This window comes from Terrapene carolina, unplaced genomic scaffold, assembly GCF_002925995.2.
Source record: "Terrapene carolina triunguis isolate 2854851 unplaced genomic scaffold, T_m_triunguis-2.0 Scaffold406, whole genome shotgun sequence".
Classification (NCBI taxonomy): domain Eukaryota; kingdom Metazoa; phylum Chordata; order Testudines; family Emydidae; genus Terrapene; species Terrapene triunguis.
In genome coordinates this window covers 1009888-1140418 of record NW_020664757.1, presented here as the reverse complement: position 1 = coordinate 1140418, position 130531 = coordinate 1009888, and the positions used below count along the sequence as shown (strand labels likewise).

At 44.5% G+C, this 130531-nt stretch overlaps 2 protein-coding genes across 2 annotated transcripts; one reads left to right on the top strand and one right to left on the bottom strand.

Moving 5' to 3' along the window:
- Positions 1–9451: 9451 nt before the first annotated feature.
- On the top strand, positions 9452–84612 carry XDH (xanthine dehydrogenase). The gene is made up of 37 exons (XM_024196766.1): positions 9452–9893; positions 10718–10801; positions 19777–19834; positions 24538–24634; positions 26226–26334; positions 28529–28655; positions 29539–29600; positions 30679–30804; positions 31547–31633; positions 32429–32570; positions 33462–33554; positions 35444–35595; positions 37436–37529; positions 39654–39763; positions 45975–46159; positions 47140–47314; positions 48488–48577; positions 49351–49520; positions 52971–53094; positions 53754–53873; positions 57010–57106; positions 59145–59269; positions 61094–61227; positions 62794–62881; positions 63646–63732; positions 66364–66555; positions 67068–67213; positions 70770–70851; positions 71541–71636; positions 73485–73613; positions 74630–74704; positions 75520–75572; positions 76954–77068; positions 78029–78094; positions 80995–81183; positions 82220–82387; positions 83954–84612. Exons 1-37 carry the CDS (start codon positions 9876–9878, stop codon positions 84002–84004), a joined length of 4116 nt encoding a protein of 1371 aa, XP_024052534.1. The 5' UTR covers positions 9452–9875; the 3' UTR covers positions 84005–84612.
- Positions 84613–88788: 4176 nt separating this feature from the next.
- On the bottom strand, positions 88789–92255 carry LOC112104454 (carbohydrate sulfotransferase 9-like). Its single transcript, XM_024196767.1, has 2 exons — positions 92084–92255; positions 88789–89709 (listed from the first exon to the last, which is right to left on the bottom strand). Exons 1-2 carry the CDS (start codon positions 92250–92252, stop codon positions 88898–88900), a joined length of 981 nt encoding a protein of 326 aa, XP_024052535.1. The 5' UTR covers positions 92253–92255; the 3' UTR covers positions 88789–88897.
- Between the last annotated feature and the right edge of the window lie 38276 nt (positions 92256–130531).

The following is a 130531-nucleotide window of genomic DNA, read 5'->3' as shown; positions in this document are numbered from 1 at the left end:
CCGCCACACACACCTCCCGCCGAGCGCCGCGCCGCCAAACACCGCCGAGCCACGCTGCCGAGTGCCCCGCTGCGACGCCACCCCTCCCGCGGAGCGCCGCTGCCGAATCCCATCCCCCAACGTCCCCCGCGCGCCCAGCCGCCGAAACAAAAACAACCCACCCCACTCCCAGTGCCGCCCGACTGAACCCGCCCCCAAAAAACCCTGAGCGCCCCCGCCACCCCAACATTGGCCGCCCCTTACCAGGTGCCGCCTCAAGTACGTGCTTGGTCGGCTGGTGCCTGGAGCCGGCCATGCCTACGCACCCAATTGGATGCCAGTGTGGCAGTGCTATCCGCATTATTATGCTGTGCCCTTCCTAACATTTGTGAGACTAAAGGTGAGTATTTCAGGACAGAGTGGGCACAGGACAGGACTGGCTTGTGAAGCCTTTTCCAGACAGACTGATTTAGTGAACATTCATACTGGCTCTGGATCACAGCAGGCCAGAGAATCAAAGATGCAATTTGTGCCTACCTTTTGGAACGGGGGCAGGCAGGGGATGACCTCAGCCTGGTCCCAAACAAAGCATCACACCTCGTGCAGATGCAGTAAAACACAAGAGGGAACATCCTGACTCTTATGTCTGAACTCAGTTTTGTTTGACGGTCATTAGCTGGTCATTTAAGTAATGACTCATTAAGGATAATTGGGGCAGGGCACCTCTGAAAGTATGGCACCCTCTGGTTTGTGATTGTTCTGCACAGGTTGTCTGCACTTATTGTTCTTTTGTTTTGTGTTCATCTTCACAACTGTTAGCCAGCCCACAGTTTAGGGAAGGAATTGAAGGACATTGAGAATAATGGATGAAGGGATTAGAAGGGGCTTTCACAACTGATTTCTGGTGACTGTGATTGGTGGGGGGGATAAGAGCACTTACGACTGTTAACATGAGTAACCCCGTGTTTACAAGTGGTCATGGTTCTTTGCGGGATGGGGAGGAGGAGGCGACATTTTGGCATTGTTCAACATATGAAGGCACAGTTACTTCACTTTGCTTTTCCTGTTCGTTGTTTTGTCAAACCCATAGGGAAGTGTATCCACTCTTTCTTCTCCCACCCCCGACTCCCAGTTAATAAACTGATCTGTTATTTCCATGCACCTTGCACTTTCGGCATGGTCTCTGTCTGACTTATATGCACATATACCTGGACAGAAGGGTTTGGAGTGCTGGGTTCTGGGAGGGACAGAGAGGACTGTTCAGTTCTCTGCCCTGGAGCATTACGTGACTCAAGGCACCAATTGGTGGGGGGGGGAAACGTACCTTGTCACTGCAGCCCAAATGAAATTACGATTGAAATGGCTAAATGTAGTAACTCTGTCTCCTTGGCCTTGATCTTCCCCTCCCCTGGACAAGGGGGGAACGGCCATGGAAAACATTCCGGGGGACAAATGAGGATGCCTCCTGTGTGGGGTTTGGGGCCAGACACATGCTGGCCTTCAGGCACAGTCTTGGGCTCATTGTTCCCCTGCTGCATGGTCACATGGCTCCCACTGGGAGGGGTTTTGGGTGCCAGTGCGGGATGTTGTGCCTGGAGTCTTGCAGCCTTAGGAGCATGGTGGGCTGCAGATGCAGGAGGAGGAGTAGCTGGAGGAGGAGGTGCCAGTTCCTGGATACCGGCAGTGGCTGTGGCGGCAGGTGGGACCCAAATCCATCCCACTACCATTTGTATCAGGGACTACAACAAGGCATGCTCCCTGTTGGCAAGCTCCCGTTTGCCGAACCACACATCCTGCTCCAGGAGCCAGATCATTAATGCCTCCAGCCTTCAGAAAAAAACGTTCCTCCTGCTGCACAGCCTGTTCCTCCCACTCAATAGCCTGTTCCTCCCTTTCCCTCATACTGTTCCTGACTCCTTCCATTGATCCCAATGAGCAGGTCCTCCAGTGTCCTCCTCTGTCTGCCCCTATTGTCCCTGGGCTGCTGCTCCTGCCAGTTCAGTCAGAAGAGCAGCATCATATTTTATTTTTCCTTGGAAAGTGGGTAAGAAATCCGCCTTGCCATAGTATAACTTTGTTGTTGAAGGCCACAATATTGATTCTTCTCAGCATTTCAGGAACAAAATTGTTTCATTATCCTTGGTCCGCAGACAACTTTGGCAGAAAGGAGCACTGCTGAAAATGGTAGGTAGCATGAACAAAAAAATTTTTTTTTAAACATATTGTCTAAAATTGTGTATGATTGGGCTGTGTGCACATTTATTTCAGGTGCAATATTAATGGTTCTTAATTTCTTCTTTTAAGGCTGGCCATCAGTGGGAGAACATAGCGGTTTTGAAACTACCAAATTAGAAACTTCCAGTCCTGTAGTGTGGATCTGACATTCTATACCAGAGAGATGTTTATGCTACTTGCCACCCCCTATGTATCACTGAGTGGAGGGGCTTAGTGAGCTGTGAAGGTGGACAGAGCACATTTGTGCTGCTGTTGAACATTAAGAGCCAACTGGAGTTTCTCCTACACCAGAAAATTGCTGACATATGCTTATGGGACTGGCAGGCAATTCGAATGGTGATAGACTATATTGTAAGCAAGAAGACAGAGCCTGCATGGAGGGGGAAAAGCTAACCATTGCAAATGCCCATCCATCCCCAAACCAGCTCCTACAGCGTCCGGAAATCTGGCCTCTTCGACCAGCGAAAAGCAGAGAAAGGAACGAGAAAAGAAAGTCACGTCACAATTGTACTTTGTTCCTTGAACTTTCAAGACCACAAGCCACTCGACTCCCTGCTGCAAAGGGACACAGCATTGTGTTTTTGCAGCCCACTGGAGTGGATCCTTCACCCACCCCCTTTTCTCCTGGATTGTGCAGCATGGCTCCGAGCAGGGAGGCTCCAGACACCAGGGCATGGAATGCTTAAAAACACCTGTACTGTGACTGTGTCACATTCCTTGGAGAAGCAAAGACTCCCTTTCTCCTTCCTGTACGTAACCAGCCCTGCTACTAAACTGAACCTACCCTTCTGCGTGGCTCCATGTGTGTGTGTTTAGGGGGGAGGGTTATTGTTGTGAATGTCTGAAGAGGTGAGGTTTTTACCCACGAAAGCTTATGCCCAAATAAATCTGTTAGTCTTTAAGGTGCCACCAGACTCCTTGTTATTTTTGTAGATACAGACTAACACGGCTACCCCCTGATACTTGGAAAACAGATGTAACTTTGGAGAACCAAACTGGACTTTTCCACTCCCTCTCTCACTGTCAGCCTGTTGGTAGACAAATGCACAGACCCAGGGACAATATGATAGTTTGCTGATACAATAGAACCTCAGAGTTATGAATACCTCGGAAATGGAGGTTGTTCGTAACTCTGAAATGTTCGTAACTCTGAACAAAACATTATGGTTGTTCTTTCAAAATTTTACATCTGAACATTGACTTAATACAGCTTTGAAACTTTACTATGCGAAGAAAAATGCTACTTTCCCTTTATTTTTTTTTTAGGCTTCTGACAAAAGCTTTATAGTGGTTTGTGGTAATTCAACAAAATGTTGTATCTACAGTTATGTTTTGGTTGGGGACCATTGGGTGGGGGGTGGCCTTCTAGTCCTTCATGCAGTCCCAGACAAAGAGGGAGGGGATGTTGGCGAGGAGTGTGGGATTTGAACTTATCAGCCTTGGGGTCCGGTTCCTGCTGAGTCTCGGGGTCCTCCTCTGGCTTGTCAGGAGAGGCTTGCTAAACTAGCTCCTCTGAGTAGAAGTGTGGGATAATGTGCACCTCTTCCTCTGTGGTCCCCACTGCCTCCATCTTCTGGCCTTCATGGGCATTGTGTTGGATCGTGAGGCCAGTGGGACTGAGGAGGGGGTTGTGTGTCCAGGGCCACCTGCGGGGGGGGGACATGTGGGGCAATTTGCCCCAGGCCCCGCAGGGGCCCCCCACGAGAGTTTTTCGGGGCCCCCGGAGCTTCTTCTGCTCCGGGTCTTCGGCAGCAGTTCGGCGGCGGGGCGTCCTTCCGCTCCGGGACCCGCCGCCGAAGTGCTGGGTCTTTGGTGGCAATTCGGCGACGGGGGCCCTGTGTGTGTCACTTCAGGCTCAGTACTGGGAGCCCTGGAGAGCACATGGCCCAGCTCCTTGAAGAATGGGCATGTTGGAGGACCCCTCCAGGAGTGACAGCTGGAGTCTTTTGCCCCCAGTACCAGAGCCTGGCACTGGGCCCGAGTACAATGCTCACTGCATTCCTCCAAAACTTCCTGATATAGGTATAAGTTCCTGGTGCTGCAGGAGAAGTCGTGGAGGACGGTGACCTCCGATCACACATTGATGCACACCCAGGTGTGCTCAGCGGACTAGGTGGCTGCTCTTGGAGCATTTTATATGATCATATGTACTTGTGAAAAGAGCGCAGAGGAAAATTGTTCTGATGTGGTCAGTGCAGGTTGCTACTACCAGTGAGAATGGGGGGGACAGGGACCTTTGCAGATCACAAAAGGATCAGGAAGAAGAAAGTCCACTACAGCATAGGAATGAGACTGGAGGACTATTAAACTCAGGACACTGTTCATGCCCCTTCCACACTACACACACCTCAGACATGCTAGTGTTTTTGTCCCATACACGCCCTGAAATCCATGTTTCTGAGGCTGAGATGTGGAAGGTAGGGGGATTCTGGTACAACCACATACTTGGACCCATGCTCAGTCACCATTCTAGATGTATCTTAGGTTAACATGGAAGCACTGAGACCTGAAAAGAAGGCATTCTCCATCCAGGGTGTCCAGTTGTGGAATCAATTTCCCAAAGATATTCAACTATTCCAAAGTCTGACTGCTTCTAGCAAATGCTCTTTTTCTCTTCTCCTCTCCCTCTCATTAGTGCCTTCATGCCTTTTTTTCACTGCTTCCTTCTAGGGCACCAATCTACATCACTTTCCTTCAAATCTCCGCTCAGAAGCCACTTCTTTAACTGAGTCTTCCATCACTAATCTGTCCTCCAGTGCTATCCACACATACTCACTTCCCCTATTTCCATTGACAGCAAAATCAGAACAAGCTGCAAAGACACCATAAAAACCCCAAACTTCATCACCTTTATTTGTTGTAACTCTTTCCCTCCATTTCCTCTTCCATCTGTTTGTCAACTGTTGTTATCCTTCCATGTGTTTGCTCAATGTAGATGGTAAATGCCTTAGGGCGGGAACTGTGTCTCCTTACAGTTCTGTACTTTTATGGCACTTGTGATGGGGTATACCAGGCATTTGCTGCCCAGAATGGGAAAATTGAGCTTCCTGCAGGAAAACTCCAGCAGGCACCATCCCTCTACTGACGATCAATCCATGAGAAACCCATCAGTCCCTAACACTAGGATGTGAGTATGTCTGTACCTATAATTGGTGCATGGATATATCTAGGAGTTGTATATGTTGTGACATTCATAACTTTGTTGGTAACTTTAATAAAATGGATAAAAGATAGTGGACCTTGTTCTTGTAATTGTATGTGTTACTTGCCCATGGCTTCATGTGTTCCTGTGAGCTCTAAATCTAAAACAAGCACAGATAACTCTGTTGAATTTGAGACTGTAGCCACCAGAGCTGAACTCATGGATGTTGTCATACAACAACTAAATTTACTTTAAATAAAAATAAAAGGCTACAAAGGGAAGAGCAGCCAGGTCAGGCCTCCAGGGGGTGCCTAGAAAGGCTTCCGATGCTCAGCTGCATGCAGAATCAGCTAGAGTTCATCCTCTAGCATCTAGAAAGGCCAGGAGCAGGCAGAGGTCAATCAGAGCCCAGCCAGCTAGAAAAAAAGGTCTGGCTGCTTTGATAAAGGCCAGATCTGGATGAAGCCAGGATTGGAAAGGCAGGCTCTCCCTGCCTTAACCCAAGTAACCCTTTCCTGGCTTTGGGTCTGTATGAAGGATTAGTGTTTATATTATGGACTTCAATGGTCAGTGGCTATTTTGAGTTGAGATTTACTTTGTTTTCACTAACCTCAGAAGAGGTCTGGACCGAAAGCTGATCTGGCTGGAGGGCTAAGCCACAGAGGCAGCAGATCATTGCAGAACCAGGACCCAAGGGATGTTGGAAAGGAAGAGTCCCTGAAACTCTGCATCCTGACACGAGGAGGGCCTTCTGCTGGTGAGTGCACCGTACAACCACACTGTACATATAATCAGTAATAGTAATCACCTAAAGAATTGGACGATTAATTCACTGCACTTGCTAGATCCACAGGATTAACCAGTCAGACTGCAAAAAATCTTCCATCATTTTTTTGGTTTTAGACTCAGTTTATTTCAAACTCCCCTCTGCACTAGTGATGTAAGGAGTTGTGAGTGTGTGGGAAATGTGAACTCGTAAAATCAACCCACTTCTGAGTTATGAGTGGACAAAGGACACTTTTTACCAGTCAGAAACTTGTTACACTTTCAGTGCCCTACAAAAATAGTGTGGCCAGTAACCAATTTGCTTCTGACACTCAAACTTCTCTTATAGCCTGAGATTAAATATGAGGGTTTTTACACCAAAGGGATGCCTTTTGTTGTTAAAGTTAGAAGGGGATGGTCGTGTGGTTAAACCACTGATATGGGACTTAGAAATTCTTGGATCAGTTCCTTGTCTTGACACAGGATCCATGTGTGGCCTTTGGCAAGTCATTTGAGCTCAGGTCCTCAAAGGTATTTAGGCACCTAACTCCCACTGACTGCAAGTCAGCTGCAGTCAGTGGGAGTTAGATGCCTAAATACCTTTGAAGGTCTGGGCCTGTTGTGTTAATTGGGTCTACAAATTTATCCTAATTGTGAGCTCAACTGTAAGAAGTGAGTGAAAGTTCATGGATGTCACAATAGCCTATCACAACAAATGTTGATGGAAAAAATGACAAAAGTGAGACAGACTGAATGGTACAGACAAAAAGGCCTACGGATATAACTCAAGCACAATGTTAAGACTGTGACTGGTAAACAAAAGGAGTAGAGGACCAGAAAGCAATGAACTCAAACTGGGGTATGAGAGATTGAGTAATTGCTGGACAAAATAATGAAGGGATGGGCTATTTTCCCTTTCACTCCCTTTTGGGATCCTCAAAGAAAGGGATGTTAGGAAAAAAACTGGCTGCTGGAGTGAGCTTCACCATCATGGCCACAGTCTCCTGGGACTCCAGGCCTTCATCATCTTGATCCCGAGGGACGTCCTGACCAGACCAGGCCAGAGAGGTAGCATCGCCACCTCCATCAGCTCTGGCTGAATCCCGAATACCACCTCAGATGTGAAACTTTTTCTCTTCCCCCACCCCCCAAATGTGTCCTTTCCCCTCTCTACCTTATCTCATCTCTTCCCTATCTCTGCCATTTTTCTTTCTGTTTAATAAGAGCCTGGTTTAGCTGGCCAAGACCGCATATTTTGCAACACTACTATAAGCCTGTGATCTGAAAGAGGTAGCTAAAAGCAATGCCCTAAACAACCTGATGTTCATACACATTCACCAGTTCTCATATTAGCTGATAAAATTGTACGCTTTGTCTGTTTTTCCGGCACTGAGATTGCAAGTGAGAGTCAACACCAGAGACAGAAGCTGCGTATTCTACCTTTGCTGTTCTTTCTCTTCTCCTTTTGTGTATGTTTGTCTTCTAGAAAACAGAGGGGGGGGGCATTAACAGGAACAATGACAGTTCCAGACTATGTCAACTAACTTTCCTCTTTTCTCAAAAAACGAGTTAATCCCATCTAAGAGACTGTCAAACAGGTTTTTATTCCTTTTAAAAACTCTCTCCAGCTAAAGGGAAAGGGAACAGGGGATGTTTAAACGAAACCCTTATTTAATACTTCACATTTCAAATGCTTTAACTGTTTTCCCTTCTTTTCTGTATCTTTATCCCAAACCTCGTTTAAAACTGTTTAGTGTTGGACAGCGACTGGATCATGATAACAGCGCTGACTTCTTTGGCCTATTTGTTCCGTCTAAATTCATACAACAGTCAGCATCCTTGGGTGGGATTTTCAAAAACACCTAAGAGACTTAGGGGAACAAATTCCATGTGCTTCTAAATAATTTTGAAAATGTCTTCCTTTATGCCTGAGTTCCCCACCTGTAAAATGGGGATAATAGCACTGCCCTGCATCAACGGGGTGACTGGAGTATAAGTACATTAATGTTTGTGTGGTGCACAAATACTACAGTGATGAGGTCCAGAGCTATACAGATGGATAAAGTAGACAGAGCAAAAATAAGCCTGATAATGAAAAGCTGGTTGCACCCTTACCAATGGGCATGACCCTAAAATATTCAATACAGAGCCTGGCATTACTTAAACAACATGTGATTTACACATGAAATTGTCAGTGTTCTTTGAACATAGAAATAACATCTTGCATTAGGAAAAAAAGGATTAGGAAACTGAAATATGCTTGATTATTAAATTAGTACTCTACATGTTTATAGTATTTTAAGATGGCTTTGATACATTTCCTATGGTTATGACTTGTTACTTGCAATATTACAAACCAATTTTAAAACATTACACTGAATTCGAGGTTGATCCTTTATTACATTAGGATATTGTATATGTACGTGACCACACAGATATATCGACCGAGGTAACAATTCCCTGGAAAAAGATTTGCCTCGAGGGAAAAAAGAATTGTGGCCCATCTAACACTACCATGCAGCCAGGGCCAGCTCCAGGCACCAGCAAAGGGAGCAGGTGCCTGGGGCGGCCAATAGAAAGGGGCGGCACTCCACCCGTTGTCGGGGCGGCACGTCCGGATTGGCGGCACTTCGGCGGAAGCTCAATCGGCCCGCTCCGGATCGGCGGCACTTCGGCGGAAGCTCAATCGGCCTGCTCCGGATTGGCGGCACTTCGGCGGCGGGTCCTTCACTCGCTGTCTTCCTCTTCAGTGGCACTTTGGCGGCAGCTCAATCGGGTTCTTTTTTTTTTTTCCGACGCTTGGCACGGCAAAAAAGCTGGAGCCAGCACTGCATGCAGCAGAATAAGGGATGCAAGGAAACTGGTCTCAACAGCACTTTCAGCACCCATTCAGAATGATACACATGCATTAACTGCAAATGTAGACCAGGCCAAACAGTGTTCAGCCCCATTTCACGAAACCTGCTGAGCAAGTCTTCAAAGTTCTCTGAAATGGGGCTGAAGCTGAACGTTGCTTGCCCTGGGCTATGCTGGCACTTACCCAATGTGCTGCTGAGTCAATGCTGAACCCATTGATGACACATATTGTCCTCAACTCTCCTACTGTGTAGCCCAGGAGATAGAGTGCAGAAAACAAAGTGCTAGTAAAATAATGTATGCACCGATGGTGGCTGCCCTGACAGTCTGCCAGAGTACTCAAAATGAGGCTGCTTCTCAGTGCGGTAGTTGGTTTCAGTTTCTTGGTTTCACTTTTAAAATTGCTTGAGCTGGTCAGAGCAGTTGTGGAAAACAGCTAAAAATGGCTCTTTCCCAGGTATTTTAAAGATGTTAAAGGCAGTTAATACTAGTAAAAGAAGTGCTTGGAAGTGACTGCCTATAAAGAAAGGAACTGAACAAAGGAAAAGTTACAGAAAGCAGAGTAGAGCAAAAAAGATTGGTCATTACACTGTGACCATTTTTCTCTTCGATTTTTGGAACTGTGTTGGAACCTACAAGGTAATTCACATGGATCTAGAAATTAAGATGATGATGATGATTCTTAGGTAAAGAAATGCACAGCAGCACAAGTTTGCCATGCCTTGGTGGAGGGCTTTGTGGAATGCTCTGGAACAGCCACTGAGAAGCCAGGATTAAAACCAAGGAGAATTGAAAGTTGTGTAACAGAGAAACTGGGGAAAAAACAAAAACAAAGAAGGTGAACACAAATTCGTTCCCAGAGAATTGACTGTTTCCTTGTCTTTTGCTGTCATGCCACATGCCAGATCCACATAAGGTAAGGATACAACAAACTAGTAGGGCCAAGCACTCGGAGCCTAAATTTTGCCTAGCCCTTGATCCTTCAAAACGTTTAAACATTTGTGATTTTAAGTATGTGAGTTGCTCCATTGCCCTCTGTGTGGCTACTTACATGCTTAAAGTCACAGGTGCTTAAATGCACTGCTGGATTGGGGCATAAGGACCTAGTTATCTGTAGTCCTTTATAAGCATGCAGAGAGTGGGGTTTTTTTGTTTGTTTATTTCCTTTCATATGGAAAGCACTGCAGTGTTACAAACTGTAAGCGGAAAAATGATGAAATAATCTCACAGTGACTCTGCTAACTGATCTCTGTATATCAAGTGAAAATTAAGAGGGGAAGTCCTCACTGCTTTGATGAGAAAACATCTTATAAAGTTATTGATGCTGAGGTTGGTTGTTGTTGGAAAGGGCAAGTTTAAAAAAATCACAAGTGTTCTTGTTTCAGTGCAGTGATAAATGGTTGGAAAAACTACCTGGAGCTCAAAATGCTGTTAATTCTGTAAACTCTAATAGAGCCAGATTTTTGGGTGCATCAAGAATGGCAGTGTCTTTCTGAATGGAAATGCAATTAAATAGTTTTTCAAATTAATCTATTGCTATATCAGGGGGGCAGGTCACTTTGTTCTTTCAGCTTCTCCTGTTCTATCATTACTGCTGCAGAAGCACTAGCCACTTGCAGCTGGCACGCCTCCAGATTGATTGTTATATAACTTCGGGGTGAAAATATGGTCAAACATTCCTAAGTCGACACACATTGCATGTCTTGATGCCAGTAGTGGTTATTTTCTTATGGTGTGTAGGCCTGCTCTGTGATCTCGAGTGAATTTGGGCAAGTGCACACGATGGCTTCAGATCAACTGGTTTTCTTTGTGAACGGCAAAAAGGTAAGGGAGATTCCAACTTTTTATTCTCTTTGCTCTTGGATCCTGGCTGTGTTAATCATTTTATCATATTCTCTTCCACTGAAGTTTTCTAACAGAGCAGCAACAACAACCTTTAAAGTTAGGGCTGTATCATAATAGTTCTATGGATAGAAATTCCATGCTTGAATAATAGAAGTATAGCAGTGGGAGTATACTACTGACCACCTGACCAGGATGGTGACTGTGATTGTGAAATGTTCAGGGAGATTAGAGAGGCTACAAAAACAGAAAACCCAATAATAATGGGGGTTTCAACTACCCCCGTATTGACTGGGTAATGTCACCTCAGGACAGGGTGCAGAGATAAAATTTCTATTCACCATTAATGACTACTTCTTGGAGCAGCTGGTCCTGGAACCCACAAGGGGAGAGACAATTCTTGATTTATTCCTAAATAGAGCACAGGATCTGGTCCAAGAAGTAACTATAGCTGAACTGCTTGGTAATAACAAGCATATAATTAAATTTAACATCCTTGGGGTGGGGGGACGGATGCCAATGAAACCCACCCACCACAGTAACATTTAACGTCAAAAAAGGAAACTACACAAAAATGAAGACACTATTAAATGGAAATTAAAAAAGAACAATATAATAGAGACTCAAACTAATTGTATAAAAAAACAGTAAGAGAACAAATAAAATGCCACGATGGCTAAACAGCAAAGTAAAAGAGATAGTTAGAGGCAAAAATACTTCAAAAATTGGAAGTCAAATCCTACTGAGGAAAATAGAAAGAAGCATAAACTCTGGCAAGTCAAATGTAAACATATAATTAGGTTGGCAATAAACAAACAAACAAACCTATTTGTAAAGCAACTACCAAAATACATAAAAACTAATAGCAAAAAATGTTTTAAGTACATCAGAAGCAGGAAGCCTCCCAAACAATCAGTAGGGCCAGCGGATGTCAAGGTGCTAAAAGCAGCACTCAAGGAATACAAGGCTGTTGCGGAGAAACTAAATGAATTCTTTCCATCGGTCTTCTCTGCAGAGGATATGAGAGACATTCCCACACTTGAGCCATTCTTTTTAGGTGACAGATCTTAGGAACAGTCCCGGATTGAGGTGTCAGTAGAGAGGAAGTTTTGGAACAAATTGATAATTTAAATAGTAGTAAGTCACCAGGCCCAGGATGGTATTCATCCAAGACATCTGAAGGACCCCAATATGAAATTTCGAAACTACTAACTGTGGTATGTAACCTATCAGCTAAATCAGCCTCTGTACAGATAACTGGAGGATTGCTAATGCACTGCAGATTTTTAAAAAAGACTCCAGAGGTGATCCTAGCAATTGCAGGTCAGTAAGCCTAACGTCAGTACCAGGCAAAATGGCTGAAACTATAGTAAAGAACAGACTTATCAGACACATAGTTGAACACGATTTTTTGGGGAAGAGTCAACGTGGTTTTTATAAAGGGAAATCATGCCTCACCAATCTATTGGAATTCATTGAGGATGTCAACAAGCATGTGGACAAGAGTGATCCAGTAGATATAGTGTACTTGGACTTTCAGAAAACCTTTGACAAGGTCCCAAATCAAAGGCTCTTAAGCAAAGTAAGCAGTCATAGGATAAGTGGGAAGGTCCTCTCATGGATCAGTAACTGCTTAAAAGATAGGAAACACAGAGTAGAAGTAAATGGTAAGTTTTCACAATGGAAAGAGGAAAATAGTAGGGTCCCTCAAGGATCTGTATTGGGACCAGTGCTGTTCAACATATTCATAAATGATCTGAGAAATGGGATAAACAGTGAAGTGGCAAAGTTTACAGATGATACAAAATTACTCAAGATAGTTAAGTCCAAAGAAGACTATGAAGAGTTACAAAGGGATCTCATATAACTGGGTGACTGGGTAACAGAATGGTAGATGAAATTCAGTTATGATAAGTGCAAACTAATGCACATTGGAAAAAATAATCCTAACTATATATATGAAATGATGGGGTCTAAATTGCTCCTGTCACTCAAGAAAGAGATTTTGGAGTCATTGTGGATAGTTCTCTGAAAACATCCGCTCAGTGGGCAAAAGCGATCAAAAAAGCTAACAGAATGTTAGGAACCATTAGGAATGGGATATATAATAAAACAGACAATATCATAATGCCACTATATAAATCAACGGTATGCCCTCTTTTTGAATACTGCGTGCAGTTCTGGTCGCCCCATCTCAGCAAAGATATATTAGAATTGGAAGAGATACAGAAAAGGGCAACAAAAATGATTAGAAGTATGGAACAGCTTCCATATGAGGAGAGATTAGGAATACTGGGACTGTTCATTTTAGAGAAGAGATTATTAAAGGGGGCTATTTTAGAGGTCTATCAAATCATGATGTGGAGGAAGTGAGTAGGGAAGTGTTATTTACCCCTTTACATAATACAAGAACCTAGGGTCAGCTGATGAAATTAATATGCAGCAGTTTTAAAACAAACATAAGGAAGCACTTCTTTACATAATGCACAGTCAACCTGAGGAACTTGCTGTGAGGGGATGTTGTGAAAGTCAAAAGTATAACTGACTTCAAAAGAGAATTAGATTGGAGGATAGGTCCATCAATGGCTATTAGACAAGATGTTGAGGGACGCAAACCTATGCTCTGGATGTCCTTAAACCTCTGACTGCCAGAAGCTGGGACTGGGCAACAGGAGATGGATCACTTGATAATTACCCATTCTGTTCATTCCCTCTGAAGCACTGGCCATTGTTGGAAGACATCGCTGCACTTTAATAGCATTTCTTAGAAAGTTACTTTACCATAAAAGTAAAGATGTGCACTAATTTTATGTAATTACTTTAAACCGTTTCAATAGCCAAAGCAGATCTGAAGAAGGCTGCTGAAGATGTGTGTGTGTGTGTGTGTGTGTGTATATACAATATATTCAAGATGACTGTGCTTCGGAGTAGGCAATAAGAAATTGAATTCAAGTCAAACATTCATCCCATCTGCATTTAAACAGCTGGAATACAGTTTACAATCAAACTGGTTTTGCACTAATAAAAACTCATACATTGCGCCGATCAGATACCAATGATCGCCCAAGAGGTGGCTGCCTTTCAGAGGTGGGTGGTGTGATTCCTGCACACAGTGGAACAGTGAATTCCGTTTTTAACAGCATCTCCTCACTGTTTAATGCTAACCATGATTGTGGTCTGCATCCTTCAAGGCACTGAAACAAGTCAGGACTGCCACTCTACTGCACTCTCAATAGAATTTACCTATGTCCGTGTTCAGTTTGGGGCAAACCCTGCCCCTCTTTTTATGGCAGTTGATACAATGAGACCAGTGAAGTGCTACTGCCCAGAGACTAGCATGGTGGGAAGCCATGTCGAGGTGTGCACCCCCTGTGCATTGTGGAGCACAGATCTATGGAGATTTCTTGCACACTGCTCAGGAGTAGAGCAGGAGTTGGGGCTGGGCCAGAGAACCAGTACACTGATTCACTGGCCTTTCTTTCCCATGGAGAGAACATACTGTATGGTTTCTAGGTTCAGAGGCTGTAGTAGTGACTGTGCTGCTGTTCTGCATTCTGGGGGCAGGATTCCTATCATCCCAGTTTTCACCTAACAAGGCTGTGCGCTGTGGAGTTAATCAGCTTGGTCGTGCTGTGCATGAGGGCAGGATATGACCCTATCCCCACTAGAGATGGGGCTGAGCTGTGAGTTTGATTCCCAATCTGGATTTGGATCCAAACTTCCCTAAGATTTCGGGGATGTTTGAAGTCAAGAGCTCTGGTTTGTACCAAAGAGTGTGCTGAGCCATGACGTTTGGATCTGAGCCTACCCAACGTCTGAGGAGAGCTGAGGTTTGGTGTAGAGTGTTCTGGCAGACGCCATTCTTTAGTTCTCTGGTTGGAAATAGGGGTTGATCATGAGGCTGCTTATGCAAGTGTGTCAAGACATAACACAGCAGAAGGACCGAGTCAGCAGAGAACTTGGTTGGTGGCACTCTTCTTCCATTGCCTATTGGAACTGTAATTGTAAGGGATTGCTCCTGAAATCAATGGGGATTATTTCATTTTGCACTGTACAGGAGTATGGGTGTGAGGTACTCAGATCCTATTTGAAGGGTCAAGTACCTAAGCAGACAGAATGAATATTGGGGTCCTATAATGCTACACACTGTGCAACACATAAGTAAACATTATTTCCACCCAAAGAGTTTAAACGCCAATTAGAGACGATACAAATGAGCCTAACAAACAGTTGGGGGGAAGACCTGAGGGAGGACAAAAATAATGGTAATAAATTCAGGTAGTTACATAGATTAACAGTGTTCACAGCAGTGTCATAAGGCAGGGCCAACAAGATGGGCCTTGTTCTGATCTCACAGTAGTTTTACCCTGGGGGACTCTATTGAATGCAGTGAAGTCACTCCTGACTTACACAGGTGTGTGGTCTGATTCAAGCCCTGGGTTTGATCCCGAGTGGTACTGAGCAACATAACTCCTATTAGGCCTGATACGCCTCCTGCTTACACAAGTTTTACGTTTAGGCAACGCCATTTACTGCTGCTTTACAACGATAGGAGTAAGAGGTGAATCTGGTCTATTGACTTGAAAAGGAGGTGTAGTGAGGGTGCCCAGCATGTTACATATTTGCTCCAATGATGAGGGGCCGCTTCCATTCCAAGGCCCCAGCTTGGCAAAGATTTAACTTTCGTGGCACTTACGCACATGCTTAAGTGCTTTGTTGAATAACTGGTGTCCAAAGGCTTTGCTGAATCAGGGCCTAAGCCCATATTTTCAGCCATTTACAACTTCCCAAATAATGGACATCTGGTGATGAGACTTCTTGTGTTTATTCTTGGTCCACAACTGCATATTTTTAGGAAAGTCTCAAGAAAACCTATTTGGCCATTTTGGGTTTATTGAAGCATTAAGAAAATTGTTCAGTGGCTTATTTTTTATGCCTGGATAACTCAAAAAGAGCTTTGCTTGAAAGGGCGAGGCCCGGCACGTGCATAGACCACAGAAAGGGATGTGGATTTTGCTGTGCTTGACAATAGTGTGATTCAAAAATAGTAATTCTCAGAATGATCTGAAATAGGGAACTGCTTCTCATTACTGAAATAAACACATAATGAGGTACCATTTTCTGCAGGTGGAATGGAGGCCACTAGCCACTGGAGGCCAGAATGGCAGCCATGAATACTGCCCCCAGGTTGGGAGAGGGGATTCTATGCCCCTACTCACCAGAGCAGTTCTCACACAAAGACTTGCAGCCTGTTTACTTGGGTTTTGTGTGTGTGTGGCAGGGGAGGGGGGTGAATTTCACCCGTCAGTTTCAGCAATTGCTTAGTGGCAGTGTGAGACGGAGCACGCTGGAATGTAGGTGCCTTTTAGATTGAATGCTTATTTAAAAAAACAAATCAAGGTTGTGAGATGCCAGCCCCTTCCTACAGATTGTTGCAGTGAAGATTCTAGAATTAGAATCCCACAAAAGTCAGGAAATTCAGAGTCAGGTATGTTGGCGTATATATCCAGCTATCATAACTAGCGTTGTGTGAAAAAAATAGGGCCTGATTTGCTGTGGGAATCTAAACTCTGAAATTCTGGACTTTCGTGTGATTATAACTTAATTTTGCATTACCGTAGGCTTTTAAAAATTACAGAATGAGTATGTTACAATATGAACCAACTTTGTGTATCTTACTGTTTAAATTTGGTCCCAGTGTAACCTGAAAGGCTCAGCAGCATGTTAACGAAAATCTGACTTTGCAAGTATGTTACTCTACTTTCACAGATCACGTGCAGAAAACAGGTTGATGTGCACCTTCACACTGATGCCATTACAATCTTTGGAACTTTGTCCTTGAAAGGAGCCAGCATTACTGAGATATGTATGGTAATCAGGGATGAAAGTAACTTAACGGATTTACCAGTATGCAGGCTGGCTGGGCTTCTAGGCAAGGGGCGGGGCCTCTGGCAGAAGGGGTGGGGCTGGGTCCAGACTCCCCCAGCCAGCCCTTTAGCGCTGCCTGGCCCGTGCCGCCCGGGGCTCCGGTGGCAATTTAAAGGGCCAGGTGCTCTGGCTGCCGCTGGGAGCTGTGGGCTAGCTGCTCCTCCCCTGCCCCCCCATCAGCGGCCCAGCCGGTACAGTCAGCTGTGTACCGGGGGCCACTTTCTCACCCGTGTGCCGTACCAGACCGTACTGGCTTACTTTCATCTCTGATGGTAATCCCCACACTTAATATACTTTCAGGGGAATGCTGCAAATACCTCTGTGATGCCAGTCACTTGAAAAGATTATATTTGTAAAGATTTGAATAGTGATGAGTGCCAGAGTCCATTTGCCGGGCAAATTATCTGTTTTATGGTCACAAATATAGGAGCTGTATATGTAACCGCTGCCCAACTACATTTTGCAGGAGCCAATTATGAAAATGTGGATCTTATGGGAAAAAAAGCTCAAAGTACAGAAGGTGGTAAATTATCTTATCTTGAAGGGGGGAAGACAAGGTTCTAAAAGCGCCTTTTGCTTCAATCAGACTTTCAAAACTGAGAGAGATTATCTTAAATAAACTGCAGTGACTGTACTTAGGACTCCTACATTGTAAGAGTCAAGAATACATTATCACATCCTATATGTAACTTTACTGGAAATGTGCCTTGATACTCTGTTAATACCGACGGAGCAAAACAAGCGCTGCAGGCCAGAAGAAAACAAATAAAGAACTTTGATTTCTGACCACAGGGAGAAAATTCAAGTTGAACCTAGTTTTAAATCTGATAAAATAGGTAACAGTAAACAACATTATTAAAAATCAAGACTGAGTTGACTAAATTGCACAGATCAAGCTTCCCCCACACCAAAATCTGCCTTGTCCAGGTTCAAGATGGTTATTAATGTAACAACTTTTAATATAACATTAAAAAATGAAGCCAGATAAACTTCATGTCAAGTCAGAATCAGTGCTGAATCTTAGGTTGTATCCCCAGATCCAACAAGAATTAAATAGCTTGTTACCTTAATAAATAACATCTACCAAGAATGAAACATCTTATCTTAATAAATAACTTCCTAAGGTCAGCATTTGGGTTTAAGTGAGTATTTAGCTCAGTATTAGAGATGGGCATAAACCAAATCCTGATCCAGGCAATCGTGAACTTTGGATCACTTAACATTTCTTTGCTCATCTGAACCAAACCTCTGAACTTCTTGAGGGTCTCACATCACTAACAGAATTTATTTACATACGTCCAAACCTATTAGAACATGGTGTTTGGACCAGGGCTTCTGCAGGAGAGATAATGGAATAAACTCCTAGATGCCAAGTGCTTTGTCCCTCCTTAGTCTATGTCTACATTACGAAGTTAAGTCTACTTAAATTATGTCGACATACAGCCACCGCTGTAATTAAACTGCTCCTGTATGTCCACAATATGCTCCTTGTGTCAGCAGAGCACATCCACAGTAGCAGCTCTTGTGTTGACACAGAGCAGTGCACCGTGGGTAGCTATCCCACTGTGCGACTGGCCACAGGGTGTTTTGGGAAGGGATTTCAATGTCTCACGGGGGCAGGTGCAGAGTCACATGATGGTTTCTCAATCCCATTGTTCCATGGGCATCCTACTAGATTGCCAGCCACTTTTCAACTGCCCTGGTAACCTGCAACCCAGCCGTCTCTGTCAGAACGCATGGATCCTGCATTGCTGTTCAGTATTGTGCTGTGCGTTATGAACACAAGTCTATAAGAGGAGCTCAATGGGGGGCTATTCGGCTGAGGGATGCCTTGAAGGAGTATATTAACACGGAACCACAGTAATGTGTGTTGCCGTAGTGTGCTGAGCCTGGCATTGTTTGTTTGTACTGTGCTATGAACCTTGTAATGATTGCTGTGTGTGCCTGAAAAGTAGCGCATTTTAAATCACTTCTTAAAGTAGCACTCAATAATATGACCAAACTGACATTGCTGAACACTAACACAAGAAGCCCACAGAAGTGTGTGTGAGAGAGAGACAGTGTGTGTGTTGGGCAAGTAAGGCAGAAGCTGGTGCACAGACAGGTGCCCCCCTGAACTCCCACCCCAGCTCAGTGGAGACCAGTACACTGGCGGGGGAGGGGGACACCCAGACACCAGCCCCCGCCTCCCTCCCCGGCTCTGCACAGCACAGCAGTCTCTCTTTCCACCCCCAGCATCAGCCCACCCTGTCTGCCTGCTGCTGCGGTCCTACTGCCGGGGAGAGCAGGATTCCACCTTAATGTTTTGAATCTGTGATTCCCTCCAAGTTCTCCCACAGCTTCCTCTGCCCACAGACAGAGGAGATCCACCCCGTCCCCTGTAGTCCAGGCAGGAGTGCGTTTGCTGTCAGGGAGCGAGCATGCTCAGCTGGGCAGTAGCTATGTGAGCTCTCTGTGTTGAGCAATTTCAAAACTTCCTGTGGCTTTGAAAGGGGAGGGGCACATGTCCGTGTAGCTGGCACCAGGGCCGTGGAGTTCAAAACAGTGAGCAGAGAAGTCACGTTGGGCATTGTGGGATATCTCCTGGAACTCAGTTACGGCAGCGTAAGGAATGCAGTGTCTACACTGACACTGCCTCACTCTAACTATGTAGCAAAAAGGTCTATGCCTCTCATTGAGGTGGTTTTATTTTGTCAGCGGAGCAGGAGAGTTAAATCAGTGAGTACACCTCCATTGTTTTGTTGACAAAAGCTGCCTTTTGTTGACAAAACTGTGTAGTGTAGATAAGGCCTTAATATGCTCCTAAATCTGTTTCTGGGACACTCCACTTTCCTGACCTCTCTTGTGCTATATAAGCAGATCTTAAAAGTGACAGGCAGTGGGAGAAGGGACAAAGTTCACTGGTGTAATGCCGTTGATGTGAACAGAGTTGCACCAGGACTGAAGTTCATCTTCAGAGTTTGTATGTCTGTCTCTTTAGGTATATAAATCTTGATTATATGTTTTACAATACTTTTCTCTTCTTTCAGGTGGTGGAAAAAAATGTGGATCCAGAAACAACTTTACTGACCTACCTACGGAGAAAATGTATCCAATGTCAGGAAGAACGGTATAAGGTTTCAAATGGTTACGGCATTTCATTGTTGTTAACTGTTGCTATCCAACCCTAAACAGACAGTGTGTTTGGGGGTGAGAGCTGTATGCAGGTTGGTATTATTTTGGACTGTGAGATCATCAGCTCATCTAAGTTAAGCAGCATCAAATCTAGCTAGTACTTGGAAGGGAAGCCTCCGATAGTTGCTACTGATTCAAGATACGACAGGGAGAGAGAATCATACAAAAAAGAGGCCCATAAAATTGAGAGAACAGTTAATTTCTAGTCACATATAAACTGCGTAGCAATTTCCTCACTGACAAATTAAGGCTGTTTCCATTTATGTTTCAATACATCAAAGCCATCGGTGCAAAGAGATTCCCAATTTAGACTCTATGTCCCTTTACAAGGGTGTAGTTCGCACTTACCCCAGGCTTGCTGCCACGTTCTGGCAGGTGCACAGGGTTTGGAGGAGGAAGAAGGACATTAGCCATATTTGTTTTGGGTGTGGGGCACCAGCCGGCTTGTGCTCAGGGAGAGCTAACAGCAGCGTTCTGTCTGGATGCAGCATGGGTGCACAAGGGAGGGGGGAAGAAAGAGAGAGGACACAGCAGCCATCTCCAGGCACTCCTGTTCACGAAGAGTCACCATTTGGTCCTAGGTGTTTGAGCTTGTTAATGTCTAATTCAAATAATTTAATGTTTGGGATGATCATATTCTGTGAGGAAAGCTCCTGATTCCGTTGTTTTCTTAAAAATCCAGAGTTTATGGAAAGTCTACATCAGGGGTTGGCAACCTTTCAGAAGTGGTGTGCCGAGTCTTCACTCTAATTTGAGGTTTCGCGTGCCAGTAATACATTTTAATATTTTTAGAAGGTCTCTTTCTATAAGTCTAGAATATATAACTAAACTATTGTTGTATGTAAAGTAAATAAGGTTTTTTAAATGTTTAAGAAGCTTCATTTAAAATTAAATTAAAATGCAGAGCCCTCCGGACCAGTGGCCAGGACCCAGGCAGTGTGAGTGCCACTGAAAATCAGCTCGCGTGCTGCCTTCGGCACACGTGCCAGAGGTTGCCTACCCCTGGTCTACATGGTGAATTCTGGCTCCTTGGGGAGCTTTTCACCCACATCCTAATAAAACTGACGTGACATTGGCAGAGAAAACCCTTAGATTATGCCTTGATGGATTTCCATGAACAAGCTGTGTTCTGCTATAGTAGACACATGGTTGTGCAGAGAATCAGTTTCATGTCAATTCCAGTGGGAACCTCAATGACATTAGTATGAAAGGGCCCAATCCTGCTCTCATTGAAGTCAATTTGCCATGGACTTCAACAGTGGAGGAGCAAGCCTAAATTGATTATCTCAGCGTGGCCATATATTTACTGCAATCAAAGGCGGTTTCTCCTTGAAAATCAGTTCTGTCTTCCTTTACAGTGCCCGATCCAGTTCACTATAAACAATGATAAATAGTTATAAGTAATAATATATGATTTTGACACAGCACCTCTCATCCTAGAGGCTTGCAAAAGTTTGTCTTCTGACATTCCTCAGGTAAACCCAGATGATTTGTGGATGATATGAAAAGCCCTAATATGTTTCTGGGCTTAAGTGGGCATTTTTCCTGGGTTTGATGCTGCATGTTCTCTCTGTGCAAGAAACTCCTGTTGAGATCAATGGGATTTCAGTATACAAAGGGCTTATGGGACTGCGCCCTGAGTTAAGACTGCTAGGAGGATCCAATATACTCAGGGTGAAATTCAACCTGAGCAAGAATTGATTGGAGAGAGAAAATCACCACTAGAATAGTCTTGTAGATTCTTCCCATATCATCTTGTTGTGAGGTATAGGAGATGCTCTCCACCCCTGTGGATGAGGTCATGGGGCCAGCCCATGCATTTGGTGGATCCCCCTGTGCCTCTCTACTGGCTTTGGCTCCCAGCACCTCCTTCCTTTGGGCTCCATTAGAACTTCCCTTGGCTGTGGCTGCCCCAGGACCCTTTGCAGGAGATGTCCCCATGGAAAAGGTAATACAACCCCAGGAAATAAGAACTCATTTATTTTCGTGCATGCACTCGTACTTTTTTTTGCATGTGTGATGTATTTGCTCGTGTATATTCATCTTTCTGTATGTGCAATAAACTGACATATGGGTGATGGATTTACGGAGTAGACGACCTCAATGGGAGATGTGCTCAAGTACCTTGCTAAATCGAGGCCTTACTTTAATTCCTGTTGTTATCCATGAATCTCCATAGCTATTGCACTTGTAGGAGAGAATTTCTGTTTTCATCAACCCTTTTTGGTTACATTGTTTCTACAGACTCCTGAATTTGACCATCAGAAACAAATTTTGAAAACTGGGCTGTCAAGGCTGTATCCCCACTTTGAACTTTAGGGTACAAATGTAGGGGCCTGCATGAAAACTTCTAAGCTTATCTACCAGCTTAGCTTTGGTCCGCTGCCACCATCACAAGAATTCCCTCCCTGGGAAGCCTTGAGAAACCTTTCACCAATTCCCTGGTGAACACAGATCCAAACCCCCTTGGATCTTAAAACAAGGAGAAATTAACCATTCCCCCTCCTTCCTCCCACCAACTCCTGGTGAATACAGATCCAAACCCCCTTGGATCTTAAAACAAGGAGAAATCAATCTGGTTCTTAAAAAAGAAGGCTTTTAATTAAAGAAAAAGGTAAAAATCATCTCTGTAAAATCAGTATGGGAAATAACTTTACAGGGTAATCAAACTTAAAGAGCTCAGAGGACCCCCCTCTGTCTTAGGTTCAAAGTACAGCAAAACAAAGATAAACACTCTGGTAAAAGGTACATTTACAAGTTGAGAAAACAAAGTAAATCTAAGACGCCTTGCCTGGCTTTTTACTTACAAGTTTGAAATAGGAGAGACTTGTTTAGAAAGATGGGGAGAACCTGGATTGATGTCTGGTCCCTCTCAGTCCCAAGAGCGAACCACCCCTTAAAACAAAGAGCACACACAAAAGCCTTTCCCCCCCCAAGATTTGAAAGTATCTTGCCCCCTTATTGGTCCTTCGGGTCAGGTGTCAGCCAGGTTACCCGAGCCTCTTAACCCTTTACAGGTAAAAGGATTTGGAGTCTCTGTACACAGAGAGCTGTTACCCTTCCCTTTATAGTTATGACATGGGCTCTAAATCTGTCTGACTAAAATTGGCTACCTATGTTTTTGCTGACTTAGTTTTCTCAAGTTATATGTTTTTGTGTGTACCAGCACCTACCTTTTTGCTCACTTACTTGTTCCACATGTTTGTATTGGTGTCAAAGTCTCAGATGCAGGTACACAAACATATACCCACATAGAACCTGCTTCAGTACAGAACCACCCCTCCACCCCACACACACTGACTTCAACATCCCTGGTTTTCATCTATTGCCTCACACTGGAACCCATATGGGGTATCATCAAACAGCTACAACTCATATTTGATGGGGACCACATCCTGAAACAAATCTTTCCTGAACCCCCTTTTTTGGCCTTCAAACAACTCCCCCAACCTTGTCAAGCTCATCATCAGAACCAGGCTCCCCACAGACCAGGATCCACCAACTCAAAGCGGCACCAGACCCTGCCAGAACAATAGATGCAAAACCTGCAGACATATCTCCACTGCTACAATGATCAATACACCCCACAACACACCTTTCAAGATCCATGGGTCCTACACATGCTTATTGCAACATGTTGTGTATCTCATCCAGTGCACTAAATGCCCCATAACAAATCTGCGGGTGAAATCAGCCAATCACTACACTCTTGAATGAACTCACACAGAAAAATGATAAAAGACAAAAACACTACATCACCCTTGGGTAAACATTTTTGACAAAGCGATCACTCCATACCTGATCTTTCAGTACTTGTCCTCAAAGGAAACCTGCACAACACCTTCAAAAGGTGAGCCTGGGAACTTAAATTCATAACAAGACATTAAAAATCATGGACTTGACAGAGATGCTGGTTTCATGGCTCATTACAATTTGTAACACACCTGCCTGCTAATCTGCAATAGTCCACTTCAAACCCCTTTTGAATAACAGTCTAATTCTTATTGCCCACTCCATTTCAAGTGGCTGCCTACAACGTGTACCCCTTATACTTAACAGTCAGCCCCAACTTGTGTCTAGCTCAGACACTCTGATTTCCTTCCCCAGACCTGAAGAAGAGCTTTGTGTAGCTCTAAACCTTGTACCTTCCACCCACAGATGTTGGTCCAGTAAACTATATTACTTCACCTTCCTTGTCTCTCTCTTTTCCCGGGACCAATATGCATACAACAATACTGCAAAAAACAAACAAACAAAAAGCCAACTTTCAGCAGTATTTCCTTCCGCACCCCCCCCTTTTTTTTTGGTCAAAATTTGAAAAGTTATTGAAAAATGTCAAGATTCAAAAAATTGTAACCAGCTCTAATAAGCATATTAGGTAGTTAACTGCCTTATTATCAGATCTTCATGTGTCAATCCTGTAGTCTTCACGTCAGTATTTGAGGCTTTTCTTCTGTAAAAACTAAGTTGTTGATAAGGGAAAATGTAAAGAAAATTAGGAACTCAGTTTTCAGCCAGAACCTTTGGAAAACTTTGGCTGTAAAAGGGTTGTGGGCTGTACATTTGCCAGGGCTATTGTTATGCTTCTGTATTTTCCTTAACCTTTGTTCTCTCAGTGGGGCTCCCTGGAACCAAGCTAGGCTGTGGAGAAGGTGGATGTGGTGCTTGCACTGTTATGATATCCAAGTTTGACAACTCCCAGAAGAAAATCATGTATCCTTTGCAAGCTGAACCTGTAAACTGAGAGGGAAATGAAAATAGTCATGAATTCAGGTTTTTCCCTCCGGGATGCAGCATGTTTATGATTAAAGAAATGTTGTTACATAATGTTATGTTTCTGCCAAAGCCTCAATCCACAATTCAGGACATAAACTCAGCAGGTACAAGAAGTTATTTCCTCCAACAGTATTGTACAATGCTTATGAAGATTTTACATCTTGCCTTGAAGGATGAGCACAGGCTCTTGTGACAGACCAGATGGCAGCTTAGATGGCCTTTCCCGAAATGGTAACCTTTATAACCCTAATGTAGCACTCTCCTGTTGCAATGCAGCCCCGCTTTTGCCCTGGCAAGAATAAAATTACAATTACCCTGCTAGGATCTTTATTACTATTACATTTTTGGAATCATCTGGCTTCTGTGTGTCTGTCGATATCCACTGTATCTGCAGCTATCCATTTAATCTGCAAAACAATTCTTTCTGTTTGGCACATGGAATTATGTCCTTCTTAGTTCTTGATCGTTTGTGGAGCTAAGCAATGAAATCAGACCAAGAAGAAGTAAAACACGTATTATTCTTTCTGTGGAGAATGGCAGAAACTTCAAATAGTGAAAATGCCATGGATATTTTACCATGGGTTGGTGAACATCTCTAATGAGGTCAAAGGGTGACCAAGAAAAGAAAAAGGATGGTGTCTCATTAATAAATCCCTTCAATCATTCTGTCCCCTACCAGCCAGAATATTTATTTATTTATTTTATTTTTGGGGCTACGCAGGTTGCAGGGATCAGGAGAGCTAATTATGAGGAAAGTTCCGGCTACATTGTTTGATTTCATCTTTAATCAGAGACATTTTCACTTTGTTCACCACCTACAAGAGGCGTGTCTGAGGTGTCCGAGCACAGGGCTGGAAGCCAGGAACTCCAAAGTTGTTATTCCCAGCTCTCATGTGTGGCCTGGGCAAGTCATGTGACATCTCTGCCTGTGTCCCTATTTGCTGTATACTCATTTAAACTGCCTACAGAGATGTTGTGAGGACTAATTAGTTAGTTTAATGTTTATAAGTGCTTTGAGAAAGACTAGTGCTTTTACCACTGGCCCAAATCCTGCCGTTCTTGCTCAGGTGAAGTCACTGGGAGTTTTGCTTGAGTTTGGGCGGCAGGATTTGGCTGGTTGTTAATAAATATGTCCACTTTGTCCTGTCTTATTTAGGTTTGTACGCTACACCCATCACCATGGCATCTGAGTTCCTTTCAGAGGTGCATTAAGCAACAAAGGGTGCATTTGGAAATTTCCACCTGGCCCTTTCCATCCAATGAAGAAGGTCTAGATATGACCCTGAGAGTTTCAGACTTCACAAGGACTCTGTTTTGCCTGAGTGGAGCTGTTATGATTCCAGTGTTCTGTCACAGGCAGCATTGCCTTTCTTTAGCCCATTTGCTTGTCATAACCAGGCTGCCTGGAATTGCCACTGTATATATCAGAGGCTGCAAAGCAGGCAAGCATCATGATTCCCTGTTTCCTTTGTTGAGCACTGTGGGCAAATGATTTTACAAATGAAGTGACCTTAACTTATGGTTCTAGCCACTACTCTGTAAATGCTTGTCTGTTCCCCATCTGCGCATTGCATCACATAGCAGTGACTACTGTTGAAGGCATAGGGAGCACAAAGACAAGGTTGCATCCCGTCCAGGTGAGCTGTCTCTGCTGTTAAATCTTAAGACAATGTAACCTGTGGCAGGCCTCTTTTGCAGATTCACCCTGTTAGCGTAGGGTTCTAACACCTGGTAAGTTGCTGCTTTTTGCTGACCCCTTAGGGGCATTCATGGCTTGTTAGCTGTGCCCTGGATACAAGGGAGGTGGGAACAGCTCCTTGGGCAGTGGGACCATGGGGCTGGGACAGACAGCTTCCACTGGAGGAACTCTTGGAACAGCCTACCCTGGGAGGAATACTTGGGCTGAGGTTTATCTTGTGTTGTTCTTACTTTCCATGTGAATAAAGCCAAAGCCCGGAGGGTGTGGGTTTCACCTTAGACCGCATGCGCAGACTTTGCTGGTAGTGGGAATGGCACCTCCGCATATGTCTATATTGTAACTCTCTGTTATAAGCAAACATGATATTAGGTGTCATTCCAGCTACACTGCTAGTGTTCTTGCTTTGGCCCTGCAACGTTGTATTGATCCAAGTCCTACACCAGGAGTGATCTTGTGGCTAAAGCACAGGACTGGGAGCAGGGCTGTGCAGGGCCTAGGTAGAACAAAAATGCAGTTTGCCCGAGGGCCCCAAAATGATGGATAGGTGGCTGCAGCAAATTTGAGTGAGAGGCATTGTGACCTGGTGCATGGGATCGCAGTGCTACTCCTGCTTGGCGCCCACCATCAATAGTGTGAAGAGCGACTTGCCTGCCCCAGCTGGGCCCACATCCCACTGTTGCTGGAGTTGACATAATTGAACCAGACCTGAGGCAACCCACCATGCTGGTAGCCCAGAGGTCGGAGTAGGGTCGGGAGTTGGGAATACCACTCCAGCTGGCAGTGGGGCCAGAGCTCAGGTAGAGGTAGGACTGGAAGCGGCCCCTTGGCTGCATGCAGGCAGAACCCCCACATCCTCATGGGGTGGCCAGCAACCCTAGAGGCCTGGGCCCTCTCTTACCTGCCATCCCCTCCCCTCTTCTTTAACCTCTTTCATCTCCATCGTAATATTTTGGAAGGGCCGGAGGCCACAGTTTCAGATTTTGTCCTTCCTGGGTCCCTCGAAACCTCTGTGTGGCCCTGACTGGGAGTCAGGAAATCTAAGTTCTGTTCTTGGCTTTGCCTTGGCCTTCCTGGATGACCTCGGTCAGGAACTTAGTGTTCCTCAGTTTCTCTACCTGTAACATCGGGATTTTACTATTTACCTCCCTCACAGGGGCATTGCTGAGGATTAATTCAGTAATGTTTCCAAAGGGTTCTGGAAGTTGTGAGAGAAATACAATGTGTTACTATTATACACTGGTGATACTACAGTGCAGTGTTTGGAGGCACTAGTTGTTTCAACTTTGCCAGAGATGCTGCCCTTGAGATGGAAATTAAGTTTTCCTCTGCACATAGCTAGCAGTTTGTATAGATTCTTTCCATGATGGTAAACCACAAAGAGAGAACACTTAGACCTAAAGTGAGATGGATGGAGATTGGGTGGCTCCAATTGGATAGAGCTTTTTCCTTTCCCTACCACCTCCCCACCCCCCAGGATCCAAACACATAAGCTTTGAGGGAAAATCCAAAGGCACAGCTGATTCTGACCAATAGCCCCTATCTTTATGATGGAGCAAATGGAAACCCAGGGACTCAAATACTCCTGAGGTAAAATCCTGGTCCCAAAGAATTCTATGGCAAAACTCCCGTCAATTTCGGTAGGCCAGGATTTAGGGGGGTGTCTGAAATCCAGACCCCAATTTTGCAGTATGTATTCACCTCGTGAGTCTGCCTGAAACCCATCTGAATGGACTAAGGCCTTGTCTACGCTACAGGGAAAAGTCGATCTAAGCTACACAATTTGAGTTACGTGAATAGCGTAACTCAAGTCGATGTAGCTTAGATCTACTTACCGCACGGTCCACACTACGGGATGTCAACGGGAGATGCTCTCCCATCGACTCCCCTTACTCTTCTCGATCTGGTGGATCACAGGAATCGACGGGAGAGCAATCTGCGGTCAATTTAGCGCTAAATCGACCACCAATGCATCGATCGCCGTTCGTCAATCCCCCGGTAAGTGTAGACAAGCCCTAACTCCTTTGGGAGGAGCTGCCCAGAGACGTGAGGAAGCGCTGACTAATGAGATCAGGAAATCAGCGTAGTGCTGCTAACAAGAGCTTGTTTGTGTTTTGTTCACTTTTTCCTCTCAGGAGAGAATAGCAAAAAGCCATGGATCCCAGTGTGGCTTTTGCACTCCTGGCATTGTCATGTCCATGTATGCATTACTTCGCAACAAACCTCAGCCAAACATGGAGGAGATTGAAGAGAATTTCCAAGGTAATGCCTATTCCAAAACAGACCTGCAGGCAGGCAGTTTTGTGCTTTTACGGGGGCTACATGTCCCTCCTCAAGTGGGACAGAGTGCACCTAACTTGATTGCTTTAAAACTGGCCAGTTACTATCAAAGTAATACCCGGATTGTCCAGAATGAGTTGTTCACTTTACATTGCTCAGGAGTGTGAAGTGAACAGATTCTGGCCGGAAATAGAGGAGAATTCCCATTGTTGTTGTGAATTATCTGCATTACCATAGTGCATAGGAGCCCCAGTCATATACCAGAGCCCCATGTGCGAACACAGAACAAAAGGGTGGTTGCCTCGCTGGCATAGAGCTAGCTTCTGCACCAACCACCAGCCCCACATATAGGGGTGTGCCCTGGGACGTGGAGGAGCAAAACTCCATTATGCCAATTCTCCTCTTGTGTAGGTTAGAGCAATCTCTTGGCTGCTTTAACTAATACTGGGGCTGGGATTGGGCTCGTGCTGAATCATGGAGTTGTGACCTGCACTACAGTGGCCACACCTGCTGAAGAGAGGTCAGCCACAGGAGAGAAATGAGCTCTCTGTTGCTCCAGACATTACATAACCGGCATGTTGAGATTAAACACGTGCAGTCAAGGCAGCTGAATGCTAAATAGAGAGAGCTGAAATTTTTGAAATGTCAGTGAAAATTTTCATTGCGATTTTGAATTTCTACATAAAAAAGAGAGTGGTGGATTTTGTGCAGAAATATTCCCAAAATTTCACTTCCCCCCATTTTCTGATCAGCTCTGTCTAAAGCTGAGCTGGGGAAAACCCTCACAGAATCAGCCTCTGACGTATGCACAGAAATTCTTGACTGAATGACTCTTAACCTTTCTCCCTTTGCACTGGCCATGCAGGAAACTTGTGTCGCTGTACAGGATACAGACCCATTCTGCAGGGGTACAGGACATTTGCTAAAGTAAGTGGCCTCAGATAACATTGCACATTTCTGGAAGGCATTCAGCAGGCTGACTTGCTCAACTGTTGATAAAATACACTGTTGGACTGGGAGAAAAAGGGAATCCATTTGCCAACCAGCCCCCCCTAACTCCCCAACCAAATCCTAAACACAGCCCTGGATCCTGTCAGTACGTGTGTTACACATTGATAACATGACAAGACCTACTCATTAACGGCAGTTGCTCAGGTTAGCTCCCTCTAATCACTAGAGTGCTCAGTGCGGTGGTCCCATGTCGGGTCACCAGTAAGCAGGCCTCTTTTTACCGTGCTTTTGCTAAGGTTCTTAAAAATACAGCATCCCACAAAACAGAGCAGCTCCCAGATCACCCAGGTATGTGCAGGTATAGAAAGGTGCCTAACTACGGTGCATGACTAGGGACATACAGCTGTAGAGCCCAATTGGGCAATTACTTTTATGAGAGTTGAACTGCAAAACTAAAATGACAATGGTGTTAAGCTGAAATGTCAGCGCTGAATATATCCCTCCCCACACGCACTATCCACCTGGAGTGGGGCAGTAAGCACAGCCATACATTTTTTACTTATTTTTAAAAAAGTCTCCTCCGGGGGGTTGTATGGAGAAATGGAGCACCTAGATACTACATTGATTGGTATTATGGACATACCTCAGATGGGTAGCGAACACCAAGATATAAAGCAATGATTTAGCATGGTGCACGTGTATATTATTCTGTGTAATGGATGAAATTAAAGAGAGGAAAATATAGGTAGTTGTGAAACCCATTAGATACTGGAGCAATCTCCGAAAGGAGATGGTGGAAGCTCCACTACTTGAGTTATTTAAAACTAAACGGCATAGAATATGCTATAAGGGGCCATTCAGACCCGTTGTAAGGGGCCATTCAGACCCACTGAAAGGGAGAGACCTAATTATTTGGCATCTTCCATCTCCAATTTCTCTGTTTCTATGATAGAAATTATAAATGGGGCAACAATTGCTTTTTCAAGTGGATGAAACCTATTTAGCTTGCTTGAAATCTACAGGTTTTTCTCTAAGCAGTTTTTTGCCTGTGCAGGACTGGAATTGCTGTGGGGAAGGAATCAATGGCCCAGGCTGCTGTATGACTGGAAAGGATGGAGGCTGTTGTGGTAGAAAAGTCAAGGACCCAGGTTGCTGCATGAACGAGACAAAAGACAACGCAGTAAGGCCTTGCCACACCTTTATTTTTTCTCCTCTTCTTTGTTAGTGTTTTGTAATTCAACTTTTATTTTGTACGTGCCAAAGCCTGAATCTTTCCTCTGATCTTATTCAGGCAAAGCACCTCAGACTGAGGGCTTGTCTACACTTAAAATGCAATAGCAGCACTGCTGTGACACTTCAGTGTAGACACTACCTATGCCCATGGGAGGGCTCTCCCTTCAATTTATGTAATCCACCTCCCTGAGAGGTGGTAGCTAAGTCGAATTTGAATTCTGAAGAGAATTTTTCTGTCGACCTAACACTGTCTATACAGGGACTCAGGTCAGCTTAACAACACTGCTCAGATTGTGGATTTTTCACACCCTGACTGATTTCGTTAAACCAACCAGGCCTCACTTTGCTTTTATTTGATCTGTGCTCAGGCAAATCTACCGCTGAATCTATTCAATTACCCCAATCTAACATTGCTATAAGTGAGACTGGAATAAAACCCTGTGTGTTTAGCCAGGCAAACTCCTGCTAAGGACAGATAAATATAAGTGGGGAGCTCAAGTTCTGGGCCATTGTTTAATTCATCTGTCTGTGTAATTCCACTCTATTAGTTGTACTGTTCATCATTTACAAAATAATGAAAAGCATTGTATCAGAAAGGAAAAATGAACCAGAGTTACATGTAGACGGAGTTAAGTCCTCTTGTTTTGAGAAAAGAAATTTCTCTAACAGGAATTTGCTGTGTTTAACAGACAATGGTGTCCTCCATCTTGTTCAACCCAGCTGAGTTCCAGCCTTTGGATCCCACCCAGGAGCCTATCTTCCCTCCAGAGTTGCTGGTAGGCGCATTCATGCAGCAGTGAATGCAGCTCATTGGTCTCTTTCTCTCACATGGGGTTTGAGTGACCCATGTGGCTCTTGCCCCAAGGAGCTTACAGTGTAAAAGACAGGCACCAATAAAATAAGACACACTTGCTGACCCAGAGCAGGCATTAGCATTCCAGTCTTTCACATAAGAGCCCTGCCAGAAGAGGCTTTCCATGGGGTACACAGGATAAGCTGAATCAGTGCATCCCCCAGCTGTCCGGGCCAGGCCATTTCCCGTCAGCACTACTCACTTTCAGAGCTGCTCTGGCTTCCTCTCCGATCATCCCCCAACTCCCTATGAAGGAAAAATTATGGAGGCTTGTGTCCCTGCAATCCCAGGCTGGGCAGACTTTCTACCACCAGATGCCCTGCACACTGATTGCACCATCATAGCCCAGAGTTGGGTCCACCAGGTGGGTGTGTTCTCCGCCTCCTATACATTTAACAAATCACCCTTAAAACTCAGTTGTTAGTTCTACGGCTGCTGGCAGCTCCCCTTGACCCAACTCAACATTAGCCAGTGTGCTGGTGCTCACTTTGTGAGGGTCACACTGAGTTTGTTTATGCCAACACCAGCTCCCTCTGTTTCATTTGTAAGAAGTTCCCGTGTTACTGGAGGGCAGCAATTTGGGCTGACTCCTATCTAGTTTCCGCTTCCTAATAAGCAGCAGTCATGCAATAAGGAGAATTGGCAAAAACAAAGCCGGGGCAGGGATTCTTGATGGAAACATTTCACGATCTGAGTCTGTCCCATTTTATTTTCTCAGACGCAGAAAGACAAACCCCAGGAACAGCTGTGCTTCAAAGGCGAGCGTGTGATGTGGATACGGCCCACGACACTCGAGGAGCTGCTGGCACTCAAGGCCCAGTACCCCGATGCTAAGCTCGTTGTAGGGAACACAGAAGTTGGTAAGAGGAAGAGCTGAGGCTCAGTTTGAGCAGTTGCTAAAGTTATCCACAGAAAGGTTTTCCCAAGCACAATGCAAAACCAGTCTGGACTTCCTTAAAGCAGCCCAAGTTAAACCCCCATGGGAGTGGTTTCTGGAGGGCATGTCGGGGAGGATTTTACTTCTTCCCACATGGATCAGTCTCACGAACATCCTTGTGTCCTGTTTGTTGGAGCAAGCTAAATAAGTGCTAATTCAGATCGGTGGGCCTTTCGTTCTAACTTGGTGCCAGTTATTAATGGGTTATTGACAAGAAGAGGCACACAGATACACAACAGACTGCTCTGGTTTTTGCAGGAAGGGAAGAGAGACACTGAAAATGTACTTGGTGAATCCAGTCCTGAAACTTTCAGCCGTTTGTCTGAAATTGTCCAGGGACTGGGCAAACTTCTTTGGAGTGAGGGTTTGCAGTGCTCTCAAACTTTTTTTTTTTTTTTTTTTTTTTTGGCAGGGGGTGGAGAGGGAGAGAGAGATTTGCAAAGCCAGTCTGATTTCATGAACAATTCTCCTCCTGCTATCTAATCCTATTTTCCCGGTCAAGTGCTGTTCAGCCTAACATGATGATAGCAATGAGTCAGTTATGTCCACATGCAATCTGGGAGCTCCTTCACAGGGGAAGAGGTTGGTGGATATTGCAGATTGGAGAGACATCTCATGGGTTCTAGCCCTGAAATGTCATTACACAAATGCCACCATTGGCCAGTGATAAATGTGGCCCTTCTTCGGGAACTCTTTAAGCCATTACATAACCTGCATAGGATGTGGTTACTGAAGTTCACTGATCTTTGTTACACAATAATGCTGCCTTTTCCCTGAGAAGCATCTAACTCAGGGAGTCTTGTTTTTCTTTGAGGTATTGAGATGAGGTTAAAGAACATGCTGTATCCAGTGATAATAGCACCAGCTTGGATCCCTGAAATGACCTTTGTTCAGCACACAGAGGAGGGTAGGTCATGAGTATTCATAATGCTATGCAGTCAGTGTGGTCTTTGGGAAAGGTACAAGGGAGGGGCTGGGTACACTGCCCCAAAACCAGAGAAACTAGAACTGCATTGATTAGGATGAAGGGCCCCCTTCTTTTATTCCCATCACCTTTTCCTAGGCCAGATCTGTTCAGCTTATTCATGCTAGGAGTGCCACTGAAATCAATAGGACAAGTTGCATGAGTAAGGGACGCACGCATTAGCCGCTCATCATTATTCTGAGATTAACTAGTTGAATTGTTTCCCCTTTATTGGGAGTAGATGAGGGGGAAGGCAGTTCTGAGTTAAATTTCAATACAAAGATTTCACAGTGCCCAGATGTTGTAAAGATCTGGAAACATATAGTAGTAAGGGCCAGGAATAGTCATTACTGGGAAAAATATTAGAAATTTCATAGCAGTTCCATGTGAGGTGGTTTATGCAAATTAATGGGTTATTTTGCATATTAGCAAATAATTTGCAAGTGACCATAATCTTTCATTTTAAAAAATTGTGCTTATAAGGCAGTGGTTTGATAGCCCATATGAATGAAGTCCTGAGCTTATCTGGCTGGCAGAAGCTTCCCATTCACTTTGCCCTGCCAGTATGACTCAACCTCTAGGGATATGTCTACACTGCAATTTAAGCACAAGGTTAATGTGACTTGAGTCAGATGACCCATGTTAGGGAACCTTGGACTTGAGCATCTATGTTGTATATTAACCCTATCTTAAGACTTTTCTAACCCAAGCTCAAATCTAGGGCTCTGGCATCCGCCCTGCAGGGTGCAGACCCAAGTCAAAATAACCATATCCCAGAGTCCCTAGCACTCCTTCTCCTTCCTCCCACCCCAAATATGGCTGCTCTAGCCCTACGACCTTGGCGCACTGTGGGAAAACTTTACTACCCACCCTGCACATTAGCAGGAAGCAGCTCGCTTTGCAAAAGGCATGATCAGTTTGTGCTCCTTTGCAAACCCAGGAGGCTCTTTGATAGTGCGCTTGCAGATTGGTGATAAGAACAGAATAGGATAATGCTGACCTGAGCGGCTGCCACTTGCAATAGAGTGGATGGCAGATTTTTGGGATAAAGGAGAGTAAGGAAGTTGTCCCATGGAATTGTGGGATACTTCTGGCTGACTCCCAGGACCCAAGTCAAGCAGGGCAATAGGGCTTGGACCCTGGGTCCCGATATAACTTGAGCATGGATCCTCCAGCACTGCAGGGTCCTGAGACCGTGGCTCCGAGCCCTGAGTTAGTACGTTTGCAGTGTAGTCGCAAGGGGATTAGGCTTGAGTCCAGGCTCAGGCATGGGTTTACGTTGCAGTGTAGACATACCCTAGAAGTAATTCAGTATCCATGGTCCAATGCAGTTCTTCACCTCTTTGTTGAGCCTAGCAACTCATATAAAGCTTAGTGTTCAGTTTATTATGTGAGAGTTGGAATTTAAATCCACCAGACTTATCTCAGATAGGGGCTCCCGTTAGATAGGAACAACCTGTATGTCACACCGACAACCTACGAGTGAAAGGTTCTGTAGCTCATGAGCAATTCCCAGACGCGTTTAGTCTCCCAATAGGTGCTGTCATAAGAGTGATGGTTGGTATAGTTGTGGGTGGTTCCTAATTGGTGGGTGCAGTTTGTGCGTGTGCCTGTTGTTGGTGGACTGTGTGGTTCAGTGCATGTTCGGTTAGGAGAAGTGGTTGAAAATTTTCAACCGGAAAATGGTATTAGTGAATGAATGAAAAAAAATATTTTTATGGGAAAAATGCAGTGCCTCATGCACCTTCCTCTGCAAGTGCCCCGGTGTAACTGTCTTCCTGGGAAACGTACACCTTGGCTGTTGGTAAAAATTCTGTTCTTCTCCCTTGTAGGTATTACCTTTGGTGCTGCCTGCACCCTGAGCTTTGTAGAAGTGGTGCTGAAAAAAGCTGTGGCTGAGCTTCCTGCCTACAAAACGGAATTGTTCCAGGCTGTACTAGAACAGCTGCGGTGGTTTGCAGGCCCACAGATCAAAAACGTTGCAGTAAGTGACTCAGGAAAGCTAGTGAGCTAATGCTGGAGGGAGGGGCAGGAAACTTAAATGAAGAAAACTCAGATTGAATAATTGACCCTGCCAGTATCACATGCCTAGTGCTCCTCTTATTATGCTGGGACATCTGAAAGACATTGTGCCCCTATTTGAAAGACATTATGTCCCTTTCTTGTGGATTCTTTTCCAATAAAATTCTACTGCAGGCCTGTGTAGGCTGTAGACTATTTTGCCTTGTGTTGTCTTTGGTTGCTATATGACAGTGGTTCTCAACAAGGGGTACACATACCCCTGGGGGTACTCAGAAGTCTTCCAGGGGGTACATCAACTCATGCAGACATTTGCCTAGTTTTACAACAGGCTACATAAAAAGCTCTAGTGAAGTCAGTACAAACTAAAATTTTATACACCCAATGATTTATTTATACTGCTCTTTATACTATACACTGAAACATACGTACAATATTTACATTCCAATTGATTTATTTTATAATTATATGGTAAAATCAGAAAGTAAGCAATGTTTCAGTAATAGTGCGCTGTGACACTTTTGTATTTTTTGTCTGATTTTGTAAGCAAATATTTTTAAGTGAGGTGAAACTTGAGGGTACGCAAGACAGATCAGACTCCTGAAAGGGGTAGAGTAGACTGGAAAGGTTGAGAGCCACTGCTATATGACATGCGCAGCTCACCAAGGAAAAGCAGAAGGAATCTGCTGCATTCATTACTATTACCAGACAAATGGGAAAACTCTAGGGCAGCCTGGAAATGAGGAGACATTTAACAAAGAAGCATTTAGGGTGAACCCAAAACTTCAAAGGGTCATTAAAACAAAAGCCTGACCAGGAAGCCTCAGAGCATTGACCCCATAATTCTTCTGTAAGCAAAAGAGACTCTGTCTTCTACAGTCTCTGCTACAGCTTCAGAAGGCAGCCCTCGATAGGGGCTTATCTGGAGTGGTGTTACGACAGGGCTGCCTGAATGACACTGGCCGTACCTGGGTCCAGGTGCTCTTTGGGTCCTGAAAAACAGACCTGACGTGGCTTTTTCCTTGTCTGAGTCTACCGATGCCCACGGTGTTTTGACTCTGTAAGGATTATGAGAGATGGGCAGAGGTGGATTGGCAAGGCCTGTCATACCTCAGTGCGACCCTAACATGGTCATCCTGCTCAGTGATGAGTGTGAAAGCTGATACTGCCTTGATGCTTAGAGGGTGCATCTTCCCTGTCCTCTGCAAAGCCCAGTTCAAGCCCTGCTTTTAGGGCTAACCAAGAATGTGAGCATCTAATGATCCTACTAGATATCTCCTCTGTGCTTTGCAAGTTATCTAGGGCTATGCTTTTTGAGGCTCAGAGACCTGTTGAATAAGAAAATCACTTTTAAAGCAGGCTGAAAAACCTGACATGAGGCCTTATGCTGCAAGGTTATAAGTGCCCTCAATTCCCAGCACAGCAAATGGGAACTGAGCCATTGAGCATTTCTCAGGAGGTGCTCTGCACCTTGCAGGATCAGGCCCTTCATCATGGCTCCAATATTTGAATTTTGGAACCATTATCATGAATGATTAGAGCATGAGGCATTTTTTATGTACAGGTAAGGAACATCCTTGAAAACCATTTCAGTCAAATGCCTTAGGATTGATACTGGCTCTGTGGGTTTTGTGTGTTCATCATTGGAATTGAATTAAGGCCCTAAAATTGTCACGGTAGCAAAACAAACCTGAATCTAGACAAACTCTAGGGTTACATGTGAATCAGTGATAGTTAGTGAAGTAGCACTAGCCAACCCTTCCCAGCTGTCTTCTAATTCATGTGTTCGGTTTACTTTATTTCAGGCTCTTGGGGGAAATATAATGACTGCTAGTCCAATTTCCGATCTCAACCCTGTCTTTATGGCATGTGGTAGCAAATTGACTTTGGTGTCAAATGGTAAGTTTATTCAAAGTTCTAAATGACAGTGTGGGATGTAGGGTAATCAGTAGTCCTTTCCCATGACTGCTTAGTTCAGGCCAGAACATAGGGGAAAAAACCCTGCATGTAACATTAAGGACTCTGTTTTAGTCTTTCTGGGCGCTAAAGAGCCAGGGAGAACCACAAGGCCTATCTATGTTCAACAGTCTCAATAAAGAATCCCTTTTGCCTTTGTAATGGCAGATGTTCAAAGGAATCCCACTAACACCCCTTCCTCCTCCCCCGCCACACACAGAAAATTAACTGAAAAGGTCCATTCCTGAGGAAGAAGTAAAGGGATTATGGTGACTGTGGGAGTGAAGTCCGTGTTTCTGTCACCATAGTTCCATGTACTGGACAGGGGACTGGACTAGATGACCTCTCGAGGTCCCTTTCAGTCCTGCGATTCTATGACTCTATGATCCCTGTGGGTCTTTGAGATCAGGGTTGTTGCCTGACTTTTCATAGAACCATAGGACTGGAAGGGACCTCAAGAGGTCATCTAGTCCAGTCCCCTGCACTCATGGCAGGACTAAGTATTATTTAGACCATGCCTGACAGGTGTTTGTCTAACCTGCTCTTAAAAATCCCCAATGATGGAGATTCCACAACCTCCCTGGGCAATTTATTCCAGTGCTTAACCACTCTGACATTAAGTTTTCCTTAATGTCCAACCTAATCTGCCCTTGCTGCGATTTAAGACCATTGCTTCTTGTCCTATCCTCAGAGGTTAACAAGAACAATTTTTCTCTCTTCTCCTTGTAACAGCCTTTTATGTACTTGAAAACTATCATGTCTCCTCTCAGTCTTCTCCAGACCAAACAAACCCAATTTTTTCAATCTTCCCTCATACGTCATGTTTTCTAGACATTTAATCATTTTTGTTGCTCTTCTCTGGACTTTCTCCAATTTGTCCACATCTTTCCTGAAATGTGGTGCCCAGAAATGAACACAATACTCCAGTTGAGGTCTAATCAGTGCGGAGTAGAGCGTAAGAATTACTTCTCGGGTCTTGCTTACAACACTCTTGCTAATACATCCCAGAATGATGTTTGATTTTTTTGCAACAGTGCTACACTGTTGACACATACTATCATACTAACTATGTTAAAGATCATATATGGTATTTGCTATTTAGAAGACATTGAAGGGGTTGGCTTAAATAGGATCCTTTGGGGAATTAAGAAAAAGTGCTGTTTGTAATGCTCTCTTGTGAATGGTGAAAAAGGCACATTGGGATAAGTGCTGGGTGAAATTTTTCAACCAAAACTGTTTTGGGGAAAAGAATAAAGATTCAGTAACAATTGTAATGTGTTGAGAACTTGTGAGACAAGGTGGGTAAGGTAATATCTTTTATTGAACCAACTTCTGTTGGTGAAAGAGACAAGCATTCAAGGTACACAGAGCTCTTCTTCAGGTCTGATATCCTGGGACCAACAAGGCTACAACAACATTGCAAACAACATTAGGAATTTGTATCAGTTTTGTCAAATTGTTTTAGCCAAAATCTCCCTTCTTAAAAAAAAAAATCCAAAAAAGTCAAAATTTTCTTCCATTTTAATTTTTTTGAAAATTTAAAAGTAAAAAAATGCTTGAAATTGAAACAAAACAATTAATTAGTATTATTTACTTTTTGTCTTGCTGAAGATTTTGAAAAAAATTGTGTTTTGGAAGATTATGTTTTTTTTCAATGTTTTGGAATTGCCAGCAAACTGAAAAATCATTTATTCACACATCCCTAATTGGGATGTTGGAAACTGGTTCACTTGGGTGTTTGGAATGAATTATGATCAAAGGGACACATCCCCAAATCTTTATTTCCTGTTTAACTCAGTTGTTATGCAGGCAAAACTCCCATGGAAGTCAGTGGGAGCTGTGCCTGTGTGAGGACTGAGCTGAACTTGAGGAAGTAGTTCAGGATTTGGCTAAAAAGAGTTAGAAATTAAGAGGAAAAATAACGGAGATCAGATCAAATTTAGTTTATGTAACTGCAAGGTCCTCTCTACATGCCTGACAATAATTCTTTACCTGGATGAAATGGGAGACTATTGCCTGATACGCTTGCCCAATCATTTGTTTCTCTTTCCTCTCTTTGTTCTACAGAGGGCAAAAGGACTATAAGGATGGATGAAAAGTTCTTTACTGGTTACAGAAAGACAGTACTAAAGCCTAAGGAGATACTGCTCTCCATTGAGATGCCTTACTCTAGGAAGGTGAGATGCTGGAATTAACAATAGTCTAATGGCTGTGTAAAGCTGATCTGGTGTTACTCTATAGGGGACCCAAAATGCCTAATGCTTCTAATCTAAACTAACCTTTCCTTGAAGACGGACTTCCAGCAGAGATGTGCTTAATTAGCCCCCTACAGGGTCAGCTAGAAAGAAGGTCATTTTTAGAATGGCTGCCCCCCTCTGGATCACAAGTGTTCTGTGTCCATTTTGGCTATGGTAATATGCCACCAGAAGAGGGACTCCAGACATTATTTAAGTCTCTTCTAGTGTCTGTCCACCAGACACATATAGACCTTCTCCATGTAGTTAACCTTTAGGCTATCAAGAAATGTGGGTGGTTCCACAGAAGATAAAAACAAGCCAATGGAAATTAATGGAATATTTTTAACTGTAACAGTTGAGAATATTTTTCTCTGAAGCTATCTGACAATACAATTTTTAAAAATAAATGATAAGTGTTATGAACATCTCTACTTCCTTCTGGGTGATTTTCTAGGAGGTGGGTAAAGACGTGAGTGGGAGAAGCTGAAAGGCTTTTCTACCCAGTGTTTTGGCTAGTCTAACAAGATATTTCCCCAAGAAAGTCCAAAACTGGACTTCTTATCCTCAGCTAGTTCCCCAGTGCAGCTGTTTTTTGGACTCTTCACTGCTAGTTAATTGTCAAAAACAATTCTGCTTGCACTGTGATGGGGTGTTGTGGTTCAGTTCCATCTCCATAAGGAGCAGGATGACAACTCAAGAGGTAAAGTACCAGAGCATTGATCGGTTGACCAGTGAAGTTGTGAGCCATTCCTCTATAACAAGAGTAGGGCTGACATGGGGAAGCAGGCATTATGGAGAAATGCACAGCTATACATAAGTGAAAACAGAGAGAGGAGTCTACCAAATACAGGCCTTTAACTAGTACAGGAAGTAATCAGATCAGCAGAACATTTCACCTGAGTGTTTTGGGGCTTCCCGCCCCCACCCCCTCCCCAGGTGAGTTTAGATCTGTCAGAAGGTGCTAGTTTAACATTCCTGCAGATTCAAGTTCCCTATTGATCACAGTGAAGCTGGTGGCACTGCAAACTTCCCCATGCAGTTCTAATGTAATTAACCATTGGAACAATTTACCAAGGATTGTGGTGGGTTCTCCATCACTGACAATTTTTAAATCAAGATTGGATGCTTTTCTAAAAGCTATAGGAATTGTTTTGGGGAAGTTCTATGGCCTATGCTATACAGGAGGTCAGACTAGATGATCACTGTGGTCCTTTCTGGCCGTGGAATCTATGGATCTATGTTTCTTGACTATGCGCTGAAAAGTTAGTCTCTAGGGATAAGAAGGTAGTGCAATCTCTGTGTCCATACAGTCTTTGACCTATTTGCTGCGACTGTAAACAGAGGGGCTGGTCAGGGTGGTGGTTTTTGCAATGTGGACTTTATTCTGCTGGGACCTGGACTGAGGCCATGAAACTCACTGTAGACTGAACAATGATCAGATCTGTTCATTACTGGCCTGGTCTGAATTTTAACAAGTCACACAGAGGTAAAAGGCTCTATATAGCATTATCAGTAATGAATCATACTATTGTCCTCCTCAGAACCTAAATTTTTTCATATCCATTAAGACCATCATGACTGGTGTGGAGAAAGTAAATAAGGAAGTGTTATTTACTCCTTCTCATAACACAAGAATTAGGGGTCACCAAATGAAATGAATAGACATCAGGTTTAAAACAAACAAAGGAAGTATTTCTTCACACAACACACAGTCAGTCTGTGGAACTCTTTGCCAGAGGATGTTGTGAAGGCCAAGACTATAACAGGGTTCAAAAAAGAACTAGATAAGTTCACGGAGGATAGGTCCATCAATGGCTATTAGCCAGGATGGGCTGGGATGGTGTCCCTAGCCTCTGTTTGCCAGAAGCTGGGAATGAGTGACAGGAGATAGATCACTTGATGATTACCTGTTCTGTTCATTCCCTCTGGTGCACCTGGCATTGGCCACTGTCGGAAGACGGGATACTGGGCTAGATGGACCTTTGGTCTGACCCAGTATGGCCATTCTTATGTTCTTATGTTCTTAATTGACATGACCTGTAGGTCATGCTAGATGGTCACCAGCTGACCTTGAAAAACCAAAGCTACTTTTGAACTCTTGGCATATCATGAGCTGTTGACTGATCTTTGGCTTATGGAGATCAGCTCAGCAAGACTAAAGTTCTTCAGTGGATGCGCAAATCTATATGGTAGGAGGATTTTCCCTCTTCTAAGTGGCAGTCAAGGTGTTCTGAGATCACAATTTTTGGCAATTGGTAAACCAAGCTAAAGAAAGGCTGGTTTAACACAGTGCTAGTATAAAGGATCTGATTTTCCATTGTGTTACACCAGTTTTATACTGGTGTAATTCTGTTGATTTCACTGGTGTCACACCTGTGTAAAGCTGGTATAACAAAATAGAGATTTCAAGCCCTGTATTCAGCAATCTTCACTGTTGTTCAGTGTTGCTGTAGTTTTGTTACACTGTTGTTTTATCCCATGGAGATGGGTGAATGCTGATCCCTCTAGTTTGTATTGGTGAATGCTGTGAATTCATTGGTGGATGTTGATCCCTCAAGTTTGTATACCTGCACTTTGGGATCTTTTCATCTTGATTTTTGCTCTGTATCCTCAGCTTCATGATGTAAATGGGTTTACCCAGCAGGAGAAAATTCAAAGGGTGACAACCACCCCCTCCTTCATCTCTCACATTAGTGTCCTCTGATTGTAATGTTATTATTGGACATCTCCACTGGCCTCCCTCTTTTGTGATGATTGACTGAGAGTGGGATGGGGGAAGAAGCTCACATGGCAGTGATATTCCTGAAAATGTGAACATTTGCTATTACACTTTGTCCATTGAGTTGGCATTGTTAATGTGATATAAGCTGAGGATGCTGTCATCTGACACATGTCGGGGAGGGGAAAGAAACGGGTAATTTGATTTGCATCTGTAACTCCTGCTGCTACTGGGAAAACCCCTTCTCCCTTTGTCTTCACAGCTCGGAGTCAAAAAGATGTGTTTTTACTGACAGATGACTAATGCAAGTTAGCTACTAAACCACTGTAAAATCCTAGTGGAGACAAGGCATGGTAGTTTTACCGTAGTATAGCTAGCCAAGGTCAGCAGTGTGCTGGGGGAGCATAGTGTTGACCTTGCGTAGGTACATGGTGGGGCAATCTGCAGGTGCCTGGTTTAGCTTGTGTTAGTTATCTCACTGTAAAAACCACACCTTTTGGGCAGTGAAGACATAACCTTAGATATGGAGTCTGCAGGAGATTTGCTGAGTGTCAACCTCTCACTGTCATTTCATTACTGGAAAGCTCATTGAAATGCAAAGTGAGGGCAGAGGCTGCATTTCCTCTTCTTTGATAGTTAACAAGTGTAACAAGCAAAGTGGCAGAATGATATGCGCTGGCAAGGAGGGCACCAATACATGCTGCTCTCATATTATCCGCTGGCTGCCCACTAATTAGGGCCATGTGTGGAAAGATGCATGGAGGATGTGAAATGAAAGCTTCAGCTGTGCACTTCCAGTAATGAGTTCGCAATGCACAAAACCAGGCACTTGAGAGAGTGCACTCATTACAAACAATAGAGGCTGCTGCTGCCGGGGGATAATTAACTGACCAGAACTTTCTGCTGCTCAGTGTCTTGCATACATGCCATCACTGAACACTTTTTACAGCAAACTACTGAAAAGAGCGATATAAAGGGACTGATTCTTTGCTTACCGCAGGATACCAGTAATTTCAGTGGGAGTTTCTCATATCCTGCATGGCAGGGAAAGACTAGGTCCAATATGAACTAAGGCCCTCCCTATCAGCTAGTTGAAGCTGGCATTATTTGTACACATTGAGCATCATTAGTTGCAGGTGAACTGGTGTGCTTTGTATGTTGCAGCTATTTATGCCCTAAAGAAAATATTCTGAAAAAGAAAAGGTTGTTGTGCTCCAGCATGGATGTGAGTCAAGTGCTTGGCAAAGTCCTCTGCACTGGGCAGAACAAAGTCGCAAGCCCCTTGCCCACCAACTCCGTTATTCCGTCAAATGCCATCCTCTGTGTGCAGTTTGGACAAGTTTAGCTGCATGCTGACCTTTTAGACAGGGGTAAGTTGTAGCCACACATCAGCAGTCCCAGTCAAGCAGGATTGGGTTCCCTTGTGCCTCAGAAGCTATATTGATTTACACTAACTAAGGTATGTCTACACTAGAGAGCTTACAGTGGCGCAGCTGTACTGATGCAGCTGCGCCTCTATAAGATCTCCCCTGGAGCCGCTCAATGACGCATGGAGATAGCTCTCCCGTCGGCATAATTAATCCACCCGCAACAAGCAGCGGTAGAAGCTCTCCCGCTACATAGTGCTGTGCACACTAGCCCATATGCCGACGTAATGTATGTCATTCGTGTGTGTGTGTGTGTGTATGTGTGTAATATTCACACCCCTGAGCAATATAACGTTTGCCAACATAAGTGGTAGTGTAGACATAGCCTTAGATTCTGGCCCCAGCTGTTTAGCTGATTTCACTTAGGCTAGGTCTACACTACCCGCCTGAATCTGCGGGTAGAAATCGACCTCTCGGGGATCGAATTATCGCGTCTCGTTGGGACGCGACAATCGATCCCCGAATCGACGCTCTTACTCCACCAGTGGAGGTGGGAGTAAGCGCCGTCGACGGGAAGCCGCGGAGGTCGATTTTGCCACCATCCTTACAGCGGGGTAAGTCGGCTGCGATACGTCGAATTCACCTACGCTATTCGCGTAGCTGAATTTGCGTATCTTAAATCGACCCCCCCCTGTATTGAAGACCTGCCCTATATCTGCGTTTAGCTCAGCAATTCAGCAATTGCCTGTTTTACACACGTTCATGTTGGCTTTTGAGTGCACACTTTGATCCACCTGCAGTTCTTGTTAATTAATTAATTAATTTAATGGAGATTCGCTCAAAATTTGGCTTGTATGGTGAAAAACTTTGAGCAGTTAGTTATAAGGCAGAAATTAAGAGATGGAAGCAAGAGAGAAAAGTAGAGGAATATTTTGGAATGAGGCAAAGAGCCAATAAGTTGGAGCGATACAGGGAGTCCATGCCAGATACTAGGATCTGCTGAAGAGAACTGCCTGAGATTTTTTTAAAAAGTAAAAGGAATGGTGGAAGTCCCATTGCTGGAGACTGGATAAAGCCCCGCCGGAGAACAAACTGAACAAACAAGTTAAGAGGTGTTTGGATCCATGCTCTTAGTCTGACCCATTTTAGAGCTGGGAGCCAGGTGCAAAATTTAGTTCTGTATTTGAGTTAAAATTTCAAGGACTCCCTAGATCTGAGGTTATTTGGATCTATTTTTTTTTAAATCAGGCCTGTATTTAATTAACATGAGAAAAAGATGGAATTGTTGAGAGAGGGAAATAGAGCTGGGTGACATTTTTCCTCTGAAGCTTTTTTTCTCCAGAAAAATGTAGAAGTGGTGACCCAAACATTTAATGAATTCATGTTGAATTTGCCAAATTGTTTTGCTCAAAAAATAATTTAAAAATTTCACAAAAAAACTCAAAGCCTTTCATTTTGACATTTGCTGTTGAAATGGTTTGATTGTTTTGAATAGAAATTACTTTTCATTTAGAAATCTACTTTACTTTTATTTCATGTTTTTAAAAGGTAAAAATCCTCAAAAACAAAATTAAATGTTTAGTTTGGCATGAAACATTTTCTTTGAACACACAACATTTTTTCAACTTATTGGTTTGCCAAAAAATTAAAACAATTTTTTTAAAAATAATGTTTTGGTTTGGCCAGTGAACCAAAAAATCAGTTACTCATATAGCTGTAGTGTGAAAATCCATAGTCATTAATTCTTTTCCAAAGCCAGAGAAGAGAGAGGACAGGTATCAAAAGAATATTCTCTAACAGTTTTCAAACCTTCCCAGGAAGAGTGAGTGACTTTATAACAGCACCTGATGGACTGGACTTTTCTTAGCTGGCCTAACACCCAGCTTTGAATCATGTGAAAAATGGTCTTGTCTGAAGCATGATTCCTCATTCAGAATGCAAAGTCAGCTCTCCATCTGGGATTCTCTTGGGTATCCTGGTCACAGGGATAGATTACTAGGCTGTCCACATTCTGCTGCCCTTGCTTGTGACCCAGGTTGAAAACAAATTCTTTCCCTTCCTCTAGGATGAGTATTTCTCAGCCTTTAAGCAGGCTTCCCGTCGGGAGGATGACATTGCTATAGTGACCTGTGGAATGAGAGTCCTGTTTCAAGAAGGTAGCAACCGAGTCCAGGAGATTAAGTTGACCTATGGAGGAATGGCTCCCACAACCGTACTGGCAGAAAAAACTTGCCAGGATCTTATCAGCAGGTAGGAGAATCATAATCTGATCTTTTTAGCACAGAAGGGCCTCTTAGTTCAACAGTGTTCATTTTAAAGGGTTATTTTTATAGTAGCAGACCAAATTTTCTGAATCCTCACTTACGGTATGTGTAAGAGGTAATGAAAACCAAGGGACAGAAGAGTGAGAAGTTTGGATAAAACCCTGCATAGATCTGGGGGCTTGTCTGACCTTACCCAGACCTCTTCATGATCTCATGTGATTTCCAGTACTCCCTGCAAGGATTAAAGCACCCTCAAAGAACTGTGGAGTCTGTCACTGATGTTATTTCATTAAGCCATAGCCATGTTTTAGATCTGCCACTGTTTGTTGGAATATTCTGATTGAGCTGCTCAAAAAATAGAATTCTTGTCCCGTGAGAAATTCCGAGATTTTCTAATTTTATTTAGTCCTGAATCATGACGAAAAGCAGAAATTTCAGAATTTTTAGAGAAGCAAAATATTCCAACAATTCCCTTTTCAATTTATCATTTCGACTTTTATATCCTATATAATCAAAACAAAGTTGAAATGAAACATTTTGATAATTCCTAAACATTGATGAAATGGTTACATTCCCCGGGAGGAACTTTTCAATTTCATCGAATCAGCATCTTCTGATGGAAAAACATTCTGTTGGAACATTAGTGTTGTTGATTATACCATTGCTACGGTGGCTACCAGGGGAGTGTTTTAGAGAGCAGAAGCAGAGGAGGTACTATGGAGAAATGGTCTCAATTATGCAGTTGCAGAGCACTGCATAGTTGCATCATCTCTTAATTTTAATGAAACCAGTGGGAGTTGTGCTAGGGGTAAGGCATGAGAAATGAGACAGAGATTTGTCATTTGAGGAGGTCATGCTCAGGTGTTGGAAGGATTAGTTAGTGAACATCTGACAAATGTTTTGACAACGTAGCGTGCTAGGGAAGTGCTCCATATTATTATTATTTATTTATTTGTTCCTGTGCAGAGAGTGGAATGAAAATCTGCTGCAGGAAGCCTGCCGCCTGTTGGCAAATGAGATGAACCTGTCTCCTTCAGCTCCCGGTGGGATGGTGGAGTTCCGACGCACGCTCACGCTCAGTTTCTTCTTTAAATTTTATCTGATAGTGCTTCAGAAATTAAACAAGCCACCCAATGGGAATGTGAGTGCTGCTCTCCCCTTGCTGGGCTTGGAATAGAGAGGGTTAAATAAAAGACTCCACAAAGGAACTGAACCCAGACAGAGTGGGCGGAGTCTCAGCACACAGTGAAAAGTGCTGTTTTCAATGCACAGCCCCTGTGCTGGGGAGAGGGGCCGAAGGAATCCATTCTGCCAAGCCGCTCTGTGTTGTCATAGCTGCTGTGGCTGCGCTGCTGCTGCTTCTGTGTAGGGTAGAGATCAGAACATCTGCATAGCAGATCCACTAGCTCAACCCTGGCCCGCCCACCCTCACTCCTCCTACAGTGGGCTGTGCTCTCTAGCAGGCAAGCGGGCTCCTAGGTTTCTGCTCTCTCCACACACTGTTGTCAGGGCGGTTGCTGTCCATAGAGGCCTGTGACAACATTGCCTCTTGCATTGCACAAAGATGGATGAGCCTACTGGGGATTGAACCCTGGACCTTCTATGCTAAGAGCATGAGCAGGGCCGGTGCAAGGAAGTTTCGCGCCTTAGGCAAAACTTACACCTTGCGCCCCCCCCCCCCCCCCCCGCCCGCCCCCCCCCCCCCCGCCCTGAGGCGTCCGCCCCACGGTAGCTCCCCCCCTGCCCTGAGGCGCCCCCCCCGGCAACTCCCCCTCCGTGGAGCCGTGCGGCAGCTCCCCACCCCAGTTCACCTCTGCTCCGCTTCCTCCCCGAGCCCGCCGCCCCCCTCTAATTCTCCTCCCAGGCTTGTGGCGCCAAACAGCTGATTGGCGCTGCAAGCCTGGGAGGCGGGAGAAGTGGAGCGGTGACTGCGCGCTCAGGGAGGGGGCGTAGGAACGCTGTAAAAAAAAATTGGGGGCACCGCTTTTGAGCGCCCCCAAATCTTGGTGCCCTAGGCAACCGCTTAGTTTGCCTAAATGGTAGCACCGGCCCTGAGCGTGAGCCTCTACTGCCTAAACTAAAGTAGATGGTGTCTAACTCCTTAATGTGGACCATCCTGTAAAGGGGACACATCACACTACTGAACTGATGGGTTACATCGGCAGACTGAACCACGTTAGATGTAAAATTGCACAGTCTGGGGTGAAAGTTAGGTGAAAAAGAGGAAGAGGCCAGAGTCTACCTGGGAGACATGAGAAAAGTGAAACAGAAAACAGATAAAAGGGATGGTCATTTTTTAACATGTCTTATGCAGAATAACCTTGGTGAGTTGGTCCCCTCCAAATACGTGAGTGCCACTGAGATGTTTCATAAAGATCCTGTTGCCAACGTCCAACTCTTCCAAGTAAGTAGCGATATGCGCACGGTTCAGGCTTGCCTCCTCCGTGATTCCAGACTCACTGTATTCTATTTCACCTCCTGAGCATGGCCAGCATTTGTCCTTGCCTGGATTCTGTCACAGTTGAGATCTTTATTGAGGCTTTAAGCACTTCCTTACTGGAGTACTATGATGTTTACTCCCTTAGTTTCCCAGAAACCTGATTGTCTAAGTGTATGACTCCCAGTGGGTTTCAGCTAGAGAGCTCTTTCCATTCAGCTCCATCGTTCCCCCCATCCTTGTCAAATTCACTGGCTACCCATCCAGTTCCAAATTCAATTCAAAACTGTGCTTCTGCTTCCCAAAGCTCTTGGGCTGCCTCCCTTCTACCTCTGTCTTCGTATCCACAAACACCCCCTGCCTGCTAACATTAACCCTCCACTCATGGCCAGTTCTGCTCAGCAGAGAGTGGGGAAGATGCTTTTAAATTTGCACTCTCCCATGCTAGCCCTCCCTTCAAGCTGTTGGGTCATGTCAAAGAACACTTCAGACCCTTCTCTTCTCCTTAGCTTAGAGTTGTTTTTAAGCTGAATTCCCTGCCCCACCTCTTTCTCTGCCACAACATCGTCCTCTTCCACTCTCATACTCACTTACCCATATTTACTTTCCCCCTCCCCACTCCAACTACTTCCTACGTCCCACATCCCTGTCATAGGAGATGCCTTCCCCCAACCCCCCAGCCTCAACATCTGGGTATCCTATGGTAGGAGCAAGGATACCTAGTGTGTATTTTGTTATAGGAAGTGCCTGCAGGACAGTCTGTGGAAGATATGGTGGGACGGCCCGTGGTGCACCTTTCAGCAGTCAAACAGGCATGTGGAGAGGCTGTCTATTGTGATGACATACCTTGCTATGAAAACGAACGCTACTTAACACTGGTCACCAGCACAAAAGCCCATGCCAAAATTATGTAAGTGCCCTTTTTGTGCACTGGTGTTTGTATTGTGTATCCAGCATTCCTGTTGGGCTGCTGGAGGATGTTTTCTGAGGAAGTTCTAGCTAACTGAGTATCGTTAGCTGCAGATGAACTGTTGAGCATTGGAAGTTGCAGCTGTTTGTGCCCTAAAGAAAATATTTAAAAAAAAACACAAACGTTCCTGCTCATGCACGCATGGTGTCCAGCAGAGAGTGTGAAATTAGTGCTGTGCTCCAGCATGGATGTGAGTTTAGTTCTAGGCAAAGTCCTCTGCACTAAGCAGAGGGAAGTCCCATGCCCTTTGCGCTTGCACTTTTTTATTCTCAAGAGTGCAGTGTAAAAATGGGGAGAGGGATGGGCACTGAATGCGTGTGTCTGAGGGTACGTGGATTTAAATACCATTCTCCATGCACAGTTGGGACCTGCTTAGCTACATGCTGACCTTTTAGGCAGGAGCAACTGGCCACTCCACATCAGCACTCATTTGGTAATGCAGGGTTGCGTTCCTTTGTGCCCCTGTCCTGTGCTTCATTCTTTTACCTTAAATACATAACGCTGCACATCTGATCTGGACAGGCTCAAGCCTCGGTGGAATGATAACTGAATGGATGAATGAGTTTCTAATGATAGGAATAAAGCTCTTTATACACTATACAAATTATATACATCCTTACTAATTAGAAAGACAGTTGGCTCTAGACATGTTTTGTCCAGACACAGCATGGCTAATGCATGGGTTGTATCTATGGCAAAATTGACACATGATCAGCTGCCTATGTCCTAGCCTGGCACATGATGTCAGAACATTTATTTTGCAGTGTTGACTGGATCCCTTAACTCTCTGTGTAGGTTAGTTCTTCTTTCTCCTAGTTCTCTATGGGGCAGGACACCCCAGAGTGCATTGTCCCACTTGCTGCTGTGTGAGTTTCCTTTAGGCATTCTGTCCCTTCCTCGGGCACTATGGGATAGCTCCCCAGATTTTCGCCAGAATGCACTAATACATGTCAAGCAGTGTGGTAATCATGGCTGCACAAACTCGGTTGAACAACTGGTTGGGAAATAAGTTCCTGTGTGGTGATAACTCAACCGCTGATGTTGTAACTTGGGCAAAGAATGTTGTGAACTGATTACAAAATACAGTTGTACTTATAGCATAGATGTGGCCTTTAGAGAAGGAGAAGACCATCTTATTTATACTCCTTGAATAAATCTGGATCCTTCCCTACAGTGTACAGTATTTTCTGATGGGTGCCTTGCCTACCCTCCTTGTGTGTATTGTGTATGTGTTGCAAACAGTAAAGTCATTCCAAGCTGTAGAGGAGCCGGGAGAATAGTTACTCAGATCTGGAGGAAAGCATGTCAGCCTATAGATTCACTGGGTGAACTCCCATTTACTTCAACAGGGATAGGATTTCACCCACTGTGTCTCCAGCAATAATCATTTAGCAAAAGTGTGTGTGTGTGTGCCTGTATATTACTGGCTTGGAGATCATTTGTGGGTCATATTTGAATAGAGGAAAATGAACTGGTCAGTGAAATATGGCATGACCTTCAGCTCCTGATTGTGTGAGAGTTCATGTGTGATCGTTCAGACTCCCCAGTTTACAATGTAAGATGTTCTCTTTATGCATCCTGATGAGCTATTGGCTTTTCACAAACTACTACTTTAGGGCACAATTTGTGTGGGCGTTTTAGAAACCTAAACCAACAGACTGTGATAATACTGCAGCTATTTTGCCGAAGACAATACATTATTCAGTCGGGGCAAACAAACCACAGCCCTTTCTATGTCAAATGGTTCCATTGTTAATCCAGCCAATTACATGTGGACATCACAAAAGGCTGCAGAGCGAGCTCTAATGTCTCTTGTAATACGTTTTTATGAAGAGCTTTATATAAAAATCAACTGTTCTATGGGTTTTTTGGTCACTGTTCCATCCATCACTTACAAACATTTAATGGTACGTCTGTATACAGCTCCTGAAGACAAATGTTTGGCTAAATACCTCAATTGGTGACCAATGAAGACATTTAATGAAATCTTTTGTCTTTGGATTTTCCTTTTCTTTCATATCCAGTCAAATGCACATCAATCATAAATGAACGCTTAGGACCCAAGCATCGTCCAGACCACCGCCCCTGTTTCTCCTCCGAGGGGGTTGCATCTCAGTGTTGATAAATAGACCTATTTATTATGTTTATGTTGCACCTTTTGTCCCAGAGGAATCCCAGGTTTCACAAACTATATACAGATATCAGTCCTGGCACTATTAGTCATACCTGAAGTGTGACATAGCAGCTGGGAGGGGAATTTAGGTAGGCAGAATATAACTGGCTAGTAGGCCATCACATCAAACCACAAACCATGTCTTGCAAAAAGATCCATGAGATTTTTAAGAACCACAATGATCAGAAGGCCAAAACAGTGTTATGTCTTATCTGAAAGTTGTATATTACAGTATTGTCTGGAAAAGTAGATTAATTCAGTGGTTGGGAGTCAGACTGGAAGTCAAGAAACCTGGATTCTGTTCCTTGTGTAAACTTAGGCAAGTCACTCCACATCTCTGTGCTTCAGTTCCCCTCCGTAAGTAGAGATAATAGTGCATACATACCTTTTAGAAAGCATTTTGAAATCAATATATTAAAACCACTACATGAGTATTTAATAGTTATTTCCTGTATTAACCATAATAATAGATATTTCCATCCTCCTTAGCATGCATTTGTCTGGAAAATGTTGGTGTACTAAATGTTCATTGATGACTGAAGCACCTTTGACTAGCTGTAGCTGAAAACAGAATTCTACAGAAAAAAGTTTTAGCTAAATGTCATTGTCAGTGGTCACTGAAACAACCATTTTATCAGACTGTCTGTTTACACGATTTTAAATTGTAATCACACTTACAGGCACAAGTGTAAATGGTTTACAAGCGAGCCGAAAAATGGCCCCAACCAACCCAATACAAGGAGCTCTCTCTGTGTATATCTATTTATCTAACTAACGAAGATATTTTGTTTATGCATTCTCTTATTGGTTAACAATTCATGTGAGTGAGATGCTTATCTCTCAGAGTAGCATATTGTAGAAGGATCTAAATATATTCCTTTATGGACTACTAATTTCTTAATGTTGACAACAAACAGACAGTCATCCTTCCAGAGTGTTTGACCTTCCCGACTCCTGGATTCTATTGGCATGATTCTTCACTGCCCTGCCCCTGGGGTAGCCATTTACACCTGTGCTAAAGGAGTACAAAGTGTTACCATTCTGATCTGGCATCACTCTACACCCGCCCTGCACACCTGTGAATGACTGGACAGAGGGCAAGAGAGTCAGGGCAGAAAATCAGGCCCTGTAGAATCTTTAATATGCCATGCAAATTTATAGTGCCATGTACAAGAAAAATAGTAATTCTCTGCTGTTTATGTTCCTCACTTCTTTAGTTCTATAGATACAACTGAAGCCCAGAGTGTCCCCGGTTTTGTGTGTTTCGTCTCTGCTAAGGATATTCCTGGGAGTAATGTCACTGGGATTGCTAAAGATGAACCTGTTTTTGCTGATAACACGGTATGTAGTATCAGAGGGGTAGCCGTGTTAGTCTGGATCTGTAAAAAGCAACAGAGAGTCCTTTGGCACCTTTAAGACTAACAGATGTGTTGGAGCATAAGCTTCGTATTCACCCATAAAAGCTTATGCTCCAACACATCTGTTAGTCTTAAAGGTGCCACAGGACTCTCTGTTGCTTTTCACGGTATGTAGTTTCTTATCCTTTTTAAAAAAGTTGTCTGTATGGAATATAAAAGGCCAGGAGATTGTGGGGTTGATTACTTCTGGGGAAGTTCTCCGCAATATGTCAGTGGTAGTTTTGACATTAACTTTGATGGGGCCAGGATTTCTGCCCCTGAATGTTCTTCTTTAAACAGCAGACAGCTGCAACAAACTCACCCAGTCCTGTTACCAGTGATAGAAGGTGCCATGTTTTCACGCAACGGGATATGAGTATTTACTGACTTCCACCAGTCTGGGTGACTCTTAAGCCCCAGGTTGGTGGCAACAAATCATGAAGCTGGATTTACACCAGCGTAGATAAAATCAGAATATTTCTCACTATACTTGAAGCTGGTTTTAATTGATTTGCTCAAAAAAATCTGTTGCACAAAAAGAAATCAATTTGAGCCTTTCAGTGATTTATTATGGTGAGTATTGGAATCTCTTTTTATGCATAGGTCACTTGTATTGGCCATATCATTGGTGGAGTGGTTGCAGACACACATGAACATTCCCGAAGAGCTGCTAAAGCTGTAAAGATCGAATATGAAGACCTCACACCTATTGTCACCATTCAGGTAGGATGGCACAGATTTGATCATATGGTTAGTCAGTCTAAGACCCCGTAATGCCTGCTTCAGTCCTGTTTTCCTGAATATGGCTAATTGAGTCGTTGTTGTTGTGTATTAAGTCACTCGTGTTTTTAGCATTTGTGACATAGCTCTATCCTGATGGGTGTGGTAGAAGAGCCTAAATAAAACAAAATAAATCTCTGATATTATATTGGTTGGGAATGGAATCACAGGACTGGAAGGGGCCTCGAGAGGTCATCTAGTCCAGCTCCCTGCACTCATGGCAGAACTAAGTATTATCTAGACCATCCCTGACAGGTGTTTGTCTAACCTACTCTTTAAAAATCTCCAACGATGGAGATTCCACAACCTTCCTAGGCAATTTATTCCAGTGCTTAACTACCTTGACAGTTAGGAAGTTTTTCCTAATGTCCAACCTAAACCTCCCTTGCTGCAATTTAAGCACATTGCTTCTTGTCCTATCCTCAAAGGATAACAAGAACAATTTTCCTCCCTTTTCCTTGTAGCAGCCTTTTATGTACTTGAAAATTATTATGTCCCCCTCAGTCTTCTCTTCTCCAGATTAAACAAACCCAATTTTCTTCAATTGTTGTTCATAGGTCATGTTTTCTAGACCTTTAATAATTTTGTTGCTCTTCTCTGGACTTTCTCCAATGTGTCTACATCTTTCTTGAAATACGGCACCCAGAACTGGATAGTACTCCAGTTAAGGCTTTATGAGCACAGAGTAAAGTGGAAGAATTACTTCTTGTGTCTTGCTTACAACACTCCTGCTAATACATCCCAGAATGATGGTTTGCTTTTTTTTGCAACAGAGTTGCACTATTGACTCATGTGTAGCTTATGATCCACTATGACCCCCAGATCCCTTTCCGCAGTACTCCTTCCTAGGCAGTCATTTCCCATTTTGTATGTGTGCAACTGATTGTTCCTTCCTAAGTGGAGTACTTTGCATTTGTCCTTATTGAATTTCATCCTATTTACTTCAGACCATTTCTCCAGTTTGTCCAGATCATTTTGAATTTTAATCGTATCCTCCAAAGCACTTGCAACCCCTCCCAGCTTGGGATCATCCACAAACTTTATAAGTGTACTCTCTATGCCATTATCTAAATCATTGATGAAGATATTGAACAGAACCGGACCCAGAACTGAGCCCCGCAGGACCCCACTTGTTATGTCCTTCCAGCTTGACTGTCAACCACTGATAACTTCTCTCTGGGAATGGTCTTTCAGCCAGTTATCACCCACTTTGTATTTCCCGAGTTTGTTTATGAGACGATCATGTGAGACAGTATCAAAAACCTTACTAAAGTCAAGATCTACCACATCTACTGCTTCCCCCCTCCTCCCATCCACAAGGCTTGTTACCCTGCTCTTGACAAATCCACTCTGACTGTTATTTATCACCTTAGTATCTTCTAGGTGTTTGCAAATTGATTGCTTAAATATTTTCTCCATTATCTTTCGGGGAACAGAAGTTAAGCTGACTCGTCTGTAATTCCCCAGGTTGCCCTTATTCCCCTTTTTATAGATGGGCACTATATTTACCCTTTTCTAGTCCTCTGGAGTCTCTCCTGTCTTCCATGATTTTTCCAAGATAATCGCTAATGGCTCAGATATCTCCTCAGCCAGCTCCTTGAGTATTCTAGGAATACTCCAATACATACCATGTTGTCTAATATGAAGGCAATGGTTCAAGCTCTGTGAAATAGCGCAGTCAGTGTGAAGTCAATGGGCTGGCACCAGGTGTATATCAGCACAGAATTTGGCTCATTTTCAATATTCTGGGCCTGATTCAGATTGCACACTTGGTGAGACTTCATTGGGGTTACTCCTAATTTGCATTGATGTGAGAGGAAAATTGAGCCCTCTAACGACATTACTATATTAACTCTACGTGAGACTTTGCAGAACATTTTGCCTCTTTTCTAAGACTAATGAAATTAAGGAAATGACCCTTGAAACTTACTTTATACATTTCCATTGACACAGTGAGAACAAACCCATGAAATACAATCAGTCAGCTAGTTTCCAAAGCAGAAGAACTCTGTGTATATACAATTTGTGACCATTGCATGTGTTACTGATGATACAAGCAAATGGCAATGTTGAATCATAAATCACTCCTGGATAGGAGAAACAAACTGTTGCTAACAATACTTATAAGACTTAAATAAGAATTCTAAGGATTTAAAGTTACCATGGGATTCTAGTGAATTTTGTAATGGTCAGTACTGCATGTCCATGTGACATGTAACATGAAATGGGTTTATCTGACTGTACAGGTATAAAGCAGATAGATATATAGATATCTTTTGTTGACAGAGCTTGAATGGAGCTCTTCATGTTTTTGGAGTATTTTATGAGGAAGTTTCCTTGTGAATTCACAAACTGTATTTGAAAATTGTTCATTTTTGGAGGCTATCAAATAACTGATGTGACCTTTAGTATAAAAATGTCAGATCATGGAAGGGCCCAGATTAGAGCTGGTCTAAACAAATTTTTTTTTCTAATGGAAATTTTTGACAAAAATGAAAGCATTTTCATTTTGGTGAAAATTTTCCACTGAAAAAAATAAAAAAACCAATATTTAGGCTGAAAATGGAAGTTTGCTTCTTGTGGCCCTATTCTTTTCATGAGCTGGGATCCCTCATGGGACTATATCTCCCATAATGCATCACTGTCTCCCTCTCCTGCTGAGGGAAAGATATGCATCACAGGTTCTCTCTCTGTGGTGCATTATAGGAAATGTAGTCCAGCCTGGGATCTCAGCCCACAGAGAATAATGGGAACATGATGAGCAAATGACAACTCCTATTTTTGGCCAAAGCACTAAAAAAAAAAAAAAATTTCCACAGAAAGCAGACACTTCACAATTTTTTGTTGAAACCCCAATTTTCTGTCAAAGACAATTTAGATGGAAAATTTTCGAACAGCCCTAACTCAGATATCAACAGGTCTTTACAATTAAAAATGTAATTAGTCTCAAGCCAGTTTTCTTGGCTTTGTCCCACATACTTCCTCTTGAATCAGAGAAAAGTACTGATGCCACTCTAGTTGAAATATTTTGATCTACTATCTTTCCAGGAAACCTTAATGTGTAACTATGTTTTCTCAGGAAGCTATCGAGAAACAATCCTTTTATCAGTCTCCAAAGAAGATTGAGAAAGGAAATGTCCAGAAAGGATTTGAAGAATCTGATCACGTTGTGGAAGGTGAGCACAAAGATATCAACTCTATTTTTCGAACAGATACAGCTCCTTATCCTGCAACCTTCACATGAGAAATCCCACTGAAATCAAGAGAAGCAATTGAATGAGTAAGATTTATCATGTGAATTAGGTTTGTTGGACTGGGCACAAGGTTTCATTTTACTGAAAATAACTGTGTAAATAGACAATGGGTAAAACTTTCAAAAGTTCCTATGTCAAATTTTCTAAAGTGTCTTAGACACATAGGCTTCGTCCACATGGAGAAATTGACTAGAATAGATCCCCGTGTGAATATTCTGGAATAAAAGTCACTTAACTATAGGCTAATTAATTACTCCACTTAGTGACTTTTATTCAGAAATAGAGTGCTCACACAAGGAGCTATTGCGGAACAGTTTATTCCGGTCTGTTTCTCCATGTAGATAAGGCCTCAGAAGCCTGTGTCTCCTTGAAAATCAATGGGTTTAGGCTTCTAAGTGCCTAAATCCCTTTTGAAAATGGGGGCATAGTCCCTTTTGAAAGTTTTCCCCAATGACTTTTGGCTTTAGGTCTTGTGACAAATATGGAGCTGTCCTGTAGTAATTTATTAATATTATATATTGGCCTGGTGTCGCAGGGTGCACTCACCACTAGGGCACCTCCTCCTGGCTGCTCTGAGGATTAGCTCCGTCCAGGTGCTGCACCCTCCTCAGGCGGTCTTTCCACCCATCTTTTTCTCTCATCCTATGGCCCCTCTCACTCCAGGAGCTGCAGCTTCCTGTTCATGACTTGGCCTTCCGCTCGGGTCACTTTGATCCTCCCCGTCTGGTGTATCAAAGTCTTTCAAGGCAAACTGTTCCAGGCAGTCCGCTCTCCGCCATCTGGTGTGTGCCACTTCCTCAGTGACTGACAGGGGGACCCAGGCCTGTCCTCTACTCCAGGTTCCAACTCTGGGGCCCTTTCAGGGCAGAGCTTGGCTGCTGATATCCTATACCTTGCTGCTTTTCCCCTGAGCCTCTCCTACCTTTCTGGCTCTCCTCCTTCTCTGGGTTTGGCAGCCCAAACTCCCTACTCCCAGGGAGGAGCTGTAGGCTACCTGTCTCTGGCCTCACACACACCTCCCTTCTCCCAGGGAGTGACTGCAGACTACTTCCCTGCAGCCCCATTCTGCTCTCAGCTCCTGGGCTTTATACAGTCCCCTACTGTTCCTGTCCAGCTGAGCCTCATTTAATCAATCCCTGCTCCCTGACTCCTCCTCCAGGTGCAGCCTGGGGAGTTAATTGGCCCATCTGGCCTCCTTAACCCCTTCAAGTCATGTGTGGGGTGGACACCCCATCACACCTAGTTATTGGGGTCTGTATGAATATCTTGATTTAACTCAAAAGGGGCCTCTCTGGAATATAGGCAGGACGGAGAAGAATAGCCACTTATCAGCAAACACTTAAGAGCTGTTCAGGGGCAGTGCCAGAAGTGTTAGCTGGAATGCCTGCCTCAGCCTCCAGCCAGCCACTGGAACTAGTCTGACCCGGAATAGCCACGGCCTGCCAAACACAGGAGAACAAAGAGCTCTGGCAGGGATTGAAAAGGACATTCTCCCAAAGGTGAAGGGCGAATCAGACACAAGAACCCGCTGTCTGGTGTCTGCCTAGGGTAACCATTATAGGTTAGTAGGACCTTAGATAAGGTAGCCATGTGTGTAGACTTGATTGTTGTCTTAAAATTCCGTTTCTTTAATGCTTTGTTCCTACTGCTAAATAAAAACTTTGGTTTTAAGAAGGCTGTTTGGTCATTATATATCACCAGTCACTGGCTCCCGAAGGAAAGAAACACAGGTGTCCGGTTGAATCTGCAGGATAATAAGCTGTCATAGATGGGTTGTTGTACCCAGATCCTGGTCCAATTGTGTGAGACTTGTGACATTCCACCCCAAAACAGATAAAGACATGGGGCCTACCACCTGAGGGGGTGCACTCAGAGAGACCAGAAAGGGGACAGAGCTGCAAACAGCCCTGTAGCAGCACAGGCCTGCATGTTTCTTCACACCTTTTCATTGGTTCTGTAGGGGAAATGTACATTGGTGGGCAGGACCACTTTTATCTGGAGACTAACTGCGCCATTGCCGTGCCTAAAGGTGAAGATGGAGAGATGGAACTGTTTGTGTCCACCCAGAATCCTACCAAGACACAGGTAACTTCTTTTATTCACCCAGCTGTCCATGGTGAATTTGGTGCTGTGGAGATCACTCCTATTAGACTGGGATAAATTGTGCATCAGCAATAGATGCTAGATTTCTCTTGTGTGAAAATAGAAAGCTGGCTCAGAGAGATGGGACTAGGCTATAATGTCTTTTACATTTAGGTCACCAGTGGCAATCCAGTTCCTGGTGGCAAGTGTTCATGTTGCAAAAAACCCTTCCATTTTAGCTTGCACTAGTCCAGGGGTGGGCAAACTATGGCCCGCGGGCCACAACTGGCCCATCAGACCTTTTGATCTGGCCCTCAGCTCCCGCCGGGGAGCAGGGTCATGGGTTTGCCGCATTTCGGAGCCTGAGAGGGGACATACTTCCGGGAGCTGCTTGCGGTAAGCGCCGCCCGGAGCCTGCACCTCTGAGCCCCCCCTGCACCCCAATCCCCTGCCACAGCCCTGATCCCCCTACCACACTCCAAACCCCTCGATCCCAGCCCAGAGCCACCTCTTGTGCCCCAAACCTCTCATCTCCAGCCCAGAGCCCTCACCCCCCTCACCCCCGGTGCCCCAACAGCCTGCCCCATCCCTGATCCCCCTCTCGCCCTCTGAAACCATTGGTCCCAGCCTGGAGCCCCCTCCTGTATCCCCAAACCCCTCATCCCCAGCCCCACCCCAGAGCCCTCACCCTCAGCTGGAGCCCCTGCTCCCTCCCACACCCCTACCCCCAATTTCGTGAGCATTCATGGCTCACCATACAATTTCCATACCTCGATGTGGCCCTCAGGCCAAAAAGTTTGCCCACCCCTGCATTAGTTGTTGGCTATCTCAGCAGAGAGGCCAAGGGCTGAATGGGCACAGAGGCTGAATTGCACTACAGAGATGGGGGTAGTATAAAATCCAATTAACTGGAACGACCCTTTCCTCTGTAGGGGTGATCCCTTCAGAATAGGATGACCAGACAGCAAGTGTGAAAAATTGGGACAGGGGATGAGGAGTAAAAGGCACCTATATAAGACAAAGTCCCAAATATCGGGACTGTCCCTATAAAATTGGGACATCTGGTCACCCTACTTCAGACCAAGTGGGGAAATGTGGGGGAGCTGGCACTGGCTCTGCCTGTGCTTTTGTATTCTTGTGGATAAATTAAAACCTTGAAGACTGAAGGCCAATAATGTACCTTCAATGAGCTCTATAATCACTCCAAAAAGAGACTGGACTTTTATATGGCTTTTGGGAATATCCATAGTTATTATTAATTACGGTAAAACTTTTGGAAGGGATATTAAACCTCATGCTTCAGATCTTGGGCCTATCTCATTCTGGTCTCTATGTGGGTGGAAGATTATCCCACATCTGCCTTCTGCAGGGGTCTTGCCCCTGCCTCAGAAGCTTCTGGTGCTGGCCACTGTTGGAGACAGGATACTGGGCTAGGTGGACTTGCTGGTCTGATCCAGCATGATAATTCTTCTGTTCCTTCTTAAGTTGGTAAAAAGATTCTATTGATAGGTAAGGAACCTAGCAAGCAGATGACTTTAGATTCCAATTCCTTGATTACAAGCTTCCTGCTTGAAAAACACAGAGCGAGGGTCAGGTAGCCTTTGCTGCAGGTGGAGATGATGCACAAACTTGTCTGGAGGCTTTGTCTTATCTATCTATCCATCATTCTCCTTGTATGATCCTCCCCCCATGACCACAGTGTCTGAGCACCTATGTTGATGCTATAGACATAGGAGAGAGAAAGTTAAGACAGAGGCTGTTTTTGTTTCTAGCTCCCAGTGCCTGCACTGCTGCCTGTATGACTAACCTATTTCCTTTTCCCTTTAGGACTGTGTTGCCAGTGCATTAGGGGTCCCAGCGAATCGAATTTTAGTTCGAGTGAAGAGAATGGGAGGAGGTTTTGGAGGCAAGGAGTCCAGAAGTACTGTTTTGTCAACAGCAGTAGCTGTGGCTGCATTCAAGTAAGGTTTGCTGTTGAGAGGTGGGCTCCTTTATCACCTACTGCATAGACCCAGGAGTCACATACCATTGTCCTTTTTAACAAGATGAGGGAGGTCAAAGTGCTTTTGATTCAGGACTGGTGCCGAAGCACTTGCTTCCTGGACCAGAATCTTTCTCAGCTTCTTACTCCCAAAGGCTTTTAACAGGGTTGAGAGTCTCTAGAGTAGGTCACTGATGGGATCCTCAGCTGGAAAGGGAAGTTTAAATAGCTTTCAAGCAGATGCAGCCCTCAAATGGTTTGTTAATACATGTGAATAGGGTGGGCAGAGCAGCAGGATGACAGCCATCTCTAACATCAACTGAGGGAACCTGAAGGAAATAAAGCCACGTTGTTGATCCTTCTGTGTTTTCATATAGCTACTATATCTGAAATGCTTGGTCCCCTTCTTTCCCTTCACTGATTCCCCAGCCGCTTTCAGAACCCAGCACAAACCTCACCTCAGCTACACTGTGTACCGACAGGGATATGACAACCAGTTCCCCACCCTAATTCCCACACCACCACTGGTGTCTCTCTGTTTGCTCTTTCTGTGTGCCCTCTGACCTTTGGATTGTACCTAGAGATGGGCCCAATCTACAGAATACTGAACCCAAATGTCAAATGCCCCCAAATTCAGGGGTGTTTAGATGTGGGGTTTTGGTTCAGACTGTCATAAAGAGCATGGCCATTTGTAAAATTTGGATCAGGATTTCAAACAAACCCAAAATTTAAAGTTTTTGTTTCTGGAGCTTTGATGGGGGCCCATCTCTAACTGTACAGTTTCCATTTTTGTAACTGAATATGCCCTTTGAAGTGAGAGATGTGTGTGCAACCCGTCATAAAGCTGGCATGCATTCTGCCAAGGATACTGCCTGGAGACTGTGCTGCAGCAGTAACTTTGATGGAGTCCACTGGGGTTAGTTGCTGTGGTGGAGAAACATCTCTTCCCTTTTCTGAGGAATCAGTAAAACAATTTATTTGTTCTTCCTCTGCCCTCTGTAAGCCACATAAAGTATTTCATATCCCTGGACATTTCTGCTCTGAAACCTCAGAAAAAGCAGAGGAAAAGCAGAAGGCTCATTAGACAAGGAAGAACAACTCTTCCCCTAAAGGATGAAATGTAAACTCACTTAAGTATCTAAACAACCAAAGCCAGGCTGTCAAACAGAAGGCTACTTACTCTTAGCACCATTACATCATTAAGCTGGCTAGAGGATGTTAATTAATGATGAATTACTTAATGATTAGTGCCCATGTTTCTAAGAAGCCCTGGTATCTAAGCACTGTTGCAAGAATATAAAACACCAAATCCCACTTTATAAGAAGAAAGATCTTAGCCTCTCCTGCCCATCAATAATGCTAATTGCTTGAGAGGAAAGAGAATAATCCAGGTGATTTACTTCCTAGCTCATGCAGCCACTGCCAATCTGCAGCTTAGTTGTAATGAAAAATCTTACAAAAAGAGAGAAGTCTTTCCCTGTGCCAAGAAATTAGCAAGTTTCAGACTCAACATGATCTCAGCATGATCAATGTATCCTTTTAACAGAACTGGTCACCCCGTACGATGCATGCTGGATCGAGATGAGGATATGCTGATTACTGGTGGGAGACACTCCTTTTTGGGACGCTATAAGGTACACAGATATTGTGAAGAAATATACATCTGTTATCTAGATAATGTCACGTTAACAAGTGTAATTGAGTAGTGAGGTATTGTAATAAATTAGCTAGTTTGTATGTCACTGACCTGTACTGGATAGAGTCAGAGAGCCTCACCTGGGTCATATTCGTTAAACTGCTAACACCTAACTGAGATTCTCCTTTAGCTCAAGAAGGAAGAGCCTGAGCTTTTGGAGCAGAAGTATCTAAGTTCTGTCTCCACTGCAACCACAGCATGTGGCATATTGACAAATGTAACACTCTTTAGATGGCCATGAATTTGTTATTGTTCACTGATGTAAAGTTCTGTTACCTCATGTCTTCTCAAAACCTCACTGAGCTTCTCTTTATATTTGACTTTTCTTTGGGGGAAAAAAAAGAAGGTTTGGCCACCATGAATGAACGACACTCACTAAAGAGGTGTTCTTTCTGGGGGAAGGTTGAGGCTCATTGATGGGACCCCTTGTGAGAGAAGCCTCCACTGGTACTGTCTATGATGTAGCTGTTCTGTGACTAAGCAGAAGACATCACCCACCAGGGCTGACAAGCTGCCATCTTTTATCAACATGAGGGCCATTCAGGGTTGGGATTTTTTTTTTTTTTGGAACAAAGTTGTTTCTCTGACATTTTGTCTTCTCTACCTGAGGAGTGAGATCTTCTTGTCAAGATGTCAGTAGGAAGGGTTGTACGGTCTTAAGCAACTAGCTTAACTAAACCTGAAGGGACTGTTTTTCCACAGGTTGGCTTCATGAAGAGTGGTAAGATCAATAGTTTGGAGGTGTCGTACTACAGCAACGGGGGCAACTCTGAAGATCTTTCTGTGGCCGTAAGTAGGAAAAAATGTCCTGGCTGTTAACTAGAGAAACCGACCTGACAGAAATGTTGGGAAAGAAGCTTGTCTTGGTGTTTCGATATGTTAGAGACTGAGGCCTGACACATTTCATTTCAGAGTTGCATTCATTTTCAGCTGTCCCAGCAACACTCACTCATTTGGTTCTCCATTGTAACTGAAGACAGAATGGTCCCATTCTGCAGTACCAATAACTGCTGTCTGAGCCAGCTCCAGCAGAGACTGCCATGGCACATGGTACACAATCCTCACTACGGCTGTAAGAACTCAGACTGTGTACCCGACTTCAGGAAAGCCTACTTTATAAGACAGATGAACGCAAATGGCGGTGGCAGTAGATTTGTTGCACAGTGCAATATGGATGCTATATCATCAGTATAGCAATGTAGTTCCTAAAGTCATAGTTAATATGTAATGAAATAAATGACCATGCATGTCTTTATTTGATATTGATAGTACTACTTAGTGCTTATATGGTGCTTTATATTTTCAAAGCACTCTGCAACCATGGACTAACATTTGGATATGATTTTATCTGTTCAGTTATTATAAATAGTAAAACAACATATTGCAAAAAAACTGATTCACTTGGTCTATACACCTAGTTTAAACACATTAGATGATACAAAATGTAAAAATGTACAATAATGGAATTTTAGGGCTACAGTAGCTTTTCAACAATTTTAAACACAATTTTGGAGTCAAGTTCTTAGAGTGACCTGCATTTTGTATGTGGGACCCATTTTGCCCTGGATTACATCAGTATCGCTCCCATTGCACTCATCATGAGCTGGGTGGGCATGCTCTATGGGAGCGCAGTGAAGGAACAAAATGGACACCGTGTAGAATCAAGCACATGGGTTTATTACACACAGCACTGGCGGAGTGTCACTTTGCTTATTAGGCTCAGAGACACTGCCAAACAATTGATTACAAAGGATTATATGGATTTTCCATAGGCGGAGGGAAGTGACGGGGTGGGTGGTCCCCAGCCCCTGGATAGGTCTAGCAGCAAGACAAGATAAGTACAGTAGCCTGTAGTCAAAGATTACATAATGTCTCTGCCCATGGTTTCAGGTTAACAAGTAACATACAGTTAGTACGTAGGTGTTTTTCTTTAAACAATGTATAAAGTATATTAGTATAAAATATATATGTTGAATTCTGATTTGAGTTCCATAGGAATGAGGTAGTCCTTCTGATTGTCCAACAGGTACATACCTAGGGGTTAAAACAAAAAGACATTTGAAAAGTATATGGCAATAGAAACTGTTTTTCCATGTTGCTCATTGTGCTTCTAAAGGCAGGCACTGGTATCTGTGGGAAGCAGGAGAGAGGATGTCATATCTCATACTGACATGTCTGAACCTCTTCCATAAACTCAAGGTTTATGTGTGGGGAGAGTATAGCCACCTCCTCTTGCCAGAGGAGTGGACACTCCTTTGGCCTGTTTGCAGATTCAGATACCAATTATTGCTCCCCATCTGGCATTTTGCTGACCAAGTTTATCTTAGTAAAAAGCAAGGTTGTCTTTTGTTTGCTCTGCTTTTCTTAGCTAATATTGTTCACTGTTTACTGGGCCTCTGGCCTCTTGACCAAACTCTGGACTTTGGGCCTGTAAAAAGAGCTGACACAGCCTGTACCAGGTTTTTACATAACAGCACATGGATTTTGGCCCTTCACGCAGAGATTAGCTCATTGCCCATTAAGGGTCTTTTGTTATTAAATTAGGATGGGATTTTTAAAAGAGCTCAGCATTGGCCTCACTCTGTTCATAGAATCATAGAATATCAGGGTTGGAAGGGACCTCAGGAGGTCATCTAGTCCAACCCCCTGCTCAAAGCAGGACCAATCCCCAAAAGCAGGACCAATCCCTGTTGAAGTCAATGGTAGAACTCCCTTGGACTTGAGTGGGAGCTGAGTTGCACCTATGCTGAGTGCTTTTGAAAACCTCACCCTAGTGCTGGCAGTATGCTTGGTGCTGTACAAAACAGAAAGGAAGGCAAGGGACCTGATCCTGCAAACACTTCTGTGTATAGTCCCATTGACCACCCTTACTCATGTAGTCGTCCTCACTCTCACGGGCCCAGATTCGACTTCTCTTACTCACACTGAAGCCATCAAGGCTACTTGCTCAGTAACATACTACTCAACCTGCATAAGGGTGGCAAAGTCAGGCTCACAAATAGTGCCTCTTTAAGGGCTGGTTTGTGCCATTTAGCTGCAGTCCAGAGTAGGGGCCAATGTGGGGCAGCACCATCTCAGGAGGAGTTTTCAGAAGGACTTTGCTCCAGGAGTCACAATACCTCCTACTGCTCCATAGAGCACAGGGTGTGTGTACACGCTGCGCTATCCTTCAGGAAGCTGCAGCAAGCTCCTCCTTCTGGGGCCAGTCAACTCCATGTGCCCGTGCAGTCCAGGTTGGAGCCTGGCCTTGCTTCCTTCACTGCCTTCCTTTGGGGTGATTTGCATCCCAGGGCTCACACAGAAAGCAGTCCTCCTTTTGTAAATTAGTCCTCTTTGCTGCCTTATTGCATCATATCACGGCTTTAGCAGGACGTGTAAAATCTGACATGGGATTTACGTTAAGTATTTGTTTTTCATCAGGTTATGGACAGAGCTTTGTTTCACATGGATAACTCTTACAACATCCCCAACGTCAAAGGTGTGGGTACAGTTTGCAAGACTAACTTGTCCTCCAACACAGCATTTCGTGGCTTTGGAGGTCCCCAGGGAATGATGGTCGCTGAGTGCTGGATGAGTGACGTTATCCTGACGTGTGGTCTGCCAGCAGAGCAGGTACAAATCCATTGAAACAGTACAGTGCAGCATTTTAGCTAAGTCTTGGGAATTTGACACGCAACTACAACTAGATAATAAGCACAGGAAATCTCTGTTTGTTTTTGCCAGGGGTCCCAGTTCTGTGCCCATTGAAGTCCATAGGCCAAATTGCAATCTGGATCATTATCTTCTGCCTCACTGAATTTCCTTTGTCATTTCAGTTGTGTCTCATTCTGTAACATCAGCTTTAAGGCTCGGATTTTCAAAGGGACCTAAGGCAATTAGGTACCCAAATCCCACCAAAAGGAATTTGAGTTCCTATATCCCTTAGGCTTTCTTGAAAATCCCACTCTAAATTCTTGTCACCAGGTTTTCTCATGAACGAATCATATTGTTCAGTGGAGCCAGAAAAGGAGGAGGAACAACTAAAGTCCAATTTGTTCTTGATATTATTCAATAAGAAGACTTGGACTAAAGCACTGATTTCATTATTCTTAACGAGCCCTATCAATGTTTCTTTCTTTGGGAAGGTGCGAAAGCTGAATCTTTACAATGAAGGAGACCTGACCCATTTTAACCAAAAGCTTGAAGAGTTCACTTTGCGAAGATGCTGGGAAGAGTGTCTAGTGAACTCAAAGTATTGTCTCAGAAGGAGACTCATTGATGAATTCAATAGGTAGGTGTTTTACTCTCTGCCGGGATACCAGGCACTAAAGTCCAATCAGAAACCTAGGTGATTTAGAATCAAAGTCATGCGGTAAAGGTGTGACTTTTTCCCCCCTTTTCTTTTCTTGAAGCCTCTTCAGTCCCATCGTGGGAAGGACCCTTAGTACTATAGTGGGTCAAGGTCATCCTATTGACTTGCACCAGGGATTGATTTGGCCTAATGCTTTACATTAGTATCCTAGAAAGGTAGGGCTACAATGGACCTGTTATATTCAGTTAGATGGAATAAATGGGCCACAGGTGTTAATGTAACCTTGCCAGTGTCCAACATTAAACAGTGTTAAACAACGTTAGGGGTTTGGGATATAAAGACATGAGGCTGCTTAGTACCATGGAGAGCACACCATTAAAAATCTTGTATTAACGATACAGAAAAGAAGGAGAAACAGATAAGACATTTAAAATGTAAAGTATTAAATAAGGCATTCATTTTAACAACATCCCTTGTTCCCTTTCCTTTTAGCTGGAGAGAGTGTTTAGAAGGATTGATGGTATCAAAGCTGGTAATTGTCCTTTTGGGGAAAAGAGAAGGTAGATGGGCGGAAGCGGTTGTAGTTGATGCTGCTGTTAAAGTACGATCCTATTTCATCCCAGTTGGTGGTTGGGATTCAGATGGTGCCGGTAGAGGTAGCAATGTTATTTGGCTCTCTCTCTCTCTGGCCTGATCTGGTCAGGACATCCCTCAGGATTAGGATGGCGAAGGAGATAGTGGGGGTGGCAGCTAAGATGGTGAAACTCACCTCAGTAGCTTCCATCAGATCTTCCTCTCCATCTGCTCTTTCTGAATTTTCTTTCCCCCCAAAGTCTTTTCCTTTAAGGATCCATAAAGGGTGTAATGGGTGGAATAGCCCATCCCCTTATTATTTTGTCCACCCATTAGGCCTAATATCTGACACACCAATTTCGGTTCATTAACTTGTGGCTCCACATCATTTGTTTTTTAATAAGCATAATTTCAACAGCCCTTGGACTATATCAATGTGGCTTTTTGTTTGGACTAATTTAGTCTCTGTCTGGTTCTTTTGCATCTGTTTGTAACATTCCTTCTTGAAAATAACTTGACCTACTTTCCATGGTAAATGTATAAGCAAGCTAAAGTTATAGACCAATTGAGAGGTCATCTAGCCCATCCCCCTGCACTGAGGCTGGATTAAGTATATGTAGGGTATTTCTGACAGATGTTTGTCTAACTTGTTCTTAAAAACCTCCCATGACAGGGATTTCACAACCTCCCTAGGTAACCTATTCCAGTACTTAACTAGCCTTAGAGTTAGAAAGCTTTTCCTAATATCTAAACCAACGGTTCTCAATCTTAGTTGATCGGGCCCCGCTTCTTTGTGTCTGTAGTCGTTTATGTGCCCTGCTCCCGCCAAGGACATATACAGCAACCCAGCTCTAAAGGCAGAGTGGTGAGCAGCAGCTGCTGGCTGGGTGCTCAGCTCTGAAGGCTGCGGCATGCCAGCAGCGGTATAGAAGTAAGGGTGGCAATATGGATTTGTCAATTTCACTTTCACAGCAGACTTAGCGCCCCATTGCCACCCTTACTTCTGCACTGCTGCTGCCACCCTGGGGCTGACAGCCGGAGCCCTGATGCCTCCTGGTGAGGTGGAAGAGAGCCTGATCCCGAGCCTGGACTTCCTCCTGGTGAGGGATTGGGGGGTGGGAAGGAGAGCTCCAGTCCGGGTGGTGGAGCTCCAGCTGTCCCCTTTGTCCCCACCTCCCAGGTGTGCACGGCCCTTCTGCATGAGCCCCAGCCACCCGGGGCTGACAGCCAGAGCTCTTTTTAAAAAAAAGCACACAGCTCGTGCCTCCCTTGACACATTCCTGTGCCTCCCTTGGGAGGCCTGCCCCATAGTTTGAGAACTGTTGATCTAAACTAAATCTCCCTCACTGCAAATTAAGCAGATTGTTTTTTGTCCTACCCTTGGTGAACATGGAGAACAATTGGTCACTGTTCTCTTTATAAACAGCCTTTTACATATTTGAAGACTGTTATGAGGTCCCCCCTCAGCCTTCTCATCTTTAAGCTAAACATGCCCAATTCTTTCAGCCTTTCCTCACAGGTCACGTTTTTGAAATCTCTCATTATTTTTGTAGCTGTCCTTAGAACTCTCTCCAATTTGCCCACATCTTTCTTAAAGTGTGGTGCTCCAAACTGGACATAATACTCCAGGATGAGGTCTCACCAGTGCTGCCTAGAAGGGGACAATAAGCTCCTGTGACTTACATACGACTAGGGTTGCCAAATTTCGAATCGCACAAAACCGAACACCCCATCCCGTCCCTTCTCGAGGCCCTGCCACGCCCCTTCTCAGAGGCCCCGCCCCTGCCCTTCCCCTTCTCAGAGGCCACGCCTCCATTCACTCCATCCCCCCTCCCGCTGTCACGTGCTCTCCCCCACCCTCACTCACTTTCACTGGGCTGGGGTTTGGGGTGTGGGAGGGGGTGAGGGCTCCGGCTGGGGGTGTGGTCTCCGGGGTGGGGCCAGAAATGAGGGGTTCAGGGTGAAGGAGTGGGTGAGGGCTCTGTCTGGGGGTGCGGGCTCTGTGGTGGGGCCGTGGATGAGGGGTTTGGGGTGCAGGAGGGTGCTCAGGGCTGGGGAAGGGGGTTGGGGTGTGGGAGGGGGTGCAGGGTGCAGGCTCCAGGAGGGGGCTCAGGGCTGGGGCAAGGGTGCGGGCTCTGGGAGGGAGTTAGGGTGCAGGAGGGAATGCAGGGCTGGGGCAGGGGGTTGGGGTGTGGGAGGGGGTTCAGGGCTCCAGCCAGGCGGCGCTTACCTCAGGCAGCTCCCAGTTGGCAGCACAGCAGGGCTACGGCAGGTTCCCTGCCTGCTCTGGCTCCATGCGGCTCCCAGAAACGGCTGGCATGTCCCTGCGGCTCCTAGGATGAGGGGCCAGGGGGCTCTGCCCGCTGCCCGCGCCCACAATTTCCACTCCTGCAGCTCCCATTGGCCGCGGTTCCCGGCCAGTGGGAGCTGTGGAGCCAGACTGGGGGTGGGGGCAGCGTGCAGAGCTTCCCTGATCGCCCGTCTGCCTAGGGGCCGCAGGGACATGCAGGCCACTTCCAGCAGCTGTGCAGAACCAGGGCAGACAGGGAGCCTGCCTTAGCCCCGCTGCATCGCTGACTGGACTTTTAATGGGCCGGTCAGTGGTGCTGACTGGAGCCGCCAGGATCCCTTTTTACCAGGTGTTCTAGTCCAAAACCGGATGCCTGGCATCATATGACAGTCCTGTTAATATAGCCCAGAATATCAGCCGTTTCCCCAATTGCATCACGTTGGTGACTCATATTAAATTTGTGACCCACTATAACCCCCGGAGCCTTTTCAGCAGTACTATTGCCTCACCAGTTATTTCCCATTTTGTAGTTGTGCGTTTGATTTTTTCCTTCCTAACTGTAGTAGTTTGTACTTGTCTTTACTGAATTAGAGGAAAGCACAGTGTCCTATTTAGGAGGAAAGCCTGACAGAAGAGAGCTGAAGGAGTACTAACGGTGCTTTGTTCTTCCAGACAAAATCGCTGGAAGAAGAGGGGGATAGCCATTATTCCTACGAAGTTTGGGATCAGCTTCACTCTTTCCTTTTTGAATCAGGTGTGCAAGTCTCATTAATCTTTGCAGGAGATTAACTAGATGTTATGCTCACCAGTCCAGGTTCTCCTTCTGTATCAAAATGGTTGAGTCCTTCTCTGAAAGTCCCCACTGGAGAAATGACATGACTCTTTCAAAACCAATGCAGACATTATATGCCACAGTTACCGGTTTACATATGTCCAGAAGACCCCATGACACAGCCAGTTTCATGCCCCCCCCAATCTCCTCAAAAATAATAGCAGTGTGAAGTATGCTGGCTTTGTTGAAATTCAGTAATCGTTATGTGCATACACATCTTGGGCTAGCTGGGTTTTGGGTGACGCTGTCAGGTTTGGATGAGAGGGTGCTCCTCTGTTTCACCAGTAACTAACAGCAGGTTCAGATTGGTTCATCCAACTCCCATAGCTGAAAACTGTGGCTGATGTTTTGATTCTGTAATTTGAACCTAGTTATACTGATGATCGTGGGCCAAATTCATTGTGAGTCTGAACACCATTGGCCTCAGAGAGTTATACCGGAGAGGAGCATGATCCCCTGAGTTTGTCTCTGACAGCTTCTACACCAGACTTGCCTCTTTAGGCGAGTCCCAAAGTCTGCTTTTATTTGTGTGCCCTGGAACTGAAATCTGCCAGGTAATTTACTAGCTCATTTATGGTGACCCTTTATCTTTTTAATAATCCCTGTTGCAGGCTGGGGCTCTGGTACATGTGTATACAGATGGCTCAGTGCTGCTTACACATGGTGGGACTGAGATGGGTCAAGGACTTCACACCAAGATGATCCAGGTAATGATGAGTTTAGACACATTAGCATGAGACCTCTTTAAAAACAAATTCCAATCTCACTTCCCTAATATTCTTTCAACAGGCAGTAACGGAGCTTCTGTAATGACTTGTAGGTTTAGGGACCTAAACTCTAATAATCACCCTCATTGCATCAGCACCAATGCTAGATTTCTAAAATGGTGTTGTAATGGGAAGTGAAGATTATAATCTGCATTATCTATACACATTGGTTTACACTAATGTGTTCAGTTTAATGTAGCTGTGCAGACTATGCAGTATGAATAAGGCTGTACTCTTTATTGCCAGAAGAAGCTACATCTTTTCTTTCTGATCCTGTAAAACTGTAATTTTCACATTATATTTAAACTAATATTTCTCTTTGTCTTTTGTATTTTGACATATGTTGTTAAACTTCTAATGAAGATAGATGTTGATTTCACGGCAATGTGAATTTGGAGGAATTCCACTGATGTTGATGGAGTTACTCTAGATCAGGGATCGGCAACCTTTGGCACGCGGCCTGTCAGGGAAAGCCGCTGGTGGGCCGAGATGGTTTGTTTACCTGCAGTGTCCACAGGTTCGGCCGATCGCAGCTCCCACTGGCCATGGGTTGCCATTCCTGGCCAGTGGGGGCTGCAGGAAGTAGAGCGGGTCAAGGGATTTGCTGGCCACCGCTTCCCGCAGCCCCCATTGGCCTGGAACGGCAACCCAAGACCAGTGGGAGCTGTGCTCAGCTGAACCTACGGACACTGCAGGTAAACAAACCATCTCGGCCCACCAGTGGCTTTCCCTGATGGGCCGCGTGCCAAAGGTTGCCGATCCCTGCTCTAGATTTACATTGGGATAAGCAAGATTAGAATCTGGTTTAATTATTTTTAAAAGGCTTTGGTAGAAATGGGGGAATCTGAAACCCATAATTCAGAACATTTTAGAACTTAATGGGTTCTAGAATTCTGTGGGTGAAATCCTCTTTCCATCGAAGTCAATGGCAAAACTCTCACGGACTTCAGTGGAGCCAAGATTTCACCCTAAGACTCGTAGAACATGTTAAGGTTTTATTTCACGTCAAAGAGAGAGATGTTTAGAAACCTTTTACCCCAAACTTCTGGGCTCTTCCATCCCTCCTTCTCACCATGATTTCCCATAACCTGCTCTGTGATGCTACATGACATATATAAAGCCAGTTATCTGGAAGTCATTGTAACCTATTCATGCAGGACAGTATTGCAGCAAGCATCATCTTCTGATAACCAGAAGCTTTTGCACAATGGCTCATTTAAACAGTTAGAGTGCCAAGTAGATTGTAATGTTTTTGAGTTTGAAATTTGCAGTGCTAATGGAAAATTGCAGTAAGAGCTCAGGAGTGCCCATACCTAGGATGGACTTAAATTCTGGAAGGTTACAGAAACAGTAACCGCAATAAATGTTATAGCAATTAAAGGGCATGTGCTGCATATATTGCTCCATATTTTATATGTACAGGTAGCATATGCCCCCCATTGTTTGGAGGCATTTAAAGCTAGATGTGACAAAACTTCTTGCATTGGCAAGAAGATGGATTGGGTGATGTACTGGGGCTTTTTCCTCTCTATCTTCTACAGTTGTTGAGTCTTGGTCTGGAGAAAAAAAATGCCTGAATAATGAAATGGTTGTAAGGACATTTGACAAACACACAAATTCTCAGGCTTGACCATGACAAGCCTAGAGCTAACTCCAGCAACTAAACAACCAAAAGAGGTGAAATTTGGGATGGGAGAGAAGAGAAGGTTGCAGCATGGATATTGTGGATAGGGAATGGAATGCCTCACAAATATGTACACTAGACAGTCATTTTTTGTTGCTCTGCAGATTGCCAGCAAAACTCTGGGAATCCCCACCACCAGCATTCACATCAGTGAGACCAGCACTAACATGGTCCCAAATACCTCTCCAACAGCCGCTTCTGTCAGCGCAGACATCAATGGGATGGCTGTCCTCGTAAGGCAACTGAGTAACTCAAACCTCTATCTGATAGGCGAGGGCTCCAGAACAGAAAAGCATGCTGTCTACATGTTTCTTTAAAAAGATATGGGAGCCCAATGTCCTTGAAAAGGAAATATTAAGCACGTGATACCTCATAATTCCTTGTGATGGCCACAATGATTAGGCTGCAGCAGATAATGAATGACCATATTTATTTCAAGGTTTTTATGAAACTCTCATGTTCAGTCTATTGCCAATTAGTAAATGGAAGAAAGGCAGCCATTGAAATGAATAGCTTCCTAGTAATGTCTGTGGTGTTAACCGCAAGCATGGTACACTGTTAACATGCAGATGGGTTGGGGACTACAGTTGGAATTGGCATCAAATCTACAGGCATGCTGCATGGGACAGGGAATTGCACGAAGGCATGGTGAATTATTTCCATGTTGCTACAAGCTCGCCTTGCTAGATATTTTCAAGTGGCCGGATGGGGTTAAAATAGGCAAAGTTTTCTTTATAAACTAGAATCCATCCAATAGTGTGTGTCATGACTCAAAAGACCCTGTACCAGGAGTGGCCTTAGCCATTTTGCCTGCCAGGATGGAAAACATTTTTGGCACCCCTGCCCACAATGGCTGAGCCAAAAAACATAACAAAATCACCACAGCCAGCCAATCAGAGCTGAGCCAAAATGGCAGGCCACTACAGTACAGTGCCCCCTGCAAGCTGGTGCCCCGGACGGCCACCCTGCTTTCCCACCCTTAGAACTGGCCCGGCTATGTGCCATCACTGGGATCTCCCTTTACCATAAGCATAACCAATCAGCTTTAGAATCTTTTTATTTCCCAGTTAAACTACACCTTTCTGATCAGCTCTCCCAGTTACTGAACCTTGTCCATTTAGTGATACGTCAGTGTCCTAAGGACAACATTGATTTAGGCAGAGGGTAACTGTGAACAATTGCGTAATAAGCTCATATTTTCAAGGCCTACTTTAAAAAGTGTTGCTCTTTATTTTGTTTTGTTTTTTAGAAAGCGTGTGAGACTATTTTGGAAAGGCTAGAGCCATTCAAATGTTCAAACCCCAAAGGATCCTGGAAGGACTGGGTAAGTTGTTTATACCTGGTACCGATTAGACGTGGGCTGTTCAGAGAATTATTTTGTTGGTAAATCAAGCATGTAGACAAATCTGCCAGCCCTGCTCATCCTGTAGGAAAGGTTCCAGGAGGCTCTAGGATAGACAGTATAGCAGCAACTTAGCTTGGGAGGAAGAGGATACTTGAGAGGGGTAAACTCCAAAGGGGTGACATCTAGCTTCCACTTGTGGTTTTACAAGGAAGATTTCCCACACAGGAACCTGCTTATAACTAATTTGGGTGTACTGAAGTCTGATCTCTAATGAAGTTAAGAGAAAAATCCCAAATGGTCCCATTGTATCTCAATGGTCATATTGCAATCCTGATGAGAATGAAATCTCTGCTCACAGCAAAGTGGTTCTGTGGAAAAAAAAGAAGACTTCTCTGTGAGAAACTTCCAGGACACTTTTCAAGCATCCTCAGTGGGGACAATAGTTTCCTTACTCCAACATCTAAAGAATGGGTACACCTTGTATTGTATTGTCAAGGACTACTCAAGTTGAAATACCTCCATGTGTTAATCGCCCAGCCAGATTCCAAGTTCCAAATCTCCTGTGCTTGGGGATATTTTTACCATGGTGCAGACCTTTCAAGGAAGATGAAAAAATCAAGAAATTGCAGGATGTTTGGCTCCCAAAAATCAATTATTCACTCTGGTCTACTGTGACTGTCATCCCCTATTGAGTAGGTGGGCCCCGGGCTTCCTCAGAATGCATTCGCAGAAGGTTATTGCACAAGAATTAGTTTAATAATACTAACATTTTAAAAACCTGCTTACTTTATCAGGTGGGAGCAGCCTACGTTAACTGTGTTAGCCTGTCAGCCACAGGATTTTATAGGTGAGTGAGTATTAAAGCTGGGGTAATGCAGTAATACTTTTCCCTAGCCACATAGTCTATGTGCAGGAGCGTTCCATGATGATCATTGCGTGGATAATTACTCTCCTCTCAGGCCATGAAGCTGTTCTGCAGCTATTATGGCTGGTGAAGGCTGCAGTAGCCCTCTCAGCAGTTGCACGTCCTGGCCTACGTGGCGAGAGTCAGCTGAGGGATGCTTGTAGCAGCCCATCCATCAGCCACACCTCTACTCTCAAGCATGCTCCTGAGCTAGGGAAGATGAGTCATTAGTGGAGCTCAGTTCTGAGACAAGTGTGGGGTTCTCATGTTCACTATTATAAACCTGAAGTAACTCTGTTGACTTCAGTGGAATTAGTTCAGATTTAAAGAGATGTAAGTGAATCTGACCCAGGGGTCTGCAAGGCAATTGGCTCACAGCTTTCTGCCTTGCCTTAAGATTAGAACAAGGCGGATTTTCACTGCCTTTTAGGTTTTCCATGCCCAGTGGAGAAGGGGTCACGATTTGCCCCTTAGGAAAACCTCCAAAGGGATCATTGTTGCTTTCAGAATGGTACTAGACGAAGCAGTCAATTAAATAAAGCCACATTCTGGCCTCCAGTGCATGAGCTGATTCCATTGTTTTCAATTTCATTCTCTCATTTTAAAAACATGCTTTTTCTTTTTTATGCTGGTTCTTGTGTAGCTCTAAAATGAAACATTTCTCCCATCAATCAGCCTTACTGTCAGAGGCAAACTCAACCCCATCATTATAAAAGGCATAGGACTCATCACAAAACATTAAACTTGATATTGAGAATAGATCCTATGGTACTGAAATGTATGATGTGAGCCAGTTTCCATTGCATCTTTGAAATGCATTTGTCTCCGAGCCAAGTGGCTTCCTTGGTGTTTAACAAAACACCAGCATTTACATAAACAGTCACAGCTGCATAACACAAGATTTGCTGTGAACTACTTCAAAAAAATGAATCGCTCCACAACTCAGTCTTATTCTCTGGCTCCATTTCACGTCAGCACAGAATTTAACTAGTTCTGGGACATGCACAAATGTATGCCTTGCATAAAGTATTTAATATTGGACTCTTGGGATTGGGATTGTATGTGGGCATTATAAATGTGTATGTTCCAGAGAAACAACTGATTGATAAAAATCCTTCACGGAGTCTTACTACGTTTATGAAGTGCAGGAGAACCTCGGATTTCTTTTATTTTTTTTTACTTTCTGCGTATCTAGTCTACACAGAGGGAAAAATGGGTGAAGTATAAGAAAATAAAATCTTATGAAGACCAGAATGGTTCAGTGATAACTTATTTATTTTGGCTGTTCATGCAATCAGAAATGTTTTGTTTTCTTTCTGTTAAGAATTCCTGGCCTTTGGTATGACTATGAGAAAAATGAAGGAAGTCCTTTCAATTATTTCTCTTATGGGGTTGCTTGCTCCGAGGTTGAGATAGACTGCCTGACAGGTGACCACAAGGTGAGTGGGGTAGATGATTAAAAAACCCTCTGTAGTTAAGGTGAAGAAAGCATTGTCTAGTGGTTAGATCAAAGAGAGGGCAGGCCTACATTTACTTCCTGGTTCGGCGGCAGGCAATCGATCTTCTGGGATCGATCCCGGAAGTGCTCGCCGTCGACACCGGTACTCCAGCTCGGCGAGAGGAGTACGCGGCATCGACTGGGGAGCCTGCCTGCCGCGTCTGGACCCGCGGTAAGTTTGGACTAAGGTACTTCGAATTCAGCTACGTTATTAACGTAGCTGAATTTGCGTACCTTAGTTCGAAGTGGAGGGTTAGTGTGGACCTGGGAGTTAGTCTATTTCCAGCTATGCCATTGACTCACTGTGACCCAGAGCAAATTTCTTAACTTTTCTGTTCCTCAATGTAACCATATGTAAAGCTTGTATAATATATTAATATTTATCTACCTCACAAGTGTATTACGAGCCTCGCAGAGCCATTTGAGGTTGTTAAATCAAAGGTGCCAGCACTATGTAAGCCCAAAGCAGCAGTAAAAGATTAGAGAATTGAGTTACTCATTAAAAGTAGGGCTGGGAAATTTTTATTAAAAAATGCTTGCCTGAACATGACATTGATTTCATTTGTTGTGTTCAGATACAAAGCACTGATCACTGGCAACCTGGATAATGGGTCAAACAGATCTCTGAGAAAAACTGATTGCCTTCATTTGAGTTACCCCAGGGCTGAATTTGGTTTCAGGCTCAATATTAAGTTTAAAGACAACAATCAGCTTTGTTTAACATATGACCCATGGGGAGTGAGAAGTCCTTATATACCATACACATATATGTGTGAAAACAGAAACGCTGGCCAAAATGTGGACAGTATTGGATATATTAACTAAAAAGTATAAAGTCAAAGTGACCCAATGATCAGTTATTCTCTCTGCTTATTTATTCTTTACTTCCGGTAACTTTCAGAACCTTCGCGCAGACGTAGTAATGGATGTTGGCACCAGCCTGAACCCAGCCATAGATATAGGACAGGTAAGTGTTACTGTCACCGATTCAACCTCATTTTGTTTGGTCAGGAAATTATGCTGCTGTGGGCCATTTCTAGATAACCTCTCCTGTTCTTCTCTCTATGGGCCATATCTTTGCAAACATAGCACTGCAGGTTTAAACAGAGAAGCATATTGGGCTGGCTGATGAGAAATAACCGACTGCCAAAATTGGAGAAGGAATAGACCCAGGGTTGTGGGGGGGGGGGGAGAGGAATATCCTCTTGTTTGGTATTGTTTATTAAGACTCCTATGTGGCCTTCAGTTATCACCACACTGATGTTTTTTTCTACACCTCAGCCCAAGTGAGGAATGAACTCAGAGAAAGCGAACATACTGGGTTTGGGGGGAAGAGAAGATTTGCACTGCTTTAAGATTGGATCCTCATCTGGCATGTTTTGTGTCTGCAATGTATGATGGCTAATTTAAGCCCCAATCCTGCAGTTTTTACCCCAGTGTGTAGTCCAGTCAAAGTCAATGGGAGTGTTTTGTGTGAGTAAAGAGTACTTACATCAGTAAGGATTGCAGGATCAGTGCCCAAGGTGCTCAGATACCCAAGTGGTGCTGGGAGCTGTATTAAAACCTAGATTAATAGTTTAGCTTGTGAGCTCCCTGAGCAGGGACTGTGTTTTCCTCTGTCTTCTGTACAGTAACAAGCGACAGTAACACTTTTCAGTAACTAGCAGTAATGAGTAAGGCTACAATTTTATCACAGAGGTCATGGAAGTCATGGAATCCGTGACTTCTGAAGACCTCCATGACATCAGCCCGCAGGTGGCTGGGAGCTGCAGAGTCCCATCACTGCCCGGGGTGGCCAGTAGCTGCAGGGTATGCCCACCACCCAAGGCAGTGGGGGCCCCAAGCTCTGAGGTGGCGTGGGTATCCTGCAGCTCCCAGCTGCCGGTGCCGGCAGGGGACCCCCAGAGCTCCCAGGTGGTGGGGGACCCTGGAGCTCCTGGCCTCCACAGGTAGCAGGGGGCACCATGCAGCTTCTGGCTGTCGCGGGAGGCAGGGGACCCCCGTAGCTCCTTGCCACCATGGGCGCTGGAAGCTCCAAGCAGCTGTGGGTGAGGGGGACCCCGCAGCTCCCAGCCTCTGTTGGTGGGGGTACCTCTCAGCTCAGAACCGGGGGCGAGGGGGGAACCCTGGAGCACCAAGCCCCCATGGGTGGTGAGGGCTCCCAGAGCTCTCAGCCAGGCCCCCGCAGCTGCCTAGCTGCTCCTCATTTTGTGATGAATATTTTTAGTAAAAGTCAGGGACAGGTCACAGGCTTCCATGAATTTTTCTTTATTGCCCATGACCTGTCCGTGACTTTTACTAAAAATATCTGTGACAAAATCTTAGCCTTAGTAATGAGTTTGGGATTTTTCCTTATTCTGGAGGCTGAATGACTTGAAGTTTGCACACGCTGCCCTACTGAATGCCATGGTATTCTCCCACGGAGAGTGGGCTGGGATAGAGTGAAACTCCATTTATAATGAAGTGGGATGAAAGTCTCAAGTGATCCCCATGCATCACCAGGTACAGGTTGTTATCCTGGTTAGAATGAAATCTCTACTTAGAGTGAAGTCTGTCTGTGGAACAAAAATCCCGATGGGGAAAATCCTACTTACTGTCTCCACAGTCATGCTGGGCCTTGAATGCATAAGAAGGGGGCAGGATAACTGAAGCCTGCTCCAAAGAGCCTCCTTCTGTATTGCCACACAAGGAGGATTTGGGGGTAGAGCAAGCTAGGGGACAGGTGATAGATGCCCAGGGGACATGGCTGATAGATCCACAAATATATGGAGCCTGTGGGAAGAAGGGAGCACAAGACATGCAGGGATTTTACACCCCTGCATCAAATCTCCACGTACTGGTGTTCAGGGTTGGCACAGAGAGTGGGACTTGCCCCTAAAAGACAGTTCTAGTGTTTCAACAAGCAGCTCTTTTTTCTCCCTTCTTCTAACCTTTTCTTTGGAATGAGTTGTTGTGAATTTATGATTACCCGTTTGCATTCAGAGCCTGTTCTTCTAGAGTATTTGCTATCTCATCTCTCTAGTCTCTCTGGCAAATTTTTCCACAAACACCTAAGGGATTTAGAAGCCTAAGTCCCATTGACTTTCAATGAGACTTAGATGCTTGTGAAAAATTTGCCCTCTGTTGACCCAACCTACTTTAGTTTATTCTATAGCTCCCATCATTATAGTGTCTAAGCAATGGCTGAGGGAATTTCACCCCTACCTGATTGCTACTGTGTGCAAACCGCCACAGAGATACCCAGAGAAATGGGCAAATATATACAAGTATCTCTGCTTGTGCTGATGATGCAGGAATATGCAGTGTGTAGCAAGTGGGAGGTTTTATTTTGAAATACATAAGTAAAATCATTTGTTTTCAAAGAAATCTTTTGTCACCTTCAGCTTCTAGGATGTCTTTGCACTAAATCTTTGAATTACCATTGGATTCACTAAAGGGTTAAATTTGGATGTAGGCCTGCAGTAACAACTTCTATGAAGAAATCACTAGCTTGCCGTTTATGGGTGTTGATTTTTATTTACTGCATAAGAAACATGGTATCTTACATTTACTACATATAGTATTTTTTATCCCAAAAGATTCCAAATCACTTTACACGTATCAATTTGTGATATAGCGGAATTGCTCCACCCACCACTGAAATGCAGCCACTTCTTGGGTGGGCACAGCCACAGTACCCAGCAAGTATAGGGCAGGGACAGAAGGAGAATACCATATCCAATTAAAAATGCAAGTGGAATGTTAGGACACAGAATGTAATTATCCACGTGGGGATTTGGCCAGGACAGTCCCATTTGGACTGATCATTGCCTTTTTGTGTGAAGGAGCCCAAAGAAGAACGTGACCTAGTCTTTCTTTCTTTTGTAGGTAGAGGGAGCATTTATCCAAGGCCTTGGGCTCTTTACCATGGAGGAGTTACGCTATTCCCCTGAAGGAGACTTGTATACCCGAGGGCCTGGAATGTACAAGATCCCAGCGTTTGGAGACATCCCAACAGAGTTCTGTGTCTCTCTTCTCCGGGACTGTCCCAACAGCAAAGCGATTTATTCATCCAAGGTATCCTCCTGGCATCCGCATGCCCTCTACTAATCCTTATTTCCGTGGAAGCTGTACTTGATAACAGTGTTGTGCAAAGAGACCACATTTACAGTAATGAGGAGGTTAATGATGTATCTGGCTTTGAAGAGATCAGAGCATTTTGATTAGCTGTTCATCTTATAATCGGTTTGTTTGCATTCCTTCTACCAGTAATTGTTAATATGAATGATAATACCCATATTAAAAGATTTAATGATGAAACGGCTAATACATTATCACCGCTGCCCTGTACCAGAGAGCATCTGAACTGCTCATTTGTGTCCTAGACCCTATACTGCTAACACTAATAAAGATTCTTCTTTAGCTCAAGTAGCCTGTGCTTTCGGCGCAGGTGTTCTGAGTTCTATTCGTCCTGTTGTTCTGAAAGCTCTGAGCAATTGTGGTACGCAGCACAGAAACCACTGTCAAGCTACAGATTTACAAAAGTGTTACTCCCACAGATTTGTTATAATTCCATCATCTTTTTTCCCCATTGGTTGCAGAGTGCTGTTTTTCCTTCGGGGTTGCCAGGTCCCTCACCATAAGGGGTTAATAATGTATTGTAAATGTTCTTCAGCTGTTGCCATTGCAGATTGTCTCTGTTCTCTTTAGCTGGTCATATTGTTAGGACTGAACAGTATGACCCTAGCACAGGATCAAAGAGTGTCCAGTTTACTGTCAGTTCAAGGGGGCACACAAAGAGACCCCAGAACATCATTATCTAAATATTTGTTTATACCTTGTCTGTCTCCCCACTCATCGCCTTCTCCCTGGCCCCAGGGAAACGTGCTTGCAAATCAGTAAGGGTATTTTTTGTCTATTAATGTTAATCATGATCATGTACTCATGCTGTTAGCAGGAAAGGAGCTCGAGGCCCTACAAAAGAAGGAAGTCAAGAGTAAGCTGAACAGCTAATGACCTCTGCTAGCTCCTCCCCTCCAATAGACCCACAATCCAGACTATGATGAGTCTGTTTGGGGTCAGTCTGATTCTCTCGTGTGTTCTGTCTGTCCAGGCTGTGGGTGAGCCTCCCCTGTTCCTGTCTGCCTCTGTGTTTTATGCCATTAAAGATGCCATCTTCGCTGCAAGGGCAGAATCTGGCCTGACAGAGCCATTCAGACTAGACAGCCCTGCCACCCCGGAGAGGATCCGCAATGCCTGCGTCGACATGTTCACCAAATTGGTACAGTATTTAGGCTCTCTTGGCTTCATAATGTTCCATGATCCGATTCAACAACACTATCCCATCCCAGGTTGTAGATGAGTCATTGTGGGGCAGATCATGTGATCAGATTCGGACATTTAGTAGAGATAGCGGCTTTCTATTGTGTCCAGCGGTTTGATGCTATTAAAAGAGAGATGCAAATCCAAACATCAGCCACTTATGGAGAGCTTCCTCTACAAGAAGGGCCTCCATACAATGTGGTATTGTGACTTCTGTATGTTAAATGGACATTATGGACCTAATTCAGGATACCCCTCACCCACAAAATAAAATTTTTTGCTTGGGGCGGCAGAAATGCTGGAGCCAGCCCTGGTCAAGCCTGACCTTAAAAACCTCTAAGGAAGGAGATTCCACCACCTCCCTAGGTAACCCATTCCAGTGCTTTACTGAACCGACTTCTCTTAGTGAGTAACTGCTCTAATCATGGACTGAACAGAGACACTGGATTTATGGCTTATTACAACGATCTGTAACCCATTAACCCCCTTTTGTCCTATAACTGCAGAGGTGTTAACGGGCCACTCTGCTTTGAATGGTCCCTTTTACAGTGTGTGCTAACTACTTATGCTGAACTATCTTTTCCATCTTTCATTTTGCTGTGACACTGGGATTACGTTTCCCAGGCCTGAAGAAGAGCTCTTGTTATTAGACCATATTGCATGTGCTGAACCTGGAGAGTGGGGGAAAGGCTCCCATAAACTCTTCCTTCTATTTATCTGCATTATATGGTTGAGAGGAAATTCTTACTGTGTACTGAAGAATCCTAAAGCAGCCACTTGGATTTCCTTCTCAGAAGAATACACTGCTTTTATTACACAGAGAGAGTTTTCTCAGAGTAACAGAGCTCAAAACAGCATTCTAACAAATTTAGAAGCCAGCTCTCTGCACAGCTCTCTCTCCAATCTAATTAATAAAACGGGCTCAGGCTAGAACAAATTGCAACACTGTCTCAACTTTAGCTTGCTCCCAGGCTCTACTAACCAATGCGAATAGGGCAACTCCCAGGGACTCCAGTTTACTGTAATGCAAAGGCACAGATTAAATGATTCATTGGCATCTCCATGGTGCTCCTCACCCTTATTTCTGAGTCTGTGCAGGCATCTGTCTATGTGCAGTCAGTTGCAAGACTGGGGCATCGGTCATTACTCAAATATAAACCCCATTGTAGTTAAGGGCAAAGACTATGGGCCAAAGCCTTCTTGCCTTGCTCATGCCTTACTACTTGTCTTGTGAATGAGATGAGCAGCATCTAGCTCTGTGTAAGGATACCAGGATTATGCCCAGCATATTTGTCATCCGGCCTCTGAACCAGAACTGTTGCAGTTCTCTCATTGCTAGTTACATGTGGTACAGATCCTGTATTCTGTCTGATGGGGATTCTAAGCTTAGATATTTAACAGTACGAAGCCCACCTACCACAAATGGTAACAATCTGGTCAGTCTGCCTGCATTAAGAATTCAGTGTATGCCTCCAATTTGTTGCTGCCATCAGTTAATTTAACTTTTTGTGTTCATTTTTTACAGTGTCCATCTGCCAAATCAGGGACCTTTAAGCCATGGTCTGTGAGGGTATAAAAGGGAAGTTTAAGGAACAAGGGCTGTTCATGAAGCTGGTTTTACCCCAGGGGACCAAAAAGAAAAACTCTGTAGCAGAAAACCAATCTGTATTCATGCGTCTCATCCATTGATTCATGAAGCTCTATAATCCAATTGTTGAATCATCAATTCCATGAGGAAAGGGTATTCATCGCAGGTTATTGCTGGGATGAAAATGTAAATGAAGAGTAAATTGATGGCTTTGCTGTCTGTGTAATTGAAAATCTTACAAGGTTCATTTAAGTTTGCTGCAAGAATCAGAGAAATGATTACAACAAGCTTGTTTGTAAAAGCATTTATTTTTGTTAAGTATGATTATAAAACTCTGAGATGTGTAAAACTGGGGAGGACTTGGATGTGCTAAATCCAGTCAAAATGGCCTTTTTTCCTTTTTGCACTTTGAAGTCGCTAACCAGAACTGGTGTAAGCAGATATTACTTTGTTGACTTAAATGGAGTGTTGCTCACTTATATCTGGTTGGATTTTGGCCTCTGTTTTATGACATTTAAATGGCTGCACTGATTGATTCATAGATTCCAAAGCCAGAAAAGACCATTGTGATAATCTAATCTGACTTCCTGTATAACAGAGGCCATAGAACTTCCCAAAATGATTTATAGAGCAGCGCTTTTAGAAAAACATCCAATCTTGATTTAAAAATTGTCAGTGATGGAAAATCCACCATGACCTTTGGTAAATTGTTCGTTCCAATGGTTAATTATCCTTTCTGTCAAGAATGTATGCCTTATTTCCAGTCTGAATTTGTCTAGCTTTAATTTCCAGCCATTGGATTGTGTTTTACCTTTCTCTGCTAGATCGCAGAGCCCATTACTAAATATTTGTTCCCGATGTAGGTACTTACAGACTGTAATCAAGTCACCCTTAACTTCTCTTTGTTAAGCTAAATAAATTGAGTTCATTGCGCTTATCACTATAAGGCATGTTTTCTAATCATTCCTGTGGCTGTTCTCTGAACCATTTCCAATTTATCAACAATCTTTTTGAATTGTGGGCGCCAGAACTGGACATCGTATTCTAGTAGCAGTCACACCAGTGCCAAATACAGAGGTAAAATAACCTCTCTACTCCTACACAAGATTTCCCTGTTTATGAATCCCAGGATGGCATTAGCTTTTTTGGCCACAACGCCATGTTGGGAGCCCGTGTTTAGCTGATTATCCACCATGACCCCCAAATCTTTTTCAGGGTCACTGCTTCCCAGAATAGAATTGCCCATTCTGTAACTATATCCTACATTCTTTGTTCCTAGATATATACATTTACATTTATGTATATCAAAATGCATATTGTTTGCTTGCACCCAGTTTACCAAGTTTCTAGGCTAGACATTTTAAAATACTTATATCTAAAATTCAGCTCAAAACATTATGGCTGGGTGAGAGAATATTGCCCTGTGTTCAGACACTACTCCCTATTGTAATAATTTTTGTACAAAATATGCCTTATAAGTATTATTTGAAAACTCATAATTTGCTGATCAGTATCATCCTGCTAAAATAAGTATGGCAACATTATGTGTGAAGCTATAAGATTCCGCTGTATAGTGTTATTAACACGTTCCAAACTGAGATTGGCAAACAGGCCTGTCTTAAACAAAGAAATGTGTACTCTACTTAATTTGCATTTGATCAATAAACAGTAAGCAAGAAGGGGAAACAAAGGAAGCTTAAATAGGTGAGGAAAAAGCAGCAAGAACATCCTTCCACATAGACTTTTTGTCTCCTGGTACCCAGCTGGAAATGTTTTCCCAGAGAGGGACTGAAACTATAAAAACAAGGGACAAACACTCCAAAACACTCCGATCTCTCTCCTTGCCCATCACATTCACTGTACCCGAAGCAACAAAGGAAGCATTTGTTGAACTCTGGGAAGAGGGGTCCTGACCTTAGTGGTTTGGCAAGTAAGACTGTTGAAGGCATGTGGTGAGAAAACTTTGCTTTGAATTTAATATAGTTTGTTAAGTTAGGTACGAGTTGCATTTTATCTTTATTTTTCTTGTAACCATTTCTGACTTTTATGTCGCACTTAAAATTTTGTATTCACTTAAAATATCTTTCTTTATAGTTAATAGACTTGTTTCATTGTTTTATCTGATCCAGTGTGTTTAAAATTGAAGTGTCTAAATAACTGTTTGAAATAATAAGTTGACATATTATTCCTTTTAAAGAAATAACAGACTTAATGTAACTTGCAGGAGAGGGCTGGTCAGTACACGACATACAAATCTAAGACTGAGGGTGTGTTGGGGTCACCTGCAATGTAACCCAGGCTGGCGAGAACCAGAGTGTAATCCAAGCGCGGCTGCCAGGCTGTAGTTGCTCAGAGATACTCAGGGTGTGGCTTTCATGCTGGAAGGCTGTTTACGAGTGGCCCAAGTGGGAGCTATCAGCAAGGCATTGTAAGGCACCCAAAGTTCCAGGGCAGGGGTGACACAGCCACACATTAGTTTGGACTGTACCCTGGTATGTCTCAGGCTCTCATGTCTGAAAAAAAGGAAATTTACTAGGGCTGTTGATTAATTGCAGTTAACTCGTGATTAACTCAAAAAAATTAATCACAATTAAAAAAATTCATCGTGATTAATCACACTGTTAAACAACAGTATACCAATTGAAATGTATTAAATATTTTTGGATGTTTTTCTACATTTTCAAATATATTGATTTCTATTACAACATAGAATACAAAGTGTGCAGTGCTCACTTTATATTGCCATTTTTTATTACAAATATTTGCACTGATACCCTGGGACTGACCCAGCCACAACAACACTGCATATATTCTTTTAATTAGCACTGTTGTTGTCGGTACCTTTGTCACATGAATGTGTATGAAATTCTGCATTAACTGGACATTATCACAAAATAAACATTTATAAATGTTATTCTAGAAGTTAGTGCATTAATAATGGACATTTTAACAGATTTGTAATGACATTTTAGTAATACCAAGCTCATATATAGCACTTTTCAACAATAGATCTCAAAGCACTCTACAAAGGAGTCAGTATGATTATCCCCATTTCACAGATGAGAAACAGAAGCACAGTCATCCAGCACGTCAGAGGCAGAGCTAGGAATAGTAATCAGGTCTCCTGAGTACCAGGCCTGTGCCCTATCCATTGGGCCACACTGCCTCACTGTTTTGTGCTTCAATAGCACTGTCCATTTCAAAAGCTCAGTGGTTGACACATTTATTAATTAAACTACACAATATCCCATTGACTTTTCCAGTTTTCCAGACAATAATGAGCATAAATATCCATGTAGCTCTAGCACCATATGGTAACCTGCACTCCAGGACTCTTGGAGAGAGGTCACACTCTTTTAAAGCCTCTCCCTAAGAACCATTGCTTTTCATATTCACTCAAGAAGTGCACATTATGCAGAGAGAGGTTTATAGTAACCACTTAGCTGTGTTGTTATGAAAAGCATTTATTAAGGTAAGCGCTGATACTTTATTCATCTCAACATGTCATGTCAAGTTGGCTGAGACAAGACAGAATATACAGTAATATATCAATAACTGTAGTTCATCTGCACAACATATCTGTAACCTAGCAAAGTGAAATGGTGAGCGCTTACAGATCCTACTCGCTGAGATTTTGCCCATTAAGCCCAGAACCATGAAAGGACGCACAATGCTTCCCAGAGTTCCTAGGGAGAGCAGCCACTGTGCCACCTAAAGGAGCATATCTCTCTGGGCCAGCCAGCTCTGTTGGCCAATGCAGCAGCAGGGATATGAGCCTATGAAAATGGAAACTAGAAATGGTAGAACAGATAGAGCAAAGCTATGGTTAGTGCAAGGCCTTCTTCAGGACATGCCAGGAATGGAAACACGGTCAGCATTTCCCCACAGAGGGCCTCACAGTTCAAATGTTGCCTCTATTTTTTTCTCTTGTAGAACAAGTTGTTTTGCTTATTTTGTAGGCTCCCTTCTTGTTGGGACATGTGTGTATGGTAGGGATATGATTACAGGCTGTAAAGGGAGATGCTTCCAACCCCAAAGGTGGGTAGAATCTGGGAAATGAAATGGGGGGGTATTCAGGGCTCCACTGGGGCACAGAAAATTGCTGAAGGAATGATGTTGATGGAGATGCGACTGCCTGTGCTTTGTTGTGGTCTCTAAGCAAACCTGCTCCGTGAAATACTGTTTTTTCTCAAAATTGTCTTGTCCTTAATGGGCTTTCTCATGGAAAAAGTCCTCAAGAATCATAGGAAGTGCTACATCAAAATACACCTATCTATCTGTCCTATGCATTTCTAGAGCCCCCGTCACTGCAGTATTTAAACACAGGGCAATGATCAGTCTAGTTCGGTATCCTGTCTCTGACAGTGGTCTGTACTAGAGTCATCTTTGGAAGGTGCGGCCCTGCGTGATGCGCTTGGACAACTGTACAGCACTGTACCATGGAGGGAGGGTTTTTCCTGACTCCAGCTGGTGATTAGCTTGAATTGTGAAGCATTTGCTTTTAGAATAACAGAATCATAGAAATGTAGAGCTGGAAGGGACCTCGAGAGGTCATCAAGTCCAGCCCCCTGCGCTAAGGCAGGACCAAGTAAACCTAGATCATCCCTCACAGGTGTTTGTCCAACCTGTTTTTAAAAACCTCCAATGATGGGGGTTCCACACCCTCCTTTGGAAGCCTATTCCAGACATTAACTACCTTTATTGTTAGAAAGCTTTTCCTAATATTTAACCTAAATCTCCTTCCCTGCAGACTAAGCCCATCACTTCTTGACCTGCCTTCAGTGGACAGGGAGAACAATTGATCACCACCTTCTTTATAACAGTCCTTAACATATTTGAGGACTGTCATTGGATGGCTACTCTCTGTAACTGTTCTCCTAATTACTTGCTCCCTTCAGTACTGGGGAGGTCCCAAAGCAAACTGCTAGAAAACCGGAAGGCAGCAAAGTCCCAGCGATAGAAGTGAGCCAGCTGCCTCCTTTCTTTGAGTGACAGCTCGCTGAGTAACTGCTCTGATAGCCAGCTATAAGTGCTCCGGATCTGCGAGTCTGTGAACTCGGGCAGGTGGACATCCATTGGCAGCCCCATGCGACGCATTAGGTGATGCACCTCCCTGTTGAGGAAGCCAAACATCATCACGTAGTCATACTGGATGAGGCATGGCCGGCACAGGCTGACCAGTGGCTTCCACTCCATGCTGGCATTCTGGGGTCCCCTGTTTAAAATGCTCTGGATGAACTCTTTGAAAGTTAGGCCATCTGCCATTCTCTGCATGTAAGCCGAGATGAGTCTCTGGAAAGGGTCCCTGACGAACAGCACTTTGGTGTAGGATCTCAGCATAGCCTCCATTGCTGTCAGGTTGTACTCACTGAGTCGCTTCTGTAGACCACGCTGCTGGGGCTGGCGAACTGGCACCTCCAGTGTCACATCTGCTTTCTCCTCTAGCACCTCCAAAAGCCATTCCCAGATTTCCAGCCCAATTGCTGGTACTTGGCAATACAGGAAATCCAGCTTGGTGCTCACTGCGATCCTTGAAAGCACCTCGGCTGCTTGTTGCTGGCTGGCTGGAAGCTTGGTGACTTTAGCAGTTTTGCTGCAGAAGGACCTCAGTGTCTTTTTCCTGAGCTGTTGAACATAGAGGAGGGTGTCAAATGTCAAAGGTAAATCATCCTTCATGTCTGCTTCCAGATCACCTGCAAAACAGCATTTGGATACTGGGCATTATTCCCACAAGACAGCTACATAAGGAAACCTAGGGCAACATTCTCCACCCATACCAGTGCTGCAGGATTCTACACTATGGTGTGGGACAGGCAATGTAAGCAACACAGTGTCTCCACAGACACTGAATCGACCTAACTACATTGACTTAAGCGTTATAAAGTTGGCTAGTGGGTGACTTACATTGGCGGAAGAGACATTTTAATGTAGACGCTTACAGAGCTGGGTAGACGTAAGCTTGAAGAAGAAAACTCTATACCTCATTAGACATCTTTATCTTACCTGCAAAGCATCATGAGAATCCTGCTCCGAGGCAAGCTTTAAAATCTTTCTTAGCCTATCTTAAGTGTCAACATGAGTAACAATCCGGATTTGGCCTAAAGAAGTTTTGCCTGTGTAAGGATTCCAGGTTTTAGTTGAGCTGGGTTTAATAACTAGCAAAAATAGTAAGACACATTATAAAAACCATAGGAATGGTAAATTGATTTGTGAGTTAGAACATACTCACCCCCTGATAGCCTCTTTTGAGTTGATGATTAATATCAGAACACATTATGGACTCAGGAGCTATCAACGGTATGTTAAATCATGAGATATTAATTAAAGACTAGGGGTAGCATTTCCGAAAGTGGCTTAGGAGCTTGTCATTAAAAAACAAAAGAACTTAGGCTCCTAAATTCCCCCCCAAATGACTTAAGCTCCTAAGTCACTTAGGCATGTTTGAAAATATTACCGCAATCATTTTTTTTAAAAAAGCAACTGCCCAGTCCTTTTTTGTGATGATTGCTTTTAATTTGGCAAATTTTAATTTCACTCCTTACTTTTTCTAATTTGATTTCTAAAATGAAGGGGACTCTGTCAGCTTAAAACTCACACTAATGTTGGAGTGCTAGGTATGTTTTCCTTACTATTGTTACAGGTAACCCATATGGAAGGCTACTGATTTTCAGTTTTAACTGATAAGCATTGATAAAACACATCTAATTTTAAAAAAGGAAGAAATTGGTGTTTATCCAATAAACACTGGAAAAACACCAGAAATGGTTACTTTTATCTACACAGAGCAATAATAAGAACCTCGGGGGTGTATTTCTACAGCACATGAATGCATTGTGTATTATTTGGCTCATGTAGACTCTGCTGTTGTGCAGTAAAGGTTTCCGACTGCGATTTGACATAGTGCTGTTTGAAACAGTAACAATACTATGTTAAAGCACACTAGGGAACATTACAAAGAGATTACTCATTACGGTATATACTACACATAATGTCTACAATATACATTACTCATTATAGTAGATACAAAGAGAAAGCCTCAGTCCCCCCTGATTTTTGGATAGCTACATACAACTCGAAAATTGCTAATAATAAAGCCTGAACAATGACATTAATAACCGCCCCCCAAACCAGTAGCCCTACTCATATGTCTATCCTAGCTAAAAGAGATTAGAGAAAAAGACTTAGTCTCTATTTTATCAGTTGTTCCTATATGCATCTGGCAGCTCTTAGGGGATAGTCAGTTTCCCCTGGGTAGTTGGATAGTTTGCCCATTTCTACTGTTGTTTGGGCGGATCTTTCATTCAGCAACAGGGAAGTGAAAACACATTAAAACTAGGAAAGGCCCATTGGAAAGACAGGGAGCAAGGGATTCAGGGACACAACTGGTGTCTGGAATTACTTGTAACTTCTTTTGACTGACTACATTTCAAACGGATGGTGTCTGCCGAATTTAGTGCTGGACTGAGAGCTCTGGAAGAAAGAATTCATCTCTTCATCCACTGATCAGGTATGAAGTACAGAAGAAGTGCAACCTTCCCCCCACCCTCTCGCACAGTCCCACCAATATTCCTCCATGTGACCGGAAGCTACAGAGCCTGATCCTCCACCCTTCTCCACTGTGTGCAGTCATCTACCCCAGTGCAAAGTGGGTTTTCAATGTGACCCCACAGGAATGCTAGTGTTTAATCCCCACACTGCTCTCACCATGCACTGGTATAAATGACTGTACAAGGAGGAGTGCAGCAAAGAATCAGGCTCCTGAGGCACAGGGCTGGAAGGGGGTAGTTCAGTCTCTGTGGCCTAGTCAGTCCTTGGCATCTCTGCTTATGACAAGGGGGCCAATAGTGCCAGTTGTGGGGATGTCTTTCATGATGTGGACATTGGTCCACTGAGAACTGGACAGGAAACCACCAGTTCATTTCACAAGAGCCATAAAAGAGCTGCCAGCTGGTAACGAATTTCAGTCACCACCAAACTGGGCAGACTGGGGTGTTTAAAGGACAATAGAAAATAATGTTCAAAGCTTTTCTGACCTGTCCTGCATCACCGTGAACAGGCAAACATTACCTCTTCTCTGGGAAGGGTGACTCCTGAGAAAATGCCCCCACCACAAGAGGGAAAGGCAGCAGAGCAGAGCCAAGGTGAGCAGGCGGAGGAGGAACCGCATCTTGGGCAACTCTGAGCTGCCCCACCAGGAGCTGACAACGACAGCAAAGAGCAGGCATGGGCCCGACATAAAGGCAAGAGAACATTTCTCTGTGTGTTTACTCAGGAGCAGGGTTAAAGTACTGTTTGTCCAACAGCGCAGCTCACGGATAGCCGTCCCCAGTGTCAGAGAAACCTCTGAGGAAAAACAATTCCCACAGGAAGGTTACACAGTGGAGTCTCCTACCCATGTCTATCTTTAGCCGTTTGCTGTCTCTTGTCTTCTACGTGGACTGTAAACTCTTTGCCCCCTGGATTGTCTTTTTGCTCTGTTTGTACACTGCCTAACACAGTGGGGTCCTGGTCTCTGACTAGGGCTCCTAAGCACTCGAGTAATACAAATAACAAATAATAGTATACAAGCAGATATAGTGCCATCAAACCAAGGAAGTGACCTCGTAATTCCTAAGGGAAGTTGAGGGTCTGGCAGAGGGTAGCCATGTCTGGTCCCCGATATGGGATCATTCTGAGGCACTCTGCTCAATAGCTTTTGTTTTGTTTTGCACTTAGCGATGTTATCATTATTTGTCCTATTGTGGCATCTAGAGTGGCGGTTCTCAACCAGGAGTCCCCAGGGTTCTCCTTACCCTCTGCGGGTAGGACAAGAAGCAACGGGCTTAAACTGCAGCAAGGGAGGTTTAGGTCGGACATTAAGAAAAACTTCCTAACTGTCAGAGTGATTAGGCACTGGAATAAATTGCCTAGGGAGGTTGTGGAATCTCAGTCATTGGAGATTATTAAGAGCAGGTTAGACAAACACCTGTCAAAGATGATCTAGATAATACTTAGTCCTGCTATAAGTGCAGGGGACTGGACTAGATGTCCTCTCAAGGTCCCTTCCAGTCCTATGATTCTATGATTAGCTCCGGCCCAATTTGATGGTGCCTGATGAATCTTGATGTTAACAAAGGCTGTAAAATCAGTATTTTTTTAACCTTCTCTTTATGCAGAGATGTGCTCCTCGCCAGGGGCTTCCATCCATGGCATATAGCCCTGCAGCCATGTCGCCTCCTGGGAGAGGCCCAGCCATGCTGGCAAGTTTTCAGCTCAGGGAGGCACTCTTCCATGGGAAGGAATTGGTTGCAGCTTAGCCTCTGTACCCAATGAGTCCATGCTACTTAAAGGCAGGAAAATGGAGCTACTTTCCAACAGCCAGGGAAGGGAGGGAGGGAGCTCGAGACTGATAGCAAAATGTCCTTTGTAGTGATTAGTGTGCATGCGTTGTGTGGCTGTTATGGAATTAAGCAGCATGGTATCAAATCTGTGGGAGGGATTTTTTGTGTGTGTGCAAGTGTTTTGTTACACAAGAACCTCGTAGAAATATGAAACTGAAAGCCCAGAGGGCATTTTTCTTACCCTGGTCTCCTGTGAAGGAACGGAGAACATTCATGCCAGCTGCACAGAACCTGCACCGAACCTTCCCTATCTTGGCTCTTAAATGTTTCCTTGTAATTCCTACCGGCAGTTAAGCTCTATATTTCCACTAGAGGGGGCTCCAGACATGAGAAATCATTGCAGATTCCAATGCGTGCCTGCTGGAAAACAGAGAATAGAATGTGGTTATTTATAACACAGCCCCTTTCCTGCTGCAATATAAATAAATGTTTAGGTTAGATGCGTTTGTAGTAATGGCTGTGGGTGTAGGAACCAGCTGGGTCTCAATGAGCTCATGGGGTTCAGATGGGAATCTCAGGCACTTGCTGAGAAATGTCATTGGCAACATTCTTTCGTGACAGTATGTTAGTGCTACAGAGGAAGCCAGGCAGTGAGAACCCCTCAATGTCAGGGCCTCATTTCCAAGGCAAGGACTGAGCATCCCTGCCCATGCAGTACTGCCCATCACCACTGTGCATGCCCCCGGCACGTGCACTGACAAATTCAACAGAGGACAGCACTAAAGAGGTCAGAGTCACAGGTGAACTTTCACAGGGCATGCAGAGAAGTAGTGGGCTAATTTTTTACCCATTGCCCATAGAAACACAGTTTGAATAGCGCCTGGGTTTGGACTATCAAAGGGACTAGATTACCCAGGCGGCAGCAGCGTGGGCTCCTTTGCTCGCTTTCTAGTGGAGGACAGGCACGGAACTTTGCATCCAGTTGCAAAACCATGGTAAGGAATCAAATCTTCAGTGTACAGCCCAGCCAGTACGGCGGTGCAAGAGAGAGATCCAGACCTGAAGGTAACAGAAACAAACTATTTTCTCCATGCTACAGGAGAGGATGATGCCTGGAATCAAATGAGGGGGAAATAATAATATCAAGCACATTTCCTCCATAGAACTCAAAGCGCTTTACAAGGGAGGTCACTATAGTTATCCCCATTTTACAGATGGGGAAACTGAGGCACAGAGTAGTGACGTGATGTGCCCAAAGTCACTCAGCAGGTCAGTGTCAGAGCCAGCAATAGAGCCAAGGTCTCCTGAGTCCCAGCCCAGTGTGCTATCCTGTAGGCTACAGAACACCTCTTGTTAATCAGTAGCAAATGTTTAATAAATAGATGGGCCAGAAGAGAGTGAGGAGAAGTCCCTCTATTACGCATTTGTCACTGGAACCCGGATGGCACCTCCTCCTTTATTTAAAAAATGCTCTCGTATTCTACAGGACTGATCCAAACTCTGCCACTCCTAGCAGGGTTACAACTGAGCTGCTGCTATGAAACGGTGTCATATATTTTTATCAGGGCTGATCAGGGTAAAGTCATAAGATAAAAGTGAAGAGACAGTCTCTGGCTGAAAAATAAGTGTATTCCACCTTTGTACATTCATTTCAAGAAAGTGATGTCTATAAAACTTTGGCAGCCTAAAGCTAAACACGAGAAACAAGCGAACTATAGCTACTGTGTATTCAAGGCTTGATGTACAGTGAAACCCCCCCAAAGAGATGATAAGCAGCATTATGCTGTGAATCAAAAGAGCTGACTGAGTTCAGTGAGGGGCTTTATTGTTTCTGCTGAGTAAATGTCTCTGGGCTCTCATCAACAGGATTACGACACACATTCAGATTCATGTTTGTTAATCTAGTGTAATAAACGTATTTCAAAAGCTGTTTGATTCAGCTAACCCCTGCCTGCAGTTTTGCACTATGGCCACCAGAGGTTGCCAATAGGTTGAACCTAAATGCGGATGGGAGGTTTTTGTGTGTGTTTTCTGCTGGCAGGTGCTGGGGCAGTGAGGAGCAGCTATTGTATGACAGTTAGATGCTGGCAATAGTGCTCTGCCAACACGATCGTTCTGCCTCTCAGATGGACTTGAACAATATGATCTTACCTCTATACAACCCTGTCCTCACGCAGACCTGTAACATGGAGACATAGGGCTCAAGCCCCAGCCAGGCCTGAGCTGAACTAGCAGCCACCAAAGAGATGACTTTGAGTCCTTTTCTTCCTGCCCTGCTCTTGGGTCTGGCCAGTGGCTGACCTAGCCCCTGCCAACAGTTAGAACAGTCCAAGGGCTGCTCTAACATCTGCTGCTTAGCAATGCCCTGCCTCCCAGGAGCTATAAGGCCAATGAGCGAATTGTTGGAGCACTGTGTGCTCCAGTCCTGTCCCCTCTCATGGCTTGTGAATATGCTGGACTAGCAGAGCTGGACTACATGGCCTAGTAGGTCTTTTCCATCACTGGTCCCTGTGATTTACCAGCGATGCCCACAGACAGATTCTGCAAGTCTGGCCCCAGTGTCACAGCATCTATTTCTGGCAGCAAGCGTGCTGGGGACAGCAAACTCTTGTCACATGAGGGTTCAGATTATGGTGTTTGAAATGCATGCTTCTGAAGTCTGGCTGGTTTGAAGCAAAGGGGGGAGCTGACCTCTGTGCTGAGGCTGATAGGCACCAGCTTAGCCAGTGCAAATAGGGACAGTAATGCTAAACACCCACTCACAGGGACAAGTGCAGAGCCCGCCTCAGGCGCCTCTGGTGCCTGGGGCATTCTACAGTAGGCTGGGGTCATGTAGGGAGCAGACTGGGGCAGGGAAGTCACATGGCCAGGGCAATCCTGCACCTTGGCAGTTTACCACTTATGCAAGGTCCATAGGGGCTATTCCAGCTAAGGGTACAAATTAGGACAGCTCTGATCCACACCAGGGGAAGAACTGCCCCTCCCCCCCCCCGAATAGGGGAGGTGCAAGCAGGGCTGCTGAGAGTGGGTTCGGGCCCCGGTGAAAAAATTTTTTCGGGCCCCCCAGCAAGAGCGGACTGGCTAAACAGGGCCGACGAGAGGGTGGGGGGGAAGCCAGGGAAGCCGGGCCCTGGGCCCCTTTCTGGACCACCGGGCCCCAGTAATTTGTACCAGCTTCCCCCCCCTCTCGTCGGCCCTGGGTGCAAGTCACCTCGTCTCTGTCCTAGTGCTTGCCTTAGTGCTAGGGCAGGGATGAATTTCAAGACCCCTCAAAAATTGATTAACAGGACAACGTGGTGTCACTACCTAGGTCGGGGCTTGGGTCCCACCCAGGCCAATGGGGCCTGAAAGGGTGTTCCCATCTGAATCTCTTCAGTGGCCTGTATAAAATGAGTCTGATGGTCTCAGTCTTTCTCCTAGTCAGCCGGAGTCCTTGTAAACAGCATCGTTCCCACAACAGGCCTCCTGGTTTGTTCACTTAGCGCGGCGGCCGTGGACTGAGTGGGGCATGGAGACTGTGCCAGCACCCCTGGAGGTGGATCCTCCAGGACACAGTTGAGATGCACTGTGAGGTCAGCATGGGGGAAAACTCGCATAGCTGCTCTCCCCGCCCCCTGAAACTTCCAAATAGATGACTAGAGGACTCCAGGCGTAAAGTGTGTCCATGCAGCATCCATGGCCAGCATTTAACTTAGCCAAGAAAGGACAATGTACACACAGAGTGTGGTTCATTGCAAACATACAATGGTTGATACTGGAGAGTGCATCCGGGATTTATCTGACAATGCACCTCATTAAGGGCTACATCCTATACTCCTGACTTAGGCAAAACTCCCAATGAAATGCATGTGATAACACTACTTTCCTACCTCAAAAGAAAAAGCAGCAGCAGCTTCTCCTGAGAGAGGACTGCAGGATTTGGCCCCAAAGATGACTACATGGTAACTATTTGGGCTAGATTCTGTTTTGCTCATTGGCACCTAACCCCTTTCCAAGCTATTTTTGTGTGTCAATGACCACCCTCATTTTTGGTCCCAAGAGTTCCTCCTACACGTCAAGACTTTTACAAAGCTTTGTTGTTTGGGACTGTGACCTTAATCAAAGAATATGCAAATCCTGGGCTATTGTTCCGCACTGCATATAACAGACAAAGCTGCACCGGAATCCTCCTTAAAATGGCTTTTGTGGATTGTGTGTGGGTGGAGGAGGGCAGAGCGTGTTGGTGTCTGTTTATGGGAATGTGAACTTTGTTATGTGATGGCAAATACCATCCAATTCATCAAGGGATATTTTTACTCTGCTGCCTGAAGGAGGAGCACATCGGAAACCTATTTTTTCTCCTGTTTCTTTTTGGGAGGCCAGCACTTGGAAACCGGGATTTGAGATCTAATTTTTGAATGCTCTAGAGCAGAAAATGCTGCCAAGTTCTTTGTATCATCAGTCACTCCAAAGAAATGGCAATGTATAAATAGCCCTCTTCCAAGAGTGGCATTCTAAATGGGAAGAATCTTTTTTCCGTATCAAGAAAGGATACAGTCATAAAGCAATGGACTGGGTACCAGAATTCCTGGGTTCTCTACTGCCTGGCTCCACCAAATGGAGGCGGAGCCCTTTAAGGAAGTGTGGCACTATGGGCAAAACTCAGGGGGCTTTGGGAAGCTACTTTGTTTCTGAGTGAGTTAGCCAGGCTGCAGTGCTGAGGAATCCGCCCGTTCTTTGAGCTCCTTTCTCTGTGCTTATTTCCAGCACCAAAAGTAGCAGATGGAATGTGGACACTTGTCCACTAGCATCTGGCCTGATGCCACCATGCTCATTTCACTCAGGGGCCATCAGAAAGGTGTCTGAGGGCAAGGCCTTTGGGCCAATATCATTATGTTTTTAAGAGACCCGCAGCATGGTTGGTCCAAGTCACAAATGTGTCTTCCACCTAAGCCCAGGGCCTTATGCAGTCTCAGGGCAACCTCAGGCAATGGTATTGCTAGATGAATCATCTCCCTGGGTCAGAAATGGTTACATAAGAGGGGAAAGGAAAGACATTTCACATTTCATTTGAGGAGTAAAACAGGTAGGACAATGTTTAAAAGGGTTGTACAACTCAGACACTTCCTGTTTTCCTCCGGCCAGGAGCTGTGATTGTCACTTCTTATTCAGCGTCTCATCCTGGGAGGAAGACAATATCAGGTTGTATGAGGGCAGCAGGATGTTTATATGGCAGACTGAGTCAAGGTGCTGCTTTTAATACTCCCAGGAACAGAGCCGGGGAGGGTGGGGGGGAAGCGTTCAGTAACGCTTTTTTAAAAAGGGCCGTAAACACTCAAGATTCTTAACGATTGCCATGCAGGCTGGCTGGCTTCTTGCCAGCTCAGAATGTCATTTTCTAAGGCTATTATAAAAGGATTTGACAAGATGCTGGGGACTATTGGTAATTTAATGGGGATTCATACCATTAGTGACGCTGCATTGAGAGGCTTTGCTTAATTACAATGTAAGCCGTTAAACACATCCACTCAGATAGACCGCATTAACATTAATACTTAATTGTGATAAACATAATCAGCTCAGACTCAGCCACATGAGACCCCCTCCCCACATTGCATTTCTAGTGATGTCATGCCCCCCTCCCATTTTAGGAGCTATGCATCTGCAAGGCCTGTTAGAACAAAACCAGGTACGCAATGGGGCTTATTCTCATTGGTTACCAGTTGTCTCACAGCCTCAACTATCAGGGAAGATAAAGAAATGCATTCTTGTAAGTGAGGGGTGTTGTAACAGCAGAGGAATAAATTGGACATGGTTGGCTAAATTCAGGCCTGTGTGCAAGTACTCAGCTCCCATTGACATCAGTTGGGAGTTGGAAATTGGTCCAAAATATCAGTGCTTCAGTGTGCTCTACATAGGTTTATTGCATGAATGTTACAATACTTAGGGCCTGGTTCACCTCCCATTTACATTGGTGTAACTCCATTCACTTCAGCAGTTTTAATCCTGATTTTCTCTGGAGAAGAATAAGGCCCATAAGGCTAGATGGAGCTGGTTAGTGCCATCTAATATTAAGGTTGCCAGATACTTCCCATTGTAAGACCCTGCCTTCAGCGGTTTATAACTTTGCCAAAATGCACACACAGACTAGGTGCTGTGAATTTCTGCAGGCTTAATTCTGAAAATCTAGCTCTCTGCCTCTCCTTGCTCATCTATTTTTAATAGGAAGGAAAAGTCTGCACCTGTGCTGGCCATTAGTTTACCTCCTCCTTTAGGCTGTGGTTATCTACTGACCTTACATTTTAGGCTCCACGGAGATCTGAAATAGGTAGGGGGTAAATGATGAGTTTAGGTCTCCACACACTTCTCTCTCTCAGACTCGGATCATTTCCAAACCACCATCCTATTTTGGACTTAGCTAATTACAGGCTAGATTCATGGAGCTGTCTATGAAATAACCCTCTACACCTAATAATCAGCACAATAACTCAGATTTATGGCACAATATGTCTGAGTCCCACCTTGTCGCCTTAGCCTAATATTTTGTGTGTGTGTGTGTGTGTTGGGGAGAGAATGAGGGAGTGACCCAATTAATTGGTAATCCCCCCGTGGAACTCCCATTGAAGCCAATGGGAATTCTTCATACAAACTGACGGCAGGATCAGGCCCTCTGTTTTTCATCTGAGGCAATGCTGGCTGGATTGAGGCTCTTGCAGAGCAGAGACGGCTTAAATCAAAGAGCGCTCAGAGCTTGCTAGAAAAGAAAGTGAAAATGAAGTGAAGGGAGAGGAAAAGTCAAACCTAAAGCATCCGCTCGCGGAGCCAGGGCCTGATCTCTCCCTTGTGATCCGTGCACCAAAGTGAAGGGGGGGTTCAAGTGTGTGTAAATGTGTGCAAGGCTGGTTGACGTGCTTCCCTGAACTACCACCGGTGCAGCATTTATACAGACTGAGTCTCACAGGTTCAGGAACATAGAGCCTCATATTTCGTGTTTCTGCTCTGCCACAGGCTTCCTGTGTGATCTTTGGTAAGCTCCTTAGGGTTTGACTAGATGAATTGAGAGGTCGTGGCAAGCTGGAGTGTAAATCCACCTTGTACTAGTCTGCTGCACACTCACTGTCTGTGTGGACCCTGCTACCACGCATTAAAAATTCCCTAGTGTGCATTGACCTCCTTTGCTTTGGAACGGCAGTAGATCAAAGTGCACTAGGGAACGGTGGGCAGCAGGGTCCACACAGATATTTCCTGTGCGGCAGGCTAGTGTGAGGTAGATTTATACTCCAGCGTGCTGCGCACTTTGTCTAGACAAGCCCTCACTCTCTCTGTGCTTCAACATCCCACCTGTGAAACGGGGATAACAACACAACCTTTCTCTCACTCTTTGTCTGCCTTGTCTGCTGAGATTGTAAGTTCTTCAGGGCTGTCCCTGTCTCTAATCATGTGTATGTACAGTGCCTAGCACAATGGGGCTCTGATCTTGGTGGAGGCTTCTAATTTTCTACTGGCATATAAATAATAGTTAAATAATAGTAATGATCTTTCCACCATTTGTATGAAACAATCATCCCAAAATTGTGACAGTGAAAAATGCAAAGCACCCCTCTTACCATCACATAGTTCCTATTAGTAGACATGCATTTTGCTGCCCAGTGACTTTCAGAACAAGCACAAATTGTATAGTTAACCAGACTAACAGAGTTGTTATGCACGGCTGATTCTTTCCCTACATGGCACCGCCATTTGGTTTTTCCCAGGCCCTGACCTTTCTGTCAGGGCAGTGAGCAGCTGTTTGAATTAAAGTTGTGTTGTTCCGATAGTGCTTGGCCACGGCTGAAAGTATGTGCTGAAGGGCCTGAGTCAGTGCTTTGTGACTGCTGCTGTTACCCGTGTTTGTCACCGCAGAGCTGGGTCAAGACAGAGCACGTTCTGCCTTTGTTATTGCTTTACCCTGGCCTTTGGCCACAGTCAAGTAAAGGCAGACATGCAACTCAGCTGGGTATGAAGTGGGAAAAGAGAAAGAGAGGCAACCGAGTGGCTCAGAATGGCAGTTGTCTGGAGGCTCTCATCTCTCACTGAGACGCACTCCATTGTACATCAGAACGCAGCTCAGAGAAACAGTTCTGGCGACAAGGGCCTGGTTCAGTGAGCTGACTGCTAACTCTGCCGAGTGTTCATAGAAAGGTGGAGAGGGGGGTGGACAGGATTGTCTTCAACCTATCAAGTATGGTGGTGTTGTGTTCTCTTCCCTCCCTCGCCACCTTCTCTGGCTGGGAGAACCATGTGTCCCCTACCCTCTGGCTAGGAGCACTGTCCCTCCTTTGGCTAGTGGCAATAACCCTCTAGTCTGGGTAGGTGTTCCTCCTTCTGCCTTCTAGATAACAGTATCAGCCTTTCCTGAGTAGATGCCCTTTCCTGTCTAGCAGCATTCCCTCCCCTTTGGCTCGAAATACTAGACGGTAATGAAACCCACTCCGTCAAATTCTGCTCTCATTTATAATGGCCCAAATCTGGTGTAACTTCCCTGACTTTATGGAGGTACTTTCCATTTACACCATGGTAAACTGAGAGCAGAATTTGGCCTACTGTTTCCAGTAGCGAGTGAGTGAAAGGGTGCTTTTCCACAAGATACTGAGTCCAAGTCTGATCCCACTTACACTGGCATAAAACTGGGGTGAGCACTGAAACAGGCCCATTGTCTCTTCAGTTTGACACTGGGAAGTAACTATTGGCAACCAGAAACCTGATGCCTGGAATTGCATGAAAGGTGGGCATTTCCACACATTGGAATGCGGCTCAGTGTACGCAAGGGGCTGAATTCACTGATTTAAAGCTGGAGTAAAGTTATTGACTCTCATATGGTTATTCCAGATTTACCACCATGTCGCTAAGATTTACCCAAGGGAATCAGAAATAAAAAAGAGCCCCAGGTACCTCGGTGTCAGCCACAGCCACAGTTTTGTTTTAGTTATTACATTTTCAAGGTGAAAAGAATCTGGGATTCTGAAACATTGTCATCGGCACATCCGGGCCGAGCTCCTGCTCTTACTGAACGAATGCACCACAAGGGGAAAAATGCTAGGACAGTTCTGCCAAAATTCTCATGTAATGTCACAAAGCACATAGTCTCCCTATGGGCCCGATTCAAAGCCTGGTGAAGTCAGTGGAAAGACTCCCATTGCCTTCAGTGGGCTTTGGATCAGGCCCTAACGCAGCTAATCCCCATAAGATCAAATGCAGACAGCATTCACAGTAAATCAGAGAAGCATGGGATTGATCTTAACTGCCACTAACGATCCTGCCTCCAGCTCTGCTGGGGATGACTCACTCTACACTGGATCAGTGTTTTCATTCTCACTCTGCCAGCTACACCCAGGACCGCTGTGGTGCACAAGCAAAAACTGCATGTGCGCACCCACACTTGTAATTGCCTTGTTGCAAATCAGCTCCTTTTGTGCCTGGCTGCCCAGTGCACGGACATTTTTGTGGGCACATGGAGGCTGTAGCTGAGGCTGGTGGAAAATTTGGCTCTGATAATTTCTTCTATGAGAATTATTTGGCATTGATTGCTCCATTTCTAGATGGGAAGAAGATCAGGGGGTTTCCTAGGTGCCGCCATTTTAAGACAAAAAAGAAGACAAACATGCAATTTGACTACAATAAATATGGCACAATCTCTCTGCCACTGTAAACTGGCATTGTGTTGCCCCAAAAACCCGGAGAGGAGAGATGCTCTTGTGGTGAAGGCTCTGGACTAAGACACAGAATAGCTGCATTTAATTCCCAGGTATGTCACAGACTTTCTGGGCAGGGCCGGCTCTAACTTTTTTGCCGCCTCAGGCAAAAAAGAAGAGCGCTGCCCTGCCGTACCCCCCCGCGAGCGCCGCCGAAATCCCCGCCCCCCCCGCACCCCGCCCCCCGAGCCCCGCCCCCCCCAGCGCCGCGCCGCCCGAAGCCCCGCCCCCTCCAAGCGCCGCGCTGCCCGAAGCCCCCGCTCCCCTCCGAGCACCGCACCGTGCCAGCCCCCGCCTCCTCAAGACCCTGCCCCCCCGAGCACCACGCCACTCGAAGCCCCGCCCCCCAAGCACCACGCCGCCCGAAGCCCCGCCCCGCCTCCGAGCGCCGCCTGAAGCCCCGCCCCTCCGAGCACCACGCCGCCCGAAGCCCCGCCCCCCCTCCAAGCGCCGCGCCGCCAAATAAAAAAAAACAAAATCGAGCGCCGCCTCGCCCCAAGGTGCCGCCCCAAGCACGTGCTTGGTCGGCTGGTGCCTGGAGCCGGTCCTGTTCGTGGGTGACCTTGGGGTAGTTCACGTAACCTCTCTGTGCTTCACTTTTCCCTTTGAAAACTGGGGCTAATACTACTGCCTTTGTCTTGTCTATTTTGACTGTAAACTCCCCAGACCAGGGACTCTCTCTTATTATCTATACACTGCTTAACATAGTGGGGACTTTCTCAGCAAGCAGCTCTCAGCTGTGGAATTGTTCCATCCAGGCTGGGGGTGTTCCCCTTCAGGGTATACCACAAGGCCCTAGTCAGCCTTGAGGGAGTGGTGTGAATGAGATGAGTTCTTTTTTAAGCAGATATTTATCACTTTTTAGTGATACTGTTGTGTGACTGTCCAAATGCCCAGAGATGGTTGATGGCTGCATATTTTACAGATCAAATAGATACTAGATAGAGTCAGTGACCAGCCCTTGCCCCTTCTCTACACCTAACTTCCAGCCAGGTTATGAGTAATTTGGATAAATAATGTTTTCGGGAAAACTAGAGTCTTTGATCCCTGCCACTTACCATGCCAGAAATGGAAGGAGGAAGAGGATTTAATGGCTGTTTGTTTATCTTTTTTCCAGACAATAACCTAGTAGGTAGGCCCAGGTTGTTTATATTGGGATCAGGCTGTACAGTGTCCTGTGAAAGGAAAATGACACATCCATCTCTGTTTGGATGAGACGTGTAAGAAAAACAGAGTTGGCCAAAGGCAGCCCTGATGGAACTGTGTTGATCTCAGTGGAGACACCAGGGATGAATTTGATTGGATATACATTTCAGCACAGGCGCAGGCTGCTCAACCCCCCGCTCCGCCCACACCCACTCCCTATCCCCCAAGCTTGCCCCCTGCCCTGCCTCTTCCCGCCCCCAATCGGCCCCCACCACCTCTATCCGCTCAGTTCCGCCCCCTCCTCTAAGTGCACCCCCCGCTCCTCTCCCCCCACAGCACCTCCCGCATGCAGCGAAACAGTTGATCACGGCAGGTGGGTGGGAGGCACTGGGAGGGAGGGGGAGGAGTTAATTGGCGGGATTGACAGTGGATGGGAGGCATTGGGCGAGGAGGGAGGGAGCTGGCTGCCGGTGAGTGCTAAGCACCCATTACTTTTTTTCTGTGGGTGCTCCCACGGAGTCGGCGCCTATGCTCTTCAGGCCTGAACCCCCATTAAGTGCCAAGCCCGAGATGACAACGAGTAAGAGGAGAGCTGTGTAACCTTGTTTTTCCCCGTTTGCAGCATTAGGTTATTGGGGCAAACATGCAGGAAAGGTAGAGTTCGACCACAAGCCTACATAGAATCATATGAGCTTTGACATCACCCACTTTCCACCTCCTCCCCCCTTCTGAGTGCATGTTTTTGTGGGCTGAAAGTCCTCTGAACACATCCAAGGAAATCTGGAGGCCCTGAGTCTAGTGGGAAAACAATGTAACCCAACCTGCCATCATCAATCTCAGTGGTGCCAAGAAGTCACCCCTTCCCCTTCCTCCCCTCCCCGTAAATGCCATTGTTTCAGAACACACTGACAGTAAACCAGAAACCAATACCCGTTTCCCATGCTATTCCAGGGACACATCACCAACAAGAATGGAGCAGGCAGGCAGAAAGACAGGGCAGTGTGACCCACACAAGTTTATATCACAGGCCTCTAATACCAGGTGGTTGCAATACCTGATCTTCTGCTCTTTCAGGATCTCAAGATCAACTTTACTTGACTCACTGAAGCACCTAAACATCATCAAGAGATATGGGCTTAACCTGCAAAATTCACTTCTGGATCCAGAGCTGAGTTCCCCCAATGCTCAAAGGTGTTTTGATCTTGGGTTTTGGTCTGATCAATCGGAGAGATACGGCCCAGCAGTGAATTTTAGAGCCAGACCCAGACTGAGTTGCAAAGTTCAGCATTGTTAATATAACAATATTAAAGTATCAGATGAGTTCTCTATGTTAATGGATTAGGCCTTGGATCAGTTAGTCCACACCATTTGCAATATTTATCTAACTGCCAACTACACTGTCTGAAAAATCAGCTTGTTGCTTATTCTTTGTGTCCCTCAGTTTGGTTCAACTAATTTTCTTTTTCTTTGCACATTAGTAGGTGCATCTATTATCCTTTTATACTGTGGTACCACCAGCCCCTGGGTCTTCGTGTTGGATGTAACCCCATTTTACTGCTCCCTCTATCTGTTCTCCCCTGTTTTTCTCCATTCATCCCTCTGTAAATAAATATTTTCTTTCGTATATTCATCCTACTATTCATTGTGTGTGTGTGTGTATTTGATCCTGGGGGTTTGGCACAGGTACCCCTGGGTTAGAAGGGAGTTTCCCTGCTACATTCCTGCGCGTGCCTTTTCTTGGCCAGAAGCCCCACTCCATCTTAGCCACAAGGTCGCTACAGTTTCCCTTGAAAACAAAAGCTGGTTTGTTTTGTTAATGAACCTCCCCCCCATTTCATTTAAATCAGACATTTCCTGTGGAAATTGACCCCCAAAAAGCCATTTTTTGCCAAAAAAAGTTGTGAATGAAAAATCTCAACCCACCCGAATTGCCTCTCCTGTGCTATGGTGCAGTTTAAAAGCTGCTGCTGCTGCTGCAGTGAGCCTCCGAGATGGCTCATTTCAGAGGTGGGTGAAGAGATGTGCATATGCTCTGTGTGTGTGTGTGTGAACTCGTTAACCAGTGTGAGGAGTGAGGACTATTTTGGGAGCTTTGGATGTAAGGAACTATATATATATATATATATCAGTCACTATTTATCTGTCTAGTTTAGTTGACAGACAGAGAATCAGCACATCACAAATTTTCGCACATCACAAAGCTGCCTCCAGGTCCTTGCTGCGTAGAAGGGCGTTTGCTAGCATAGTAAACAGTGCACTACTGTAAGGGGAATATATAACTGCTCCCTTTGTCCTCTCTCATTCATGATATTGCTTTTCTTTCCATGCTGCTCGCTACACTTAAAACAGCCTGTCACTTCCCTATGCCCAGTGTTCACCCTCTCTTACTCCCATTCCCCCCCTCAAATCCCGCATGTTCTATGAAGGCTTTGTCTGTGCCACTTTTCTCACTCACAAGGATCCTGGATTTTTCCCATGCTGTCACTGAAATCTTATGGCTTTGTATTTGCCTCAATAAAGACTGATCTTTGTGGCAGGTGGCATGTCTCTGTGTACCTTGGAAAGTGATGTGTGTGTATTTATGATGCTAAACAATAATAATATGTTGCATTATCCATTCAGAGACACAATTGCTGCATCCCCCCTCATGGCGGCCCCACCTATACAACATGTGTGAACAGACCTTGTGATGGGGATAATTAGCCCTATTACATTCTTAGTTATTTATCCTGGGATTTTAGAGGAGTCTCAGGGAGCGAGATACCCAACCCAGATCACATTGAATTCCAATGGGAGATGGGTTCATAACTCCCAGAGGGTCCTTTGAAAATTCCAGCTTTAGCGGAGATGAGCCTGAATCCAAGTCCTAGATCTGAACACCCTGCACAGACCAAGAGCAATGTTTTTAAAAGCACTCAAATGACCTAGGAGCTTAAGTTTCATTTTCAAAAGTGACTTAGGCACTTAGGAGCCCAAGTCCTATTTTGTCATTTAGGTGCTTTTGGAAATTGTACCCCAAATTTTGAAGGCTGATCCTATTTTTAGGTTTGAAAATAAAAGGGGAAGCACTCCCCTCTTCCTTGTCCCCATCGGACTGCCTTGATTGAGCTCCATTTTGGTGTCATAGTAGGTGAGTCAGTCCTTGCTAGTTCTATCAATACAAGTTCATGACCTGTTACTGCATTATGGGATTGCAGGGGATCTGCCTAGAAAAGTCATAATAGAAACCAGCCTAGTTTTTGTGACTGGCATAACGAGATCAGACATTAAAAAGCAGTGATGACATGTTCAGAGGATCAAAGTCTTATCTTTTTACTATCAGATTTGACAGCAGCGCATCACTATTGGTGCTTCAGAGTTTCCATTTACTCAGTCTCATTGCTAGAATAAAATCTTTTAATTTTGGTAGCAAGTGCTACTGACATATAAAGGGGATCTGGAAAATTACACACACACACACGCAAAAAGATGCTATAGATTTAGTAGAGATGGGCCCCATCATGGGGAAGCTCAGCCCTGGAAGTGGTTCTAACTGCAAAGGTTCTCAAACTTTTAGGGACTTTGGAGTCTGTTCTGGTCTGGCCAATTAACAGAGAATTGGTAAGTTTGGATCATCATGAAACTTTACAAAATGCCTTTCTGTCTTGCCACGGTCTATTGTGAAGCCCAGAATTTTCTCCCAGAGGTAGTGGGCTAATGACAGACTGTTCTTATCACTGTCTTCTCTCTCCCTCTTCCCAACATTCAAAACGGCAGGAACAAGATTTCTGGTGTTGTCCTAAGGAGACATTTTTACAGCCTAGCTTCCCACCAGGGACATTGTTACTGCACACTGCTTTCAACTCAGGTTTATTCCTGAGCCACTGCACCTGATTCTCTTCTCACAGCTGCTAATGTAGTGCTATTGAGTTCAGTGCACAGGCTCCTGATTCAAACCAGTGCAAGCTGGAGGAGAATCAGTGTTTGTGTGTCTGGGTGATCACTAATGCGAGCAGTAAGAGCAGGATCAGGCCCACTCATTGACTTCAGCAGGAGCAGGTTTGAGCCATCACTGCTTATGATGCATTTCAGCGTATAAGAATCAAGAACTTTTTCTGCTTAAAAACAGACATATACCTTCCATTTCCCCAGGCAAAAATACCAGCCCTTTCCCATTCATCTCCAGGAGCAGGTGAGGAGGTTACTAGGGCCTGAGAAATGTATGACCTATTTCGTGCTTTACTGGCTCCTCTTCTTAGCTCTTAGACTGGCTATGACAGTTACCTCACTGGTAACAAGGACTGCAGGGAAATTCAAGCAGAAGAAATACCCAGTAGTGAGCAGAGGCTGGTGAGTGAAAGATCCTTGATAGCAACAATCACTTGCAAATGTTTCTTTCTTAGTTTCTTCTGATGTTATTAGTGGCTTTTCTATGTGGTTACCTGTTCAGCAAGGATCTGGACTGAGAACACTTAACTCATTTCACCCAAGCCTCTGAAGAAGATAACAGCTTTCCGTGCCTAACCACCTACATTGTGTGATACCTGGAGCTTTGAAATTGGGAGATCTTTGTTTCCTGTCCTGCATTTAAAACATTCTGTTTGCAGAGACAATAGCCACGTTCTTGTTTTACACCCTATCCTCATCACCAGAATTCTTGTTATGTTTCTCCTTAGGCAAGGGCAGCCATATGCTTTCCCTTCAAATGGCTCTCTTTTAGATTAAGGAAAACAACAGTACTAAAAACATCTTCATGTGAGAGAGCATAGTGTTTGGGTTTCCTTTGCAAGTGGCTGCTGCGAGTTGGAGGACAAAATGGCTACTTTCTCTATGCACAGGCAGAGTGCTTAGAGTTTAAAGGTGGAGTACATCAAAAACAAAGGCATCACAGTTCCATAGCTACTATGTCCTTGTTTTCCATATGTGATAATGGAGACTGTGCCTTTAAGGAAATTGAACATCACGCTTCTGGGAATGTTCTAGAATCTAGAACATGGCAGTCATTGGACATCATGTCAAATGGCAGACTCAGGTACTTGCATACCTAGCAGAGTCTGATATTTTTCCAGGGATCTTTGAACGGTGTGGCAAGTGGTGTTCCTCACATCTGAAACGTCTCTCTCTGTGTTATTTACTTACTAAGCCACAGAAGAGAGAACTCCATTGTCTCTGATCCTTTTTGAAAATATCTAATCCCGGCTCTTCATCATGGCCTGGTTCAGTGTTAAAAATGAAAATGGTTTTCTCAAGCCAGCTGAACGCCATCCTGTGAAGACTGCTGCACAACTGGCTGAAGAGCATGTGCCCCTTTCCAATTTATAAATCACACTGGTTTATAAATCCTTCAGATTTGTATATGGCGCTATAACACAGAAACACTAACAGCAGATTAGAATAAACAGATGTAAGGACTGTGCTGGATGGGGCTTCCAGACAGTAGGGCTGCATAGGAGACTGTTCAGCCCCAGACTCTCACAATTTCATCAATCTGGGCAGAGAGGGAATGCAGGAGACAGAAAGAGACCCATATGATTAATGATGAAATCATACATGCAGGCAGTAGTTGTGAGTTTAGCTGCATAAATAGCCAGGCGCAACATGAAAAATGGGATGATTGATTAATCTGTGGACTAATCTAAAATGCAATAGATATTTTTTCCTAATGGAACTCCTTTTGAAACCCTGACCAAAATTTGGGCAACAATTCATACCCGGGGGGAGGGAGGGAGGGAGGGAGAGGGTGTCCAAGTTCAGGATCCTAATTTGGTATCAGATTTCTGCATCCAGATTTAAGATCCAAGTTCTGCACCCAAATTTTGGGTCCTATGTTATCCACATTTTGGATCCAAGTTTGGTATCTGAGTTCTGGGGCTAAATCTGAGAGTCAAGATCTGAATCTCAATTGAGCAGGACCCCGGTTCTGCTAACACACTGGAGTAACTTTTTGCCCCTCTAGCACTCCCATTGAGTTCAATGGGAGCACTCACATGTGTGAAGTTACTCAGGTCCAGATCCAAAAAGGTGCCTGGGCTCCTTACCGCCATTCATTTCAATTGAAGTTAGAAGCCCAAATACCTTTGTGGATCTGGGCCCCAGTGTCCACAAGCTTGTGGCCTAAATTTAGGTATCTAAGTTCGAGATCCAGACTTCAGATCTGAATTCTGGATCTGAATTTGGGCTTCAAGTTCAATCTTCTGCTCCTCACCGTGACAAACCTGGCAGTGCTGCACAGAGGGAAACACTCAGCCCTGATGATGGGACACAAATGGGAGCCACGTATTGCTCTCCAGTGCACACATGGAATAGCACTGAGGGGCAGCACCCAGCTTGTGGGACTGTCCTGACCTCACACATCCACTGAGGAGTTTGGGAGCCATGGTGCAGGGGAGGGGAAAGGGTGGGAAAGAAAGACAATATTCCTCTGTGCTTATATTCCCCCCCCATATTAATTACTGACATTGAAAAGCAGGATGCGCCCACTTGGAGCTCACGATGCTCTCTTTCCCCACACAAATACTTACCTGGGAAGAATGCAAAAACAAACCCTGCTACTAAAAATACTCCAGCCAATCAGGGTTAAGGGGAGAGATTTTCCAAAGCACAGATTGTTCCGGAAATTTGTAATCCCATAATAGTTACTTTGGGGGTGGTACTGCTTGTTATATTTAAGGAGACCATGAACAATGTAAGTAACAAATGCGATTCCATCCCCTCCTGAATACTGTCACCCTTCGGAGAGTCCATCAATAACCCTGCAATAACCCATCAATAACCCTGGTTGCCGGCTCCCCAACCAGACGGAGCAAAAACAGGATTTTCTTATCGGCGCAACAGGAAATTCTATTTTTACTTGATGTTTGAATTAAAAATACAGGAGAAAGACACCAGCACACGCGCTCGCGTAAGGGTTGTGCTAAAATTAAACCATTCTGCTTGTTCCTGGTGCCGTCCTCCATGAACAACCGGTGCTGCACTACAAGAAGAATCGTACTGTAAATTAACACTGCTATGGTATTTCGCCTTTCTGTAGTGCCTTTCCTCTGAGCATCTATTCTCAAAGTGCTTTATGAGCATGAATTAATTAAACTACCCCATACCCCTGTGAGGAGGGGAAGCATCATCATCATCATCATAATCCCACCGTTGTAGGTGGAGACAATGATGACTTTCTAAGCCCATCCAGACAGCCAGTGGCCAAGCTGGGAATAGAACCCAGGCCCGTGTTCTAAGATGGTCTAGACCACCCTACCTTACTATTTGTCAATTGGCAGGTGGCGACTACTGGTTCTTCTTGGAGATATTCTAGTGAGGCCAGGCTGTGATTTTAGAGGTAGGCTAAGGCTAAAGCTGCAGGCTATGAGTTGTGTGCAAAGTCTCTAGGGTTTTGATACTTCAGGACAAGCTGGGAGATGTTTTCCCTTCCCAACCCCCCAAAATCATTCAGACAGTAAATAGCCACACAGCATTTCACTGTGCTAGGTGACCCCAGTTCGGCCCGTACAATTAAGTAATCCTGTGTACCCCCGTGCCAGCTTACTGAGTGCAAAAGAGATTTTGCTGGGGCAGGGGCTATTGTGGAGCTTTAGGGCACTGGGATTATGCTGGGACTGGCTGATATATTTGGGTCAGAATTGGGAGGGAGTTATGGAAAGGTTGGAGGGGAGGTTGCAAAGGTGGAAGTGGCGTTTGCCTCGGCTCTCCTTCCAAGGGCGGGTATTAGTCATTAAGAATTGAATTGCCTCTGTGTCGTGGCATCAGTGTATTGTTTTGGATCCCCCTCCACAAGTTTAGAAAAAGTTCAGAAGGTTCTTGTGAATTTTTTCTGGGGTGGCCATCGTTGGCAGAGGCAAAGTATCTTGTATCTGCCCATTGTGGAAGGAGCTCAAGGTCTCATTGATCTTTTGACCAGAGTTGTGACTTTTCGGTCACTGTCTCTGCAGCGCCTGTTGTTTGTGGATGAGCCTGTTCCTTGGAAGCAACTGGACTTTGCTTTTCTTCAGCGGGTGGGGGATTTGGGTTTTGATTGGGCTCTTTTTTGTTGGACCATGGGTGCCTCCATTTTGAGGTGTTACTCAGTTTTTATCCTTTTAATGCTTGGAGATTTTTAAAGTTGAGGCTTCGGGACAGGTGGCTAGCTGCAACTCCTTGTTTATAACCGTGCTGTGAGGATTGGTAATCTTGATTCTAGGAGTCTTGTCTCTTCCGTTATGGCAGCAGGTGTAACAAAACTGGTTCATTTAATTGATTTTACTAATTTTACATGGGTCTCATGGCTAATTTGGCTGTCAAGCTTGGTTTTCATTCCATTCGCAGGGTTTCTTGGTTTTTATCAGAAGCGGAATCAGCCCTTCCTAGGGGCAGTATTGCCAGGCTGGCCAGTTGCTTCCTTGAGCGAGCCATTCCTGAATATACTAATGTTTCTATCTTCTTGCCTGTTGTTCCTGCTGAGGATTGGGATGTTGACAAGCCTTGTAGCTTGCTTGCCCTTAATGGGTCTTCTTCATAGCTTAAGCCATAAGTCATTGTATATTCTTGTGGTAAAAGAGTCATCATTTTCAAATGCTTGTTGGTTATCCTGATATGATATGGAGGAGACAGCTACTGGTAATGGGCTCGAGCCATCCAGCCTAGTGAACTGTATGGTGTCCCTAGCCTCTATTTGCCAGAAGCTGGGAATGGGTGACAGGGATGGATCACTTGATGATTACCTATTCTGCTCATTCCTTCTGAGGCACCTGGCATTGGCCACTGTCAGAAGACAGAATACTGGGCTAGATGGGCCTTTGGCCATTCTTATGTTCTCACGAGTGCAAGCCTCTGATTGCAGAGAGGATGGGTGATCTCTAGTGGAGAATTCTTCACGGGGCTATTGCCATGAATGTGTTTGTGCATCATCTGACTCTGGAGGTGTCAGTGTCGTGTCCTTTTTATGACATGGAGGAGACTTCTTTTCATATGTTTCTTACTTGTTCCAGGTTTCAGATATGATTTGTTTTATTTCAGGGTATTTTCCGGTTATTGTCCCTTCATTTTTCTCAAACTGTGTTTATTTTTACTGTTAAGTATAGGTTCACAAATAGATCGGTGGTATGCCTTGCAAACTTTATTTGAGGCAAGCAAAGACAGCCATTTTAAAAAGCAGATGATGGAAATTATTTGGTACTGAGGTTGCCGTTGTTCTTCGGTTTTGATTGGTTTTCCACCTTCATGTGGAGTTTAGATATTATACTCTTATAAGTGATTTGGATCAATTTATTCAGCAGTAGGCTATTGGAAAGGCACTTTGTACTGTTTGGGATGGGCAATTGTTTTGGATTTATAATTGATGTTCTTGTTTTTACTGGGTTGCTGTACTAATTTTATGAAAAGTGTTTTAAATGTCAGTCTCTCTCTCTCTCTCTCTCTCTCTCTCTCTTTCTTACCCAATGACTATGTATTTATCCATATGGGAACAGTCAGTGGGCCAGAGATCCCATTCATGGATGACTAAACAGAGATAGGTATCTTCCTGCGGCGTGGACTTAGGCACCTATGTCCGAGAGAGGGGTGAGGCTAAGGACACACTCCTCTACTTGGGGTGTTGCAATGATTATTGTAGGTGCTCTCCCTCTAGGATGCTGGCTTTTGTGGACTGCATTCTAAGACTGGTATCTCTCTCCATTCATTGCATAGGGAGTCTAGGCACCTAACCCACCTTTCTGGAGTGCACTGTTGTTCCTGTGATTTTTCTAAGCATTTAAAATTAGGGGCCGGGATACTCAGTGTTGCAATGCCTAAGTCTGTTTGTGAATCTGGGCCTTCCTTCTTGTGTGCTGTCACTGGCAGCAAAAGTTCTGCAGACTATATTAAGCCCTCAGTGACACTTGTGCAATTTCATTAGCACCCATGGGTTTGCTCAGGTGTAACTAGTGGTACTTAGTAGACAATTCTGTTGATCAGAGAGAAGAACAAAGTGAACCCAGATCATTCTCTCTCATCTGTGCTGGCTCTGCAGGGCTATTAGGAGCAAAAAGCAGCTAAAACTTGCTCACTAAAGTCAGTAGATGTGACTGATGACACCCAAGGGGCAAATCTGTTGAATGACTTATAAGATGCCATTTGTACATAATCTCTTTTTAGAGATCCCTGAAAGAATCACTTTAAAATGCCTTTTGAATACAGAAAGGTTTTTAAAGGCAGCTGTGGGGGTTGTCTGTGGTAAAACAGGATTTTCAGTCATAAATGAAAGATGGCTTAAACCTGCTGACCTTGTGAACAGTTGGCTGACTGGGTGCAGAAGTCGGGGAAGGGTCTCCCACACAGATGACACTGATGAGTACAGCTCAGTTTAAAAGAAGGAGTTAAAGCAGAGAAAGGGGTGGGTGTTTTAGGAACGTGAGTGTAAGAACAAAGTAGGTATTAGTTACATTAAAAGAGCCAGGAAAGAAATGAGTCAAAGAAGTGACTCAGGAAAAACAGGGTGGAGAGGGAATCACAAAAGGTTCAAATCTGATAAGCAGCAGGCACCAAAAAGTTTGGATGCCCAAGTGAATGTGTTTGTCTATGTAATTGCATAGTTGTGTTGAACCCAGAGCAGATCATAGGTCTCTTCTGTCTGGAATGGCTTGATGACATCTTTACCCCACATGATCTTAAAAACTTCTTAATGTAAGTTTAAACCAACAAATTGTTAACTGTTTTTTGCACTAACGGGGGAAAAAGAACATGGCTGAAGTGAAAGTGATAGTGGGCAAATTCTTTCATTTATTAAGCTCAATGTACTCACTCTATTTTGTTCTTTAATGCATTACTAAATCTTGACTCTACCCTCTCATTTGGAAGCTCGCTCATTCCACCTGTTTGCCATATGTGTTTAAAAACAATCCTGCACAGGCTGATGCTTAGCTTGTTCCCTTCACTTAAATTGGACTGGAAATCCTACGCTTTGCAGTGAGATTTCAGGTGGGACATAGAACTAGATGGCCAGAAATGTCATGAGAGCAGCCTTTCTCCTTGCATTGGAGTATTTGCAGTCTTAACTAGAAAAGGCAAATGCAGAAACAAATTAAAATGACATGGGGAGGGATTGGGTCAACTAAAGTCTATCAAAAGTTTTGGCAGTAAGGTGGCTATGGTGCACAGGGAGAGCTCCCTGTGGTTAGACACTAGTGCACAGAGCACCGGGTTTGGGAAGAGAGAGAAATTACAGAATTCAGGCTCTATTCCCACCCAATCAGAATTCGTAATTACCAATCATCTAGCTGTTTCTTTGGCTATACTTGAGGGGAGAAAGGGGAAATCTATATCTGCAAATAATGTGGATGATATAATACAAAGGCCCCTATTACTATCTGATCTTTTAAGCTGCTTACTTTGCAACTTAATGGTATTGTTCATTTTACATATTTTCCCCCTCATACTTTGAGTTAGGCATGTGCATGTGCCAAGTGACTTCGTCATAAATATGAAACTTTCAGTTACCAGAGCAAGCAAGAACTTGACTCACGCTAGGAAATCCCAGTCCATGTGCCTGGCCCCTGGATGGAGAAGAATGAAAGCCTGCTACCAAATGGATGAAAATGAATGCCCCAGCTATGCAGCTACAGCATGTGAGTAGTTGCTTGCTTAGTCATGCACTATACAAAAATTCACAATTTATTTTAAAGGAGAAATAGAACAAAATCTAATCCCTTCTGATTTAAAGAAGCACTAGTCAAAAGGGTGTTAAGACTTCCTTGGGGGACACCAGAAACTGAAATCAGGCTTCTGTCTGAAATATTTTAACTCTTCTGTGGTTAGAAGTAAACCTAAAATCAGATATTTTCATTTCTTTTTAATTCATTTTGTTTACTTTGTGCATTTGACCGCACTTTGATGGCAGTCCATTTCACTGTTTCCCCTGTATATCCAAAAGAACTGCTTCTCTTTTTGCTTTTGTAGGTCTTTCATATAGCATCTGGGGAGAGAAAAACATGGAGGAAAATAGATACGTAAACCCCACAAAACTTGGCTGGGGGACTAAGGGACAGGTGTACTACCTGAAACTGCTCTTACCTCATTTCGGGTTACCTCATCCTCTGTCAAATGTACAAAGCAATGGCTGAAACAAAGTCCCCAGGGTTTCGTACATGCACCTCCTGTGACGTACCTATTCTGTTGAAGGAAGGGCACTTGAAGTGCCTCTTTCTCTGGGAGAAGGGCCTATCCCTGGTAGATGCTCAATCTGTCAGTCACTAATTCTCTACGAGGACACAGAAGACAAGAGAGGCCAATCCTAAACTTTTTCTCTGGAGCACTCAATGAGAGCCCCCTCAGAACCAGAGGAAGGGGCCTACTGGGCCTGAACAGGCTTCATCTGTCAGTGTTCCTGTGAGCTGCCGCCCAGATCTCAGGCCTGCTCTTCAAAGGCACCTTCATCCACAGAGACTGGCAGAGCAGCTATGTCATCCGCCACCCAGTTATCTGAAAGGAGTGGGAGGGAACATCATTCCCACAGTAAGCACAGGCCTACATCACCCTCCTCAGGACTTAGTTAAAGAAGGCATAGATGTCTTCAGGCTACTCAGCCAAAGGGTAATGGCCCAAATTAGGTCCCTCAGAGACCAGGTTTTGACAAGGTGTCAGAACACACATGGTACTGTCACAGGCCAAGATCCGCACTTCAACTGGCACTGACTTCTTGTTACCAACATTTGTGCACCCCAATGCCCTTGATGCCCATGATTCCAATGTTGACCCCTATGATACAGATGGTCTCCGCACTGACTTTCTTGGCATCAAAGTTATTTTTGGTACCAAGTGGTGACCATGCGGCCTAAATCACCATTACTATCCTTAGCTGTGAGAGTGCCTGTAGCAGGGTCCACTCACTGCAAGAAGTCTCCTCTTGGCCAGGCGTGGCAGAGTGGATAATTCCCAGATGGCTCCCGCTGCCGATGGTCTCTTCATCACTGTAAGTGGCCTCTCTTCCTGTAATTCACAGTGCTGCCTCTTCCTGACTGAGCCCTCCTGCTAAGTTGCTACATGGTCCCCACTTCTGGGGTTTCAAAGTCTCGCTGGACCAGCTGTTCGGATGGTGCCTCAGGCTGTCCTATGCCACTTCCCAGTGGCTGGCAGGGGAACCCAGGCCCCCCCACTACACTGGTTCCAGCCCAGGGACCCTATAATCAGCAGGCAAAGGCTACACAGTCTCCTTTCTCGCTGCTCTTTCCCTGGCTTCTTCCTACCCTGCCTTCTCAGGCTTTCATTCTCCACAACTTGTCTGGGATTGACCCTTTTTCCATGGCTAGGATCCCAGGGCTTATTCTCTCCCTGCCCGGGTTTCCCCCTCCCCACTTCTCTGCTCTCAGCGAGTGACAGGGAACTCTCCCCCTGCAGCTCTTCCTGTTTATATTCCTTACCCAGCTGGGCTTCATCAGCAATGAGTATTTGTAAATTCCTGGGCCTCCCTTCAAGTGCGACTGTGAAGGTTAATTGGCCTCTTCTGGGCCACCTTAACCCCTTCAGGGCTGGTGTGGGGTGAACACCCCGTCACTGTGCCCTGTATAGCACAGACAACTAATACTATCACAGTATCAGTCACCTCTTCAATTACAGTAGTGGTGGACTTAACTTCACCCTAGGAGTTCCTGCCTGAGTGCAGGGGATGGACTAGATGACCTCTCCAGGTCCCTTCCTGGCCTACTTTTCTATGATCTGTGAAATAAAAAATTGGGCTCTTAAGGCAATAGAGATCAGTAGGTGATAAAGGTAGGATCTACAGGCCATCCACATTCTAAATCCATTCACTGGAATGTGTGATGGACCTGGATCGAGAACTTCTTACCTCTTCCCTGAATTGTCCTGGTGGTCTGTGTATTTAGACTCAATTCTTAATTGAGACTTAACAAACCCAAATTAGTACATGTGGCATGAAAGGAATGTGGGGGAGTAAAATACCTAGTGGTGACTCTTGCTGTCCTCTCTCAGAAGTCTGAGGGAGTCAATTATTTTAAAAAACCTCAAAACAGGAAACTCTTATCAGCTCAGCAGGAAGTTCTATTGCTTTGTGGAAGTGTTACTTTAGGGTCATTGCTACTTTAAGGAGCTGTTTGTGAGTAATTTATGGTCTGAGATAGGCGTCAAGCCTTCCATGAACAGGAGGAGTGGCCCTTTGCCTGGGAGGGGTAGTGGCAGAGGGGTGGAGGAAGGGGGAAATGACAAGGGAAATAGCTTGTATTATCTTACAATGTACATTCACATTGATAATATTTTCATTGTCCTCTATGGTAAATTACGATCCTGTTTTTGTTCCATATTCAGATACAGGAAGCAGGGAACCTGCGTCTTTTAAAAAATACACAGTCTTAGCCTTTTTGGACGTTATTATTCAATAGAAATCAGTATGTATAGAATGTGAGATCTGGAGGGATGCAGGAAGATATGAAATTCTCTGGAAGAGCATCTGCTAAACTCTTAGCATATAAAATAATGTGTGTGTCCGTGTGCTCCAAACCCAAAGAATGTGTGTATGTGTATATATAGTGTGTGTATGTATATGTATATCAAAGTATATAATGGCTAAGATTTTCATAAAGGACTGAGTAGTACTTTTGGGCACCTCAATTTTGAAATGTCCAACATGAGATTGCTTAAAGGGGCCTGGTTTTTAGAGGCTGAGTGCAATGTATTCTTTGGGTTTGGAGTGTACGTAATAATTCTTACTGAACAGGCAGCACTGGCTCACTACCCAATATTAGATCCCTTTTGTTATATTTGTTTGACTATTTTGGATTGTTCTCATCACTGTGGTCAAGCCTATTCTGGATATCTTTACAATGGAATCATGTATTATCTGCAAACTGTATCGTGCATGTGTAATACAAAGAAGAAAACCTATTAATAGCATCCAGTTGCTCCGTTATCACTTTCAAAGCTCTGAGTGGCGATCAAAGTGTCTGTACATTATTTGTTCATCTTATATTATCATTAAGCCTGGGAAATCTGTTTGTGTTAAAAATATGAGCTGACTCTTTGTTGAGGTTTTAAAGGTTTGGTTAAGTGGTTTGGGTTTTTTAGGGTTTTTTATTCATATGGGCCCAAAGTAGTATTCCAGATCCAATTCCCCACACTTCAGCACTTTCTGAAAGTGAATATTCAGAGCCACCTTCCCCTCCCCAGCTCCATGTGAACTCAATGCAGCTGAGGCTTTATCCCATTCACTTTAAGTAGTCACTTCCAACCATGACCCTTCAAATACAGTAATCCCACCAGGGCATATTATTTCTCTTCCACTGCATGTCTCATGTCCAATGTTCTGATGATTCTCACATGAATCCTTTAGAGTTCGTATCTGTCATCATCTTAATTGGGGACCTTTCTAGCTGATTTCCCCAGATGAGCAGTAAAACTTACTTCCTCCTGTCCCAATAGTACGATTTACTCGGAGAAAAATTACTAAGCAGAAATGATTTAGTACAGGAGTTCGCAAACTTTGTCATAGTGTGGAACACATCCTAATAGGGAGAGTGTCTTGTGAACACCTCCTCTTTCACTGAAAATTGTACAGACCACCTCTCCTCTCATCGGTGTTTGAATATGATCCCTGGGGATTCCGCATTTTTGAATGCAGGCAACCTATATAGGTGCCTAAATATGGATTTCGGAGTCTAATTATAAACTTTAGGTTGTTTAGAATCTTGGTCTATGTGTTTTTAAAGAGGTTGTTGATACAAAAAGATATGTAGCATAAGAATTCTCGTTGTATGTGCATCTCTTTGTCTTTTATCTGCTTACCTCTATACTAGGCTTTTTGAAGAAACATATCTCAGGCTTAGTAAACACAGCTAATGGCTTTTTTGTCCTTGGATTAGATAAAACATTTCCAATTGTACTTATCTAGGAAGTAAATAGCTTTTTGCTGGGGCTGTAAAATCACTCTTCCTCTCCCTGTGCCTCAGGGCTTTTTCCTCTGTCAAGTGTCAAGTGCTGCTTTTCTGGGTAAACAATTGAATAGGAATGATTCAAAGGGTGTAACTTCTCAAGTAGCAGCTCTCCAGATATGAACATGCAAAAAAACAGGTTGTGATGACTTATCTATGTGAGAAATGGTCTCTCTCCCAATGACATACCACCACAGTTGTGGTCAGCATTGGTGTCTAAGCTGGAGCCTTATTGGAATGAGAGAGGGTTGGCTGGCAGGCCATTCTCTACAAGGGCTCCAGAGCTCACTTCCCCTGATGCATAATAGCTTGAGTATATTAGTCCTCAGGGTGCATGGCCGGAGCCAGCTCTTCTCTCCTCCCCTTGAGGGTAAGGCTGTTGGGTTGGGCTGGGTAGAGATTTTGTGTGGCAGCAGATTCAGATGGCTCTAATATAGCTGTGGTGATGCATAAAATGGACTTTTAAGTTGAATGATCCATTACAAGACTTCTTCCTTTGACAATATGGGAGGGTTTAGGCTTCTTAAATCCCTCAGAATTGCATCTTCTAACCTCGTTCATGGTCATCCTCATGCTCTGCTTCCTTCTACCTCTGCTCTATACACCTTCTATAAAAGCATACCTTCTTCTGCATGTGGGACATGACTCCGCCATTGCAGCTGTGCTATTCTCAGCTGGTGCTAGACTGCAACTTGCCAGGATCTTCTGCGTATCTCGTTTGTGACAAAATCAAACGGACATATGCTAAGAATACAGTGTAACTTTTGACACTGAAAACTGTTTAGTTTCCTCTCCTCAGTTGTTTTTAACAGCCATATTTCTGCTCCATGTAACAGGGTTGTCATCACTATCATGTCGAACAGTTGTAACCTAATTGTCGCATAGACATCCTGCCGCCCAAAGTGAGACCTTTGAAGACTCTGAAATGCCATTGAAGCAAGATTGAATTAACGTGTAAGTTTTGGGGGGAGGGATAGCTCAGTGGTTTTAGCATTGGCCTGCTAAACCCAGGGTTGTGAATTCAGTCCTTGAGGGGGCCATTTAGGGATCTGGGTCAAAAAAAATAGTTGGGGATTGGTCCTGCTTTGAGCAGGGGGTTGGACTAGATGACCTCCTGAGGTCCCTTCCAACCCTGATATTCTAAGTTCTGCAATTATAGACGCGCCTGCTGTCAACCAACTACCCAGATAGATAAAACTATTCACCCATTCAATGTCATTGCCATCTACATGCAGCATCAGCAAGTCATTCATTTCCATTTTATAGGAGGCATGCGTAGCTTTGCTTTTGTCACCACTGATCTTAAGGCCCATAGATTCTGCATTTTTTTTTTTTTTTTTTTTTTTTGCAGCTCTTCCAGCATTAGCTGTAGTTGGTCAGTAGTCTCTCCAAGTAAGTCAATATCATCTGCATACTTAAGATCCTGTAAAGATGATTCTTAAATTTCACACCTCCTACAACACAATTCCTCCACTAGGTGCGCTCAGTTGTCAGGCACCCCATACTGGAATAGCAATATCCACTGTGCTGATCAATGTACTGAGTCAAAAGTGGCTGCAGAGTCTATAAATGCAGTGTTACCTTCCTTTTGTTGCTCCAGTTGTTTTTCAGTAACATTCCACAGAGCATATATAGCATGGATTGTAGAACAATCTGTACAGAAACCACACTGGTTGTCTCTTTTTAGGGTTGAGACAGTATTTCAGTTGGTTCAGAAGTATGATCATAAACACCTTCCTTGGGACTGAGAGTAGTGTAATTCCCCTATAACTTGAGTAAGCTGAGTGCGCTCCTTTTTTGAAAAAAGGGATGATGCAGCCCCCTTTCCAATCTTCTAAGACAATGCTATGAAGCCAGTGAACTAAGTCCAGGCCTCCACGTTTCAGCAGGTCTGATGAAATATTGTCAAGACCAGATGCGTTACCATTTTGTAACTGTTTGACCTTTAATGTCACTGGCCTTTTTTCTGCTGGGTAGGTTCATTTTTGGATGAAGTTGTAGTCTACATCTAGTTGTGCATGGAGGTTATGTTTATGCTAGGGCTGGGTTATTTGCTTTGAATTTATCTGGGATAAGTGACACATCTGTTGATTGTTTGTGAATTTTTAGAAGACTATCCGGGGTGCTCTGATCACTGGAAGGGCACTCTGTCATTACAGAGTAGTAACAATCAACATAAATCATTAAATAAGTAAGAATTGACTGTGAACATGAAAGACCAGTCTGAACAGCCCCATACTTGAGGGAACTCCAGATCTGAATGTCCCTGTCCTGGCCTTCATCCCCAACTCTATAATGAATGAAACCAAACACATGAGCCCTGAATGCTCTGACTTTCTGGAGCATTGGCTACAGATCTGAACTCTGAGGTTCATGCTTGTCTCCAGTGAGAATCTAATAAACTACATTTCTGCTGCATGGGATCTCAGTGGGTTTTGCAGACTGCCTGGAGAGTGCTTGCTTCCTTCCTTCAACTGTGGGATATTCTATAGCAATCTAAACCTGGAAGGGAATAATATCCCAGGTTTTATTCCTAACAATGCATTAAAAGGAGGCGGTAAAAAAACACTGCCCCTTTTTAATCTAGCAGTAAGAATCGTAGAAACACAGCTAGAAATATACATGCTCTTAAAGGAGCTACAGGGTTAAGGCAGGGACACCCAAGATGGATAGGAACCTGGGCAAAGAATCCTCACTGTCATGTTGGGTGCATCTCTTCCCACTCTCCAAACCCAACTACTTCCTCTCCTGTGAGGAGGGCTGACCCTTTTCTCATGACAGGATGCAGCCACTCAGAAAGGCCTGGTCCTGGCAGAGACTCTTTAGGGCTGTGTGAAATGCCTGAGTCTGCGTGAGTGGTTCACTGATGAACTGTGCCTCAGCCAATTTTCACAGGTTCACTAGCCACCCCTCCATTCTCCACTGGCTGCCTTTTGACATCTCCAGTGGACCTCTCTGAGTTTTGGGCTGAGAAGCCACCTCTGCCACATCCCAAGCCCTTCTGGGCATGCCAGCTGCCTGCTTTCCCACAGGTGGGCACTTTGAGGGGCCAGAGCACCACTGCTTCTGCCAAGCCTAAGGGGTCTTCTGTGGGACAGGATGTGCACCCCTCTTGTCTCATCACATCTGGCGGAGGGGGATGTGTGTCACTACACTTCTAACCGAGAGAGAGAGAGAGAGAGAGAGAGAGAGAAAAGTAAAAAGAGAACAGAAAGGTGTTCATCCTGGGGATATACAGGGAAGATTAAAAAAAAAAAAAGTTGTCCGTGGTCACATTTGAGGTGCCTCATCCCATCAGGGTGCTCTGCCTCCGCTCCAACAGGCTTTTTTTTTTTTTTTTTCCTGCAGCAGAAATTTCTTTGTATAGCTGTGCTGGAGGCGGACACCAGTGGCAATGCCAGGGAAGCAGCTGCAGATAAAGAACTAGAGCAGTGGTTTTCAACCTGTGGTCTGTGGACCCCTGGGGGTCTGCAGACTGTCTAAGATTTCCAAAGGAGTCTGCATCTCTATTTGAAATTTGTTTGGGGTCTGCAAATGAAAAAAGGTTGAAAACCGCGGGACTAGAGCATTACATGGTATCTGGACAGGGCCATAGCATAGCATTCTTTATGAAATAGCTACACCTGGCAGGGCAAAAGACACGGACAACTCTGTAAAACAATCGATCTACTACTTGCAACATGCATGTGTGTGCCCCAGCCACCATACTGGAGCATTGGATCAGAACTGACCCAGAGGGAAGACCACCTCCTACTGAATCACTAGCACTGCAGTACCCTACAGCTTTTTCCTTGGAGGGGTATATTAAAACAAAAAGCTGGACAATCAGAAACCAATCTTGGAATGGGCTGGAAATTTGTTTTTACTAAAATATGCATTGGTTTTTTTCAGGGCATATCATAGTTGACTTCTGCTGCTGCTGTTCAGAGCAAACTGCTGATTTCTGAGACGTTTGGGGAAATTATATCCTTTTCTATAAGGACAAGACATTAAACCAAGGTCTTGATCCTATGTAGACCTCTAAGATCTGTTGGTGTTTTCTTTAAGAGTAGGGGCATTAACATTGGTATCCTGGCTGAATTCCATCTCAGGTAATTCTGCCTGTGAAAATTCCCTCTGCAGTTTCAACTGTATGTGCTATTCTTTACTTTCTGCCCTGAATAGTCACACAGTCTCATAGACTCATAGACTCATAGACTTTAAGGTCAGAAGGGACCAATATGGTCATCTAGTCTGACCTCCCGCATGATGCAGGCCACAAAAGCTGACCCCCCCACTTTCCCTTAACTCTGCTGTTGAAGTCTCCAGATCGTGATCTAAAGACTTCAAGTTGCAGAGAATCTTCCAGCTTGCGACCCCTGCCCTATGCTGCGGAGGAAGTCCTGCTGTAACACACTGTTAAACAGTGGCAGAGTGTTTTCCAGAAAGGTGGCTGCATTTCAGTGGTGGTCTTGATTAGAAATGCAAAAAAAAAAAAATTCAAACGTTTATTCAAATAAAAACCTCAGATTCATTTCAATGGTGTGACAATTTCTCTGTTCCACTTACGAATTCCAGTTTGATTTTATGAACTGTCTGTATTCATATATCTTACATAGGGTTACCATCCGTCTGGGTTTCCCTGGACATGTCCGGCTTTTTCAGCTTTAAATGGCCGTCTGGGGGGCTAATAAAGTAGAAATGTCCGGGATTTCCCCCTTCCGCTCATGCAGAGTGCGGCACGGCTGATTGGACGGCTGGGCCTGATTGAAAGCCGCTCGCAGCCACTGGGGCCTCTAGCAGCCAGAGTCCCTCCACCTCCCCCGCTCCCTCCTCCCCCGCAGAGCAGCGCCACAGTGTTTGGCTGCACGTGGAGCCCGCAGCTCTCCCTCGGCCTGGTGGGGGGGGGGGCAGGCAAGGGACAGGGAACGGGGGGGTTAGATTGGTTGGGGGTTCTGGGGGGCTGTTGGGAGAAGGGGGTGTAGGGAGAGGTTGGGGCAGTCAGAGGACAGGGAGCAGGGAGACTTAGATAGGGGGTGGGGTCCTGGGGGCAGTTAGGGGAGGGTCTCAGGAGAGGGCAGTCAGGGGACAGGTAGGGGGTAGGGGGATTCTGAGGGGGGCGGGAAGTGGGAGGGGGCGGGGCTGGGGTGGGGCTAGGGCGGCACCCCGTGTCCCCTTTTTTGATTGTTGAAATATGGTAACCCTATCTTACAAGAGTCTTTTACTGTGTACTGCCTCATGTCCTTTGTGCTAAAGAACAGGGGAATGCTGCCTACAAATCTGTCTTTGAAAGAGAGAGTGGTTCAGGGCTATCAACTAGTGAACTGATCTGGCCCTCAGAGAACAATAGGAAGGATGAAGTCTGGCGGAAGCCAGTTTTCTCAAATTTCCCTGCAGGGGGTTTGGACAGAGCAATGGAATTTCCCAGCAGCGGACAAAGGAACTAGGTATTAGTGGCAGGACTTACAAACTCGAGGGACTCACAGGGCAAGGGAGAGAGGAAGCCTTTGACACAAGATAGGAACAAAATAGGGCATACTTTTGTATCATGGGGGACTGTTTTTGATGGAGGAACTAGCCAAGACCAAAGGAAGCTAATCTGGAGGAGGGAGAGAAAGAGACTCCATGATTCAGAGGAGAAGTCATGAACTGCAGGGCAAGGATCTTGAACAATCTAGAGGACTCTGACCTAAGCCCAGATAATGCTTCAGAGTGGTGAGGAAACTGAGGTAGGGAACTGTCTGTAGGTGTGTTTATTATTTTTGTCTGGCTCTGTATATATTTTGTGTTATATAAGGTAAAGAATGATTGTGTTTAGAAACCTTTGCAAAACTGTTGGGTCTATTCGCTTCAGTGATCACATGTCATGGAATCATAAGGTTAGAAGGGACCGCAAGGGTCATCTAGTCCAACGCCCTGAATGTCCTTAATGTCCCTGAAGAGGTGAACTGTAAACCCAGAGTACCCACAAGGTTAGAGTTCTGGGAAAGGCTGTGCTCCCAAGCTACTGGAAGGTCTTTTTTCGGTGTGGGGGGCAGCATTGGTCCTGGGGATCTAGAGTAGCTGGTTTATAGGGCCTGGTTTCTATGAAGGGGTAATGGAGAGCATGTGCCTGGGGAAGTGTACCACAGAGGCCAAGGGGAGAGACAACACTGCCGCCTACTCAGATCAAGAGACACTTAAGAGCATACGGGCCCCTTTTGTGAGGCCCAAACACAGCAGGCAGGTGAGTATCCAGCCAAGGGGTGCTCTATCAGGGCTGTGGGTGACAAAGGATCTCGGCGACCCCTTTAGTCCCTTTCTACAAATGTTCGTGTCAGTACATTTTTGTTCACAAGAATATTCACAGAAACAAAAAGCAGCAGCTGGCACCCATCCTGAGAGCTCGTGCAAATGTTGTACTTGCACCATACGGGTCTGGCAGCTATCTTGGAAGTGTTTTGTGGGTTTGGGAATCATCCGGTCAGGGAGCAGAAACATTATCCCATGACTGATGTCCAATCACACAGCACAAAGAGTGCCCATTCAAGCAAATACCCAAGCAGTATTGCTAATTTTGCTAGCGGAGAGGGCATAAGGCTCAGAGGATTTGGCCCATTATGTCAATATTTTATTTAGGGCTCACTGTGACATCTGGTGGTAACAGTCCATCATCAATTTCAAGAAGTCTAGTTCTATAGATACTCCTTTCCACCCACATGTGTATTAGTGAGTCTCTGAGATTTTGTTTTACATTACTAGCTATTCTCAGTAGCAGGTGCTCTGTTAGCATCAGAATTAGGACATTTTACTCCAACCCAGGAGCAGACACTTATAGCTCAAAAGCCATAGACCGAGACTCAAGGATCAAAATTAACACTGCTTGGGGTCCAGGAGATTTTCCTTAAAGAATTAGACATTGAGTTGTCATGTGTGTCAAAAAGAAAAGATCATATATATGACTTTAAAGAAAAGGAAGGGGTCAATGAATGCCCCACAGCTAGCAGATCCTGGCACCTGCTAATAAGAAAGCTTGGATGAGTTAGACAATTTTTATGGCTGAACTTACAAGCTGTGACTGCCAGAGAATTGTCACCACTGTCCTTTTGTTTGCTGACTTTACAGATACTTTTGCTATGCTAGATTTAGATGGATGCATAAAATGTGCGTTGGATGGAACATTACTGTAGCGTTTCAAGGTGTACAGAGAAACAGAATGTCCTACCAGGAAGAGAAAAATTAACTTGCGTACTGAGGAAATCTGTACCTGGCTATATGTGCCTTCCGTCAAAATTATGGGTCAGTTACATTCAGGCTCTTGAGAGTCTTACACAGTGGGACTGGAACAATTTGCATAATGGGGTGTGTGTGTGTGTGTGTGTGTGTGTGTGTGTGTGCGTGCGCGCGCTAAGAGCCATTGAACCAAACTGTAAACCTTGTATATGATGGAAACCACTTCAAGCCAGGGGGTGTGGCAGCACCCTTAGTTCCAGCCCCTGTGGTCTTACATATCTGGAATTTGAGAGTCCACTGACATAGTTAGGGTATAGATTAGAGACAGGCCCAAGCTACAAGCCTGAGATGTAAACTTTGAGGGTGTTGTATCTGAACAATTTCCTCTGCTGTATCTGTGAATCTTTTAAATAACACAGATGCAGGTGGCTCTGGCTTTTATTCCTATTTAGTATCTTTATTTCCAAAGGGTTTAAAATTCTTGACTTCAGAAATAATAATGTCCAAGTCAGTGGAAAGCTAGTGAGATAGCTTAATCCTATCCCTCCGAGTGACTGCAATTTCTTTCCCTATGTGTGCTATATTTGTAGGCGCCTATTTCATTCTCATCTTACTGGTAAGGACATAGTTTCATAGGCCAAGTAGAGTGTACAAAGCTTATAGATAGAAAATCTCCACTTAGCATTAGTGTTGCAATCAATTTAGGGCTAAGGCTGAGGAGAGGAATTTTACACTCAGACCCTACAGCTGATTTAATGCGGTGTTCACTGCAATGGGGGAAAGAGACCGACAGAAAAACCCAACCCCCCCAATCACCCAGGACTATTCCTAAAAATACCTTCTGTGGTTTGTGCCAATAAGACCATTTAAAATATGTTCTGGAGCCTTTATTCTCATTTCTTTACATGACATATCGTTAGGTGGAAATGGGCCTGATCTAAAATCCTGGAAACTTTTGCAGCATTCTTAGGCCCATGCCATCCAAGGGACCAGTACAATATAATAAAGCCCAGAGCAGGCAGGTCACATTCACAGGGGATTTCCTTCTCCCTAGGCAGAGATTAGATGTTTTAGGTACACTGCATCTCCCTTGAAATATCAGATTCATTGTTCCATTTGACCTGCCTGCAGGAATAGGAAAATGACATGCTGAGTGAATTGCCCATATTAGCCTTGAACTTTCTCTGTGTGCAGAGTTCTCAAACTAAACTCTGGTCTGAACATCCCCAGTCCAGCCTTGGGAAGGGAAAGAGGGAGGGAGAGACTCGGAAGCACAAGGAAGGAAAGGGAAAGACCAAAAATAACAGATGCATGCTGTATTATGAAAGCATCATAAAAAATAACCCACGAGGTTACTGTCCGGCTATTCCTGTGTAACAATTCAGTATCCTCCTCACCACAATTCTTTCCTAGCACAGACACTCCAAACTTAGCGAACTCAAGCAATCCTGAGGCTGGAGAAAGATTTCACTGGGTCTGCAATCTTCTCTTGACCTGCCAAAGCCCAGATAAATAGCCCCACAATCTCCCTTCCCACAGCTAGCCCCATAATAAGGGAAACCATGAAATGATAGTGGAGGAAACAACTGGAAAAGCGGCAGAATGTGTAGCACTCGGCTAGATGAGTTTTGCAGACACTCTGTCAGGTATTCCCCTGGTGCTGTATTGTGGGTGGTGCAGATCATGATCTGTGTAAGGTCAGGTCACCCACAGCTCTATGCAAAGGCAAAATGTTGAGGCATAAGAACGGGAGTTACCAGAGGGCAGTTTTCAGCCTTAACGCTGAATTTCTTGGTTGTATGCAGTTTATGCCAGTTAGTTAATGTGATGTAAAACAGGTTCTGACTGTTTGTTTGATTAAAGATCCACTGCAGTGTAGGAATGTTGACCTCACTGTCCTGACAAAGCACCAGGTTGGGCTAATTAACTGCATTCTGCCAACCTAAATGCACCCTAAAGTTTTAATGGAACAATTTATTCCATTTATTTACATTTTCTTCTCCTGGAACAACTTGTTGTGTAGTGTTGTCAGTACGAAGTGGCTGTCTTACCCTAGAGATACATGCAGCAACCCTAAAATGCAGCTATCATCCATAGGGCCAGATAGTCCCCTCTGAGATATGTCCAGGGAGGAATGGAAGTAGAGGAAAATCCATTACAATGGCTAAAAATGGGAGCAATAGGAGTTGAGCCAAATGGGATCTTATCATCCCCTTCTTCTGAGTCTGTGGAACATTCCTCTGTCTGCTTGGGGCTCCTCAGTTTTAGGAGGGCATGACTGGAGCAGAGGGGAGAGTGGTTGAGTAGGGTGGTAGAAGCATTCCTCTGCTTGGCATCATCTTCCAACAAACCAGAATGAATGAATGAATGCTGAGCCCTCCACACAAATTCCTGGGGACTTCTTGCCCAACACTGGAAACATCTCTTGGAAAGAGGAAGTGGGGACAGGTACAGACAGAGAGGCAATGGCAGCAAGGCTCAGGCTGGAGAAGAACGGCCAAGGAGACCTGGGACTTAGGGAGTAGCATGAGTGTCTTGAGATCCATGGGACTGCCTAGTGGATTTTGAGGCAGTCATAGGTTTGGAGGGGCCACTCCACCTACTCAGCGGTAGAGCTGGTCAAAAACATTGGCAAGAATTATTTTTGAAAAGTCTTTTTCCTGTTTTTCATCCAATTTATAGCTTGGCCAGACTTTCAAATAGCCAGAATTTCAACACTTTATTTTTAAAGTTTTCAATTTTTATTTATTTTTGACTGGCTCTATTTACCAGAGAAGTTTGTACGTACTTTATGTATGCAGATGTGTGGGGTTTAAGCATCTTTTTACCCTCCAAGGGGTTGGTTCTGTCTCATAGTTTGCAGAGCATTTTGGAACCCATGAGGATGAAATGTAACATGTAAATGCAATTTAGTATTATTTGTACATGGATTTCTTTTTATTTGTAACTTTCCTGTTTGGCATCCTGCCCTTTCATACCGTCCCATTTTCACTGAATGCTGAGGGTGCTTCACCTCTTCTGTCTTCTTGTTAAACCATAATGCATAATAAATCAGATCTCTAAGCAACAAAACACTCACGTCTGTTTAGTTTTTCCTCTCCAAATGGCCTGAAAAGTTACATTTGGACCAAGCAAAGTGGCTTTTGCGTTACAACCTACAAATCTTCTATGTTTTGGGCACTTGTAACAGTTGGTAGAGCTCTTCTGTGGACCCCTCCTGTTAGCATTTTTAAATGAGAACTGATGAAAGCTACCAGATTGACTGTCATG

Bases quoted from the DNA above. Each gene is read 5' to 3' on its own strand.
- XDH (XM_024196766.1), top strand. The intron at 53,874-57,009 runs GTAGGATGGCAC...ATGTTTTCTCAG, and splicing joins CACCTATTGTCACCATTCAG to GAAGCTATCGAGAAACAATC. The intron at 62,882-63,645 runs GTACACAGATAT...GTTTTTCCACAG, and splicing joins CCTTTTTGGGACGCTATAAG to GTTGGCTTCATGAAGAGTGG.
- LOC112104454 (XM_024196767.1), bottom strand. From the start codon at position 92,252: ATGTCGGGCCCATGCCTGCTCTTTGCTGTCGTTGTCAGCTCCTGGTGG. The intron at 89,710-92,083 runs GTAATGTTTGCC...GCTGTTTTGCAG, and splicing joins TCACCCTTCCCAGAGAAGAG to GTGATCTGGAAGCAGACATG.